The sequence below is a fragment of the Myotis nattereri genome (assembly GCF_964212035.1).
Source record: "Myotis nattereri genome assembly, chromosome: 12".
Taxonomy (NCBI): Eukaryota; Metazoa; Chordata; class Mammalia; order Chiroptera; family Vespertilionidae; genus Myotis; species Myotis nattereri.
Window position 1 is genome coordinate 7,537,326 of NC_138087.1, and position 144,179 is coordinate 7,681,504.

Consider the following 144,179-nt stretch of genomic DNA (forward strand, 5'->3'; position numbering starts at 1 on the left):
GCTGGTACAAGGCCCGGGACATTCAGAGCTCATTTTTCATACAGTTGGGAGTGTAGGGATTCATACTAGCTGCCTTCTTTCAGGCTTGACACAATCCACTTTCTGACTAAATGAGAAAGAAATTAAGTGTTGTTTATGGCTTTCAATGCTGAATTTCCCAATCTGATCTGGATTGGAGAGAACAGCTTCATCCTGAGGTTGTTTAAAGTTAAAACAAACAAACAAACAAAAAAAAGATAAGAAGAATGAGAGAGAGATCGAGAGAGCAAGCCACACTCGAGTAGCTCATATATTCCCAACTTTTCCAAAGTTCAGCCGGCTCCAGTCCTCACATGTCACTGACAAAGATGAATCAATCCTAGGCCAGGCTTCTGCTCTCAAGAAAAGAACCTCCATGGATTTATGTTTCTGATTTCAAATTTTGTGTGTTCGTAAACAATAATAATCATCATTTTATGGATAATTCAGGACAGCATTAATACTCTCTGTGTGGGTGCTTAATAAAAATGAAATAATAACAACAGATTTGCTGGCTCTTGCCAATATTGTCAAAATTATTTTTTTTAAAATATATTTTATTGACTTTTCACATAGAGGAAGGGAGAGGGATAGAGAGTTAGAAACATCGATGAGAGAGAAACATGGATCAGCTGCCTCTTGCACACCCCCTACTGTGGATGTGCCTGCAACCAAGGTAACATGCCCTTGACAGGAATCAAACCTGGGACCCTTCAGGCCTCAGGCTGATGCTCTATCCGCTAGGCCAAACCAGTTAGGACTGTCAAAACAATTTGTTGTGACAAATTACAAGAGCCATGAGGTCGCAGGGAGAACACTAACAAAGAATATGACATCCTCTTGAGCGTCAGCAATTACCTTCTTCCAAAAATCTTACCTTGTCATATTGGTAAAGCAAAGGACTTATCAGGAAAACCACCAGTGAGTCCATTTTAATTTGAGTGAAATTCCCTTTTTCACCTTCAAGCATGATTTTTATAAAATTAACTGGTTTTGAAAGGACAGACTGTGTCCCTGACTCCTCTTGCAAGGATACCACTAAATGTATTAGTTAATCAGCCCGCCCTTGAATCAGCCAATGGGAATGCAAGGAGAACTGACACAAGACCCTAAAGTATGCTGACCACCCCCCTGTCTTTGTGTAACCAGAAGCTAGCCGCACTCTGTCCTTGCATTGCTACCCCCAGCCCTCACTCAACCAAGCAGAATTGTCCAAATCACTGGTCCGAGTGTGCCCCAACCGCCCAACCCCAAGCCCTATAAATTCTTTGTTCTCTTGGGAATCAGGGCTCTTCACACGCTATTGCTGCATCTGTAGGGTGAGGGGACCGGGCCCGGACTCTAATAAACACTCTTTGCTTGTGCATCGAACTCGGCTCCCTAGTGGTTTGTCCTTGGGGATCTTGAACTCTGGGCATAACAGTTTCAAATTATGAATTAGAGTAAAGACAGAATAGATAAATTTGTTTTAATTGCATGATGTAGTTAGATTCTTTTCAAGAATGAAATTAGAAAACTTCAGTTAGAGACAGAAACAGAATATTGGGGACTAGCTACAATGATAAGAAATGTTAATCGTGCTCTCTTAACTGTGATTGCGCTGTTCTGATTAGAGAAAGCACATTCCATCCTGGATGAGTGGAGTTGTACGCCCTGGGACCTGGGAGGTCACTTTGGGACGCAGTCCACACTCCTTTCCAGAGAACTGCCCACAGTCCTGGAGAGATTTACAATCTAGTGTTGGAGACGCCCGCCATTTGCACCCCCAGCCCTATTGCCTGTAACCGCCATGTCTTGCCTGCTTTCCCCTGCCTGGAGTTCTTATACTCCCAAGTAATCTTTGCCTCCTACCTTCTGTAAGCAGCTGGCTTATGGGGGTGCAGAGCAGATTTTTGTGGCTGACCTGCTGCTCTCCCATGCTGCTGGCAGTATTGGAATAAACGCTCATATATGACTCAACCCTGTCTCTGCTTCTTTGGCTCAAGTACTGACAGGCAGCCCCGACCCCTTGGTTGTGCTGCTGCACATTCTGGCGACTCTCGTGGGACACAAGTGGGGGAGTCCTCTGGGGTACTTAGTGCGAATCCCACTTTCTGCATGGACTGGAGGTCCCTTCCCAGAGCGCTGGTGGGAGCCAGGAGCTTCAGGACTACACTTCCCACAGGCCTCCACAGCCCCTCTGAGGTCACTCCTGCTCCGCCTTTAGGCAAGTGGAAAGCTGGAGAACCAATTTATCCTTTCTTCCTTCCTTTCTTTCTTTCTTTCTTTCTTTCTTTCTTTCTTTCTTTCTTTCTTTCTTTCTTTCTTTCTCTCTCTCTCTCTCTCTCTCTCTCTCTCTCTCTCTCTCTCTCTATCTCTCTCTCTTTCTTTTTTGCTTTTAATTGTTTCATTGCTTAGAGTATTACAAAGAGTATTATATATATATCTCCTTTTCCTTCTCCCCTTGACCTTCACCTAGCCTCCTATACCCCCCAGTGTCTTGTGTCCTTGGTTATGCTTATATGCATGCATACAAGTCCTTCAGTTGATCTCTTACGCACCCCACCCCCAACCCTCCCTGGCCTTCCCACTCTAGTTTGACAGTCTGTTCGATGTTGCTCTGACTCTGTATCTATTTTTGTTCATCAGATTATAATGGTCTAAATTATCCATAAATGAGTGAGATCCTGTGGTATTTTTCTTTCATTGCCTGGCTTATTTCACTTAGCATAATGCTCTCCAGTTCCATCCATGCTGTTGCAAATGGTAAGAATTCTTTCTTTTTTTACAGCAGGATAGTATTCCATCGTGTAGATGTACCACAGTTTTCTAATTCATTCATCTGCTAATGGGCACTTAGGCTGTTTCCAGATCTTCGCTATGGTAAATTGTGCTGCTATGAACATAGGGGTGCATATATCCTTTGTGATTGGAGTTTCTGTTTTCTTGGGATATATTCCTAGAAGTGGGATCACTGGGTCCAATGGGAGTTCCATTTTTAGCTTTTTGAGGAAACTCCATACAATCTTCCACAGTGGCTGCACCAGTCTGCATTCCCACCAACAGTGCACAAGCGTTCCTTTTTCTCCACATCCTCTCCAGCACCAAGGACATAGAGCCAGAATTACTGTATAACTTTAAATACACACACACACACACACACACACACACAAACACACACACACAAACACACACACACACTAGAGGCCCAGTCCACAAAATTCATGCCCGGGTAGGGTCCCTAGCGGCTGTCTGCCTCCGGCTGGGACCTCTATTCCCCCCACCCCCTGCCTGACACTGCCGCCAGCCTGCCTCCCTTTCAGAGATTGGCCGGCCTGCCCTGCCCCTGGTCATGCTCCTTGTCAAACTCCCAGTTGAGAGGACAATTTGCACATTAGGCTTTTATTATATAGAATACAACACATTAATAGTTGGACGTGGAAATTCTGCAGTGGTTTTGCTGAACCTTTATCACGGAATGGCTAAGTAGGAAAGGTAGGCGGATGCCATGAGCAATGAGACCTAGGGGGTTGGAAAGAGACTGTCATCTACATGAAGCAATGGCGGTGAGTGAAACATTTCCAGGAGGCGAGGTTGCATTCAGTAATGGTGCCTGCAGTATGCCAGCGAGTGTACTAGGGAACTGAGAATGGAGCTGTCTGTAGGCTCACACAGATAGAGGACAGAGGAGGAGCCAGGTCTGCAAGTGAGGAGAACGTAACATAAAATACTGCCTTCCCTGTCATCTTTGCTAAGGAACATAAAAGACCCAAGTCAAACCTGAACCCACAGCAGTGCACTGAGCAAGCTGTCTCTGCAGCTGAATGGCCTTAGGTGCTCCCAGGAAGTAACACATGAAGAATGAAACACCTGAAAGGCTAAGACATTTGTTTAATTAGGGAACCTGCTGAGGAAGGAACAGCTGTAATGAAAGCCACAGGGAAAATGTAAAACGGAGCATTCTGGCTAATCCTCTAATCACACTTTTTAACCAGAGAAAAGCCCTCTCAGGCATGTCCTTTTATTCCCCTACAATCTCAGGGCTGAATTCCTGAAGAGCAAAGTTATTAAAACCAGTGAACATTCTTTAGAATATCTGTACTCACTCAGAAAGACAAATGAAGGGTAAATATCCAGAAAAATAATCAAGTCCTATAGTTTTCTGTAAGGGAAGTGTTTTGTGTCCTGATCTCATAGCACGTTCTGATCTAGAAACCAATATTATCACAGTCTCCAAGGCAGACGGACTTCCACCCCCGTGTTCAGTGGGCACCGTCACCTGCCTCAGACCTCTCCCTGCTCCTCTAGCACTGTCCTGCCTACAACTGCTCATGGCTGCCATTCCCATTCCCCAGCTCAACCACAGTACTCCACTCACAGCTTTGGTGAGAGCCGAAAGCATCTGCCATCTATTGCAAAGCACAGGAGTGAGCTTCTGGTCCTTAACACTCATTCCTGACATCCCACCTCCTCCAGGAAAACAATTTTAACTGACAAGAAACATGATAGCAAATGCACATCCTCTTTTTTATCCTGTGAGTCACCCCAACACCTCCTTCATCTTTTTCTCACTTATAGATTACTGCAAAATAACCCCCCAAATCAGTTTATAAACAATACCCACTATGTTATGCTCTGAATTGTACAGCATGGAATGTAAGCAGGGCCCCACAAAGATGGTTTGTCTGCTCCTTGGGGTCTGAGTTCCCAGCTCAGGGGACTCAGATGCAGAGTGGTGTCACCAGAAGGCTTCTTTACCCGCTCACTCTGTGCCTGGACTGGTGACTCCAAGGCTGGACTCAGCCAGGCCTGGAGCCCCTACATGGGGCTTCTCTATGGAGAAGGGGCTTCCTCCTAACATGGCTGCTTCAGGGAGGGTGTACTTCTTCCCTGAGGGCCCAGGACTCCACCAGTGCCTAGTAAAGGAGGCAGAAGCTGCGTGGCCTTTTATGGCTCCATATCAGAAAGCTCACAGTGTCCTCTCCACCACATTTTTTGGTCAAAGCAGCCAAAAGCCTATTGAATGCCAAGCAAGGGATAAAGACTGCTGGATGGGAGTGATCCCACTGTGATCAGCTTGTTATTAACAATAGGGAAGGAGCTAAGAGGGAAGCCAGACACTAAAGCCATGTCATTTGGGAAGCTTCACCAGGAAGTTGCAACTTTGTACTCCGCAGGGAAACACTGGCCTATTCCCTGTAAACACTGGGGGGAAGGATCAAACAGAAGGGACATAGATGCATGCCCAGTAAAGTGAGGGTGACATGGGGCCAGGACTTACCTGTCAGTCAGACCTGGGAGCAGATATCATTGGCCAGGATGGCTGTGGCCTCTGCAAGCAGGTGGACACTTGGGAATACATAGTCTCCTACACCAAGGAGTTCTGTCTCTCGTTGCTCCCTGCTCTTGGTCCCGCGTGTCTCGTGGACTCTCATGTTTTGCTCCTGCACAGGTTTCCTCCATAGCCACGTGGCCCTATGGCCCCACATGCAATGCACTAATGCACTGAGCGGGGAAACCCAGTGAAGCCAGCCTGGCGCTGGGCTGGACCCGGCTCCAATAGGGAAAGGAAACCCTGGACACTGGCTCTGAAGCCCCAGCTACACGTTTATGGCAGGAAACGGGAATGGCACTTAGGAAACTCAGAAATGTAATTCCACAAAAATAAAGCTTCCTACCATATCTCATCCTTCCATGTGAGTCTCAGAAAACTCCTTTTCTCCGGATATTGCAAGATATCTACCCCCAATAGCAACCGGGGAGATGAGAAACTCTTTCCTCTATGAACAGGCGGAGCTGCAAAAAAATTTGTAGCAATTTTTTATTTAGTCTAAGAATGATGGGCATTTAGACAATGGCAACAGGCTCACACCTGACAGCGCCACAGCAGGGGCGGGCAGAGCAAAGACAGAGGCAGGGGGTAGGCGCTGAGGGGGCACCAGCCACGCCCTGGGTTGCCGGTAGCTGCTGGGGTGGGGGAAGGGTGAGAAGGGTTGGCCACAGTGACTCCAGAGTGCCAGATACAGGTGGTCACAGCCAAGGGCTCACGGAGAGCGGGCATGCCCACACCTCCCAGTGCCGGGCACAGCCCGGAGGTCAGCGCAGGGAGAAGCCTCGGCGAGGTGCTCAGGTCCTCCCCGACAGGGCGGGCCAGCCTTCCATCCAGGGTGCGGACAGCAGCCTCCCTGGCTGTGTAACAATGTCCTGACTGCACACACCTCAAAGGTGCTCTGCCTTTGACTCCCACGTGTGGAATGTTCCTTCTCACACCAGCCCCCCCTCCAGACCACAGTTCTTTTCTTCTCCTCACCGCCCTGCTCCCCAGCATCATCTCCCGCCTGGACGCCCTGACATCTTCACTGCTCTCCCCACACACGGTTGTGCTCTGCTCAGCATACCTGTCTCTGCCCTGTACCTGGGGAATCATGAAAACCCAAGTTTCCTTCTCACCAGCTGCCGATGCTTCAGAGGTTAAGATAAGAGTCTGTGGCTTGACCTTGAAGTCCCCGTGTGGTTCATTCCCTGGTGACCTATCTTGTCACCCAGCCCTGGGCGGCTTCACCTTCCTGAATGCCTCGAGGTCTTTGCACATGCTGGTTCCTCTACCTTGAATGCTCTTCCTTGCAAGCCCCTCTCACCTGCTCCCAGAAACCCTTACTTACAATGCAGCTCTCAGCCCAACAGCACTGTCACAGAGAAGACTTCTCCACTCCCAGAGTGAACCTGAGCCCCGTGATGCGTTCTGACAATGCCCTGCACTTGCCCTTCCTCTCTCCTCCTTTAATTCACGCCCTTGCCATGTGACCTTGCTAATCGCCCCAACAAGAGGTGGGTGTGCACAATGGACTCTTCCCAGGGATTTGCTTTGGCCAATGGAGTATCACAGAACATAATGCAGGAGGCAGTTTGAAAGGTGTGTGTACATTTGGGCTTGCTCTCTTGCTGTGACTGGACCCCCAAGACCACCAAGCCTGCTGCAGGCCACTGAGGTCACATGGAGAAGAACTAAGGCTCTTTGTGTCCTGGCGGGAGGTCATCCTGTTACAGAATTTACCAAGCAACCGAAGAACACACAGGAGCACTTGGAGACACAGGAAAAACCCATTTATTTTCAGATGTTTCACATGTACCAGTACGGTGACTCCGGGGAGACTGTTTTTCTCCAAATCCTGAGGAAACCAATATGGAGGAAGCTTTCCCTTTAAACCCTTTGGTTTCTTTGTCTCCCAAATATGGGATGGGACTTGCAGACCTTTCGTGGGTTTGCAAAAAGCCCTGTGTGTTGGGGTGGGGGCTGTGAGACCATACCTAAAGGCCACAGCTGGGGGGAGCGAGTGGACATTCAGGTACTTTGGGTCTTCAGAGCATCAGCAGCGTCGCCGGACTGCAGGCTTCATGAAGGCAGGTGTGCTCAGCTCGCCCTCTGGTCGCTGGTGCTCACAGCAGCCCCCAGCGCCACGCAGACTCCCCATGATTTACCGTGAGCAAATGGAGTGAATAAGTCACGCGTCTCCACCGTGGAGACACCACTGCCTGGGTTTCTGGCTGTTAAAAACCAGGCTCTGCCTTGGTGTTTTCTCACGCTGTCTCTCCGGGATCTTCGGGGGTCACTTCTGAGGCCTGTGGAACATTCCTGCTCAAGCCAGCCCGCCCTCCCAGCAGCTCTGCTCTGGCCCCTGCCCCGCCTGTCCCGTGTCTGTCCGTGTTTTCACCTGAAGCAGCAGCGTGGGGCCTGGCTGTGGGGGAGTAGAAGTTGCGGTGTGACCCCCCTCAGGGAGCACACAAGTCCAGAAGGCCTCCCAGGGCAGGCGGCGGAGACCTTGCCGCCCCACCCGCACACTCCCAGCTGTTTTCAGCTGCTGGCAGACAGGTGAGCACCCCAACGTTGGAGGCGGGCAAGTCATCGCCTGACTTGGGAACAGCCCGCTCCCCAGGGGACAAGGGACCTCTCGGGGTGATGGCAATGGCACAAATCTCCCCAGCGCTGGCGATGCCACAAGTGCACATGGTGGCCAGAACGTAGAACAGGTGCGACTCACTGCACAGACAGTCTCAGCAAAGACCTGCGGAGCCAGTCGGTCCTGCTCTCCCCGCTCCCTCTCTGCCAGCTGTGCTCCCCGTCCTCCAGGGTGGGCGTGTGGAGGGACGAGGGAAGGCGGTGCCACCCGCCAACTCTCAGTAGCTCAGTGGGTGCTGTAGAGCTACCCGGGCTGGTCTGTTCTGTCCGCCATGCTCCCAGCGGCAGCAGGATCCCCCAGCCCATGGTGTCCCCAAACTCCAGTGGCCACGGAGCATCCCTCAGCCTGGGCAGCATGGCCCAGGGCCCAGGCTGTCTCATAGACGTCTGTCTCTCAAGATGCTGAGCCCCTTCCTCCATGGACCCCCGGAGCCCTCTGTGAACTTGTACTTAGTCTCGGACTCCTCAGGGCTGCAGCTCGCAGGCCCTGGAGGGGAACCGACACACATCCCGTTACAGATGTCCATGTGGGGTCTGGTTCTTGTGTCCGTGGTTGTGGGGCTACCCCCAGCACCCACCACCATCCCTGTGGAGATAGCAGCCATGTCTTCCTGGGTAATGGGTTTTCCCCAAAGCAGTCTAGGTGGTTCTAGAAAAGGCGACTCCACGGAGAAATTCAGAGAGCAGCATCAGCGGGGCCGAGGTCAGGGGCGCGCCTGGCAGTTACCCAAGGGCGAACATTCTGGCCTGAATCGTGTCCCTCCAGAATTCATTTGTTGAAGCCGTAAGCCCCTGTGTGACTGCACTGGGGGATGGGAACTTCAAGAAGGAATTAAGGTTGAGTGAGGCCTAGGGGTGGAGCCCTGTTAGGGTAGGATTGGCCCTGCACACACTCCGCCATGGGAGGACTCAGGAAGGAGGTGACTGCCCGCAAGCCAGGGCTGGGACGCACGCCAAGCCCACCATGCTGACACCAGAACCCTGAGAAATGGGTGTGTGCTGTTTAAGCCGCCCAGCTGTGGGGTGTTGTTAGGGCAGCCCAGCTGACTGGTACAGGACTGGACCAACCAGTGCAAAGGCGTGAGGCTCTGTGAGGTGATGACAATGGGCAGAGCGGTGATGACAAAGGCTGTGGCCAGGTGACCCTCATAGGCTGTCCTGACTTTGACTTTTGTTCCCAGACTGGAGGCTAGGGGAGGGTTCTATGAGAGCAGGACACTTGCACCTGCATTTGCAGGGTCGCCTGGTCTTGGAGCGGATGCGGGCGGGGCGGGAAGGCCTTAGGTGACTGGAAGCGCTGGGAGGGCGAGGATGGAATCAAGTTCTGTCCTAAGAGTGGAGGCCTGTCCTCAGGAGGTGAGGTGTGAGGTGTGAGGGAAGGGGAGGCCAGGCCGACACAGCTCTCATCCTGAGCAACTGGAGGGATGGGGTGTCACCCTGTGACCCCGAGAAGCTGGGGAGGAGCAGGTTCTTACTTACAAACCCTTTTTTAACGTTCAGTTCTCATCACCCGGTGGCAGGCTCTCTTGACATACAAATGAAGGTGACGAGGTCCACGCCTCTAGGAGGTTCATTCCTATGAGAGCCGCGAACCCTCATGTCCAGCCAGCTCTGCGCTGTAATGGATGTGCTTGGCTTCTACATCCTAGATTCCATTTATATATACACAGGAATGAAAATACACTTGAAAAAAAAGTATTCCACTTAGGCCAAATTAGGTTGTGCTTTTCAAAACTACACATTTTTTTCACTAAGAGTTGTAAAAGCGTCTCCCACTTTTAATTGACAGAAAGTCATTTTTCTCTAAGCATTTAAATATATTTTATTGATTTCAGAGAGAAGAAGGGAGAGACAGATAGAAACATCAATGAGGAGAGAGAATCATTGCTGGGCTGCTTCCTGCACACCCCTCACTGGGGATAGAACCCGAAACCCAGGCATGTGCCCTGACCAGGCATCAAACCACAACCTCCTGTGTTCATGGATCGATGCTCAACCACTGAGCCACGCTGGCCAGGCATCCTGTAATCATTTCTATGAACTCACATGAAGGACGAATGCCTCATACGTGGGGAGGGTATGGCCCAGAGATCAAGTGTGAAAGATGAATCAGCAAAGCGCTGGGTGCTGCGAGGAATCAGAAACAAGGGGGAAAAGAGAAAGAGGAGAGAAGGCGGAGCACAAACAGGAGACCATGGCAGCTCTGCAGATGCTGGCGGGGAGGCGCGGGTCCCCCTCCGCTCCGCTGCTCCTGCGCCCGCCCTGGGGGAAGGGCCTTCTGCCGGGGGAGGCCTTCCTGTCCCAGCTCCACGGATTAGGAGCCAAAATGGGACGACACGTGTGACTCTGGGGAGTGGGAGAGAACATGTCACAGTTGCCTGTGATGTCACTGGGTTCACCCAGGTCCTTTGCACTGACCACCGATCAGTCCACACACCTCTGTGTAAGGTGCCTGAGCGCCATCAGTCACCACGGAGGCAGGCACTTCCACAGCTACTGTGAGAGCGGCTACAAGGTTACAGACTCAGAGGAAAATAAACATCAAGGTGGTGATTTCCCCACAGGGGGTAGCAAGTGTCAGTAAAACCAGTGCAAACATGGCCACACTGTTACAAACAATGACTGGGAATGACCTGTCACTGAGTGGCGCCTCTGAATGACCGCATCCTTCCCGTGAGGGAAGGAGCCTGACTCTCCTAATCCTACCAGGCTCTGTTTTATTGTTTTTGATTCATTAAGTTTTTATTGTTCAGAGTATTACAGTTGTTCTTCTTTATTCCCCATAACTCCCCTCCACCCAGTTCCCACCCCACCCTCCTCCCTCACTCCCCACCCACTGTCCTCATCCATAGGTGCACGATTGTTGTCCAGTCTCTTCCCGCATCCCCTCAACCCTTCCCCCTGCCCCCCAAGAATAGAGAGTCCACTCCCTTTCTATGCCCCTGATTCTATTATAATCACCAGTTCATTCTGTTCATCAGATTATTCACTTGATTTTCAGATTCACTTGTTGATAGATGTGTATTTGTTGTTCATAATTTGTATCTTTACCTTTTTCTTCTTCTTCCTCTTCTTAAAGGATACCTTTCAGCATTTCATATAATACTGGCTTGGTGGTGATGAACTCCTTTAGCTTTTCCTTATCTGTGAAGCTCTTTGTCTGACCCTCAGTTCTGAATGATAGCTTTGCTGGATAAAGTAATCTTGGTTGTAGGTTCTTGGCATTCATCACTTTGAATATTTCTTGCCACTCCCTTCTGGCCTGCAAAGTTTCTGTTGAAAAATTAGCTGACAGTCGTATGGGTGTTCCCTTGTAGGTAACTGAGTTTCTTTCTCTTGCTGCTTTTAAGATTCTCTCTTTGTCTTTTGCTCTTGGCATTTTAATGATGATGTGTCTTGGTGTGGTCCTCTTTGGATTCCTTTGGTTTGGGGTTCTCTGCGCTTCCTGGACTTGTAAGTCTGTTTCTTTCACCAGGTAGGGGAAGTTTTCTGTCATTATTTCTTCAAATAGGTTTTCAATATCTTGCTGTCTCTCTTCTTCTGGCACCCCTATAATTTGGATGTTGATATGCTTGAAGCTGTCCCAGAAGCTCCTTACACTATCTTCGTATTTTTGGATTCTTTTTTCATTTTGCTTTACCGGTTGCGTGTTTTTTGCTTCTTTGTATTTCAAATCGTTGACTTGATTCTTGTTATCCTCTAGTCTGCTGTTGGGATTCTGTACAATATTCTTAATTCAGTCAGTGCATGCTTAATTTCTAGTTGGTCCTTTATCACAACTCGAGGGTCTCATTAGATTTCCTGTAGGTCTCATTAAGTTTATCAGCAGTTTCTAGAAAATTCTTGAAAAACCTTCAAAGTGTGGTTTTGAACTCTATATCCAGTCATTTTCTTTCCTCCATTTCTGTCATTTGTGTCCTTTTACTTTGTCTCCACATTTTTTTTTATGCTTCCCTGTGTTGTGTTGATAAAGTGGTTTTGTGTGCTAAGTGTCCTCTAGGGCCCAGTGGTTAAGCCTCCCCAATTACCTGAGGGGGACACTCTTGGTGCATTCCCTTGTGGTCTTTGTGCACAGTCTTGTTGTAGTTAAGCCTTGATTGTTGTAGGTATCACTGTGAGCAATTGGCCTCCAGGCCAATTGGCTATGAGAATCAGCTGTGTCTGAAGTGGGAGAGCTTCTGTGCTGGAGACTCCCCTCCAGGGCAATACTTGCTTCAGTAGGGCTTTGGTGCTCACTGAGTCTGCCCCCTGAGTATGTCCTTTGTGGTTCAATGGAGCTGCAAACTGGTAGGTCCCACTCTGACCTCTGTCTGGCTCCTGGCTCCTGGATCTCTAGGGAGGTGCTAATCTAGCCTCTGCCCTAGGCTATCCAGCAAAAGCCTACCTACAGGGCTTGGAAGGCTGTGTCCCACGGGATCAACAGGGCGGAAATAGCAGTTATGGCTGCTCTCAGAGGCTCTGCTTCTCAGTGTCTGGGCAATAGCTGCATGCCCCTCTGAGAGAAAGCTGCCCTGGAGTTCCGACCAATGCCAGACAGTCCCACTTCTCCCGTATGAGTCTGGGTCCCCAGAGACTCGCCCAGAACTGGTGCTCAGAGCCTGAGACTCCCTCCCGATTGAAAACGACAACCGCACCCTCAGCTGCCAGCCCTCTCCACATGCACCTCCGCATCTTAGTATTTTACTTCCGCACTGCGCCTCCTCTGAGTCTCAGTGTGCTTTTCTCTTTCCTTCTAGTTGTGGAATTTCCACTCAGCTAGCCTTCCTGTGGTTCTGGATGATGTCCGTTCCAGGTTTTAGTAGTATTTTTGAAGTGGTTGTTCGAGGCAGCAAACTCCGGTGTTCACCTATGCCGCCATCTTGGTTTCTCCTTCTGCCAGTCTTCTGGAGCGGTACCCAGCAACCTTGTCAATACCTTGATTTGTATATATAATCTTTTGTGAAGTCGAAAATCTTCCTGTCACTTTTCTGTGTGTAGTTAGAGCATGGTGTGCACTTTCATGCGATATTGTGCTGGCTATGTACTGCCACTGCCCTTCAAGAAGGTGAGTCTGCTGATAAATATTCATCCTGACAGTTTTCTGGAAATTATGGAAAAGTTCTCATAGCTCAAATACACCATTATGGGATTAAGATGCTCCTTTACTGCTCTTCTGCCTGGAAAAGCATTTTATTGCCTTTTTTACAGTTTGCATTAAATATATGACAATGCTAGCAAATGAGATTTGATCTGCATTTATAATTCTATTCAACAAACAAAGCTCTTAAACACAGAAAACATAGTGTAGCACGCCATACTTGCTGTGGTAGCTTGTCCCCCATAGACAGACATATATATGCGTACATACACGTTACCACAATGGTAGCTATAAGTCTGGAGTGCATTCTGTTTAAAGGATCGCTCTGCTTTGCAAACTTTAGTTCATTAAAACCACACAGCAACCCTGCAAGGTGGCATTTTACCTCTGATTGTATAGGCGAGGAAGCGGACGTTTTGATAAATTAAATAAAGTGATAACTTTTCTATAACTAGTTTGTATTGGCACTTGGATTTGAGACTAAAAGCCGACTGGACTTCGGAGCCCAGGCCCTCCCCACTGTGCACCTCCAGGCCCTGCTCCCCAGTGGGAGTCTTGCTGGTGGGCTGCGAGGGCAAGGGGAGGCAGGTGCGCCTGGAAGGCTGGGGACATAGTTTAACTTCACGCGGTGTCTGTGTGGCCATTCACAGGTATTTCCCTGACAGGCAGCTTTTACTAACGCCTTCAGTACCCAATGGTTCCACTAAGTTCTGTGAGTCTTAGAGAGCCAGTGTGCATTCCATGGTGCCCCCAGTCATGCCCTTCTAGGAAATGGCAGCTCCGCATAAACAAGGCCAAGACCGAGGACGGAAGTTCTGGTAAAACGCATTCACGCACAAACTTCCTGCTCTGAGTGCAAAAACTTTACATGGATATACAGACCTTACATGGTTTTTGCAATTATTTGCAATGTAGTTTTGCAAACTATATTTTTCTGCATTGCATTCACTAAGAGTAGAATTTTGACAATTTTCATGCCAACTTTTACTTTTCTCTTGGTCAAAATGAAGACATTTATAGATTAGATAAATAAATAGGATATTTATATATAGATTGATAAATATATTTATAAATTAGATATTTATAATGGTAAAATATATAAATGTAACGCACATTTCCAAAACTGAGAAGCTGCTTTAATATGTTGTTATGACTGTACCATGAAGTGCTTCATAGAGAATGATGTATCAATAATATACTCATATTGTCTATAAAACAAAATCAATAAACAGATATATTGTATAGTTTCATTTCTGTGAGGAAGAAGAGTATATTTTCAAGTTAACAGAAAGGTCCTCCCAGTAGTTATATCTCTGGTTGGTGACATTACAGAAGAATTTTATTTTTTTCTGTGTGCTTTTCTCTTTTCTTGAATAAAACTTGCTTTCAGATTAGATTTAATAAAAAATAAATATTGAACATAAATGCAAGCCTCAATTCTTATTCTCAAATTCACTTCAAAAAAGTAGAAAGGAGACAGTGTGTCTATAAAGAAAAATCCCATCACGGGAATACGCGCGGGGCAACGGTAATAAGTGCTGTTGAATGCCAATACTCACACTGGCACATGCAGGAATTCAGTTGTTCCCGTCTGTGGGAAAAGGCAATACTATTTTTGAAAAGTTTCATGTCATTAAGGTCATCTGTTTTTATAAAATGATATAGGAGGGAATGATGTTCCTTTATACATATAAAGCATCATGGAGAGAGCTTTGGAAGCCTTTAAAATCAGTTGAGGAGACCTGGGCTCAAATACCGGCTCAGTCCTTTTATAGGTCTGCGAACTTGGGCAAACCACTTAATATCCCTTTCCAAACTGTAACATGAGGAAAATGAGGCCAATGCGTGATTGGACCCACTGGCTCACACAGGACTTGGCAGCTCTTCCTGCTTTTGTGATGATGACTTTCGGACTTCATCCCTTAGCTGTGGGAACAACAATGTCCCACATTAAGTCAGAAGGACCTAAGGGCAGACATGGATTGCATGGTGCCACGGACAGCCACGAAGCGGAACCGGCCCAATTCGCATTTCCGGAAACGGACTCTTTTAGTCATTTGGTAAAAGTCTGGTGAGTGAGAGCTGTACTTTAGCTCAGCAACAGAGGCAAAGAGGTGAGACTTAGCTACTTCCTTCATGGCGCTCAGAGTCAGGTGGTGGAGACAAGTGAGTAACCAGGCAGCTGTCCTCCTATGCCAACTGCTAGGAGTTTTGGAAGCACAGAATATAGGCACACCTGGGCACATCACAGACTGCAGATGGCCATCATTTACCGGGTACTCTATGGGCACAGAGCCTCCACAGGGCACCATCCTGTGCCCCGCCCAGAGCCAGACTTGGCGAGGACGGCGGTGGAGTCAGAGCAGGTCTCTAGTGGGTGCGATGGTCTACTTGAGTCTTAAAGAATGAGGACACCAATGAGTGAAGACAGCGGCGAAGGATATGCCATGGGCAGGAAGGAGCCGGTATTTGAACCCAGTGCAGTCTGGGAGATGTGGTCTGCCCTCTTCAGGGGCCTCAGAGAGTTCAGTGTGACAGCAGGAAGGCGGCTGGAGGGAGAACATACGGACACGAGTTCGTACTAAAAGTCCCACCATGCAGTGGCAAATAGTTTGGAAGCGATTTAATAAAATAGAACTGATAAAAGTACATGACAAAAAAAAAAAACCATAGCATTTACTTTATTATTTAGCCATTTGTACTTTAGAAAAGAAAATGGTTAAATACAGTTTATTTTTGAATCAGTTGTCTAGTATTTCTCAGACAGGATGTAATACTACTTAATGTCATTGCTAGAAAAAGAATTAAATGTCCTCACTTTGGGACAATTTTTTTAAAAATATATTTTTATTGGTTTCAGAGAGGAAGGGAGATCAAGAGAGAAATAGAAATATCAATGATGAGAGAGAATCATTGATCGGCTGCCTCCTGCATGCCCCACACTGGGGATGGAGCCCACAACCCGGCCCCGTAGCCTTGACCAGAATCGAACCTGGGACCCTTCAGTCCGCAGACCAACACTCTATCCACCGAGCCAAAAACGGTTAGAGGGGGGCAATTTAATTGGAGACTTAACGTGACCTTCAATGAAACTATTGGTCACTGCTGTCTTCTGCTGTATATTTTTTGTGCCTAAAGAGTAAATAATGCTCTCAAATACCACTTTCAAACATGCCGTTTCAATCCCTAATATTCAAGCTGATTAATTAATAAATTAATGCTATACATGTCCCCAAATTCATTGCAGGACTAGATGAAAGAAGTCCATATGCTTGGGACGATTTTAAGCCCCCAAAGCAAAGGCCACGTCAGTTTTTTTTTTTATCCTCTCCTGAGGCTATTTCTTCCCACTGTTTTCTGAGAGAGTCCAAGGGAGGGAAGGAGGGAGAGAGAGAGAAACGTGAATGTGACTTCAGGTGCATGGGATGATGCTCTCATCCACTGAGCCACACCTCTGGGCTCAACTGTTTCTTTCATGAGCCAGTCCATGCAAAGGGTGAAATGCAAGGACAAGTCAGGAGATGCATGTGATGTTGTCCGCTGGGCACTTGAAAGGATCTGACCGCTGTGTTGGCTTCAAAGGCCACGGAAGGCCTGGGAGATGCTTCCCTGCGTCCCCTCCATTGCCCCACAAGGTCAGGGACTCCCTCCCAAGAAGGCTCCTGGGAAAAGACTCCCTGTTTGCTCCCTCACAAGGCAGCGTATTGGGGTGCAATCCCTGCTAGCTGCGGGCTCTGCTCTGGATGTGGGGGTGCGGCCCCAGTCAGGTCAGGGCTCGGGTCCACTCCTCAGGAACCTTCTCCACTGGCCGGGGAGGCGGGCGGCCAGGGCAGCCATGGAGGGAGGCCCTGACTCCGGGCCTGGCCGCACAGAGAAGCTGGGGAGCCCGGGGGAGGGGTCACATGCCCGCAGGATGTGGGGGCTCCCTCACTGGCTGTGACAGGCTGGGGCCTCCTGGGCCCTGGGGAAGGCGCCTAAGTGCCCGCAGAGCCCGAGGCAGGCAGGGCAGGTGTGGCGCGGGGACCGGGTCTGGAACAGGCTCCTCCTGCAGGGCCAGCGGGTGCCCAGCTCCTGCCCCACAGCTGGAGGCCCAGGTGCTGGAGAGTCAGGAAGGGCGTGGCCAGTGCTGAGGCCCCGCCCCCTTCCCTTTGACCTCTCCTCCCGCGCTGGACAGGCACGTGCACAGTGTCCAGTCTCCGTTGACGTTTCCATGGAGACATCAGAGCTCCTGGCCCACGTTGGCTCAGTGCGTGCGAGAGCCCCAGCGGAGGAGGAAGCGAAGGAGCAGCGCTCCCGGTCTCCACTCTGACCTCGGCTCGCTTGGCGCACAACTTGCTCTCCATGGGCAATTTGCTTTCCAGGTTTCTTGCTTTAATCCGTGGCCGCCTCCTCCAGGCCTTGCCTGGTGGCCGCCGCCCGGTGGCTTTCGCGGTGCGCAGGCAGGATGCCCCGCCTGGCCGCGCCCACCCCGCGGCTCCTGCACCTGCCCTGGGCCCTGGTTACCGGGTCCTCCCCTGGGGACCGGCACCTGCCCTGGGCCTTGGTTACCGGGTCCTCCCCCGGGGTCCTGCACCTGCCCTGGGCCTTGGTCACAGGGTCCTCCCCCGGGGTCCTGCACCTGCCCTGGGCCTTGGTCACAGGGTCCTCCCCCGGGGTCCTGCAACTGCCCTGGCCCCTGGTCACAGGGTCCTCCCCTGGGGTCCTGCACCTGCCCTGGGCCTTGGTCACAGGGTCCTCCCCCGGGGTCCTGCAACTGCCCTGGCCCCTGGTCACAGGGTCCTCACCCGGGGTCCTGCACCTGCCCTGGGCCTTGGTCACAGGGTCCTCCCCCGGGGTCCTGCAACTGCCCTGGCCCCTGGTCACAGGGTCCTCCCCTGGGGTCCTGCACCTGCCCTGGGGCTTGGTCACAGGGTCCTCCCTCGGGGTCCTGCACCTGCCCTGGGCCTTGGTCACAGGGTCCTCCCCCGGGGTCCTGCAACTGCCCTGGCCCCTGGTCACAGGGTCCTCCCCTGGGGTCCTGCACCTGCCCTGGGGCTTGGTCACAGGGTCCTCCCTCGGGGTCCTGCACCTGCCCTGGGCCTTGGTCACAGGGTCCTCCCCCGGGGTCCTGCACCTGCCCTGGGCCCAGGTCAGCGGGTCCTCCCCCGGGGTCCTGCACCTGCCCTTGCCCCTGGGTTCGGGCTCTTACCCCGGGGCCCTGCACCAGCAGCAGCTGGCTGTCTCACAGCGGTGGGAAGGCCGTGTCCTCTCCCCGAGACCGGAGGCTTCCCTCTGAGGCTCCGCCCCTCCGTGGGGTGGGAGGACCCCCCAGAGAAGCCCCGGCTGTGTTTCCGTTATCCCAGGACGGTCTACATCCCTCCTCCCTCGGGCAGACTTGATCTCCCCAGGAAGGAAGTCCAGGTTATGAAGCCCAAACCAGCCAGGACCATCCCACTTCCTCCTCCGAAGGACCTGGAGGTGAAGGTCCAAGAAAGGTCCCCAAAAGGGAGGCCAGAGAACCAAGACCATCAGGTACAGAACAAGGGACAGCGTGACCAGGACAGCCCCTACTGCCCTGGGGGCCCCCTGCTGACATGGAGGGCCCCAGAGCCCACGGGGGTCCTCCCTGCCGGCAAGAGCGGTCCTGGGCCTCTGGGCCTCCATGCCCAGCACCCACAGGGCAGCGTGAGTGGGAGCACCCCGCTGTCTCCCAGGAGCTGCTCTTCCAAAGGCGGGGTGGGCGCAGTCTCAGGCCGCCCTGAGGGATGTGCCCCGCCTGCTCTGCAGCCAAACGCAAGCCCCCTTGGCTTCCTGCAGCCACAGAGCCCCGCAGAGGGAGTGCTGCGGGGAGACCGCCCGCCCAGCGTCCCAGTGTCACCACCTTTGTGTGAGGAGGTGGAGGCTCCAAAGCCATCCAGCAGCCATCCTCCACCCACCTCTGCCCCCAGGAAGTCCTGCAAGAGAACCATGCCCATGCCCCTCCAGCTCCCGCTGCCCCCACTGCGGTGGGATCGAGGGCAGCTGCCCCCGCCTCCTAAGCTGCCCTGCCTTGCAGGTGCCTGCATCCTGGGCGCTGACCCAGAGGCCAGGGAGGGCTGCAGTGCCACTCAGTCAGCCCCTTCTCCCTCCCCTCGTGGCTCAGCCATGGCAGACACCCTGCCCCTGGCCACTCACCCTGGCCAGGTCGCTGCTCCCATCACAGCTGGGGCACCTGATGGTCTCACCTCTCAGCCGCCCTTGCATGATGTGCACAGTGACATGGACACCACTCCCCCTTGCTATGCTCGCACTTACCCTGAGTCCACTGTGAGGATCCGGACAATTTACCAATCCCCTGATCTGCAAAGGGACCCCCCAGGCCCCCCACCGGCCGAACAGCACTGAAGGACCGCTGCCCTCCTCAGACCATCCCATTGGCCCCACACATCCCTCAGCCCACCTCAGGGACTCCTCCAGGTCCCAGAAGGGACCCTCTTCCCACAGTGCTTCTGTTAGCGCCCAACTCACACTATGGCATTGGCGTTGCCACCGAGATGCTAGACACCGGGAGCAGCAGCTCAGTTTGCCGGTTCCTCGGCAGGCCGACCTGTGGTTATGGTCCTGTGGCTCCCATGGATGGTGCCAGCTCTGGGGTCCGTATGTCCACCCCAGGCCACACTCAGCCACAGTAGCCGCAGCATCCGCGTTAGAGATGGACTGAGGAAGGCACACAGCCCTGCTTCTGTGTCCCCCTTTGGCCATAAGACCAGGGACCCACCTGGCCACCGCCTGGCCGCTGCGGAGGAGGAGCAGGCATCACCCCAGTGCGTGGATACGCTGCTGGTTCCACCTGCAATCCCACCCCCTGGAGCCCAGCTGTCATTACACAGGCAGTGTGGTGACAGGGAGGGCACCAGTCCCCTGACGGAGGCGCTAGTGTTCACTTGCCATCAGTGCACTGCGGCCGCCTGGACAGGGAACCTCCTGCACTCGAAACAGCCACCACCATGGAGAATGAAGGTACGTCCGAGGCATGTCTGTGTCCCCCTTTCTTCAGGCCTCCCAGGCTATCCTGGCCGCATGGCCTCCATGATGCGTGCAAGTCCCCCTTGTAGTTGCACTTTCTTTCCAAGCCCGGGAACCACCTGTGCAGAATGCAGGTGATGCGATGGGAGGGCCCACATCCCTCCCCTGATGGGAGGACCTGTTACTCCCACTTCCCATCAGAACAACTGGGGCCCACCTGGCCAGCACACAGCTGGTGGCTTCACAGGGAGGGGTCTCACCTGTGATGGGAGGCCACCGTGTCACAGCCTGCCATCAGATCCCTTGCAGCCCAGCTATCCAGTGATGGGGACAGCACACCTGCCAAGGCTGGATAGGCTTATGGGGCCCCATTCATACTGAGCCTTGGGCACCCCTGACCCACACAGCAGTGCTATGGGGGAGAGCACCAGGCATCTCCACAGAGAAATGTGTGCTCTCAGTCAAACACCTGCCTCCATCCCCCAAGGTCGGGTGCCCCTCTCCCTTTGGAGGAGCCAGGACTGTGTGTGGAGGCTCCTGCTCAGAGCAAAGGTGCCTGTGCTCGGGCAGGGCAAACGCTACCTTTGCAGTTGGGGCAGCTGCCCAGGGATTCCTAAGAGCCACCAACCAGTTCTATCACAAACCTCAACCAATTAGGACACCTTCCTCCGCAAACTGTGTGTAGCCATGGACTTTGCTTCACTGGGAAGAGGCTTCGCCCCTTCAAGTGAAACTTAACCTGCTGGTCCTACATCAAGTCAGAGGGCCACACCGCAGGGGTCTGTGTGCTTGGGGCAGGCGGCCATTGAGGGTGAGGGACAAATGAGCCCAGGTGAGAACTCCCTGCAACTGAAATCCCTTCAGTAGCCAATCTGCTCGCCTACCCACTGCTCTGCCCTCCCTGCCTTGTATCTTCTGTATCAACATATAGAACAGTGCTTCTCAAGCTTGGCTGCACATTTAGAATCACCTGGGAATCTTTTTAAAATCCTGGTTTCTGGGCCTCATCCTCCGGAAATCCTGTTTCTTTGTTACTCATGTTGTGGCCCCACCCCATCACAAAGAACCAGAATTTCCGGAGGGTGAGGCCCAGAAATCAAAATTTTAAAAAGATTCCCAGGTGATTCTAATGTGCAGCCAAGGTTGAGAACCACTGACATAGAACTTCCTGCTGTGTTTCCAAATAGCCATTCTGTGCTCAGGCTGTTCTCTCCTTCTAGACACCTCTGCCCGACTTCCTTGCCCACCTTCAATTTGATAATCCTTGCCCATCATTTAAGACTTTTCTCAGGCATCTTGTCATTCAAAAGTCTCCTTTGTCTCTTGTCCCATCTGGACTAGGTGCAACTCTTTTATGTCCTTGGAATCCTCCATGCACATCTCTGCTCTCACACTTATCAGATTGTATTATAATTCACAGCAGATACCTCTCGGGTTCTCCCTAGAACATGAGGTCTTTGATGATGGATGATGTTCATTCATCTCTGAATCTTTGGAACAGATTTATCTTCTATGTCACAGTAGGCACTTCATGAAATGGTTGATGCCTGTATGAACAAATGAATAAATGAAAGCTTCATCCTTTGGAATCAAGTTTTGATGGGATCAGAGATAATACAAAATATAAACATCCCAGCTGAAGCAATAGATTGACGGTATCTTCCCAGAGCTTTTTCTTTGTTAAATATATTTTTTATTGATTTCATAGAAGAAGGGAGAGGGAGAGAGAAGTAGAAACATCAATGATGAGAGAGAATCACTGATTGGCTGCCTCCTGCACACCCCCACCAGGAATTGTGCCCCCAACCTGGGCATGTGCCCTGACTGAGAATTGAACTGTTACCTCCTGGGACACCTTCTGAGCCACGCCCTTGGCCGGGCCCATATCTTTTTCTCAGTCCTTGCATGTGAGCAGTAGCACACACGGAGGAGATCTGATTTAAGAAACAATCCCCTCATAAGTCTGTACAGAATGGAGGAACTGCAGGTTCTATACAGGCATTAAAGCAGAGTCTTTGGTCATATAGGCAGCATGCTCTTTAACCAAAGCAATGAAACAATACTGGAGAAATGTTATCACAAGTCCCATCACAAGTAGGAAGATATGGGTGATAACCTGTGTCTCAGGCGTCACCTCTGACTGTCTGATCCTTTTATCAAAAGTAGGAAACAGAACCCAGAGTCAGGCCCCAAGTCAATAACAAGTGTGTGGGCAGCAATCCTGGGGGCATGCGCGATGGCGGTGTTCCTGTCAGAAACCCGCATTACCTACTGTGCCAGTGCTACATTGCTGTGGGAGCCTGGCTGCTCAGTTATGGCAGAAGAGGGAAGGTGATGAGCACAGGGAGTTCACAGGGACTCTAAGGCACTTCCAGAGCTCTGCTAGGACAGTTTCCTGTCCTCAGACCAAGGAGTCACTGCCAGGGCTTTTTTGTTCTGTATTGGCTCTATGATCGCTGATAGCCAGCCTGCAGCCACAAAGGAAAGAAATCTCCTCTGCTTCTCTCTCGTCGTTCCACAGGTAGTTTCCTGCCTTTCGGTGAGGTTACTTCACAGCAAAAACTACAGAAACGTCCTGCAGTTCATCAGCCTGCATTGCCTACAGTCTGAACCCTGACTCTTCAATCACAGCGGACTCATTTGGAATCACACAAAATTAAAGGTCACGACATTAATCACAGATTTACCTAAAGCCCTTTCTTCCTTTTTGGAAGGGGTGGCTTGTCATGGGGTAGGCGGAGTCCTTCATGGTTTCTGCCGCTTGATCAATTTCATATGTGGTTTTCTGATATGATGACCAAATATTTGATACCAGGGTGCTATCTACATAAGGGCCAGTGACATAAGGTTATGAGAGTGGATGTGGTTTCAGGTAGGGGTGCAATGGAGTCAGCACGGAGCAGTGTTGGTTAGAGGACTGTTCATTCTGTGGAACAAGTGAGTGGGCATTCCCTTCACTCTAAGCCATAATCTTTATAGAAAGCCCTGTTTGGCTTTTCTTAACAATCAAACCTGGAGGGTCTTATGACCATATAAAGTGGGTGGGGAGGCCTGAAAGGGAGAGTTCAAGGATGTGCTGGTGATTCCGATTTTATGAATAAGACTCTGAGCAGATGGAAATGAAACCACATCCTTTAATGGCAGGGAGGAGAGAAGGTCTGAAGGAATCTGCACTATCACCTGCACACCTGCCATGTGGAAGCTGGGCGGGCTGAGACGGACTCTCTGTTGATTTAGATGAGTGTGATGGCTCAGGAAAGCTGTGCTGACCTCTGCACTTGGTGTGGTTGCTCTGTGACTGTCCAGCCAGGGAGCATGGGGGAGTGTCCCCCACTAGCCACGTTGGCAGGTGGAGATTCTTACACTGAGCATGGAGGATGACTAGAAAGATGAATGGAGAGGGCTCCAGGGCCCTAAAAGCCAGAAAGATTACTGGATAGAAAAAAGCCCTCCCCCCTCTCTCCCTGTAGACCCCCAGCCTTGAGCAGGAAGGGGGATGGTCTTTGAGACAGAAGTCCACCATTTCCCCAACTCATGGCACCTGAATTAACTTCTTTCCCTTTTGCAGCAGTACTGGTCTCAGGAGGCTGGCTGTCACCGGGTCAGGCAGCTGAACCTGCATTTTGGTTTCAGTTCCATAGGCCTCTTTATATAGTGTCTCATAGTAAAACCCAGAACGTAAATCTATCCGTAGCTATTCTATAAATTGTTTCAGAGATGTCTTCATTTTTCCTAATTTTGAAACTATTTTCATGTAATGGATTAGCTATAATATAAAATTAAGCTTTTGCGAGGTAATTTATGAAACTAACTGCTTACTCTTTCATTTTTTTGGGGGGCGGGGGGAGCACTACATAAAAAAAATTGGAGAAAGAAATATACAGCATGTCATAGCCCCAAACAATCACCTATCAACATTGATGAAGATCTCACACAAGTAAATGCGAATCAGAAGAAACTTCAAGCCCAGAGCTGGGATCAAACAGCTTTGGGAAACGCGTTCATTCAGGACACTTGCTGGAAAACAGGTAAAGTGTGTGCATTTGGTTTGGGTCTTTAATAGGTTTGTTGGGCATAACGTGTGGTTCGATTAGTTTCATTTGTTTTTTATTTGTACTATGAACTGGACAGAAACTCGGTGCAAAGGAAACCAAATAGAATACAGAAAACTGGAAGTTTAGACAACATTTTAAAGATGTGTACAAAAAATGAAATGATTAAAGTTGTAACGTCATGTTCCCGAATGATATAACAATAATGATACCTCCACTAGAAGATGTGATAAATATAATGTCATACATAGTTAATGTAATCTAATCATTCCATCACTTGTTAATCACTTACTCAAACAGCATTTGCTTTTCTTGAATAGTGCTATGATCTGGTGTGTATTCAGTAATTGGATATAAAAGAAAGCAATGGACTATAATTAAATTTTAAGAAAAGAGAGTACTAGCCATTGAATATAAAGTTTAAAATGACTGTATATGTAGAATCCTTTGAAAGCATTCTCCACGTGTTTTGACTTGAGACGATGTTTCAAAAAACATGCAAAATACAATACCATAAAAAATCTAATAAATGATAAGTAAAATAGTGTTTAAAAATGAACAGCTTTCTTCTTCTAATATATTTTAAAGGAAATTATGTGTATATCAATAAGTTAGGTAAAACAAATGTACTCATGGGGGAAAGATTAGAAAACATATTCAAAATTATAATAGTAGCTATGTTTAGGTGGTTTATTATTAGTGAATATTTCTCCATTTTCCATATTGGGTAATACAGTTATTTGAATGGAACAATTTATGTTTAAATCCCATTAGGGTAGGAATTTTCCTACATCACTGATTGATACATATTAATTATCCAATAAAAATGTGTTGAATGAAAACTTAGGACATATATTTCATTATAATGTCTTCATTAGATTCATAAAAGTAGATTGTCCCAATCTTGACATTTCCTGCCCCGGCTTTGTAGGCTGTTACCAGGCAGCGAGGCGTGTCCTCCGGGCAGTTCTCCGTGGAGGGAGGTCAGCCCTTGGCCTGCAGAGGCTCACCTCTGAGCTCACTGCTGCCCGACGTCGTGCAGTGCGGCCTGGAGCAGGTTACTCTCTGTGACTCAGTCTCCCCATCTGAGCAGTAGGTGTAATGACGTCTCCTTCCTAGGACTGTGTGAGGACCGAATGTTTCCTACATGTACATCTCTTAGTGGACTGCATGCCCCATTGTAAGGGACAGATACATGTTGACCCTATTGTCAGTGTGTTGTTGAGGTGGTTATTATTATTTTTATTATTAGTGAACGTTTCTACCTCTAGCTGTCTGGCCGGTAAGTTGTTTTCAGCCTCTAATGCCCACAGTGGTTTCTGCCTCGTGCAACAAACCCGTGTAAGTCTGATTGAGAGAGATTAAAATCTTGCATTAGGCTCTCAAGGGAATCATTAATCTCCAGATGAGTCTTGAAATACAGATAATATCTGCCTCAGAACTCAAAGGAGGAGAATTGAAGACTCTGAAAGTTGTCTCTCAGGGTTCAAACAGGAGAGAGCTAAAGCCCTTCAGAACGGGTGTCTGGCTGCCTTGCTGCAGCCTGGGGCAGAGGTTCTGAGCTCATGGAGCCTGGGGTGAAGGGTGGAGGGATGAGGTGGGGATGGGAGCAGACACCTGATAGAGATGAGCTGGGAGTGAGGAGGTGGGAGCACTCCCAGGAGAAGCCTTTTCTTCTCTCCACTTGGTCCTTCTCCTTCACGCTGTCCCCTCACTGGCATCACAGGCCTTCGGGAAGCAGAGCTCTGGGGGGACCACATGACAGGGCAGGGGCGCTGGCCGGCTGGCTGTCTTCTGCTGTGATGGCCGCAGCGTCTAAGGTCTGGGGGTAACTTCACATTTGTGGCAGGAAGGTACATTACGCTATTGTGCAGCCACAATGTCAGCTTCCAAAATGACAACTTATTTTTAAAAATTTATCAAATAAATGACTTTCTTAACGTGCCGTTAAGGAAAGGAAATTTAGTTGAAATCTGTAATTCTGAGTTTTAGAAATCTAGATGCGATTTTATTGCCTGCGTGTGTTTTCAGTGGAAATTAATTTCACTAATGATTACCGTCTCGGTGCAGGAGTTTCAGAAATGGGAAAAACTGTCCCTGGAGAAAATGAACTTGGTCATCTAATGGATCAGAACTTTGTTTAGAAGGACAAAACTCCACTTAAGATAAGTCACTGGTTACTACTTCATTTTATAAATCACTGAGCTTTTATTTAGCATATAATTTTATTCTATTGTTATCACGTGTTGTAATTTCTACAGTTATATTTTGTTTACTTTTTAATATCTGCCTTTCTCACGTGACTAAGCTCAGTAGCACCCAAATTTCATTTTCCACTTACTGGTAACTGAGAATGCACACTACAGATGATCAAGAAACATTGATGAGAAAATGAATGAATGATTTTATTTTCCGTATCCCCATTAGGAAGAAAGGGGGCAGGATTTTTATCAATATACTAGCGAATGAACAAAATACAATATAAAATGAAGAAAATTTCAGCTTCAACTTTTAAAAATAAATATAATAAATAATGAGTGTGGGATGAAATAAACACTTTCAAAGATGTCTGGAGAGTTGTAGACTTTCTCGGAAACAGTTTGCTTGTTTTTATCAAAAACTTTAAATATTTCATTCTCAGTTCTCATCATTTTAATCTGTAGAAATTTAGTCTAAAACATAATTAAAGACATGCTCAAAAAATGGGAAAAGATTCATTTACACTAATATTAAGTTCAAAGAAAAGGAAATGATTAGATACATTATGAAATATTACATATCTTGTAAAAATAATATTTTTGAATGATTTACATCAAATGGTTCAACATTAGACATTAATGCTTTTAAATTTTTAAAGATATGAATGGTTTAAAAAGTATGACATAGTATACATTGGTATCATAATTTCAACATTCTAAAAGGAATTAGAGGCTGAGAGTACAGAACTGAGTCAAATGAACCAGGTTTGAGTACTGACTCTGGCATTTAGTTGTGAGTTAAAGACATGACATTATCTAAATGAAATAAGACAGTCAATGAAGGAAAAATACCACATGATATCACTCTTTCATGGATAATAGAGACCATTATAAACTTTTGAACAATAATACATACAGAGGCAGAGATGCCTCAAACAGATTGTCAAACTGCAGCGGGATGTCCGGGGAGGGTTGAGGGGAAGGAGGGTGGGGGGTAAGAGATCAACCAAAGACTTGTATGCATGCAAATAAGCAAAACCAATGGACATAAGACACTGCGCTGTAGGGGAGGCTAGGGGACTGTCAAGGGCGGGGGGAAAAAGGACATATATGTAATACCCTTTACTACTGTAATACTTTAAGCAATAAAAAATAATAATAATAAAATGAAATAAAATAAAAAAAAAAGGAGAAACTAAGATGGCGGCATAGATAAACACCGGGAAATTGCCGCCTCCCACAACAATTGAAAAATACCGCAAAGGACAGAGCAGACATCATCCAGAACAACAGGACGGCTGGCTGAGTGTAAATTCTACAACTAGAAGGAAAGAAAAGCAAGCTGAGAGCCAGAGGAGCTGCGGAGGTGAATTGCAGAGGTACGGCGGCTTGCGTGTGCGCGGAAAGGGGGTGGCATCTGAGGACGCGGCTGTCTTTTTGAATCACAAGCTCCCGACTGCTCTGAACTCCAGTTCCGGCAAGTCTCTGGGGACCCAGGACTCATACGGGGAGAAGCTGGTCTGTCGGGCAGCAGGCGAACTTGAGGGCGGCTTTCCCTCAGAGGTGCTTGCAGCCGTTACCGGGATACTGAGACGCGCGACTCTGGGGCAGAGAATCACCATAGCTGCTTTCTCCGCCCTTTGACTCCCTGAGACCCCGCCCCACCCAGGCTGCGGCAGAGGCTTTTGCATGTGAATGTACCTAACTGCAGCGGAGCCAGGCAGACTCGGAACTTCCAAAAAAGGCCCAAGGCCCCACAGCGGCTTGCATTGCTTCACAGCTGAGCCTCTTCGTGGCTCCTGCTGTGTGGCCTCAGGCAGAGGCTGAATTAGCACCTCCTTAGATGCAGGAGCCACTGTACCCAGTGGTCAGAGGGGGACCATCCAGATTGCAACTCCTCAGATCCATAAGGGACACACTCAGGGAGCAGACTCAGTGAGCACCAAAGCCCCACTGAAGCAAGTCTTGCCCCAGAAGGGTGTCTCCAGCACAGAAGTTCTCCCACTTCAGACACAGCTGATTCTCACAGCCAATTGGCCTGGAGGTCAATTCCTCCCAGTGATCCTACAACAACCAAGGCACCAAGAGTGCACCAAGAGTGTCCACCCCAGGTAACTGGGGAGGCTGAGCCACTGGGCCCTACAGGACACCTGGCGCACAGGGCCACTCTATCAACACAGGGAAGCAGCCAAAATGTGGAGACAAAGAAACAGGTCACAAATGGCAGAAATTGAGGAAAGCAAACGACTGGATATAGAGTTCAAGGCCACGTTTGTAAGGTTTTTCAAGAATTTTATGGAAACCGCCGATAAATTTAATGAATCCCTCAATAAGTATAGTGAGACCATGGAGGACATGAAAAAGGACCAACTAGAAATTAAGCATACACTGACTGAAATAAAGAATAATTTACAGAGATCCAACAGCAGACAAGAGGATCCCAAGAATCAAGTCAAAGATTTGAAATACAAAGAAACAAAAAAATACCCAACCGAAAAAGAAAAAAGAAAAGAGATTCCGAAAATATGAAGATAGTGTAAGGAACCTCTGGGACAACTTCAAGCGTACCAACATCAGAATTGTAGGGGTACCAGAAGATGAGAGAGAGCAAGATATTGAAAACCTTTTTGAAGAAATAATGACAGAAAACTTCCCCTACCTGGTGAAAGAAATGGACTTACAAGTCCAGGAAGCGCAGAGAACCCCAAACAAAAGGAATCCAAAGAGGACCACACCAAGACACATCATAATTAAAATGCCAAGAGCAAAAGATAAAGAGAGAATCTTAAAAGCAGCAAGAGAAAGACAGTCAGTTACCTACAAGGAAGTACCCATCCAACTGTCAGCTGATTTCTCAACAGAAACCATGCAGGCCAGAAGAGAGTGGCAAGAAATATTCAAAGTGATGAATAGCAAGAACCTGCAACCAAGATTACTTTATCCAGCAAAGCTATCATTCAGAATAGAAGGTCAGATAAAGAGCTTCACGGATAAGAAAAAGCTAAAGGAGTTCATCACCACCAAACCAGCATTATATGAAATGCTGAAAGGTATCCTTTAAGAAGAGGAAGAAGAAAAAGGAACTCTTACCATTTGCCACAGCATGGATGGAACTGGAGAGCGGATAAATACCACAGGATCTCACTCATTTGTGGAATATAATGAACAACATAAATTGATGAACAAGGACTGATCCAGAGACGGAGAGGCATTGATTGGACTGTCGGGCCTTGGAGGGAAGGTAGGGGAGGGTGGGGGTAAGGGGGAAGGATCAACCAAAGGACTTATAGGCAAGCATATAGGCCTAACCAATGGACACGGACAAAGGGGGAGTGAGGGCATGAGCGGGGGGAAGGGGGGGGGTAGAGGGTAACGTGGGGACAAGGACACATATGTAATATCTTAATCAATAAAAAATATATTTAAATAAAAAAAAATGAAAAAGAAAAGAAAATGAAAAAAAAATCATGACATTATACAAATTATTTAACCTACCAAAGTTTTTATTTTTTCCTGTAAAATTGACATAATATTATTAGCACCTGCTTATGAAGTTATTATGAGGATTAAATGAGAGAATGCATTATTACTAATACAAAAATAATTGAGGGAAATCAAGGAATCATTGTGATTTCTCTCTTTGTGATGGCATACAAGTGACTTTCCTCTTTAAAATTCCCATATTTTCTAAATCACCTATAATGAAAGTATTCTTTTATGATCCAAAATAGATATTGATAGTAAAAGAGTCCTCTTAAAGGACTCAAATTTTTTTAATGTGAGTGAGCACATTCATATTTATAACTTACAATTTCCTTTTTAAATATTCTATGTATTCTTAAAGAAAACACATTTATCAAGTTTTGTTTGTCAAGGAAATAAACATCAGTTCATTGAGCACATAACATTCTCACTTCTGAGAGTTTAGCTCTCTCACAATATCACTAATTTAGAACAAAGATGAATATCAAGGAAAACTCTGACAACAACATACGCCCTGAACCAGCAAAATAAATGGTGGGGAATCTGCACTAAACCTCGTATATTTTCTTATTGAAAAGGCCCTCAGTCTTCTCTCAGTGCCATTGTCTGTCTGTCCTTTGTCTGTGTCAATTCTCTTCCTGTCATTGTGCGAGCAGGGCCTGAGGGGCACCCTCCACTTGCTCCTCTTTTCTGGCCTTCCGCCTGCCACAGTCACTTTGCCCCAGGCTGTCCCTGGGTGGTGTGGGGGGTCAGAGGGAAATTCAAACCACCTTTGTGTCTTACTGGCTTATTGGATGTTCCTGAACTGGTCTCCTCCTCTCTAGTCTCCATCTCTTTCATGTCACCCCCTGGCCCCCATCCCGCCCCCCTTTATACCCTTTAGCTGAAATGCATCAAGACTTGCCATTGCTCTGCAGACCAAAGTGCAGGCAGGGGCTGCCTCCCTGGCCTTCCTGTGTGGTCCCTGCCTGCTTCTGCAGTTGCATCTCTCCTCGTTGTCACTTATGCTCAGCTGAGATCACAGCACACACTCCTTCCCGTTGCCTACATTCCTCACATTTGCTTGCCCATTGGCCTTTCCCAACACGGACCTCTGACTTGCACACACACTGGGCTCTTCTCCTTTTCACCTGTGAGCTTTAAGCTGCTCATCCTTTGGGGCTCAGCGTAGACACCTTCTTGGAGAGGCTTTGCTGATCAACCCAGGCAGGAGCCCCTGATGCCATCCTCTGCTTCACACCCGCTGTTCCTCGGATCCCAGCCCTGACTGCACAGTCTTCTGAGAGGCTGCCTGCTCTTCCCTGGATTATACTAGTTACTCCTAAAGTAGCTGAGCCACTTCCTTTCCAAGCACCATGTGAGGAGCACCAATTATAAGTGAGAGTAAAAGCCGTTATTGACAGATACACCGACCAAAGTAGAAATGAACAGGCTAGAGAGGAGACACCATAAGGAACTGAAAAGCCTTGGTATCTTTTAGACAGAAGCAAAGTCCTTGAAAGTTTCATTAATAGAGTTCAAGACCATGTCCAAAAACAGTATCTCGGAGAGAGGCATGTCAAGTCAAATAGAATGAAACTGTATTTGAAATACCAGCAAAACAGTTGAAATAACATTTAATCATTTATTACATTTGATAATTGCTCTAGTAAATTATCATGACTTCAGTGTCACCTGGTAATCTCAAAGAGGACATTTCTGTTCTAGGTGTGTCTACTGTGTTTCCTTCATAATTGCAGGATGAAAAATGATAGTAAATGCAGTTGTGTATACATGTAATTGATAAAATGTTCTCAAAATATGCAGTATATAGAATTATACAATTTGAAGAATTCTTCAGATAGAATTGATTGAACTGGTAAATTACTTTACTGTCTTTGCTGACTTTGTGCAGCCTTTGTAGGTAATAAAACCAACATTGTTACATTGATAGATGCAAATCTACTGCTTTGATGTGGACCAATGTTCAAGTTTAAGGAAGCAGTTAAAGGAAAAGGGAAGATAAGAGCGTTACCCATTACATTTGAGGTAATCATTACAAACAAATTAAACACCAACTTAGTTCTTCTTTAATCACACGAAGTATTGATGTGAACTATCTAAACAAGCTTTGGATCAAATAGGAGAGCTCACAAGGAGAATGGTCACTGCTGGTCGTTTTCAAAGAGAACAAGCCCTTGGCTGGGAAGCAGGAAGGGACTCTTGCATTTGTTTGCTGGCCCTTCTGTGTGCGCCCATCTGCCCATTGCATCTGCCGAGCGTCATAATGACACAGCAGTGACTGTGCATCGTGACATTAAAATGTTCTTTTCTCGGTGGGAAATTTAAAAATGGAATAAGTGACCATTTGGAGGGCATTACTGTTAAATGATTACAGTGGAAATCCCTAATCTTTACATTTCATTGAACACTTAATTGAATATTTTATCCCATTTTTAAAATGTCATTCTTCTTTCACAGGTTGGAATAGAAGGAAATTTGGATTACAAAGCTATTCTTGATGGAGTCGGGAAAGGTAGTCGCCTCGGTAAGCTAGCTATTTGTAGAAACGTCCCTTCAGATTTGGATGCATATGAGTTGTTACAAAATTACAAAAACCAGCTGTTCCAAAAGTAGAAAGGAGCAATCTCTCACTTTTCACACTTGATGACTGACACATTGCACACTAAAGAACAACTTATCCATCATTTTTGTCTATAATCCATATATTAGCACTACGTGTCCCAACCGCTACTAGGCACTATATAAAGGCCTGTTCTACGTAGGTTCCTCCTGAAAGGCAGGAGGAAGAGTTATTAAGAACATTTTTTTGGTAAATACACCCAAATATTTTCATCCCTTCTGGATTGAATTAGTTGTCCTTCAGCAAGACCAACAGTGGTCAGTGGTCAAGAGCCCTATTACAGTGAATGCTGCCTTTGGAAGACGACCTCAAGGCATTCCCTGGGTTCACTCACCCATTCTTCCCTCTGGGGCCCTCTTCCCGCTGGTGTGATGGAGCCAGTGCTTCACACTGAACGGAATAAAGACACTGACCCCTAATGTTCTTCAGTTGAACAGTGTTGTGTAGTTTGAAGTCTCACAAAACATTGATGAGTATCAACAAGTAGGGGGAAAGATCATTTTGAATCAAATTATAAATTTGGACTATCCTTAGCCCAAGCAATTCCAATTCATTGAAATTTTTGCAACATATTAGTTGAACAAATTCAAAAGGAGTGATATGAAAACTTGTCTAATGCAGACAAAATATGTAGCCAGTATAAGCACTGTAAGACACCACTGGCCTTTTATTTTATCAGCACAACCCCAAAGGGTGTGCACAAAATCTACTGGTAGTAGATGATAGTGTGGGGAGCACAGTCTATAAGCCTGTGGTAAGTATATATGTGCCTGGTGCATACCTGAAATTGAGGGAACACTTTGCAGTACAGCTGAAACTCACCCAAAATGATACTGAATGTAAACTAATTGAAAAATGAAATGAGACATAACATGAGGGATGGGGGGAGTATTCAGATTAAAAGGAAAATAAAGAGACATAAAGCAACAACTATATACTTAACAGATGTGTATGTTGTCTAAAATCTAAGAAAGATTATTTTTAATGACTGCATTTTAAATCTCCCCCACGGTGAGTAAAATCAGAAATATATGGGAGCCCTGGAGGAAGGCCTGGCAATGGCACATTCTAGGCTTCTCGGTGTGACTGTGACCCACATCCCGTCTCCTGGGACTCAGTCCAGCAGCAGCAATGGGAACAGTCAGCATGCTGCTCACAGTCCTCTCCATTCCACCCTTCAGGTCACCTTGGAACATGAGCTTCCTCAGTCCTGTGTCCAAATCAGCAGGGAGAGTGCGTGGCAACGCATGAAAGAGGCCTCTCCACAGCTTTCTGAGGACGGTCCTTGGGTTTGTCAGACGGTGGCAGGAGCAGTGGCGTGTGTTCCTGTTCACTCATCGCAATCACACTGCCAATAGGTGGTAATTTTTTTCAATATTTTACAGGCACAGTCATGTTATTTGAAAATTGTGATGTTATCATTTATTCCCATCGAGTCTTTTTTCCTTTATCTGGCTTTATTGCATGGATGGCTCTCCAGGGCCATCCATGTTGCACAAAAGTAAGATTTCTTTCTTTGTAATGGCCACATAGTATTCCATTGTGTAAATGTACGGCACTACAGCGTCTTTATCCACTCTTCTATTGATGGGCACTTGGGCTGCTTCCAGATCTTGGCCATCTATACTAATAATAGAGGAATGTGCAAATTGTCCTGGATGCCTTCACAGCAATAGTAATGACCAATCAGCAGGCTGCGTGGGACGACCAGGCTGGCAGGAGTGTTAGTGAGGGACGACCAAATGACTGAACAGCAGGCTGTGTGGGGCGACCAGGCTGGTGGGGGTGGCTATGAGGGGCCACGAGGCTGGCGGGGGAGGAGGGTTGGTAGGTGAACGCAACCAGGCTGGCACGGGGTGCAGTAAGCGGCAAGCAGGCTGCTGGGGTGGGGGGTGGGGGCAATGAGGGGTGACCGGGCCAGAGGAGAGGCAGTTGGGGGTTTCCTGGCTGGTGGGGTGTGGCAGTTAGTGGCGATCAGGCTGTGAGACAGAGGCAGTTACGGGTGATCAGCTTGGCAGGGGGGCAGTTAGGGGAGATCAGGCAGGCAGGCAGGTAAGCAGTTAGGAACCAGCAGTCCCAGATTGAGAGAGGGATGTCTGACTGCCAGTTTAGGCCCAATCCCCCGGATCGGGTCTAAACTGGCAGCCGAACATCCCCCGAGGGGTCCTGGATTGGAGTGGGTGCAGGTTGGGTTGAGGGGATCCCCCCATGGACCGATTTTCTGCACTGGGCGTCCAGTTGTAAATAACACTGCAATGTACAGAGGGTGTACATATTCTTTTGAATTAGTGTTTCAGCGTTCTTAGGACCTATGCCAGCCGTGGGCAAACTACGGCGCACGGGCCGGATCCAGCCAGTTTGAAATGAATAAAACTGAAAAAAAAAAGAGACCGCACCCTGTTATGTAATGATGTTTACTTTGAATTGATATTAGTTCACACAAACACTCCATCCATGCTTTTGTTCCGGCCCTCCGGTCCAGTTTAAGAACCCACTGGTGCCCTCGAGTCAAAAAGCTTGCCCACCCCTGATATGCCCAGAAATGGAATCACTGGATCAAAAGCCAGTTCCATTTTTATCTTGTTGAGGAAACTCCATGCTATTTTCTACAGTGGCTGCAGGAGTCTGGAGGATGGAAATAGAGGTTGCTTGGGGCGATGACTCAAGGTGCAGTGAGCAGGTGATGTTTCATTGAATTGTATACTTGAATGCTGTACGGGTTCGCAAACCAATGTCATCCCAATAAATCCAATTAATGAAGAAAAAAGAAATAGAAAATTAGCACTTATAGACCTGTATATAACATGATTATTTTTCTAGTAAATCATTGTTGTTGGATTTGATAAAAGTACTAGTGGCCTAGTGCATGAATTCATGCACATTGAAAGGAAATTAATTAGGTGAAATATTTTAATATTGCTACTTCCCCTTTATTGATAATAGCAGTTTCAACCAAATTCATGATAGACAATGACCGATAGAAACACATGCATTTAATTGGCTCCAGAGAGCTCTATATGTATTGCGCATGCGCGAGTCAACTTAGCCTTTTATAGATATAGAATAAACTTGTTTAGTTAGACCTTCTTTCTGATTTAGCGAAACATTTTTCCAGCCCCTTAAAGGACCCCAACTTCTCTTTAAGGTAATTGTCAGCAACACAGCAGTAAATATCAACAGGAAGCAGATTATGATTGTAGATTATGCAGGGAGAATGAAGGTTAAAATATTTAACTGCATTAGTGTTTGACTATATTCTGTGCAGTGAGAAAGTGTGAAGTCATTTTCCAGGTCCTTCATTTCTTACTATTTTTCAGAGGGGTCAAGTTTCTAAGCTTTCTAAATCTCCATTTTCTGGCTAATGAAAAGAGAATAGAATTCCACCAAGTGTCCTACCTACCTATTCCAGGACTTCTGTGAGGATCAAATGAAATGTTCACAGGCAAACCCTTCACAGGCATTTGGTTAAAGTGTGAAATGTTTGCACCTGGCCATAAAGCAAGTCATGTTCCTGGGCTAAAGAAACTCCAACAAGGCTAGTCGGTAGGGAGAGGAAGCTGGGCGTTGCTACTTGATGTCATTACCTGGAGCCCACAGCAACCATTTCCTAGCTGGATTTGCCTATGGGTCACATTTTGTGCCATGGGGTTTTGGCAGCATTGGCTATGATTTGGAGGGGTGTCGCTCTGGGGTGGTGGTGAGGCCTGTGTCCCACTTGGGGGAAGCTGAGTGTTGGTTTGTCAGGGCCGGGTCCGCGCTGCTGACCAGTGCACATCAGGGCAGCTTCTACATTGTGTGTCTGTCTCCTGGTGGTCAGTGAGCGCGTAACGACTGGTCGGATGGCAGGAGGGACACTTAGCATATTAGCCTTTCATATATATAGAGAGAGTAGAGGCCCGGTGCATGAAATTCATACATGTGGGGGTTCCCCTCAGTCTAGCCTGCACCCTCTCCAATACAGAACCCCTCTGGGGTTCTCCGACTGCCGGTTTAGGCCCGATCCGTTTGGCCAAATCACCAGGATCAGGTCTAAACCAGCAGTTGGACATCCCTATCAAAATCTGGGAACGCTGGCTCCTAACTGCTCACCTGCCTGGCTGCCTGGGTGCCCCCAACTGCCCCACCACACCAGCCTGGTCGACCCCAACTATCCACCCCCCGCCCCCCCCCCCCGTAACAAGCCTAGTCACCCCTGACTATCCCCCCTGCTGGCCTGGTTGCCCCTAACTTCCCCTCTGGTGGCCTGGCTGCCCGTTTCTACCAACCCACTGGCACAGTCACCACCAACTGTCTCCCCACTGGCTTGGTCACCCGCAACTGGATCCCTACTAGCCTTGTTGCCCCCAACTCACCCTTTCTGCTGCTGGCTTGGTCACACCAATCTGCCTCCCCCTCCCAGCCTGGTCGCCCCATGCAGCCTGCTGTTCGGTCATGTGGTCGTCCCTTACTGACCCCCCTGCCGGCCTGGTCGCCCCATGCAGCCTGCTGTTCGGTCATATGGTCGTCCCTCACTGACCCCCCTGCCAGCCTGGTCGCCCCACGCAGCCTGCTGTTCAGTCATATGGTCATTCCTCACTGACCCCCCTGCCGGCCTGGTCGCCCCACGCAGCCTGCTGTTCGGTCATATGGTCGTCCCTCACTGACCCCCCTGCCGGCCTGGTTGCCCCACGCAGCCTGCTGTTCAGTCATATGGTCGTTCCTCACTGACCCCCCTGCCGGCCTGGTCGCCCCACGCAGCCTGCTGTTCGGTCATGTGGTCATTCCTCACTGACTCCCCTGCCGGCCTGGTCGCCTCAGGCAGCCTGCAGTTTGGTCATATGGTAGACCCTCACTGACCCCCCTGCCGGCCTGGTCGCCCCACGCAGCCTGCTGTTCGGTCATGTGTTCGTCCCTCACTGACCCCCCTGCTGGCCTGGTCGCCCCACGCAGCCTGCTGTTCAGTCATATGGTCGTCCCTCACTGACCCCCGTGCCGGCCTGGTCGTCCCACGCAGTCTGCTGTGCGGTCATGTGGTCGTCCCTCACTGACCCCCCTGCTGGCCTGGTCACCCCACGCAGCCTGCTGTTGGGTCATCCATCGGTTGTTTGGTTGTGGCGGCTCCTGCCTTTTTATATTTGTTAGGACTGTTCTCTGCAGATTAGAAATTTAAGACAACAAAACAAACATGTTCCATCAACACAAGGTGTGAAAAGCTTGAGAAGCACAGCCATAAAGCACCCCCTGACCCACCTGGGACCCGAGCCTCACCCCCTCTGACCATTTTGTTACTCCAAACATGCTGTTCCCTTTCCCGGGGTTCCCTTCCATAGCACACCCTCCGATTTCAGAAGTTGTCAACCAGCGTCCACAGCAGGCACCCTGTGGTGCCCAAGAATTCCTAAAACACCCACCACCTGACTATTTAGTCAGGTCACTGACCTCTCTTCCCTTAGAAGTGCAAATAAAACAATGACAGCAGCCAACTCAAAAGTCATCTGGTGTGAATGAATCAAAATTATACCAACGTTTTTGTCTGATCTACAAAATATATATATATATCTGTTGTGCCACAGAACTTTCATACTTAATTTATGTGCAGCATGGGAAGAAAAAGATTAGACATTGCTGTCCTATTCTATTAAACCAGCTGGTTTAAACTGTCCCAACCAGCTGTGGGAAGCCCCCTATTGTCTTCAGTAGCAGAGAGGTGTGGACAAGGAACCGGAAGGCTGGTGACCCTTGATGCCCTGGCAAAGGTCAGGGCTGTGCACCCACTGTTAGTTCAGACAATGGTAGCTGAAGCAACTTCCCCATTTCTTATTATGGAAATCCTTGCTGAGGGGCTAGTCTGCCTGTTCCTGGAAATTGCCTGCCTAAGGGCTCTGGGTGGATCCCAAACCAATAAAACGTTGGTGAGGCCTGAGCACCAGTGGAAGTCCTTCTCCTTGAGTTGGACTTGCCCTCTTGGCCCCCCAATATTTCCAAATTATTATTTCTTGTCTTGTCTCTTTCATTTGCCTGCCGCCCTCTCCCAAATCCTGAACCCTGAACCACGCAGGATGTGAGGGGAACAAAGAAACATACAACTCTACACACCAGCTTTCTAAATGCTATTTCAGTTTGCAAAATTCCACTCATTTATTTGGTCATGAAATGTTCACAAGAATCATACTTTAAATTTTATAGAGATTTTTAATGCATAAATATCGTACAGTACTCGATCCCTCTTCCTATTGCTATGTACATTTGCGAGTCAAATGTCATCTCTCTCAGATGATAATTTTCTGGATCATTTGGATGCTAAACCTTATCGTTTATGTTTAAGGTTGGCATCAAAATATACCACCTTCCCTGGCAGGTATAGCTCCATGGTTAGAGCTTGACTCCGGGATTGGGTGTGATTCACGGTCAAGAGCACATACCTGGGTTGCAGGTTCTGTCCCAGGCTCCAGTGGGGGCCTGTGTGGGAGGCAATGAATCCATGTGTCTCTCTCACATCAATGTTTCCCTCCCTCTCTCTTTCTCACATTCTTCTGCCACTCCCCTCTCCCTCAGTCTCTCTAAAAAATCAATGGGAAAATAACCACCAGTGAGGATTAACAAATATCGATGTCACTCCTTCCAGAAGTGCTGTACCAACTACTGCTAGCTTTTAGCCAAATTGGTATGGAATACGTTTTGGATCTATCAGACTGCAACCTCTGGCCTTCCATATAGAAGAGGAAGGTTTGTCCAAACCTGGAGGCACACAGGCACTTGCTACCCAAGATGGAACTTCATAGGGCAACTCACAACACCACAGACCAAAAGAACAAAGCAGAGGGCAGGGAGTGCAGCCAAGAAGGCTTTAGGGAGGAGAGGGGCAGGCAGAGAGGGCTGCACACAGCAATGCCTGTGCCGATGGTCAGGGCCAACCTCGATGATCAGCATTTCAGTGACGGACTGTATGAGCTCCTTCTAGTTGTTTGTTAGTTCCATCATTTTTGTTGAAAAAGAGACAACATTAGCCCCAACCCAAGCCAAAGCCCATAGCATTTATTCTCTCCAAAGCCAAAGAAAAACCTTGAGGGGGCTGGATAGTCAAGGCCAATGGAATCACAAAGGCCTTGTTATCAATACACCAGAATGGCCAAAGGCCGCTCTGGGCATGTGCCTAAACGGGATGTCCAAGGACTCTGAGCCTGGGAATCCTAACCAGGCCAAGATCCCATGACCGGGTGCAAGGACACAGGGTAGACTTTGCCCTTCAGTAGCCAATATGATTGATGTAACTATTGGCGTGAAGCCTTCTCTGTCTAAATGGTGTAAAAGCAGGTGACTGACCAGCTGCTGGCTGGAGGAGGCTGGAGTGGGTGAAGAAGTCTGCTGGAGAGAGCAGCTGGGCAGGAGAGAAAGGAGACGCTGCTGAGCGGAGAGCTCGGGTACCGCTATGATGAGAGGCGGTGAGTCCAGGGGGCAGCGTGCGGCTGCTCAGAGAACAGCTGTGGGTACAGAGACGGATGCTGCTTGATGGGAAAGATGCATGTTCACCAGCCGGTGTCCGGCTGCCTGCCTGTGTGGACTTTGCTGTGAGGACTGTGTTGTCTGAAGGCTGTGTGGCCACTGGCTTCAGCAATAAATGCTCATCCTTATACACCCATAGCCTCTCATGGCTTCTCTGTCTAAGACCCAGGGTCCAGGGAGGTCCAGTCCCAGGCAGAGCCCGGACCGGACACCTGTTACTGTGAGCAGAGGAGAGAGGAGGAACTTGGGCTAAGTCCCAACAGTCATCCAGGGGGCAGGGCTCAGGCAGGAGCCAGCCTGGCGAAGTGGAACGGGAGCATTTGGAGAATAATGGCCTCAGCCACTCAGAGCACCAGGGCTCGTGCAGGGCTCCTGCTGCTGCTGATAAAACTGCAGCACCCACAGAACTGGAGCCCTGTGTTCTCAACACCCCCCAAAACACACACATACCACAACCTAAAACCCAGTTCCAAAGACATGCGATTCTCTTGTACACACAGCTAAGCCCAGAAATGGCCCCGCCTCCAGCAGGAGCTGAACTTCATATTCCTTAGGTGGTGGAGGGACACCACCTCCTCTCTTGTTTGTAGCAATTCTTGGGTCTAACACAGGGAACAGGTTCAGATAATACAGCCCCCCCTCCCTCGACCCAACTGGATTCATAACCGCAGCCTCCCCTCCTTCCGTGACCCTCCCTCCCTTCCTCACACCTCCTGTGTCTGGGATGGGGGCATGGTGTGGGAGGACACACACACACACACACACACACACACACACACACACCCCCAAGAGGCAAAGGCAGATCTCCTGGGGACTAGGAACAGAAAGCAGCAGGAGGTGAGCTCAGAGTTCACTGGGGAAGCTGCGTTCACGTTCACTTCTGTAGGGAATGCTCAAGTCCCAGCCCCATGGCTGTGTTTCTAAACACATGTAACCAACAGTCAGCACTGAGTTAACGGAATGTGCCAAGTGCGAATGCTGAGCACCTGAAAGGCGCGATGCCATTTTTTCCTTGCAAAACCCTCATGTAAGTAGATACCATTTTTATTCCCATTTTACAGGTCAAACTGGGAATATAAGTGAACTGGAGTCTGAGTAGATCTGTGGCCTTTAAGTGGAAGCAGGATTCCTCGGTGACTGTTTAACACGCGCGACTTGCCCTTTTTTGCCGAGCCTGCAGGTCCACCCCGTGTGGATCTGACCAGGTGGTCACTGCTGTCAGCGTGTTTCACACACAGATCAGCTCTGGGTGGCACCGCCTTGAGTAGCTACAGTACATGGTCAGTTCTCCCCAGCACGATGCCTCTATCCACCCCTTTCCCAGGTGCCACCCAACATCCTCCCTGCGTCCCTGCCGAGGTTGATGCTAGGTTTCTGGGTGCTTAGAAAAAGATTTCATTACAGCAGGTGCCACTGTACTTGCAATTGCTTGGACCTTAAACTGGGTCTCAGCCCAGAACAGTGATGGCGAACCTTTTGAGCTCCCGTGTCAGCATTTTGAAAAACCGTAACGTAACTCTGGTGCCGTGTCACATATAGAAATGTTTTGATATTTGCAACCATAGTAAAACAAAGACTTATATATTTGATATTTATTTTATATATTTAAATGCCATTTAACAAAGAAAAATCAACCAAAAAAATTAGTTCGCGTGTCAGAGGTTCGCCATCACTGGCCTAGAAGTGTCTGGGCCCACCATTCATTTTACTCCCAGCTCATCAGCAGGAGGGTTCTTAACTGCTTTCAGGCAGGCACGGCAGGGGTCTGGGATCTCATGCACATGCCCAGGGGGCTGTTCTGGGTCTCCCTGTGCTCGATTTTGTGGGGTTGCCCACGAATAACAGGAAATAGGGTGATGTGCAGTTGGACAATGCCCTCAATGACACAAACAGGAAGACCCCTGGCTCACCACTGGCTCTGCCAGGCCGCTTGGCAGGGCGGGAGCTGAAAACCTCCACTCAGATGAGCAAAGACATGGAGAAGCAAGAGGAGGAGAGAAGAAAAGGACAGACTGGGGGAGGAGTAGAAAGAGGAGGAGGGGGAGGAGGAGGAACAGGGGGAGGAGAAGAAGGAGGAGGAGGAGAAGGAGGAGGAGGAAGAAGAGGGGGAGGGGGGAGGAGGACAGTGAGGAGAGGGGGAAGAGGAAGAGGTGGAGGGGGAGAAGGATGGAGGAGGAAGGAGGGGAGGAGGGGAGGAGGGGAGGAGGAGGAGGAGGCGCGAGAGGAGGGGGAGGGGGAGAAGGGTGTAGATGGAGGAGGGGAGGGGAGTAGGAAGAGGGGGAGGGGGAGAAGGGTGGAGGAGGAAGGAGGGGAGGAGGGGAGGAGGGGAGAAGGAGAAGGAGGAGGAGGCGTGAGAGGAGGGGGAGGGGGAGAAGGGCGGAGATGGAGGAGGGGAGGGGAGTAGGAAGAGGGGGAGGGGGAGAAGGGTGGAGGAGGAAGGAGGGGAGGCGGGGAGGAGGGGAGAAGGAGAAGGAGGAGGAGGAGGGGAGGAGGGGGGAGAGGAGGGGGAGGAGGAGGAGGGGGGAGAGCAGGGGAAGGAGGAGGAACAGGGGGAGGAGAAGAAGGAGGAGAGGTCTAGGGGAGAAAGAGGAGTGTCACCCAGTCAGGGGTGGGAATAAGACCCTCTCCCGACAACTGCTGAAGTCTCCCTCCCACACAGGAGGGGATGTTTCCGATCGGATAAACACAGATTGAGAAGGTTCTTCCCCACGTTTCTGTAAAACAAGGAGAGCAGTGAGGCAGCGTGTGCTCACCCGGGACTGACCGGGAGTGTGAAATGGCTCCACCCTCACGGAGTCCTGTGGTGCCTGAAATGCACAGACATGCGCAGACAGGATCCCACTCAGGGGACGGGCTCCAGCAATAGCACCCGGATATGATGCCCCCCACCTCTGTTTCCACCCCTCAATGGGGGGAAGACGGAAGAATTTCTGCAATTCACAAATTATCTATGTTTGCAGTGTTCACAAACACATGATTTACAACCCAAATCACAAGTCAGGGCTCAGCCCAAATGTGGTTCTCTCACTGAGCTCCCTGATCACACCAAGCAGACAGGATCTCTCCAAGCTCCGTACACCTCGGTCCTAGTTCATTTCTCTCTTAGAGCTCTGAGCACAGGCAAGTTCCATAACGTGGATTTGCCTCCTATTGCTGTGTCTTAGAAAACGCACTTTCTTACTGAATCGCAGTGTTTCTCATCCACAGAAGAGGGTTATTCATGTGGGAAGAACAGATTTTTTAAAGGGCAAGTTTATGACCGTGGTAACTAAGATTTAGAGAAGTTAAATAGCTTGTGTAGAGCTAAAACGCTAATAATCAAAGTGTTTCTAAAAATGCTTGTCTTTATGCTTTCCATGGTATCATGCTTCTCTCCCACAGCATTGAATGTGTGAGTTGTAGAAAAATGGTAGATCAGTGGATACCTGCTTGCCCAGTCTCTTCCTTTCCAGCACAAGAGGCAATCACCCACCTAGAGAACTGGTTCAGTTGGCCGCGGAAATTGCTCTGTAAGTAGTCCTTCGGCACGCTGTGAACAGACTGCAGCATTGTAGGAACTTCGCAGAAACAGCCAACGAAAAGGAAGACAATTTAAAACATAATCTAACCTACCTGCTTCAGGGGCATCAGTAAACACTTTCAAACATATTCTGTGGTAAAGCTTAGGAAATCATTCTTTTTAGGTTCCTCCCAATGACCTCATTTGTTGGCATTTCCGAGATGAGCTGGCTGTCGGAGAGGATAGCTGTATCTAGAAGACAATCCCGTTCGCCGTGGCCCTGCAGGGAGGACAGGTCACTGAGCCACCGTAAGGGTCACACTTGTCAGTGGAGTTTGGCAGGAGGTTCAGCCTGTTTCCCTAAAGGTAATGACATGCATGTCAGGTGGAAGCCGGCTCTGGAACTCAGCTGCTCAGAACTTCCATGTGCAGAGACATATGCTTTGTCAGGTACGTGCAGAGACATATGCTTTGTCAGGTACGTAAGCAGAATTGTCATGTTAAGAATGTTTTAGATCTAGTTTAAAAAGGGCAGTAAAACTGGCATACTCCTCTTTTTCTTACAGATAGCATTACATAGTGTTAGATGCTTCACCTTTACAATAGCAAAATCCTGGAGATACTATTTGCATGTGAAAAATACTCAGCAAACACGTGACTAAATACAAAAACCTGACTTGATAACAGTCAGAATCAGTTAGTGGAAAACAGAAACAAAATCGTGTTGTGATGATCGCCTTGAAATGTCCACAGGAAACAGCCCATGGAAGGATGATTCTTGAAAGCTTTTCCCCTTGGGTCAGGAAGGAGCCAAGGACGAGTGCTCACACTGCTCCTAACATTGACTTGGAAGACGGTACCAATGCAATCCAGTCAGACAGAGAAAGCAGACTGGCTAGGAATAAATGACAGCATCACAATTTGCAAATCACGTGACAGTGCATGTAAAATATTGGAAAAAATGACCACCTCTTGGTGGTGTGATTGCGATGACTGAACAGTAACACAGGCCCCTGCTCCTGCCACCATCTTACAAACCCAAGGACCATCCTCAGGAAGGGGTGGAGACGCCTCCTTTGTGTGTTGCCAGGGACGCTCCCTGCTGATTTGGACACAGGACTGAGGAAGCTCATGTTCCAAGGTGACCTAAAGGGGGGCATGGAGAGGACTGGAGCAGCATGCTGACTGTTCCCATTGCTGCTGCTGGACTGAGGCCCAGGAGACGGGGTGCTGGAGATGTTACCACCGAGTAGCCTAGGACGGACATGCCATTGCCTGGCCCTCCTCCAGGGCTCCCATATATTTCTGATTTTACTTACCGTGGGGTAGATTTAACATGTATTCATTCAAATTAATCTTGCTTAGATTTAGACAACATAGACATCTGTTAAATATATAGTTGTTCCTTTGTGTATCTTTGCTTTCCTTTTAATTTTAATGCCATCTCCCAGTGTTATGTCTCTTTTCACTTTTCAATTATTACTCGCGTACATTCAATATTATTTTACATTAGTTTCACAAAACTAAGTGTTCCCTCAATTTCAGGTACACCCCAGGCTGCATATATACTGATCACAGTCTTATTGACTGTGCTCCCCACGCTATCATCTACTACCAGTAGATTTTGTGCACACCCTTTGGGGTTGTGCTGATAAGATAAAAGGCCAGTGGTGTTGTAGAGAGCTTATACTGGCTACATATTTTGTCTGCATTAGACATGTTTTTATATCACTCCTTTTGAATTTGTTCAACTAATATGTTGCAAAAATTTCAATGAATTGGAATTGCTTGGGCTAAGGATAGTCCAAATTTATAATTTGATTCAAAACCATCTTTCCCCCTAATTGTTGATACTCAGCAATTTTATGAGACTTCAAACTACACAACACTGTTCAACTGAAGAACATTAGGGGTCAGTGTCTGTATTCCGTTCAGTGTGATATTGCAGAGAAATTAGTCTTCGTCACTGCTCAGCACAGTCATCGTATATGCTTAATGCTTAGTCGTCATTTGTATTTTTTCATTTTGTTTTTTTCCAGATTCCTTGCATTATAGTGTGTCTGTTATTGGTTCCTAAGAGCTTCTTTATGACAAATGATGTTAATCATTTCTCTTGCATTGCAAATTTAATACCATGTTTCTTGTTATTATTTTACAGTGGTGTTATACTTTATTGTATACCAAAGTAGTGTGTTAAATATAATCTTGTTCTGTTTTAAAAAAAAGAATAAAATTATAGATTATTAGAATTAGTAAGTGTATTCAGTAAAGTCACTGCACACATGACCTACATACAAAAATTTATTCTGGCCTAACCGGTTTGGCTCGGTGGATAGAGCATCGGCCTGCGGACTGAAAGGTCCCAGGTTCAATTCCGGTCAGGGGCATGTACCTGGGTTGGGGGCACATCCCCATTGGGAGATGTGTAGGAGGCAGCTGATAGATGTTTCTCTCTCATCAATGTTTCTAACTCTCTATCTCTCTCCCTTCCTCTCTGTAAAAAATCAATGAAATATATTTTTTTAAAAAATTTATTCTGTTTTCATATAACAGTATCACACAATAGAAAGTAATATTAAAGCAATATAACTTATAACAGCAACAAATAATCAAATAAGAAAATCTAACAATGTGTACAACATCTATACTTAAAATTACAAAATTTTCTTGAGAGAATTAGATAAAACTTCCAAATAATGAGGAATACTTTGTTCATGAGTAGGAAGGTTTTATTATTAGGAAGGTGTTGATTTTATCCAAGTTAATTGATGGAGTCAATAAATCTTAATCGATGTCCCAGGAGTGTGTGTATGTGTGTCTCTGTGTGTCTTTGTATGTATATGTGTGTGTGAACTGACATGCTGATTTGAAAACTTAATAGGAAACACAAAACTATTTAGGTGTAGGGATTCAGAAGTATACATTGGCAGTTACAGGATAGTCATGGGGATATAAAGTACAGAACAGTGAATATAATCAGTAATATGTATGGTGCCAGTTGGATATGAACTAGACTTATCAGGGGATCACTTCCTAAGTAAAATAAATGTGTAACCACCATGGTATACAGCTGAAACTAATATCATATTTAATGTCAACTGCAATTGAAACAACTCCACAGAGAAAACATACTCTTGAACAATAACAAAGCTGGTAAACTTACAGTACTAGATAGGAAGACCTATTATATAAAGCTATAGAAATCATAAGAGTGAGACATTTTTTATATGCTTTGATTGATTTTGAGAGAGAGAGGGAGAGAGAGAAACATCAGTTGGCCACCTCCTGCATGCACCCTACTGGGGATCAAGGTCACACCCAGGCAACCAGGAATCAAGCTGGAGATGCTCAGTGCCTGGGATGATGCTCAAACATGACCAGCACTGGCCAGGGCATGGTCGTGAGGTCTTTATGGAAAAGCAAACAGATGGGACCTTGAAGAGAACCGAGAGTCCAGACCCACATACAGTCACTTGATTTATGACATAAAAAATTACTCTGTGGTTGGAATGGACAACATTTTCAATCAATAGTGCTGCCTGGATTGAATGTCTTTATGGGAAAAAAGTGCATCTTGATTCCCTTCTTCACACCAAATCAGCTCAAAATACATTGCACGGACATCCTCTCAATGCATTATAGATCTAAGTGTGAACTGAATTTAAAACACTTTTAGAGGAAAACAGAAAATTATTATTGTAACATTATGGTAGGTTAAGATTTCTAACATGGCACACAAGTAGTATTGTTCATAAAGGATACATGATAAATATTAATATGTGACAATCAAGATATATTCATCAATAGTCACTATCAACACTAATAAAAGAGAAACATGCAAATTGGTGTCACTCCGCTACACCCACCAGCCAATCAGAACAACTATGCAAATTAACCCAACAAAGATGGCAGTTTAATTTGCATACGCAGGCACTGAGCGAAGACCAAAGGCTCCGGCAGAAGTGAAGACTAAAGAGTGAAGACTGAAGACTGAAGAGGGCTCACGGCTGCTAGCACAGCAGGGATGGCGGGATCCTCTCCCGCCACCTCAGCAGCGCTAAGGATGTCTGACTGCAGCTTAGGCCTGGTCCCCGCTGGCAAGTGGACATCCCCCAAGGACTCCTGGGCTGCCAGAGGGATGTCTGACTGCCAGCTCAGGCCCAATCCCCAGGGGAGTGGGCCTAAGCCACCAGGTGGACACCCCCCAAGGGGTCCCAGACTGCGAGAGAGCACAGGCCGGGCTAAGGGAGCCCCCCACGGAGTGCACAAATTTTTGAGCACCGGGCCTCTACTATATAAATAACACTGGTGGAGGTTTCCTAAGTGTTTCATCTGACCTTAGGATGATGAAACAATCCCACTTCCCTGTCTCCTTGAATAGTCCCATTTTTGTTTTTGCATCTTTTCAGTAGCACTGCCTTGGTCTTTAACTGTTTGTGTGCCAGCCCTCACTCCTGCAAGCAGGATTCTGCTTCCCAGCGAGATCTGTGTATAACTTGGTCTCTCAGCCTCCTAGCTACCCAGCCCTGTTCATGTCCTCTGCTACATGAGTGACTTAGGTCATTAAGAAATAGTCCCCGGAGTCTATTTAATCTACTGTAAGTGAGATGGCACAATGCAGAGCATGTAATTCACCCCTTATTTGCATCATCTGGGAGTTTTGAAATATATACCGCACACTCACCATTAAAATTCAAATCTCTAGTGGTGGGGCCTCACCATCTGCGTTTTTTTAAAAAGTGCCCCAGATGATTCCAACATGCAGCCAGGGTTGGAAGCCCCAAGTAGATTGAAGCCTTAGCAAGATTTCAGTCCTTTTGAACTCCACTTTACTCATTATGAAATGAAATGACGGAAATAGATTATTAGGATAGAAAAGCCTTTCTATTTCTTTGCTGTGGCCTTTCACAATTATGAAAAGCATCTGTAGTTAAACCCCATGATTGGTAGCCCCTCTGATTCAAACAGCCCCTTTGTTTAAACCTCAAGACAAGATAAGTTACTCTCAAGGCTACATTTTCCCATACCCCTCCTTCCTGCTATTTTTACAACTCAGGGACAGTTAATAAGTCCCCTTCTCTCCTCCTCTTCAAACAAGACTCTTTTGAACTCTTCATAACTGTTACTCTATGGAGGATGCTAACTGAGGAAGACGCCTCCCTAGGACATCTGCCTGAACTGTCTCCTAAAAAAAGCTAACAATGTTTTCAAAGACAACCCCCAGATGTCTGCTCAATTTCAGCCCTGAAATTCCCCTCCGTTCCATGTCACCTACAACAGCAGCCAGCGCTTTCAAAGGGGGAGAAGTTGTTTATCGCTTGCCCTTGTATTGGTTAGCAATGCACCAGCCCTTTCCCTTGGGGAAAACTCCCTCTCTCTGCACCTCTCTCTTCTCTCAGTTGTGAATTCTTTCACAGCCCATGTCACAGGCCAAAAACCCTAACATAGATTATCTTAATAGTCTGCCTATTAAACTCTAAACTCTATGAAGAGTGAACATATCTAGAAAGATTAAAAGAGAATTTCCATTTCAGAGTTAAATTATTGAATGTTAATTATTCTGCAATACAGACAATTTTGAAGGAAGGAAAGATATTAACAAATTTATTGATACTTGCTTCCAGTCTGAATTTAACACTGAATGTTAGAAATAAAAATCTATGTGGTGAAAAGGATAGTGTTGCGTATATACAACCTAAACCTAGTTTTAATCCATTAAAAAAAATTCTACCTCTATTTGGTTCCATGGATTAAGTAGTAACTTCCAGAAGTATGTCTTTCTTTCCTCCACTGTCAAGATGAGCATATCAAAATTCAGACACAGATTCCAGTTCTCTGAAACTGAGGAAAATATTTATTTTAATATGCAAGTATTTTCTCTTTTCAGATTTATGTTTTCCATATCTGAGAAAATGTGTGATGAAATAATCTCCTTCGTAATAATCAATTGCTTTAATTTTTCTTTGAAGACAAATTGTATCTACAAGTGTTCTGTGGAAATGTGGGTGTGGAGGTTCCTAAGTGAGGAAGGAGCCAGAACTGACCAGATGCTAAGTGAGGTGGAAAGGAAGAGGCACCAGGGGAGCTAGAGGCTGGGGTGGAGGGGAGAGAGGGTGGGAGAGGAAAGCAGCAGAAGAGAGTTCTGAACAGGGATAAATTTCCTTGAAATAGGGAAAAAAGTAAAGGGGAAATAAGAAGAGAAAGAATCAGAAGGTAGTTTTTTATTCGTCCTTCCCTCACCCCAATATGGAATCTATTCCTCCTGTCCCTGAGCCTCAGTAGCACTCATCTAGTCTCTCATAGGAAGGTGTTAACCCTTTCGCACCTCGTCTTGCTTTTTATTGACATGCATGTCCAAAGTTCCTGTCTTGCATATCACAAGACTTTTCAATTGCAATAGTGCTTCTCAATTACACCACTGTCACAAGAGAAAACTGCATCCAGGTGAGTTCTTTTGGGTTTGCAAAAATATGTGTTTCATCTGAATCAGGTCACTATTGTTAACACAAAAGAGAATCACACCTGAGCCAAAGTTGCTCTATTTGTGAACAATCATTCATTCATTCATTCATTCATTCATTCAATCGCTATTCCTTTGAACATATATGTTGGTGGTTAACCAATCAATCAGATCCCCCCTCCATAGGAGCGTGGTAGTAGGAGGGGGAAAGACCAGGAGGTTGAGAAGTAGAGAGATAAAGGCCACACCAGGGCCAACCACTAGTGAAGAATACTTGAAACTCAATACTTAAAGCCAACTCTTATTACTCAGGACAAGGAGACTTGAGATGGAGCTCCATTAACACCGCCTTTGAGGACTTTTCAATATAGACATTCCTGGCTGCATTTGTGATTCAGAAAGCACCACAAGTCACGCTAATGAGAATTCCCATTTCAGAGTCACCGATGATGTTATCTGAGGGGTGGCTCCTCCTCCCAATTTGAGAAACTTCAACTACAGTTTTCTATTTTACAGGCTCTGCTTGAGGAATATGAATGCACCATCTTTGCATGGCTGCCACATGCCCTCCCTCTCACCACACCGTAGACAGAACAATGCTCACACAGAGTAGGGATGGAAGGAGGAAGAGAAGGAAAGTAGGGGTGAGGGATGTAAAGAGAAAAGGGTTTGTCTCTTGGAGAAAAATACAAGAAATGAGCAACCAGCCCACATGTTCATGAGACAGGTGTATAATCTGGCTGAGGGTTGAGAAGTGCTGTTTTGGGTAACTCACATTCTATGGAGAGGCAGGATTTGGCATTTGGGCTGCAGTTCCAGAGTCACTGTCAAAGGACAACCATGTCTTCAACTTCCGGGATCCAGCAGCACTGTCTGGGGCCCACATGGGGAAGCCTTCAGTCTATTGGGCTATTTTTTTTTCTAGACTCTAAAATAGATGGAATCCAAGAACGACCAAAATGGGAAAATGCTTAACTTTGGGAGAACTTCACTTATTTAGTTCAAACATATCATATTTAAAAACTTTTCGAATAAAATTAAGACATGTTCCAAGTGTTTTCTGAAACATATACCTGATAGGAATACTCCACAATATAGGGGAACAAACTTTGTGGACAGACTAGGACAGGGGTGGGCAACCTTTTTGTGAGTGTGTGCCAAAACCAGCTAAATCTCTAACTCAGAATTCTTCTGCATGCCACCAATTTTTTGAGAATATGTTATGCCTACTTGATATGTCTTAAGGTGTCCATATGTGAAGAACCTTGAAGAAATAATACAATTCATTTGAGCTTCAAAAACACAGTATATCATGATGAAAAATACAGTTATTTATTTATTTATTTATTTTTTATTTTAATGATTCTTTTTTAAAAAATATATTTTATTGATTTTATACAGAGAGGAAGGGAGAGGGATAGAGAGTTGGAAACATCGATGAGAGAGAAACATCAATCAGCCGCCTCCTGTACACCTCCTACTGGGGATGTGCCCGCAAATAAGGTACATGCCCTTGACCGGAATTGAACCTGGGACCCTTCAGTTTGCAGGCCGACACTCTACCCACTGAGCCAAACAGTGTAGGGCTAGGGCTATTTTTTAATATATCCATGTACACTGATAGTCCGACAGAAAACTTTATGATGCCGTTTCATATTATCAGTAGGACTTTTGCTGCTGCCTCACTGATGACAGAGATTTTACATTAGGTTTATATTTCGTGACCTTCAGAGCTACTCCTATTAGGAGACTTAACAAAATTCATCACTGAGAACAAAGATTCACAAGCGTATGTGGATGAAACCAAAACACTGGTCGGATCTAGGCAGGCAGGGAGAGTGAAGGCAGAGGCATAGAAATTGCTCTTCCCCTCTCTCGTCAATCCATGTCTATGGTCTTTAAGATAACTTGTTATGTAAAATTATTTATTTATCTAAGATGCACCTACACTGAATTTATCTGATAAATAAAAAAGTCGATATTAAGAAAAAAATTGTAAATGGAAGATTATAAGAGAGGGGTTCGCATGCCAGCAAAAGTTACTGGTGTGCCATGTTTGGCATGCGTGCCAGGGGTTGCCCACCCCTGGACTAGTGTCTACATTCTGGTCCTACCTCTTGCCACCTGTGCAGCCTTAGGTGCCCTTGCTGAGCACATTGACCCATTAGGTGTCTAGTGGGTGAGTTGCTGGGCATGGAGGACTATTTTTTTGTGAAAAAGAGGAGGGAGGAAGTTGGTGTACAAGAAGCAGGGCAGAGAGGCAGAAGACAGTTGGGGAACCGAGGGCAGACTAGGATGTGTCCCCAGCCAGTGAAAGAGATTGTTAGTGCTGCTTCCCAGGGCCGAGCCAGGATCCAGACAGAACAATGCTCAGGGAATCCATGTCCTGGGGGAGGGCATGACGTGGCACCAGGGGCTCTGATGAAGCACCGCCTTCCTCCACCTTCCGTAGTTTGCAGAGAGTGGATATTAACAAGGACCCTTTAACCAAAGGACATGAGCAAACGGGTTGTTCAGCTCATAGGAGCACCTTCCTAGAGACCCTCAGGAATGCCTGGAGAGGCCTGGCAACCAAGTGCCAAAGTGCCCCAGTCACAGTCAGCACTAACAACCCAGTGTCAGCATCACTCCTGGGCGCAGGCTGGTGCAAGGCCGGGGACATTCAGAGCTCATTTTTCATACAGTTGGGAGTGTAGGGATTCATACTAGCTGCCTTCTTTCAGGCTTGACACATTTTTTTTTTAATAATTTAAATATTTTATTTTATTATTATTTTTTATTTGGGTACATGTGTTTTTTTAAATATATTTTTATTGATTGGGGAGAGGGAGAGGGAGAGATAAAAGCATCAGTGATGAGAATCATTGACCAGGTGCCTCCCGCACTGATTGGGGATCCAGCTTGAAACCCGGGCATGTGTCCTTGACCGGAATTGAACCCTCACCCTTCAATCCACAGGCTGACACCAAAACCACTGAACAAAACTGGCTAGGGCATCAATATTTTATTTTTTAAAGAGGCTTCTTGTCTATTATTTTTGTTGGTGCTTCCTCATGATGCCTTGTTTCCTTTATGCTTTATTTATTTTTTTAAATCCTCATGTGAGGATATTTTCCCTTGATTTTTAGAGAGAGTGGAAGAGAGGGAAAGAGAGAAATATCGATATGAGAGAAACACATCAACTGGTTGCCTCCTGCAGGAGCCCTGACCAGGGCCCTGGTCTGGGAGGAGCCTGCAACTGAGGTATGTGGAATCGAACCCGGGACCCTTTGGTCCCCAGGGAGACACTCTATGAACTGAGCCAACGCGGATAGGGCCATGCTTTATTTTTACTGTGAGCTGCTAATTTTCCTTGAAAAGTTTTCTACGGAAATTCCTCCAGAAAAGTTTTACATTTACTTCCTATTTCCAGGCAGTTCAGTATATTGCCAGTCCAAAACTACTTTATTTATTTATTTTTTAAATTAAATCTTTATTGTTCAGATTATTACAGTTGTTCCTCTTTCCTCCCCCCCCATAGCTCCCCTCCACCCAGTTCCCATCCCTCCCTTCTGATTCACTCCCCCACTGTCCTCATCCATAAGTGCACGATTTCTGTCCAGTCTATTCCCGCATCCCCCACACCCCTTTCCCTCCAAGAATAGTCAGTCCACCCCCTTTCTGTACCCCTGATTCTATTATATTCACCAGTTTATTCTGTTCATGATTTTTTATTCACTTGATTTTTAGATTCACTTGTTGATAGATGTGTATTCGTTGTTCATAATTTGTATCTTTACCTTTTTCTTCTTCTTCCTCTTCTTAAAGAATACCTTTCAGCATTTCATATAATACTGGTTTGGTGGTGATGAACTCCTTTAGCTTTTCCTTATCTGTGAAGCTCTTTCTGTGACCTTCAATTCTGAATGATAGCTTTGCTGGGTAAAGTAATCTTGGTTGTAGGTTCTTGTAAGTCTCTTTCTTTCACCAGGTAGGGGAAGTTTTCTGTCATTATTTCTTCAAATAGGTTTTCAAAATCTTGCTCTCTCTCTTCCTCTGGCACCCCTATAATTCGGATGTTGGTACGCTTGAAGCTGTCCCAGAGGCTCCTTACACTCTCTTCGTGTTTTTGGATTCTTTTTTCCTTTTGCTTGAAGCTGTCCCAGAGGCTCCTTACACTCTCTTCGTATTTTTGGATTCTTTTTTCCTTTTGCTTTTCCGGTTAGGTAATTTTTGCTTCTTCATATTTCAAATCTTTGACTTGATTCTTGCGATCTTCTAGTCTGCTGTTGGAACTCTGCATAATAAATATCCTTTATTTCAGTCAGTGTATGCTTAATTTCTAGTTGGTCCTTTTTCATAACCTCAAGGGTCTCACCAGATTTCTTGAGGGTCTCACTACATTTATCGGGGGTCTCACCAGTCTTTTTGAGTGTCTTACTCAATTTATCAGCGGTTTCTAGAAAGTTCTAGAAAAACCTGAAAAGTGTGGTTTTGAACTCTATATCCAGTTGTTTGCTTTCCTCCATTTCTGTCATTTGTGACCTCTTTCTGTGCCTCTGCAATTTTTATGCTTCCCTGTGTTGATAGAGTGACTTCCTGTGCGAGGTGTCCTATAGGGCCCAGTGGTTCAGCCTCCCCAATTACCTGAGGAGGACACCCTTGGTGCACCCCCTTGTGGTCTTTGTGCACAGTCTTGTTGTAGTTAAGCCTTGACTGTGGTAGGTATCACTGGGAGGAATTGACCTCCAGGCCAATTGGCTGTGAGAATCAGCTGTGTCTACAGTGGAAGAACGTCTGTGCTGGAGACACCCTTATCAGGCAAGACTTGCTTCAATGGTGCTTTGGTGCTCACTGAGTCTGCCCCCTGAGTGTGTCCCTTATGGATCTGAGGAGTTGTAATTGGATGGTCCCACTCTGACCACTGGGTACACTGGCTCTTGGATCTAAGGAGGTGCTAATTTAGCCTCTGCCTGAGGCTACCCAGCAGTAGCTACAAAGAGATCTTCAGATTCTCCTTCCTTGTTTGGGGTTTGGAGGTGCCCAAATGAGGCCCAGCTGTGAAGCAATGCAAGCTGCTGTGGGGCCTTGAAACTTCTTTTGGATGTTCTGGGTCTCTCTGACCCAGCTGCCGTTTGTTAGGTGATTTTCAGATTGCAAAGGGCCACAGCATTCATATGCTAAAGCCTCTGTGGCAGCTTGGGTGGGGCATAGTCTCAGGGGATCAACAGGGTGGAGCAAACAACTATGGCTGATCCTCAGCCCTGCCCTTAGAGGCCCCGAGTCTCAGTGTCCGGGTAATTGCTGCAAGGACCTCTGAGAGAAAGCCGCCCTCAAGTTCCGTGTTCTGCCCACTGCCAGACAGTCCAGTTTCTCTCCATATGAGTCCTGTGTCCCCAGAGACTCACCCAGAACTGGAGTTCAGAGCAGTCGGGGGCTTGTGACTCCCTCCCGATTCAGAAACACAGCCACGTCCTCAGTCGCCAGCCTTTGCCGCATTCGCCTCCGTACCTCTCCACTTCCACACCTCCTCTGAGTCTCAGTGTGCTTTTCTCTTTCCCTCTAGTTGTAGAATTTCCACTCAGCCAGCCTTCCAGGGGTTCTGGATGATGTCTGTTTGGTCTTTTAGTTGTATTTTTGAATTTGTTGTGGGAGGCAGTAATTTCCGGTGTTTACCTATGCCTCCATCTTGGTTTTCCCCACAATCCACTTTCTTACTAAAAGAGAAAAAAATTAACTGTGGTTTATGGCATTCAATGCTGAATTTCCCAATCTGATCTGGATGGAAGGAGAGAACAGCTTCATCCTGGGTTTGTTTAAACCTTTCAAAAAAAAGAAAGAAAGAGAGAGAGAGAGAGAGAGCCACACTGGGGGAGTTCATATATTCCTGACTTCTCCAAAGTTTAGTTGGCTCCAGTCCTCATATGTTACTGACAAAGATGAATCAACCCTAGGCCAGGTTTCTGCTCTCAAGAAAAGGATGTACATTGATTTTTTTTTCTGATTTCAAATTTTGTGGGTTTGCAAACAACAATAATAATCATTTTATGGATAATTCAGGACAGCGTTAATACTCTGTGTGCCGGTGCTAAATAAAACTAAAATAACAGCCAAAGCCAGTTTGGCTCAGCAGATAGAGCGTCAGCCTGCGGACTGAAGGGTCCCAGGTTCGATTCCGGTCAAGGGCATGCACCTGGGTTGCAGGCACTTCCCCAGTGGGGGATGTGCAGGAGGCAGCTGATCGATGTTTCTCTCTCATCGACGTTTCTCGCTCTCTATCTCTCTCCCTTCCTCTCTGTAAAAAATCAATAAAATATATTTTTAAAAACAACAGAAAAAAACAAAAACAAAAAACCAAAATAAAAGAACAACAATAGGTTTCTTGTCTCTTGCCAATGTTGTCAAAAGCATTTGTTGTGACAAATTACGAGAGCCATGAGGTAGCAGGGAGAACACTAACAAAGCATATGACATCCTCTTGAGCGTCAGCAATTACCTTCTTCCAAAAATCTTACCTTGTCATATTGGTAAAGCAAAGGACTTATAAGGGAAACCACCAGTGAGTCCATTTTAACTTGAGTGAAATTCCCTTTTTCACCTTAAAGCATGATTTTTATAAAATTAATTGGTTTCAAATTATGAATTAGAGTAAAGACAGAATAGATAAATTTGTTTTAATTGCATGATGCAGTTAGATTCTTTTTAAGAATAAAATTAGAAAACTTCAACTTCAGTGAGAGACAGAAACAGAATATCGGGGACTAGCTACAATGATAAGAAATATTAATCGTGCTCTGTTAACTGTGATTGCGCTGTTCTGATTAGAGAAAGCACATTCCATCCTGGATGAGCAGAGTTGTACGCCCTGGGACCTGGGAGCTCACTTTGGGATGCAGTCCACCCTCCTTTCCAGAGAACTGCCCACAGTCCTGGAGAGATTTACAATCTAGTGTTGGAGACGCCCGCCATTTGCACCCCCCAGCCCTATTGCCTGTAACCGCCATGCCTTGCCTGCTTTCCCCTGCCTGGAGTTCTTATACTCCCAAGTAATCTTTGCCTCCTACCCTCTGTAAGCAGCTGGCTTATGGGGGTGCAGAGCAGATTTTTGTGGCTGACCCGCTGCTCTCCCATGCTGCTGGCAGTATTGGAATAAACGCTCATATATGACTCAACCCTGTCTCTGCTTCTTTGGCTCAAGTAGCGACAGGCAGCCCGGACCCCCTGGTTGTGCTGCTGCATATTCTGGTGACTCTCGTGGGACACAAGTGGGGGAGTCCTCTGGGGTAAGTACCGGGGATCCCACTTGCTGCATGAACTGGAGGTCCCTTCCCAGAGTGCTGGCGGGAGCCAGGAGCTTCAGGACTACACTTCCCACAGGCCTCCATAGCCCCTCTGAGGTCACTCCTGCTCCACCTTTAGGCAAGTGGAAAGCTGGAGAACCAATTTCTTAGGTCTCTGGTCCAGGTTCTTTCAGAGCCCGAGGAGGTTAAGGGTGTTTTATTTTTTTTTTTAATGTTTGGTCTTATTTGTTACTCAGATAAACCTCCGTTTTGACTAGACTTAGGGGTAGAAGCTCTGAGAGAGGACGGCCTGCACATGCTTCTCAGAAAAGGGACAGGTTTGCACCCATCATCCGCTCAATGAGTTTCTGGCTACTGACTGGGTAGGAGGTGGTCAGCTCGATCCTGAAGCAGTCACTGCCTTCCAATAGCCAGGAAACTGGAAGAGGTCAAGGTGTGAATTTAGAATCTTCTGGCAAATGCAAGGGGTGATCCTCTATTGGCTCCTGAGGGAAATAATCGCATTTTTCCATAAAAGTCATTTGGAGAAAGTTGGGGAAATTTTAATTTGGATTGGATATTGAAAATATTAGGGAAAATTACTGTTACGTAAGTATGAAAAATTCTGAAGTTATTTAGAAAAAATTGACTGTTTAAAAAGACATAACGACTGAAGTATTTAGGATTTAAATTGTATGGCTGGTCAAACTATATTAAACAGATCATGTCTCAAGCTCTGGGCCCTTCTTTCGATTCTTGCCAAATGTTAAAACATAGCAGTTTTTGCAGGTGCCGCTGTAAACAGGATGAGCTTGACAGGAACTCAACCTGCAAAGAAGAAATCAACCTGTAGTTAACCAAATAGTATACATAAGAAGTAACTAAGTCTCTCCAAGATAGAGTTTTGGAGATGTGTGTCTCCTTTATGGGTGCAAGTAAATAATAACTACCTAACAACAACCACGTGTAGTTCTTGAATAGAGCACCCCAAGAGGTGAATGTTTTGATTTCGGTAAAAATCATACTACATTTTAACATAAAAGGTCACAGATGGAGAAAAAGTAGTCACTACATATGTTTATTCAACAAACATTTATTGAAAACTTGCTGTTGTGTAATAGACACCATTCTAGATACGTGGATAGCAACGTCAAACTAAATTCCCGCCAGCAGGCGTGGCTCAGTGGTTAAGCATCAACTTAGGACCAGGAGGTCAGTGTTGGATTCCTGGTGGGGGCGCATGCCAGGGTTGCAGCTGGATCCCCAGTGTGGAGTGTGCAGGAGGCAGCCGATCCATGATCCTCACTCATCATTGATGTTTCTATCCTCTGTCCCTCTCCCTTCTTCTCTTGAAAACCAGTAAAAATATATTTCTTAAAAAGATTAAATTCCCTAAACCCCCGTGGAGTTTTTGATTACTTGTTGGGGATACCTATTAGGGTCCCTTCAAGAAATAAGTGCTCACAAATATCAGATTAAAACATGCCCGTTTAATTCCTAATGTTCAAAAGAAGATGATTAGTAAATTTACATTATACATGCCCCAAAATTCATTGCAGGGCTGAGAGCAAAGAAGTCAAGTCCTAAAAGCAAAGGAAACTTCAACTAATTTTTTTACCCTCACCGGAGGATATTCTGTCCCATTGATTTTCAAGAGAGTGGAAGGGGCCCTAACTGGTTGGGCTCAGTGGATAGAGCATCGGCCTGCGGACTGAAGGGTCCCAGGATTGATTCTGGTCAAGGGCATGTACCTTAGTTGCGGGGACGCCCCCAGTAGGCAGTGTGCAGGAGGCAGCTGATAGATGTTTCTCTCTCATTGATGTTTCTAACTCTCTATCCCTCTCCCTTCCTCTCTGTTAAAAATCAATGAAATATATTTTAAAAAAAGAGAGAGTGGAAGGGAAGAAGGGAGGGAGGGAGGGAAGGAGGGGCAGAGAGGGAGAGAGAGAAACACCAAAGTAATAGAGACACATTGATTGCTTGCATCCTGCCCCCCCCCACCCCCCCTAAGTCTGACCCCGGTCTAAATCTAAGGTCAAACCCACAACCCAAGAGCATGGCCTGACTGGGTGATGAATCTGTGACCTTCCCCTGCATGGGACATCACTCTAACCCATGGAGCCACACCTCTGGGCTCAACTGTTTCTTTCATGAGCCAGTCCATGCAAAGGGTGAAATGCAAGGACAAGTCAGGAGATGCATGTGATGGTGTCCGCTGGGCACTTGAAAGGCTCTGACCGCTGTGTTGGCTTCAAAGGACACGGAAGGCCTGGGAGATGCTTCCCTGCGTCCCCTCCATTGCCCCACAAGGTGAGGGACTCCCTCCCAAGAAGGCTCCTGGGAAAAGACTCCCTGTTTGCTCCCTCACAAGGCAGCGTATTGGGGTGCAATCGCTGCTAGCTGCGGGCTCTGCTCTGGATGTGGGGGTGCGGCCCCAGTCAGTTCAGGGCTCAGGTCCACTCCTCAGGAACCTTCTCCCCTGGCCGGGGAGGCGGGCCGCCAGGGCAGCCATGGAGGGAGGCCCTGACTCCGGGCCGGGACGCACAGAGAAGCTGGGGAGCCCGGAGGAGGGGCCACATGCCCGCAGGATCTGGGGGCTCCCGCACTGGCTGTGACAGGCTGGGGCCTCCTGGGCCCTGGGGAAGGCGCCTAAGCGCCCGCAGAGCCCGAGGCAGGCAGGGCAGGTGTGGCGCGGGGACCGGGTCTGGAACAGGCTCCTCCTGCAGGGCCAGCGGGTGCCCAGCTCCTGCCCCACAGCTGGAGGCCCAGGTGCTGGAGAGCCAGGAAGGGCGTGGCCAGTGCTGAGGCCCCGCCCCCTGCCCTTTGACCTCTCCTCCCGCGCTGGACAGGCACGTGCACAGTGTCCAGTCTCTGTTGACGTTTCCATGGAGACATCAGAGCTCCTGGCCCACGTTGGCTCAGTGCGTGCGAGAGCCCCAGCGGAGGAGGAAGCGAAGGAGCAGCGCTCCCGGTCTCCACTCTGACCTCGGCTCGCTTGGCGCACAACTTGCTCTCCATGGGCAATTTGCTTTCCAGGTTTCTTGTTTTAATCCGCGGCCGCCGCCGCTGGGCCTTGCCTGGTGGCCGCCGCCCGGTGGCTTTCAGGGTGCGCAGGGGGGATGCCCCGCCTGGCCGCGCCCACCCCGCGGCTCCTGCACCGGCCCAGGGCCCTGGGCACCGGGTCCTCCCCTGGGGTCCTGCACCTGCCCTGGGCCCTGGTTACCGGGTCCTCCCCTGGGGTCCTGCACCTGCCCTGGGCTCTGGTCACCGGGTCCTCCCCCGGGGTCCTGCACCTGCCCTGGGCTCTGGTCACAGGGTCCTCCCCCGAGGTCCTGCACCTGCCCTGGGCTCTGGTCACCGGGTCCTCCCCCGGGGTCCTGCACCTGCCCTGGGCTCTGGTCACCGGGTCCTCCCCCGGGGTCCTGCACCTGCACTGGGCCCTGGGTTCGGGCTCTTACCCTGGGGCCCTGCACCAGCAGCAGCTGGCTGTCTCACAGCGGTGGGAAGGCCGTGTCCTATCCCCCAGACCAGACGATTTTCTCTGGGGCTCCGCCCCTCCGTGGGGTGGGAGGACCCCCCAGAGAAGTGCCGGCTGTGTTCCCCTAATCCCAGGACAGTCTACATCCCTCCTCCCAGGGGCAGACTTGATCTCCCCAGGCCGATAGTCCAGCTTCTGAAGCCAAAACCAGCCAGGACCATCCCACTTCCTCCTCCGAAGGACATGGAAGTGAAGGTCCAAGAAAGGTCCCCAAAAGGGAGGCCAGAGAACCAAGAACATCAGGTACAGAACAAGGCACAGCGTGACCAGGACAGCCCCTACCGCCCTGGGGGCCCCCTGCTGACATGGAGGGCCCCAGAGCCCACGGGGGCCCTCCCTGCGGGCAAGAGCGGTCCTGGGCCATTGGGCCTCCATGCCCAGCACCCACAGGGCAGCGTGAGTGGGAGCACCCCGCTGTCTCCCAGGAGCTGCTCCTCCAAAGGCCGGGTGGGTGCAGGCTCAGGCAGCCGTGAGGGAGGTGCCCCGCCTGCTCTGCAGCCAATCCCAAGCCCCCTTGGCTTCCTGCAGCCACAGAGCCCTGCAGAGGGAGTGCTGCGGGGAGACCGCCCGCCCAGTGTCCCAGTGTCACCACCTTTGTGTGAGGAGGTGGAGGCTCCAAAGCCATCCAGCAGCCATCCTCCACCCGCCTCTGCCCCCAGGAAGTCCTGCAAGAGAACCATGCCCATGCCCCTCCAGCTCCCGCTGCCCCCACTGCGGTGGGATCGAGGGCAGCTGCCCCCGCCTCCTAAGCTGCCTTGCCTTGCAGGTGCCTGCATCCTGGGCGCTGACCCAGAGGCCAGGGCGGGCTGCAGTGCCACTCAGTCTGCCCCTTCTCACTCCCCTCCTGGCTCAGCCATGGCAGACACCCTGCCCCTGGCCACTCACCCTGGCCATGTCGCTGCTCCCATCACAGCCGGGGCACCTGATGGTCTCACCTCTCAGCCGCCCTTGCATGATGTGGACAGTGACATGGACACCACTCTCTCCCTTGCTATGCTCGCACTTACCCTGAGTCCACTGTGAGGATCCGGACAATTTACCAATCCCCTGATCTGCAAAGGGACCCTCCAGGCCCCCCACCGGCCGAACAGCACTGAAGGACCGCTGCCCTCCTCAGACCATCCCATTGGCCCCACCCATCCCTCAGCCCACCTGAGGGACTCCTCCAGGTCCCAGAAGGGACCCTCTTCCCGCAGTGCTCCTGTTAGCGCCCAACTCACACTATGGCATTGGCGTTGCCACCGAGATGCTTGACACCGGGAGCAGCAGCTCAGTTTGCCGGTTCCTCGGCAGGCCGACCTGTGGTTATGGTCCTGCAGCTCCCATGGATGGTGCCAGCTGTGGGGTCAGTATGTCCACCCCAGGCCGCACTCAGCCACAGTAGCCGGAGCATGCGCCTTAGAGATATACTGAGGAAGGCACACAGCCCTGCTTCTGCGTCTCCCTTTGGCCATAAGACCAGGGACCCACCTGGCCACAGCCTGGCCGCTGCGGAGGAAGAGCAGGCATCACCCCAGTGCGTGGATACGCTGCTGGTTCCACCTGCAATCCCACCCCCTGGAGCCCAGCTGTCATTACACAGGCGGTGTGGTGACAGGGAGGGCACCAGTCCCCTGACGGAGGTGGTAGTGTTCACTTGCCATCAGTGCACTGCGGCCGCCTGGACAGGGCACCTCCTGCACTCGCAACAGCCACCACCATGGAGAATGAAGGTACGTCCGTGTCATGTCTGTGTCCCCCTTTCCTCAGGCCTCCCAGGCTGTCCTGGCCGCATGGCCTCCATGATGCGTGCAAGTCCCCCTGTAGTTGCACTTTCTTTCCAAGCCCGGGAACCACCTGTGCAGAATGCAGGTGATGCGATGGGAGGGCCAACATCCCTCCCCTGATGGGAGGACCTGTTACTCCCACTTCCCATCAGAACAACTGGGGCCCACCTGGCCAGCACACAGCTGGTGGCTTCACAGGGAGGTGTCTCACCTGTGATGGGAGGCCACCGTGTCACCACCTGCCATCAGATCCCTTGCAGCCCAGCTATCCAGTGATGGGGACAGCACACCTGCCAAGGCTGGATAGGCTTATGGGGCCCCATTCATACTGAGCCTTGGGCAGCCCTGACCCACACAGCAGTGCTATGGGGGAGAGCAGCAGGCATCTCCAGAGAGAAATGTGTGCTCTCAGTCAAACACCTGCCTCCATCCCCCAAGGTCGGGTGCCCCTCTCCCTTTGGAGGAGCCAGGACTGTGTGTGGAGGCTCCTGCTCAGAGCAACGGTGCCTGTGCTCGGGCAGGGCAGACGCTAGCTTTGCAGTTGGGGCATCTGCCTAGGGATTCCTAAGCGCCACCAACCAGTTCTATCACAAACCTCAACCAATTAGGACACCTTCCTCCACAAACTGTGTGTAGCCATGGACTTTGCTTCACTGGGAAGAGGCTTCGCCCCTTCAAGTGAAACTTAACCTGCTGGTCCTACATCAAGTCAGAGGGCCACACCGCAGGGGTCTGTGTGCTTGGGGCAGGCGGCCTTTGAGGGTGAGGGACAAATGAGCCCAGGTGAGAACTACCTGCAACTGAAATCCCTTCAGTAGCCAATCTGCTCGCCTACCCACTCCTCTGCCCTCCCTGCCTCGTATCTTCTGTATCAGCACATAGAACAGTGGTTCTCAACCTTGGCTGCACATTAGAATCACCTGGGAATCTTTTTAAAATTTTGGTTTCTGGGCCTCATCCTCCGGAAATCCTGTTTCTTTGTTACTCATGTTGTGGCTCCACCCCATCACAAAGAAACAGAATTTCCGGAGGATGAGGCCCAGAAATCAAAATTTTAAAAAGATTCCCAGGTGATTCTAATGTGCAGCCAAGGTTGAGAACCACTGACATAGAACTTCCTGCTGTGTTTCCAAATAGCCATTCTGTGCTCAGGCTGTTCTCTCCTTCTAGATACCTCTGCCCGACTTCCTTGCCCACCTTCAATTTGATAATCCTTGCCCATCATTTAAGACTTTTCTCAGGCATCTTGCCATTCAAAAGTCTCCTTTGTCTCTTGTCCCATCTGGACTGGGTGCAACTCTTTTATGTCCTTGGAATCCTCCATGCACATCTCTGCCCTCATACTTATCAGATTGTATTATAATTCACAGTGGATACCTCTCGGGTTCTCCTAGACCATGAGGTCTTGGATGATGGATGATGTTCATTTATCTCTGAATCTTTTGCAACAGATTTATCTTCTATGTCACAGTAGGCACTTCATGAAATGGTTGATGCCTGTATGAACAAATGAATAAATGAAAGCTTCATCCTTTGGAATCAAGTTTTGATGGGATCAGAGATAATACAAAATATAAACATCCCAGCTGAAGCAATAGATTGACGGTATCTTCCCAGAGCTTTTTCTTTTTTAAATATATTTTTTATTGATTTCATAGAAGAAGGGAGAGGGAGAGAGAAGTAGAAACATCAATGATGAGAGAGAATCACTGATTGTCTGCCTCCTGCACTCCCCCACCAGGAATTGACCCCCCAACCTGGGCATGTGCCCTGACTGAGAATTGAACTGTTACCTCCTGGGACATCTACTGAGACAAGCCCTTGGCCAGGCCCATATCTTTTTCTCAGTCCTTGCATGTGAGCAGTAGCACGCACGGAGGAGATCTGATTTAAGAAACAATCCCCTCATAAGTCTGTACAGAATGGAGGAACTGCAGGTTCTATACAGGCATTAAAGCAGAGTCTTTGGTCATATAGGCAGCATGCTCTTTAACCAAAGCAATGAAACAATACTGGAGAAATGTTATCACAAGTCCCATCACAAGTAGGAAGATATGGGTGATACCTCTGTCTCAGGTGTCACCTCTGAATGTCTGATCCTTTTATCAAAATTAGGAAACAGAGCCCAGAGTCAGGCCCCAAGTCAATAACAAGTGTGTGGGCAGGAATCCTGGGGACATGCGCGATGGCGGTGTTCCTGTGAGAAACCCGCATTACCTACTGTGCCAGTGCTTCCTTGCTGTGGGAGCCTGGCTGCTCAGTTATGGCAGAAGAGGGAAGGTGATGAGCACAGGGAGTTCACAGGTACTCTAAGGGACTTTCAGAGCTCTGCTATGACAGTTTCCTGTCCTCAGACCAAGGAGTCACTGCCAGGGCTTTTTTGTTCTGTATTGGCTCTATGATCGCTGATAGCCAGCCTGCAGCCACAAAGGAAAGAAATCTCCTCTGCTTCTCTCTCGTCGTTCCACAGGTAGTTTCCTGCCTTTCAGTGAGGTTACTTCACAGCAAAAACTACAGAAACGTCCTGCAGTTCATCAGCCTGCATTGCCTTCAGTCTGAACCCTGACTCTTCAATCACAGCGGACTCATTTGGAATCACACAAAATTAAAGGTCACGACATTAATCACAGATTTACCTAAAGCCCTTTCTTCCTTTTTGGAAGGGGTGGCTTGTCATGGGGTAGGCGGAGTCCTTCATGGTTTCTGCCGCTTGATCAATTTCATATGTGGTTTTCTGATATGATGACCAAATATTTGATACCAGGGTGCTATCTACATAAGGGCCAGTGACATAAGGTTATGAGAGTGGTTCGTGGTTTCAGGTAGGGGTGCAATGGAGTCAGCACAGACCAGTGTGGGTTAGAGGACTGTTCATTCTGTGGAACAGTGAGTGGGCATTCCCTTCACTCTAAGCCATAATCTTTATAGAAAGCCCTGTTTGGCTTTTCTTAACAATCAAACCTGGAGGGTCTTATGACCATATAAAGTGGGTGGGGAGGCGTGAAAGGGAGAGTTCAAGGATGTGCTGGTGATTCCGTTTTATGAATAAGACTCTGAGCAGATGGAAATGAAACCACATCCTTTAATGGCAGGGAGGAGAGAAGGTCTGAAGGAATCTGCACTATTATGAATAAGACTCTGAGCAGATGGAAATGAAACCACATCCTTTAATGGCAGGGAGGAGAGAAGGTCTGAAGGAATCTGCACTATCACCTGCACACCTGCCATGTGGAAGCTGGGAGGGCTGAGACAGACTCTCTGTTGATTTAGATGAGTGTGATGGCTCAGGAAAGCTGTGCTGACCTCTGCACTTGGTGTGGTTGCTCTGTGACTGTCCAGCCAGGGAGCATGGGGGAGTGTCCCCCACTAGCCACGTTGGCAGGTGGAGATTCTTACACTGAGCGTGGAGGATGACTAGAAAGATGAATGGAGAGGGCTCCAGGGCACTAAAAGCCAGAAAGATAACTGGATAGAAAAAAGCCCTCCCCCCTCTCTCCCTGTAGACCCCCAGCCTTGAGCAGAAAGGGGTGATGGTCTTTGAGACAGAAGTCCACCATTTCCCCAGCTCATGGCACCTGAAGTAACTTCTTTCCCTTTTGGAGCAGTACTGGTCTCAGGAGGCTGGCTGTCACCGGGTCAGGCAGCTGAACCTGCATTTTGGTTTCAGTTCCATACGCCTCTTTTTATATTGTCTCATAGTAAAACCCAGAACGTAAATCTATCCGTAGCTATTCTATAAATTGTTTCAGAGATGTCTTCATTTTTCCTAATTTTGAAACTATTTTCCTGTAATATAAAATTAAGCTTTTGCGAGGTAATTTATGAAACTAACTGCTTACTCTTTCATTTTTTTGGGGGCGGGGGGAGCACTACATAAAAAAAATTGGAGAAAGAAATATACAGCATGTCATAGCCCCAAACAATCACCTATCAACATTGATGAAGATCTCACACAAGTAAATGCGAATCAGAAGAAACTTCAATCCCAGAGCTGGGATCAAACAGCTTTGGGAAACGCGTTCATTCGTGATACTTGTTGGAAAACAGGTAAAGTGTGTGCATTTGGTTTGGGTCTTTAATAGGTTTGTTGGGCATAAAGTGTGGTTCGATTAGTTTCATTTGTTTTTTATTTGTACTATGAACTGGACAGAAACTCGGTGCAAAGGAAACCAAATAGAATACAGATAACTGGAAGTTTAGACAACAGTTTAAAAATGTGTACAAAAGCCAAACCGGTTTGGCTCATTGGATAGACCATCGGCCTGCGGACTGAAAGGTCCCAGGTTCGATTCCGGTCGAGGGCATGTGCCTTGGTTGTGGGCACATCCCCAGTAGGAGGTGTGCAGGATGCAGCTGTTCGATGTTTCTCTCTCATTGATGTTTCTAGCTCTCTATTCCTCTCCCTTCCTCTCTGTAAAAAATCAATAAAATATATTTAAAAAAATGTGTACAAAAAATGAAATGATTAAAGTTGTAACGTCATGTTCCCGAATGATATAACAATAATGATACCTCCACTAGAAGATGTGATAAATATAATGTCATACATAGTTAATGTTTTCTCATCATTCCATCACTTGTAAATCACTTACTCAAACAGCATTTGCTTTTCTTGAATAGTGGTTTGATCTGGTCTGTATTCAGTAATTGGATATAAAAAAAAAGCAATGGACTATAATTAAATTTTAAGAAAAGAGAGTACTAGCCATTGAATATAAAGTTTAAAATTACTGTATATGTAGAATCCCTTGAAAGCATTCTCCAAGTGTTTTGACTTGAGACGATGTTTCAAAAAACATACAAAATACAATACCATAAAAAATCTAATAAATGATAAGTAAAATAGTGTTTAAAAATGAACAGCTTTCTTCTTCTAATATATTTTAAAGGAAATTATATGTATATCAATAAGTTAGGTAAAAACAAATGTACTCATGGGGGAAAGATTAGAAAACACATTCAAAATTAAAATAGTAGCTATGTTTAGGTGGTTTATTATTACTGACTATTTCTCTATTTTCCATATTGGGTAATACAGTTATTTGAATGGAGCAATTTATGTTTAAATCCCATTAGGTAGGAATTTTCCTACATCACTGATTGATACATATTAAATACCCATAAAAATGTGTTGAATGAAAACTTAGGACATTTATTTCATTATAATGTCTTCATTAGATTCATAAAAGTAGATTGTCCCAATCTTGACATTTCCTGCCCCGGCTTTGTAGGCTGTTACCAGGCAGCGAGGCGTGTCCTCCGGGCAGTTCTCCGTGGAGGGAGGTCAGCCCTTGGCCTGCAGAGGCTCACCTCTGAGCTCACTGCTGCCCGAGGTCGTGCAGTGCGGCCTCGAGCAGGTTACTCTGTGTGACTCAGTCTCCCCATCTGAGCAGTAGGTGTAATGACGTCTCCTTCCTAGGACTGTGTGAGGACCGAATGTTTCCTACATGTACATCTCTTAGTGGACTGCATGCCCCATTGTAAGGACAGATACATGTTGAGCCTATTGTCAGTGTGTTGTTGAGGTGGTTATTATTATTTTTATTATTAGTGGACGTTTCTACCTCTAGCTGTCTGGCCAGTATGTTGTTTTCAGCCTCTAATGCCCACAGTGGTTTCTGCCTCGTGCAACAAAACCCGTGTAAGTCTGATTGAGAGAGATTAAAATCTTGCATTAGGCTCTCAAGGGAATCATTAATCTCCAGATGAGTCTTGAAATACAGATAATATCTGCCTCGGAACTCAAAGGCGGAGAATTGAAGACTCTGAAAGTTGTCTCTCAGGGTTCAAACAGGAGAGGGCTAAAGCCCTTCAGAATGGTTGTCTGCCTGCCTTGCCGCAGCCTGGGGCAGAGGTTCTGAGCTCATGGAGCCTGGGGTGAAGGGTGGAGGGATGAGGTGGGGATGGGACCAGACACCTGATAGAGATGAGCTGGGAGTGAGGCGGTGGGAGCACTCCCAGGAGAAGGCTTTTCTTCTCTCCACTCGGTCCTTCTCCTTCAAGCTGTCCCCTCACTGGCATCACAGGCCTTCGGGAAGCAGAGCTCTGGGGGGACCACATGACAGGGCAGGGGCGCTGGCCGGCTGGCTGTCTTCTGCTGTGATGGCCCCAGCATCTAAGGTCTGCGGGTCACTTCACATTTGTGGCAGGAAGGTACATTATGCTATTGTGCAGCCACAATGTCAGCTTCCATAATGACAACTTATTTTAAAAATTTATCCAATAAATGACTTTCTTAACGTGCCTTTAAGGAAAGGAAATTTAGTTGAAATCTGTAATTCTGAGTTTTAGAAATCTAGATGCGATTTTATTGCCTGCGTGTGTTTTCAGTGGAAATTAATTTCACTAATCTTCTCGGTTAGGAGTTTCAGAAATGCTGTTCAAAGCAACAGGAAAAATGTCCCTGGAGAAAATGAACTTGGTCATCTAATGGATCAGAACTTTGTTTAGAAGGACAAAACTCCACTTAAGATAAGTCACTGGTTACTACTTCATTTTATAAATCACTGAGCTCTTATTTAGCATATAATTTTATTCTGTTGTTATCACGTGTTGTAATTTCTACAGTTATATTTTGTTTACTTTTTAATATCTGCATTTCTCACGTAACTAAGCTCAGTAGCACCCAAATTTCATTTTCCACTCACTGGTAACTGAGAATGCACACTACAGATGATCAAGAAACGTTGATGAGAAAATGAATGAATGATTTTTTTTTCCGTATCCCCGTAGGAAGAAAGGGGGCAGTATTTTTATCAATATACTAGCAAATGAACAAAATACAATATAAAATGAAGAAAATTTCAGCTTCAACTTTTAAAAATAAATATAATAAATAATGAGTGTGGGATGAAATAAACACTTTCAAAGATGTCTGGAGAGAGTATGAGTTGTAGACTTTCTGGGAAACAGTTTGCTTGTTTTTATCAAAAACTTTAAATATTTCATTCTCAGTTCTCACCATTTTAATCTGTAGCAATTTGGTCTAAAACATAATTAAAGACATGCTCAAAAAATGGGAAAAGATTCATTTACACTAATATTAAGTTCAAACAAAAGGAAATGATTAGATACATTATGAAATATTACATATCTTGTAAAAATAATGTTTTTGAATGATTTACATCAAATGGTTCAACATTAGACATTAATGCTTTTAAATTTATAAAGATATGAATGGTTTAAAAAGTATGACATAGTATACATGGTATCATCATTTCAACTTTATAAAAGGAATTAGAGGCTAAGAGTACAGACTGAGTCAAATGAACCAGGTTTGAGTACTGACTCTGCCATTTAGTTGTGAGTTAAAGACATGACATTATCTAAGTGAAATAAGACAGTCAATGAAGGAAAAATACCACATGATATCACTCTTTCATGGATAATAGAGACCATTATAAACTTTTGAACAATAATAGATACAGAGGCAGAGATGCCTCAAACAGATTGTCAAACTGCAGCGGGAAGGCCGGGGAGGGTTGAGGGGCAGGAGGGTGGGGGGTAAGAGATCAACCAAAGACTTGCATGCATGCATATAAGCAAAACCAATGGACATAAGACACTGGGGGTAGGGGAGGCCAGGGGACTGTCAAGGGCGGGGGGGGGAAGGACACATATGTAATACCCTTTGTAATACTTTAAGCAATAAAAAATAATAATAATAAAATAAAATAAAATAAAATAAAATAGATAAGAAAATGAAAAAAAAAAGACATGACATTATACAAATTATTTAACCTACCAAAGTTTTTATTTTTTCCTGTAAAATTGACATAATATTATTAGCACCTGCTTCTGAAGTTATTATGAGGATTAAATGAGAGGATGCATTATTACTAATACAAAAATAATTGAGGGAAATCAAGAAAACATTGTGATTTCTCTCTTTGTGATGGCATACAAATGACTTTCCCCTTTAAAATTCCCATATTTTCTAAATCACCTATAATGAAAGTATTCTTTTATGATCCAAAATAGATATTGATAATAAAAAAGAGTCCTCTTAAAGGACTCAAATTTTTTTAATGTGAGTGAGCACATTCATATTTATAACTTACAATTTCCTTTTTAAATATTCTATGTATTCTTAAAGAAAACACATTAATCAAGTTTTGTTTGTCAAGGAAATAAACATCAGCCCATTAAGCACATAACATTCTCACTTCTGAGAGTTTAGCTCTCTCACAATATCACTAATTTAGAACAAAGATGAATATCAAGGAAAACTCTGACAACAACATACGCCCTGAACCAGCAAAATAAATGGTGGAGAATCTGCACTAAACCTCGTATATTTTCTTATTGAAAAGGCCCTCAGTCTTCTCTCAGTGCCATTGTCTGTCTGTCCTTTGTCTGTGTCAATTCTCTTCCTGTCATTGTGCGAGCAGGGCCTGAGGGGCACCCTCCACTTGCTCCTCTTTTCTGGCCTTCCGCCTGCCACAGTCACGTTGCCCCAGGCTGTCCCTGGGTGGTGTGGGGGGTCAGAGGGAAATTCAAACCACCTTTGTGTCTTACTGGCTTATTGGATGTTCCTGAACTGGCCTCCTCCTCTCTAGTCTCCATCTCTTTCATGTCACCCCCTTGCCCCCATCCCGCCCCCCTTTATACCCTTTAGCTGAAATGCATCAAGACTTGCCATTGCTCTGCAGACCAAACTGCAGGCAGGGGCTGCCTCCCTGGCCTTCCTGTGCGGTCCCTGCCTGCTTCTGCAGCTGCATCTCTCCTCGCTGTCACTTATGCTCAGCTGAGATCACAGCACACACTCCTTCCCGTTGCCTACATTCCTCACATTTGCTTGCCCATTGGCCTTTCCCAACACGGACCTCTGACTTGCACACACACTCGGCTCTTCTCCTTTTCACCTGTGAGCTTCAAGCTGCTCATCCTTTGGGGCTCAGCGTAGACACCTTCTTGGAGAGGCTTTGCTGATCACCCAAGGCCGGAGCCCCTGATGCCATCCTCTGCTTCACACCCGCTGGTCCTCGGATCACAGCCCTGACTGCACAGTCTTCTCAGAGGCTGCCTGCTCTTCCCTTGAATATACTAGTTACTCCTAAAGTAGCTGAGCCACTTCCTTTCCAAGCACCATGTGAGGAGCACCAATTATAAGTGAGAGTAAAAGCCGTTATTGACAGATACACCGAACAAAGTAGAAATGAACAAGCTAGAGAGGAGACACCATAAGGAACTGAAAAGCCTTGGTATCTTTTAGACAGAAGCAAAGTCCTTGAAAGTTTCATTAATAGAGTTCAAGACCATGTCCAAAAACAGTATCTCGGAGAGAGGCATGTCAAGTCAAATAGAATGAAACTGTATTTGAAATACCAGCAAAATAGTTGAAATAACATTTAATCATTTATTACATTTGATAATTGCTTTAGTAAATTATCATGACTTCAGTGTCACCTGGTAATCTCAAAGAGGTCATTTCTATTCTAGGTGTGTCTACCGTGTTTCCTTCGTCATTGCAGGATGAAAAATGATAGAAAATGCAGTTGTGTATACATGTAATTGATAAAATGTTCTTAAAATATGCAGTATATAGAATTATACAATTTGAAGAGTTCTGCAGATAGAATTGATTGAACTGGTAAATTACTGTCTTTGCCGACTTTGCGCAGCCTTTGTATGTAATAAAACCAACATTGTTACATTGATAGATGCAAATCTACTGCTTTGATGTGGACCAATGTTCAAGGTTTAAGGAAGCAGTTAAAGGAAAAGGGAAGATAAGAGCTTTACCCATTGAATTTGAGGTAATCATTACAAACAAATTAAACACCAACTTAGTTCTTCTTTAATCACACAAAGTATTGATTTGAAATATCTAAACAAGCTTTGGATCAAATAGGAGAGCTCACAAGGAGAATGGTTACTGCTGGTCGTTTTCAAAGAGAACAAGCCCTTGGCTGGGAAGCAGGAAGGGACTCTTGCATTTGTTTGCTGGCCCTTCTGTGTGCGCCCATCTGCCCATTGCATGTGCCGGGCGTTATAATGACACAGCAGTGACTGTGCATCGTGACATTAAAATGTTCTTTTCTCGGTGGGAAATTTAAAAATGGAATAAGTGACCATTTGGAGGGCATTACTTTTAAATGATTACAGTGGAAATCCCCAATCTTTACATTTCATTGAACACTTAATTGAATATTTTATCCCATTTTTAAAATGTCATTCTTCTTTCACAGGTTGGAATAGAAGGAAATTTGGATTACAAAGCTATTCTTGATGGAATCGGGAATGGTAGTCGCCTCGGTAAGCTAGCTATTTGTAGAAACGTCCCTCCAGATTTGGATGCATATGAGTTGTTACAAAATTACAAAAACCAGCTGTTCCAAAAGCAGAAAGGAGCAATCTCTCACTTTTCACACTTGATGACTGACACATTGCACACTAACGAACAACTTATCCGTCATTTTTGTCTATAATCCATATACTAGCACTACCTGTCCCAACCGCTACTAGGCACTATATAAAGGCCTGTTCTACGTATGTTCCTCCTGAAAGGCAGGAGGAAGAGTTATTAAGAACATTTTTTTGGTAAATACACCCAAGTATTTTCATCCCTTCTGGATTGAATTAGTTGTCCTTCAGCAAGACCAACAGTGGTCAGTGGTCAAGAGCCCTATTACAGTGAATGCTGCCTTTGGAAGAGGACCTCAAGGCGTTCCCTGGGTTCACTCACCCATTCTTCCCTCTGGGGCCCTCTTCCCGCTGGTGTGATGGAGCCAGTGCTTCACACTGAACGGAATAAAGACACTGACCCCTAATGTTCTTCAGTTGAACTGTGTTGTGTAGTTTGAAGTCTCACAAAACATTGATGAGTATCAATAAGTAGGGGGAAAGATGGTTTTGAATCAAATTATAAATTTGGACTATCCTTAGCCCAAGCAATTCCAATTCATTGAAATGTTGTCAACATATTAGTTGAACAAATTCAAAAGGAGTGATATAAAAACTTGTCTAATGCAGACAAAATATGCAGCCAGTATAAGCACTCTAAGACACCACTGGCCTTTTATTTTACCAGGACAACCCCAAAGGGTGTGCACAAGATCTATTGGTAGTAGATGATAGTGTGGGGAGCACAGTCTATAAGCCTGTGATAAGTATATAGGTGCCTGGTGAGTACCTGAAATTGAGGGAACACTTCGCAATACAGCTGAAACTCACCCAAAATGATACTGAATGTAAACTAATTGAAAAATAAAATGAGACATAACATGAGGGATGGGGGGAGTATTCAGATTAAAAGGAAAATAAAGAGACATAAAGCAACAACTATATACTTAACAGATGTGTATGTTGTCTAAAATCTAAGAAAGATTATTTTTAATGACTGCATTTTAAATCTCCCCCACGGTGAGTAAAATCAGAAATATATGGGAGCCCTGGAGGAAGGCCTGGCAATGGCACATTCTAGGCTTCTCGGTGTGACTGTGACCCACATCCCGTCTCCTGGGCCTCAGTCCAGCAGCAGCAATGGGAACAGTCAGCATGCTGCTCACAGTCCTCTCCATTCCACCCTTCAGGTCACCTTGGAACATGAGCTTCCTCAGTCCTGTGTCTAAATCAGCAGGGAGAGTGCGTGGCAATGCATGAAAGAGGCCTCTCCACAGCTTTCTGAGGACGGTCCTTGGGTTTGTCAGACGGTGGCAGGAGCAGTGGCGTGTGTTCCTGTTCACTCATCGCAATCACACTGCCAATAGGTGGTAATTTTTTTCAATATTTTACAGGCACAGTCATGTTATTTGAAAATTGTGATGTTATCATTTATTCCCATCGAGTCTTTTTTCCTTTATCTGGCTTTATTGCAGTGTATACTCTCCAGGGCCATCCATGTTGCACAAAAGTAAGATTTCTTTCTTTGTAATGGCCACATAGCATTCCATTGTGTAAATGTACGGCACTACAGCGTCTTTATCCCCTCTTCTATTGATGGGCACTTGGACTGCTTCCAGATCTTGGCCATCTATACTAATAATAGAGGAATGTGCAAATTGTCCTGGATGCCTTCACAGCAATAGTAATGACCAATCAGCAGGCTGCGTGGGATGACCAGGCTGGCAGGGGTGTTAGTGAGGGAAGACCAAATGACTGAACAGCAGGCTGCGTGGGGCGACCAGGCCAGGTGGGGGGTTAGTGAGGGACGACCAAATGACTGAACAGCAGGCTGCGTGGGGCGACCAGGCTGGTGGGGGTGGCCATAAGGGGCCACCAGGCTGGCGGGGGAGGAGGGTTGGTAGGTGAAGGCAACCAGGCTGGCAGGGGGTGCAGTAAGGGGCAACCAGGCTGCCAGGGTGTGGGGGGCAATGAGGGGTGACCAGGCCAGAGGAGAGGCAGTTGGGGGTTTCCTGGCTGGTGGGGTGTGGCAGTTAGTGGCGATCAGGCTGTGAGACAGAGGCAGTTACCGGTGATCAGCTTGGCAGGGGGGCAGTTAGGGGAGATCAGGCAGGCAGGCAGGTAAGCAGTTAGGAACCAGCAGTCCCAGATTGAGAGAGGGATGTCTGACTGCCAGTTTAGGCCTGATCCCCCGGATTGGGTCTAAACTGGCAGCCGAACATCCCCCATGGGGTCGTGGATTGGAGTGGGTGCAGGCTGGGTTGAGGGGATCCCCCATGAACCGATTTTCTGCACTGGGCGTCCAGTTGTAAATAACACTGCAATGTACAGAGGGTGTACATATTCTTTTGAATTAGTGTTTCAGCGTTCTTAGGACCTATGCCAGCCGTGGGCAAACTATGGCGCTCGGGCTGGATCCAGCCCGTTTGAAATGAATAAAACTAAAAAAAAAAAAAAAAGACCGCACCCTGTTATGTAATGATGTTTACTTTGAATTGATATTAGTTCACACAAACACTCCATCCATGCTTTTGTTCCGGCCCTCCGGTCCAGTTTAAGAACCCATTGGTGCCCTGGAGTCAAAAAGTTTGCCCACCCCTGATATGCCCAGAAATGGAATCGCTGGATCAAAAGCCAGTTCCATTTTTATCTTGTTGAGGAAACTCCATGCTATTTTCTACTGTGGCTGCAGGAGTCTGGAGGATGGAAATAGAGGTTGCTTGGGGCGATGACTCAAGGTGCAGTGAGCAGGTGATGTTTCATTGAATTGTATACTTGAATGCTGTACGGGTTCGCAAACCAATATCATCCCAATAAATCCAATTAATGAAGAAAAAAGAAATAGAAAATTAGCACTTATAGACCTGTATATAACATGATTATTTTTCTAGTAAATCATTGTTGTTGGATTTGATAAAAGTACTAGTGGCCTAGTGCATGAATTCATGCACATTGAAAGGAAATTAATTAGGTGAAATATTTTAATATTGCTACTTCCCCTTTATTGATAAGAGCAGTTTCAACCAAATTCATGATAGACAATGACCGATAGAAACACATGCATTTAATTGGCTCCAGAGAGCTCTATATGTATTGCGCATGCGCGAGTCAACTTAGCCTTTTATAGATATAGAATAAACTTGTTTAGTTAGACCTTCTTTCTGATTTAGGTAAACATTTTTCCAGCCCCGTAAAGCACCCCAACTTCTCTTTCAGGTAATTGTCAGCAACACAGCAGTAAATATCAACAGGAAGCAGATTATGATTGTAGATTATGCAGGGAGAATGAAGGTTAAAATATTTAACTGCATTAGTGTTTGACTATATTCTGTGCAGTGAGAAAGTGTGAAGTCATTTTCCAGGTCCTTCATTTCTTACTATTTTTCAGTGGGGTCAAGTTTCTAAGCTTTCTAAATCTCCATTTTCTGGCTAATGAAAAGAGAATAGAATTCCACCAAGTGTCCTACCTACCTATTCCAGGACTTCTGTGAGGATCAAATGAAATGTTCACAGGCAAACCCTTCACAGGCATTTGGTTAAAGTGTGATATGTTTGCACCTGGCCATAAAGCAAGTCATGTTCTTGGGCTAAAGAAACTCCAACAAGGCTAGTCGGTAGGGAGAGGAAGCTGGGCGTTGCTACTTGATGTCATTACCTGGAGCCCACAGCAACCGATTCCTAGCTGGATTTGCCTATGGGCCGCATTTTGTGCCATGGGGTTTTGGCAGCATTGGCTGCGATTTGGTGGGGTGTCGCTCTGGGGTGGTGGTGAGGCCTGTGTCCCACTTGGGGGAAGCTGAGTGTTGGTTTGTCAGGGCCGGGGCCGCGGTGCTGACCAGTGCACATCAGGGCAGCTCCTACATTGTGTGTCTGTCTCTTGGTGGTCAGTGAGCGCATAACGACTGGTCGGATGGCAGGAGGGACACTTAGCATATTAGCCTTTCATATATATATAGAGTAGAGGCCCGGTGCATGAAATTCATACATGTGGGGTGGTCCCCTCAGCCTAGCCTGCACCGTCTCCAATACAGAACCCCTCTGGAGTTCTCCGACTGCCGGTTTAGGCCAGATCCGTTTGGCCCAATCACCAGGATCAGGTCTAAACCAGCAGTCTGACATCCCTATCACAATCTGGGACCGCTGGCTCCTAACTGCTCACCTGCCTGACTGCCTGGGTGCCCCCAACTGCCCCACCCCACCAGCCTGGTCACCCCAACTATCCACCCCCCGCACCCCCGTCACAAGCCTAGTCACCCCTGACTGTCCCCCCTGCTGGCCTGGTGGCCCCTAACTTCCCCCCAGGTGGCCTGGCTGCCCGTTTCTGCCAACCACTGGCACAGTCGCCACCAACTGGCTCCCCACTGGCCTGGTTACCCACAACTGGACCCCCTACTAGCCTTGTAGCCCCCAACTCACCCTTTCTGCTTCTGGCTTGGTCACATCCAGATGCCTCTCCCTCCCAGCCTGATCTCTCCCCTCAGCCTGCTGTTCAGTCATGTAATCGTCCCTCACTAACCCCCCTGCCAGCCTGGTCGCCCCACGCAGCCTGCTGTTCAGTCATATGGTCGTCCCTCACTGACCCCCCTGCAGGCCTGGTCGCCCCACGCAGCCTGCTGTTCAGTCATATGGTCGTCCCTCACTGACCCCCTGTTTGCCTGGTCGCCCCACGCAGCCTGCTGTTCGGTCATGTGGTCGTCCCTCACTGACTCCCCTGCCGACCTGGTCGCCCCACGCAGCCTGCTGTTCAGTCATATGGTCGTCCCTAATTGACCCCCCTGCTGGCCTGGTCGCCCCACGCAGCCTGCTGTTCAGTCATATGGTCGTCCCTCACTGACCCCCTGTTTGCCTGGTCGCCCCACGCAGCCTGCTGTTCGGTCATGTGGTCGTCCCTCACTGACCCCCTGCCGGCCTGGTCGGCCCACGCAGCCTGCTGTTCAGTCATATGGTCGTCCCTCACTGACCCCCCTGCTGGCCTGGTCGCCCCACGCAGCCTGCTGTTCAGTCATGTGGTCGTCCCTCACTGTCCCCCTGCTGGCCTGGTCGCCCCACGCAGCCTGCTGTTCGGTCATCCATCTGGTTGTTTTGGTTGTGACGGTCCCGGCCTTTTTATATTTGTTAGGACTGTTCTCTGCAGATTATAAATTTAAGAGAACAAAACAAACATGTTCCATCACCACAAGGTGTGAAAAGCTTGAGAAGCACAGCCATAAAGCACCCCCTGACCCACCTGGGACCTCAGCCTCACCCCCTCTGACCATTTTGTTACTCCAAACATGCTGTTCCCTTTCCCGGGGTTCCCTTCCATAGCACACCCTCCGATTTCAGAAGTTGTCAACCAGCGTCCACAGCAGGCACCCTGTGGTGCCCAAGAATTCCTAAAACACCCACCACCTGACTATTTAGTCAGGTCACTGCCCTCTCTTCCCTTAGAAGTGCAAATAAAACAATGACAGCAGCCAACTCAAAAGTCATCTGGTGTGAATGAATCAAAATTATACCAACGTTTTTTTCTGATCTGCAAAAAATATATATATATATCTGTTGTGCCACAGAACTTTCATACTTAATTTATGTGCAGCGTGAGATGAAAAAGATTAGAAATTGCTGTCGTATTCTAATAAACCAGCTGGTTTAAACTGTCCCAACCAGCTGTGGGAAGCCCCCTATTGTCTTCAGTAGCAGAGAGGTGTGGACAAGGAACCCGGAAGGCTGGTGACCCTTGATGCCCTGGCAAAGGTCAGGGCTGTGCACACACTGTTAGTTCAGACAATGGTAGCTGAAGCAACTTCCCCATTTCTTATTATGGAAATCCTTGCTGAGGGGCTTGTCTGCCTGTTCCTGGAAATTGCCTGCCTAAGGGCTATGGGTGGATCCCAAACCAATAAAAGGTTGGTGAGGCCTGAGCACCAGTGGAAGTCCTTCTCCTTGAGTTGGACTTGCCCGCCTAGCCCCACAATATTTCCAAATTATTATTTCTTTTCTTGTCTCTTTCATTTGCCTGCTGCCCTCTCCCAAATCCTGAACCCTGAACCACGCAGGATGTGAGGGGAACAAAGAAATATACAACTCTACACACCAGCTTTCTAAATGCTATTCCAGTTTGCAAAATTCCACTCATTTATTTGATCATGAAATGCTCACAAGAAGCTCACTTCAAATTTTATAGAGATTTTTAATGCATTAATATCATACAGTACTCCATCCCTCTTCCTATGGCTATGTACATTTGCGAGTCAAATGTCATCTCTCTCAGATGATCATTTTCTGGATCATTTGGATGCTAAACCTTATCATTTATGTTTAAGGTTGGCATCAAAATATACCACCTTCCCTGGCAGGTATAGCTCCATGGTTAGAGCTTGACTCCGGGATTGGGTGTGATTCACAGTCAAGAGCACATACCTGGGTTTCAGGTTCTGTCCCAGGCTCCAGTGGGGGCCTGTGTGGGAGGCAATGAATCCATGTGTCTCTCTCACATCAATGTTTCCCTCCCTCTCTCTTTCTCACATTCTTCTGCCACTCCCCTCTCCCTCAGTCTCTCTAAAAAATCAATGGGAAAATATCCACCAGTGAGGATTAACGAATATCGATGTCACTCCTTCCAGAAGTGCTGTACCAACTACTGCTAGCTTTTAGCCAAATTGGTATGGAATACGTTTTGGATCTATCAGACTGCAACCTCTGGCCTTCCATATAGAAGAGGAAGGTTTGTCCAAACCTGGAGGCACACAGGCACTTGCTACCCAAGATGGAAATTCATAGGGCAACTCACAACACCACAGACCAAAAGAACAAAGCAGAGGGCAGGGAGTGCAGCCAAGAAGGCTTTAGGGAGGAGAGGGGCAGGCAGAGAGGGCTGCACACAGCAATGCCTGTGCCGATGGTCAGGGCCAACCTCGATGATCAGCATTTCAGTGAAGGACTGTATGAGCTCCTTCCAGTTGTTTGTTAGTTCCATCATTTTTGTTGAAAAAGAGACAACATTAGCCCCAACCCAAGCCAAAGCCCATAGCATTTATTCTCTCCAAAGCCAAAGAAAACACTTGTGGGACCTGGATAGTCAAGGCCAATGGAATCACAAAGGCCTTGTTATCAATACACCAGAATGGCCAAAGGCCGCTCTGGGCATGTGCCTAAACGGGATGTCCAAGGACTCTGAGCCTGGGAATCCTAACCAGGCCAAGATCCCATGAGCGGGTGCAAGGACACAGGGTAGACTTTGCCCTTCAGTAGCCAATATGATTGATGTAACTATTGGCGTGAAGCCTTCTCTGTCTAAATGGTGTAAAAGCAGGTGACTGACCAGCTGCTGGCTGGAGGAGGCTGGAGTGGGTGAAGAAGTCTGCTGGAGAGAGCAGCTGGGCAGGAGAGAAAGGAGACGCTGCTGAGCGGAGAGCTCAGGTACCGCTATGATGTGAGGCGGTGAGTCCAGGGGGCAGGATGCGGCTGCTCAAAGAACAGCTGTGGGTACAGAGACGGATGCTGCTTGATGGGAAAGATGCATATTCACCAGCCGGTGTCTGGCTGCCTGCCTGTGTGGACTTTGCTGTGAGGACTGTCTTGTCTGAAGGCTGTGTGGCCACTGGCTTCAGCAATAAAGACTCATCCTTATACACCCTCAACCTCTCATGGCTTCTCTGTCTAAGACCCAGGGTCCAGGGAGGTCCCGCCCCAGGCAGTGGCCGGACCCGACACCTGTTACTGTGAGCAGAGGAGAGAGGAGGAACTTGGGCTAAGTCCCAACAGTCATCCAGGGGGCAGGGCTCAGGCAGGAGCCAGCCTGGCGAAGTGGAACGGGAGCATTTGGAGAATAATGGCCTCAGCCACTCAGAGCACCAGGGCTCGTGCAGGGCTCCTGCTGCTGCTGACAAAACTGCAGCACCCACAGAACTGGAGCCCTGTGTTCTCAACACCCCCCAAAACACACACACACACCACAACCTAAAACCCAGTTCCAAAGACATGCGATTCTCTTGAACACACAGCTAAGCCCAGAAATGGCCCCGCCTCCAGCAGGAGCTGAACTTCATATTCCTTAGGTGGTGGAGGGACACCACCTCCTCTCTTCTTTGTAGCAATTCTTGGGTCTAACACAGGGAACAGGTTCAGATAATACAGCCCCCCCTCCCTCAACCCAACTGGATTCATAACCGCAGCCTCCCCTACTTCTGTGACCCTCCCTCCTTTCCTCCCACCTCCTCTGTCTGGGATGGGGGCGTGGTGTGGGAGGAGACACACACACACACACACACACACACACACACACACACCCAAGAGGCAAAGGCAGATCTCCTGGGGACTAGGAACAGAAAGCAGCAGGAGGGGACCTGGAGTTCACTGGGGAAGCTGCGTTCACGTTCACTTCTGTAGGGAATGCTCAAGTCCCAGCCCCATGGCTGTGTTTCTAAACACATGTAACCAACAGTCAGCACTGAGTTAACGGATTGTGCCAAGTGCGAATGCTGAGCACCTGAAAGGCGCGATGCCATTTTTTCCTTGCAAAACCCTCATGTAAGTAGATACCATTTTTATTCCCATTTTACAGGTCAAACTGGGAATATAAGTGAACTGCAGTCTGAGTAGATCTGTGGCCTTTAAGTGGAAGCAGGATTCCTCGGTGACTGTTTAACACGCGGGACTTTCCCTTCTTTGCCGAGCCTGCAGGTCCACCCTGTGTGGATCTGACCAGGTGGTCACTGCTGTCAGCGTGTTTCACACACAGATCAGCTCTGGGTGGCACCGCCTTGAGTAGCTACAGTACATGGTCAGTTCTCCCCAGCACGATGCCTCTATCCGCCCCTTTCCCAGGTGCCACCCAACATCCTCCCTGCGTCCCTGCCGAGGTTGATGCTAGGTTTCTGGGTGCTTAGAAAAAGATTTCATTACAGCAGGTGCCACTGTACTTGCAATTGCTTGGACCTTAAATTGGGTCTCAGCCCAGAACAGTGATGGCGAACCTTTTGAGCTCGCTGTGTCAGCATTTTGAAAAACCCTAACGTAACTCTGGTGCCGTGTCACATATAGAAATGTTTTGATATTTGCAACCATAGTAAAACAAAGACTTATATATTTGATATTTATTTTATATATTTAAATGCCATTTAATAAAGAAAAATCAACCAAAAAAATAAGTTCGCGTGTCAGAGGTTCGCCATCACTGGCCTAGAAGTGTCTGGGCCCACCATTCATTTTACTCCCAGCTCATCAGCAGGAGGGTTCTTAACTGCTTTCAGGCAGGCACGGCAGGGGTCTGGGATCTCATGCACATGCCCAGGGGCTGTTCTGGGTCTCCCTGTGCTGGATTTTGTGGGGTTGCCCACGAATAACAGGAAATAGGGTGATGTGCAGTTGGACAATGCCCTCAATGACACAAACAGGAAGACCCCCGGCTCACCACTGGCTCTGCCAGGCCGCTTGGCAGGGCGGGAGCTGAAAACCGCCACTCAGATGAGCAAAGACGTGGAGAAGCAAGAGGAGGAGAGAAGAAAAGGACAGACTGGGGGTGGAGTAGAAAGAGAAGGAGGGGGAGGAGGAGGAGGAGGGGGAGATGAAGGGACAGAAGGAGAGGGAGGAGGGGGAGGAGGAAGAAGAATTGGGGGAGGGGGAGGAGGAGGAGGTGGATGGCAAGGAGGAGGAGGTGGTGGAGGGGAGGAGGTGGGGGAGGAGGAGGAGGTGGACAAAGAAGAGGAGATGGAGGGGAGGGGGGAGGAGGAGGAGGAGGATAGGTGGAAGAGGAAGAGGGGAGGGGGAGGAGGGGGATAAGGAGGAGGTGGAGTGCAGGAGTCCATTCATTGTCTTCACTAGCTGAGTTTTGACAGAGACCCCCCAGTAGCTGGTATTCCTTGAAAGTCCTAGTAAAGGTCAGGGCTTGAAAGTCCTAGCAATGGTCAGGCCTGTGCACCACCCAGTTAATCTAGGAACCACTCAGTTAATTTAGGTAATAATAGTTGAAGCATGCCCACCTTAGTTCACTTAATTCCTTAGATACTTATGTAGATCCTTGTTGATTATTGTTAATCAGATACACCTGGAAATCTATTGATGAGCTAATCAGTTACTCTGCCTACACTGGGAAATCTATTGATGAGCTAATCAGATACTTTGTCTATTCCTGGAAATTGTCTGCTGATCTGTGTGTCATTGAAACCTCCTTACCCTAAGGGCTACTCCAGATCAATTAAAGATTGGAGCGGCCTGAGCACAGAGGACGTCCCTTGGGACTTGCCACCTGGTCCCCCAATATTGCACAATTATCTCGTGTCTTTTTCTCTCATTTGTTGTGCGGCTCGTCTTTCAGATACCGAACCCTACTCCACGCAGAACGTGGAGGAAGTCTTACTCGACAGTGGAGGAGGGGGAGGAGGGGGAGGAGGAGGAGAAGGAACAGGGACAAGAGGAGGAGGAGGAGGGGGAGGAAGATGGGATGGAGGAAGAGGGGGAGTGGGAGAAGGGTGGAGGAGGAAGGAGGGGAGGAGGGGGGAGGAGAAGGAGGAGGAAGAGGAGGGGTGAGAGGAGGGGGAGGGGGAGAAGGGTGGAGATGGAGGAGGGGAGGGGAGTAGGAAGAGGGGGAGGGGGAGAAGGGTGGAGGAGGAAGGAGGGGAGGCGGGGAGGAGGGGAGAAGGAGAAGGAAGAGGAGGAGGAGGGGGGAGAGCAGGGGGAGGAGGAGGAACAGGGGGAGGAGAAGAAGGAGGAGAGGTCTAGGGGAGAAAGAGGAGTGTCACCCAGTCAGGGGTGGGAATAAGACCCTCTCTCAACAACTGCTGAAGTCTCCCTCCCACACAGGAGGGGATGTTTCCGATCGGATAAACACAGATTGAGAAGGTTCTTCCCCACGTTTCTGTAAAACAAGGAGAGCACTGAGGCAGCGTGTGCTCACCCGGGACTGACCGGGAGTGTGAAATGACTCCACCCTCACGGAGTCCTGTGGTGCCTGAAATGCACAGACATGCGCAGACAGGATCCCACTCAGGGGACGGGCTCCAGCAATAGCACCCGGATATGATGCCCCCCACCTCTGTTTCCACCCCTCAATGGGGGGAAGACGGAAGAATTTCTGCAATTCACAAATTATCTATGTTTGCAGTGTTCACAGACACATGATTTACAACCCAAATCACAAGTCAGGGCTCAGCTCAAATGTGGTTCTCTCACTGAGCTCCCTGATCACACCAAGCAGACAGGATCTCTCCAAGCTCCGTACACCTCGGTCCTAGTTCATTTCTCTCTTAGAGCTCTGAGCACAGGCAAGTTCCATAACGTGGATTTGCCTCCTATTGCTGTGTCTTAGAAAACGCACTTTCTTACTGAATCGCAGTGTTTCTCATCCACAGAATAGGGTTATTCATGTGGGAAGAACAGATTTTTTAAAGGGCAATTTTATGACCGTGGTAACTAAGATTTAGAGAAGTTAAATAGCTTGTGTAGAGCTAAAAAGCTAATAATCAGAGTGTTTCTAGAAATGCTTGTCTTTATGCTTTCCATGGTATCATGCTTCTCTCCCACAGCATTGAATGTGTGAGTTGTAGAAAAATGGTAGATCAGTGGATACCTGCTTGCCCAGTCTCTTCCTTTCCAGCACAAGAGGCAATCACCCACCTAGAGAACTGGTTCTGTTGGCCGCGGAAATTGCTCTGTAAGCAGTCCTTCGGCATGCTGTGAACAGACTGCAGCATTGTAGGAACTTCGCAGAAACAGCCAACGAAAAGGAAGACAATTTAACACATAATCTAACCTTCCTGCTTCAGGGGCACCAGTAAACGCTTTCAAACATATTCTGTGGTAAAGCTTAGGAAATCATTGTTTTTAGGTTCCTCCCAATGACCTCATTTGTGGGCATTTCCGAGATGAGCTGGCTGTCGGAGAGGATAGCTGTATCTAGAAGACAATCCCGGCCGCCGTGGCCCTGCAGGGAGGACAGGTCACTGAGCCACCGTAAGGGTCACACTTGTCAGTGGAGTTTGGCAGGAGGTTCAGCCTGTTTCCCTAAAGGTGATGACATGCATGTCAGCTGGAAGCCGGCTCTGGAACTCAGCTGCTCAGAACTTCCATGTGCAGAGACATATGCTTTGTCAGGTACGTGCAGAGACATATGCTTTGTCAGGTACGTAAGCAGAATTGTCATGTTAAGAATGTTTTAGATCTAGTTTAAAAAGGGCAGTAAAACTGGCATACTCCTCATTTTTTTACAGATAGCATTACATAGTGTTAGATGCTTCACCTTTACAATCGCAAAATTCTGGAGATTCTATTTGCATGTGAAAAATACTCAGCAAACACGTGACTAAATACAAAAACCTGACTTGATAACAGTCAGAATCAGTTAGTGGAAAACAGAAACAAAATCGTGTTGTGATGATCGCCTTGAAATGTCCACAGGAAACAGCCCATGGAAGGATGATTCTTGAAAGCTTTCCCCTTGGGTCAGGAAGGAGCCAAGGACGAGTGCTCACACTGCTCCTAACATTGACTTGGAAGACGGTACCAATGCAATCCAGTCAGACAGAGAAAACAGACTGGCTAGGAATAAATGACAGCATCACAATTTGCAAATCACGTGACAGTGCATGTAAAATATTGGAAAAAATGACCACCTCTTGGTGGTGTGATTGCGATGACTGAACAGTGACACAGGCCCCTGCTCCTGCCACCATCTTACAAACCCAAGGACCATCCTCAGGAAGGGGTGGAGACGCCTCCTTTGTGTGTTGCCAGGGACGCTCCCTGCTGATTTGGACACAGGACTGAGGAAGCTCATGTTCCAAGGTGACCTAAAGGGGGGCATGGAGAGGACTGGAGCAGCATGCTGACTGTTCCCATTGCTGCTGCTGGACTGAGGCCCAGGAGACGGGGTGCTGGAGATGTTACCACCGAGTAGCCTAGGACGGACATGCCATTGCCTGGCCCTCCTCCAGGGCTCCCATATATTTCTGATTTTACTTACCGTGGGGTAGATTTAACATGTATTCATTCAAATTAATCTTGCTTAGATTTAGACAACATAGACATCTGTTAAATATATAGTTGTTCCTTTGTGTATCTTTGCTTTCCTTTTAATTTTAATGCCATCTCCCAGTGTTATGTCTCTTTTCACTTTTCAGTTATTACTCACGTACATTCAATATTATTTTGCATTAGTTTCACAAAACTAAGTGTTCCCTCAATTTCAGGTACACCCCAGGCTGCATATATACCGATCACAGTCTTATTGACTGTGCTCCTCACGCTATCATCTACTACCAGTAGATTTTGTGCACACCCTTTGGGGTTGTACTGATAAGATAAAAGGCCAGTGTTGTTGTAGAGAGCTTATACTGGCTACATATTTTGTCTGCATTAGACATGTTTTTATATCACTCCTTTTGAATTTGTTCAACTAATATGTTGCAAAAATTTCAATGAATTGGAATTGCTTGGGCTAAGGATAGTCCAAATTTATAATTTGATTCAAAACCATCTTTCCCCCTAATTGTTGATACTCAGCAATTTTATGAAACTTCAAACTACACAACACTGTTCAACTGAAGAACATTAGGGGTCAGTGTCTTTATTCCGTTCAGTGTGATATTGCAGAGAAATTAGTCTTCGTCACTGCTCAGCACAGTCATCGTATATGCTTAATGCTTAGTCGTCATTTGTATTTTTTCATTTTATTTTTTCCAGTTTCCTTGCATTATAGTGTCTCTGTTATTGGTTTCTAAGAGCTTCTTTATGGCAAAAGATGCTAATCATTTCTCTTGCATTGCAAATTAAATACCATGTTTCTTGTTATTATTTTACAGTGGTGTTATACTTTATTGTATACCAAAGTAGTGTGGTAACTATAATCATGTCTGCTTTAAAAAAAGAATAAAATTATAGATTATTAGAATTAGTAAGTGTATTCAGTAAAGTCACTGCACACATGACCTACATACAAAAATTTATTCTGGCCGAACCCGGTGTGGCTCCGTGGGTAGACCATCGGCCTGCGGACTGAAAGGTCCCAGGTTCAATTCCAGTCAAGGGCATGGACCTGGGTTGGGGGCACATCCCCAGTGGGAGATGTGTAGGAGGCAGCTGATAGATGTTTCTCTCTCATCAATGTTTCTAACTCTCTATCTCCCTTCCTCTCTGTAAAAAATCAATAAAATATATTTTTTAAAAAATTTATTCTGTTTTCATATAACAGTATCACACAATAGGAAGTAATATTAAAGCAATATAACTTATGATAGCAACAAATAATCAAATAAGAAAATCTAACAATGTGTCCAACATCTATACTTAAAATTACAAAATTTTCTTGAGAGAATTAGATAAAACTTCCAAATAATGAGGAATACTTTGTTCATGAGTAGGAAGGTTTTATTATTAGGAAGGTGTTGATTTTATCCAAGTTAATTGATGGAGTCAATAAATCTTAATCGATGTCCCAGGAGTGTGTGTATGTGTGTCTCTGTGTGTCTATGTATGTGTACGTGTGTGTTAACTGACCTGCTGATTTTAAAACTTAATAGGAAACACAAAACAATTTAGGTGTAGGGATTCAGAAGTATACATTGGCAGTTACAGGATAGTCATGGGGATATAAAGTACAGAACAGTGAATATAATCAGTAATATGTATGGTGCCAGTTGGATATGAACTAGACTTATCAGGGGATCACTTCCTAAGTTAAATAAATGTGTTACCACCATGGTATACAGCTGAAACTAATATCATATTTAATGTCAACTGCAATTGGAACAACTCCACAGAGAAAACATACTCTTGAACAATAACAAAGCTGGTAAACTTACAGTACTAGATAGGAAGACCTATTATATAAAGCTATAGAAATCATAAGAGTGAGACATTTTTATATGCTTTGATTGATTTTGAGAGAGAGAGGGAGAGAGAGAAACATCGGTTGGCCACCTCCTGCATGCACCCTACTGGGGATCAAGGTCACACCCAGGCAACCAGGAATCAAGCTGGAGATGCTCAGTGCCTGGGATGATGCTCAAACATGACCAGCACTGGCCAGGGCATGGTCGTGAGGTCTTTATGGAAAAGCAAACAGATGGGACCTTGAAGAGAACCGAGAGTCCAGACCCACATACACAGTCACTTGATTTATGACATAAAAAATTACTCTGTGGTTGGAATGGACAACATTTTCAATCAATAGTGCTGCCTGGATTGAATGTCTTTATGGGAAAAAAGTGCATCTTGATTCCCTTCTTCACACCAAATCAGCTCAAAATACATTGCACGGACATCCTCTCAATGCATTATAGATCTAAGTGTGAACAGAATTTAAAACACTTTTAGAGGAAAACAGAAAATTATTATTGTAACATTATGGTAGGTTAAGATTTCTAACATGGCACACAAGTAGTATTGTTCATAAAGGATACATGATAAATTTTAATATGTGACAATCAAGATATATTCATCAATAGTCACTATCAACACTAATAAAAGAGAAACATGCAAATTGGTGTCACTCCGCTACACCCACCAGCCAATCAGAACAACTATGCAAATTAACCCAACAAAGATGGCAGTTTAATTTGCATACGCAGTCGCTGAGCGAAGACCAAAGGCTCCAGCAGAAGTGAAGACTAAAGAGGGGAGACTGAAGACTGAAGAGGGCTCACGGCTGCTAGCACAGCAGGGATGGCGGGATCCTCTCCCGCCACCTCAGCAGCGCTAAGGATGTCCGACTGCATCTTAGGCCTGGTCCCCACTGGCAAGTGGACATCCCCCGAGAGCTCCTGGGCTGCCAGAGCGATGTCTGACTGCCAGCTCAGACCTGATCCCCAGGGGAGTGGGCCTAAGCCACGAGGTAGACACCCCCAAGGGGTCCCAGACTGAGAGAGAGCACAGGTCCGGCTGAGGGAGTCCCCCACCGAGTTCACAAATTTTTGTGCACCGGGCCTCTAGTATATATATAACACTGGTGGAGGTTTCCTAAGTGCTTCATCTGACCTTCGGATGATGTAACAATCCGACTTCCCTGTCTCCTTGAATAGTCCCATTTTTGTTTTTGCATCTTTTCAGTAGCACTGCCTTGGTCTTTAACTGTTTGTGTGCCAGCCCTCACTCCTGCAGGCAGGATTCTGCTTCCCAGCGAGATCTGTGTATAACTTGGTCTCCCAGCCTCCTAACTACCCAGCCCTGTTTATGTCCTCTGCTACATGAGTGACTTAGGTCATTAAGGAATAGTCCCCGGAGTCTATTTAATCTACTGTAAGTGAGGTGGCACAATGCAGAGCATGTAATTCACCCCTTATTTGCATCATCTGGGAGTTTTGAAATATATACCCCACACTCACCATTAAAATTCAAATCTCTAGTGGTGGGGCCTGAGCATCTGCGTTTTTTTAAAAAGTGCCCCAGATGATTCCAACATGCAGCCAGGTTTTGAAGCCCCAAGTAGGTTGAAGCCTTTGCAAGATTTCAGTCCTTTTGAACTCCACTTTACTCATTATGAAATGAAATGACAGAAATAGATTATTAGGATAGAAAAGCCTTTCTATTTCTTTGCTGTGGCCTTTCACAATTATGAGAAGCATCAGTAGTTAAACCCCATGATTGGTAGCCCCTCTGATTCAAACAGCCCCTTTGTTTAAACCTCAAGACAAGATAAGTTACTCTCAAGGCTACATTTTCCCATACCCCTCCTTCCTGCTATTTTTACAACTCAGGGACAGTTAATAAGTCCCCTTCTCTCCTCCTCTTCAAACAAGACTCTTTTGAACTCTTCATAACTGTTACTCTATGGAGGATGCTAACTGAGGAAGACGCCTCCCTGGACATCTGCCTGGACTGTCTCCTAAAAAAAGCTAACAATGTTTTCAAAGACAACCCCCAGATGTCTGCTCAATTTCAGCCCTGAAATTCCCCTCCGTTCCATGTCACCTACAACAGCAGCCAGGGCTTTAAAAGGGGGAGAAGTTGTTTATCCCTTGCCCTTGTATTGGTTAGCAATGCACCAGCCCTTTCCCTTGGGGAAAACTCCCTCTCTCTGCACCTCTCTCTTCTCTCAGTTGTGAATTCTTTCACAGCCCATGTCACAGGCCAAAAACCCTAACATAGATTATCTTAATAGTCTGCCTATTAAACTCTAAACTCTATGAAGAGTGAACATATCTAGAAAGATTAAAAGAGAATTTCCATTTCAGAGTTAAATTATTGAATGTTAATTATTCTGCAATACAGAAAATTTTGAAGGAAGGAAAGATATTAACAAATTTATTGATACTTGCTTCCAGTCTGAATTTAACACTGAATGTTAGAAATAAAAATCTATGTGGTGAAAAGGATAGTGTTGCGTATATACAACCTAAACCTAGTTTTAATCCATTAAAAAAAATTCTACCTCTATTTGGTTCCATGGATTAAGTAGTAACTTCTAGAAGTATGTCTTTCTTTCCTCCACTGTCAAGATGAGCGTATCAAAATTCAGACACAGATTCCAGTTCTCTGAAACTGAGGAAAATATTTATTTTAATATGCAAGTATTTTCTCTTTTCAGATTTATGTTTTTCATATCTGACAAAATGTGTGATGAAATAATCTCCTTCGTAATAATCAATTGCTTTAATTTTTCTTTGAAGACAAATTGTATCTACAAGTGTTCTGTGGAAATGTGGGTGTGGAGGTTCCTAAGTGAGGAAGGAGCCAGAACTGACCAGATGCTAAGTGAGGTGGAAAGGAAGAGGCACCAGGGGAGCTAGAGGCTAGGGTGGAGGGGAGAGAGGGTGGGAGAGGAAAGCAGCAGAAGAGAGTTCTGAACAGGGATAAATTTCCTTGAAATAGGGAAAAAAGTAAAGGGGAAATAAGAAGAGAAAGAATCAGAAGGTAGTTTTTTATTCGTCCTTCCCTCACCCCAATATGGAATCTATTCCTCCTGTCCCTGAGCCTCAGTAGCACTCATCTAGTTGCTCATAGGAAGGTGTTAACCCTTTCGCACCTCGTCTTGCTTTTTATTGACATGCATGTCCAAAGTTCCTGTCTTGCATATCACAAGACTTTTCAATTGCAATAGTGCTTCTCAATTACACCACTGTCACAAGAGAAAACTGCATCCAGGTGAGTTCTTTTGGGTTTGCAAAAATATGTGTTTCATCTGAATCAGGTCACTATTGTTAACACAAAAGAGAATCACACCTGAGCCAAAGTTGCTCTATGTGAACAATCATTCATTCATTCATTCATTCAATCGCTATTCATTTGAACATATATGTTGGTGGATAACCAATCAATCAGATCCCCCCTCCATAGGAGCTTGGTAGTAGGAGGGGGAATGACCAGGAGGTTGAGAAGTAGAGAGATAAAGGCCACACCAGGGCCAAACACTAGTGAAGAATACTTGAAACTCAATACTTAAAGCCAACTCTTATTACTCAGGACAAGGAGACTTGAGATGGAGCTCCATTAACACCGCCTGTGAGGACTTTTCAATATAGACATTCCTGGCTGCATTTGTGATTCAGAAAGCACCACAAGTCACGCTAATGAGAATTCCCATTTCAGAGTCACCGATGATGTTATCTGAGGGGTGGCTCCTCCTCCCAATTTGAGAAACTTCAGCTACAGTTTTCTATTTTACGGGCTCTGCTTGAGGAATATGAATGCACCATCTTTGCATGGCTGCCACATGCCCTCCCTCTCACCACACCGTAGACAGAACAATGCTCACACAGAGTAAGGATGGAAGGAGGAAGAGAAGGAAAGTAGGGGTGAGGGAAGTGAAGAGAAAAGGGTTTGTCTCTTGGAGAAAAATACAAGAAATGAGCAACCAGCCCACATGATCATGAGACAGGTGTATAATCTGGCTGAGGGTTGAGAAGTGCTGTTTTGGGTAACTCACATTCTATGGAGAGGCAGGATTTGGCAGTTGGGCTGCAGTTCCAGAATCACTGTCAAAGGACAACCATGTCTTCAACCTCCGGGTTACCAGCAGCACTGTCTGGGGCCACATGGGGAAGCCTTCAGTCTATTGGGCTTTTATTTTTTTCTTTCTAGACTCTAAAATAGATGGAATCCAAATACTACCAAAATGGGAAAATGTTTAACTTTAGGAGAACTTCACTTATTTAGTTCAAACATGTCATATTTAACAACCTTTCGAATAAAATTAAGACATGTTCCATGTGTTTTCTGAAACATATAACTAATAGGAATACTCCAAAATATAGGGGAACAAAGTTTGTGGACAGATTAGGACAGGGGTGGGCACCCTTTTTGTGAGTGTGTGCCAAAACCAGCAAAATCTCTGACTCAGAATTCTTCTGCATGCCACCCTAAGTTTTTGAGAACATGTTATGCCTACTTGATATCTCTTAAAGTGTACGTATGTGAAGAACCTCGAAGAAATAATAAAATTCACTTGAGTGACAAAAACACAGTATATAATGATGAAAAATACATTTATTTATTTATTTATTTTTATTTTTTATTTAAATGATTTTTTAAAAGTATATTTTATTGATTTTATACAGAGAGGAAGGGAGAGAGAAAGAGAGTTAGAAACATAGATGAGAGACAAACATTGATCACCTGCCTCCTGCACACCTCCTACTGGGGATGTGCCCGCAACCAAGGTACATGCCCTTGACCGGAATCAAATCTGGGACCCTCAGTCCGCCGACACTCTATCCACTGAGCCAAACCGTTTAGGGGTAGGGCTATTTTTTATTGTATACATGTACACTGATAGTCCGACAGAAACCTTTATGACTCCGTTTGATATTATCAGTGGGACTTTTGCTGCTGTCTCACTGATGACAGTGATTTTACATCAGGTTTATATTTCGTGGCCTTCAGAGAGATGCATGAGCTACTACTTTCATCCATCAGGCTACTCCTATTATGAGACTTAACAAAATTCATCACTGAGAAGAAAGATTCACAAGCGTATGTGGATGAAACCAAAACACTGGTCTGACCTAGGCAGGCAGGGAGAGTGAAGGCAGAAGCATAGAAATTGCTCTTCCCCTCTCTCGTCAATGCATGTCTATGGTCTTTAAGATAACTTGTTATGTAAAATTATTTATTTAACTAAGATGCACCTACACTGAATTTATCTGATAAATAAAAAAGTCAATATTAAGAAAAAAATTGCAAATGGAAGATTGTAAGAGAGGGTTTCGCATGCCAGCAAAAGTTACTGGCATGCCATGTTTGGCATGCGTGCCAGGGGTTGCCCACCCCTGGACTAGTGTCTACATTCTGGTCCTACCTCTTGCCACCTGTGCAGCCTTAGGTGCCCTTGCTGAGCACATTGACCCATTAGGTGTCTAGTGGGTGAGTTTCTGGGCATGGAGGACTATTTTTTTGTGAAAAAGAGAAGGGAGGAAGTTGGTGCCCAAGAAGCAGGGCAGAGGCAGAAGACAGTTGGGGAATGGAGGGCAGACTAGGATGTGTCCCCAGCCAGTGAAAGAGATTGTTAGCGCTGCTTCCCAGGGCCGAGCCAGGATCCAGACAGAACAATGCTCAGGGAATCCATGTCCTGGGGGAGGGCATGACGTGGCACCAGGGCCTCTGATGAAGCACCGCCTTCCTCCACCTTCTGTAGTTTGCAGAGAGTGGATATTAACAAGGACCCTTTAATCAAAGGACATGAGCAAACGGGTTGCTCAGCTCATAGGAGCACCTTCCTAGAGACCCTCAGGAAAGCCTGGAGAGGCCTGGCAACCAAGCGCCAAAGTGCCCCAGTCACAGTCAGCACTAACAACTCAGTGTCAGCATCGCTCCTGGGCGCAGGCTGGTACAAGGCCCGGGACATTCAGAGCTCATTTTTCATACAATTGGGAGTGTAGGGATTCATACTAGCTGCCTTCTTTCAGGCTTGACACAATCCACTTTCTGACTAAATGAGAAAGAAATTAAGTGTGGTTTATGGCTTTCAATGCTGAATTTCCCAATCTGATCTGGATTGGAGAGAACAGCTTCATCCTGAGGTTGTTTAAAGTTAAAACAAACAAACAAACAAACAAAAGATAAGAAGAATGAGAGAGAGATCGAGAGAGCAAGCCACACTGGAGTAGCTCATATATTCCCAACTTCTCCAAAGTTCAGCTGGCTCCAGTCCTCACATGTCACTGACAAAGATGAATCAATCCTAGGCCAGGCTTCTGCTCTCAAGAAAAGAACCTCCATGGATTTATGTTTCTGATTTCAAATTTTGTGTGTTCGCAAACAATAATAATAATCATTTTATGGATAATTCAGGACAGCATTAATACTCTCTGTGTGGGTGCTTAATAAAAATGAAATAATAACAACAGATTTGCTGGCTCTTGCCAATATTGTCAAAATTATTATTTTTTAAATATATTTTATTGACTTTTCACATAGAGGAAGGGAGAGGGATAGAGAGTTAGAAACATCGATGAGAGAGAAACATGGATCAGCTGCCTCTTGCACACCCCCTACTGTGGATGTGCCTGCAACCAAGGTAACATGCCCTTGACAGGAATCAAACCTGGGACCCTTCAGTCCTCAGGCTGATGCTCTATCCGCTAGGCCAAACCAGTTAGGACTGTCAAAACAATTTGTTGTGACAAATTACAAGAGCCATGAGGTCGCAGGGAGAACACTAACAAAGAATATGACATCCTCTTGAGCGTCAGCAATTACCTTCTTCCAAAAATCTTACCTTGTCATATTGGTAAAGCAAAGGACTTATCAGGAAAACCACCAGTGAGTCCATTTTAACTTGAGTGAAATTCCCTTTTTCACCTTCAAGCATGATTTTTATAAAATTAACTGGTTTTGAAAGGACAGACTGTGTCCCTGACTCCTCTTGCAAGGAAAACCACTAAATGTATTAGTTAATCAGCCCGCCCTTGAATCAGCCAATGGGAATGCAAGGAGAACTGACACAAGACCCTAAAGTATGCTGACCACCCCCCTGTCTTTGTGTAACCAGAAGCTAGCCGCACTCTGTCCTTGCATTGCTACCCCCAGCCCTCACTCAACAAAGCAGAATTGTCCAAATCACTGGTCCGAGTGTGCCCCAACCGCCCAACCCCAAGCCCTATAAATTCTTTGTTCTCTTGGGAATCAGGGCTCTTCACACGCTATTGCTGCATCTGTAGGGTGAGGGGACCGGGCCCGGACTCTAATAAACACTCTTTGCTTGTGCATCGAACTCGGCTCCCTAGTGGTTTGTCCTTGGGGATCTTGAACTCTGGGCATAACAGTTTCAAATTATGAATTAGAGTAAAGACAGAATAGATAAATTTGTTTTAATTGCATGATGTAGTTAGATTCTTTTCAAGAATGAAATTAGAAAACTTCAGTGAGAGACAGAAACAGAATATCGGGGACTAGCTACAATGATAAGAAATGTTAATCGTGCTCTGTTAACTGTGATTGCGCTGTTCTGATTAGAGAAAGCACATTCCATCCTGGATGAGTGGAGCTGTACGCCCTGGGACCTGGGAGCTCACTTTGGGACGCAGTCCACACTCCTTTCCAGAGAACTGCCCACAGTCCTGGAGAGATTTACAATCTAGTGTTGGAGACGCCCGCCATTTGCACCCCCAGCCCTATTGGCTGTAACCGCCATGCCTTGCCTGCTTTCCCCTGCCTGGAGTTCTTATACTCCCAAGTAATCTTTGCCTCCTACCCACTATCAGCAGTTGGCTTATGGGGGTGCAGAGCAGATTTTTGTGGCTGACCTGCTGCTCTCCCATGCTGCTGGCAGTATTGGAATAAACGCTCATATACGACTCAACCCTGTCTCTGCTTCTTTGGCTCAAGTACTGACAGGCAGCCCGGACCCCCTGGTTGTGCTGCTGCACATTCTGGCGACTCTCGTGGGACACAAGTGGGGGAGTCCTCTGGGGTACTTAGTGCGAATCCCACTTTCTGCATGGACTGGAGGTCCCTTCCCAGAGCGCTGGTGGGAGCCAGGAGCTTCAGGACTACACTTCCCACAGGCCTCCACAGCCCCTCTGAGGTCACTCCTGCTCCGCCTTTAGGCAAGTGGAAAGCTGGAGAACCAATTTATCCTGTCTTTCTTTCTTTCTTTCTTTCTTTCTTTCTTTCTTTCTTTCTTTCTTTCTTTCTTTCTTTCTTTCTTTCTTTCTCTCTCTCTCTCTCTCTCTCTCTCTCTCTCTCTCTCTCTCTCTCTCTTTTGCTTTTAATTGTTTCATTGCTTAGAGTATTACAAAGAGTATTATATATATCTCCTTTTCCTTCTCCCCTTGAACTTCCCCTAGCCTCCTATACCCCCCAGTGTCTTGTGTCCTTGGTTATGCTAATATGCATGCATACAAGTCCTTCAGTTGATCTCTTACGCACCCCACCCCCAACCCTCCCTGGCCTTCCCACTCTAGTTTGACAGTCTGTTCGATGTTGCTCTGACTCTGTATCTATTTTTTGTTCATCAGATTATAATGGTCTAAATTATCCATAAATGAGTGAGATCCTGTGGTATTTTTCTTTCATTGCCTGGCTTATTTCACTTAGCATAATGCTCTCCAGTTCCATCCATGCTGTTGCAAATGGTAAGAATTCTTTCTTTTTTTACAGCAGGATAGTATTCCATCGTGTAGATGTACCACAGTTTTCTAATTCATTCATCTGCTGATGGGCACTTAGGCTGTTTCCAGATCTTCGCTATGGTAAATTGTGCTGCTATGAACATAGGGGTGCATATATCCTTTGTGATTGGAGTTTCTGTTTTCTAGGGATATATTCCTAGAAGTGGGATCACTGGGTCCAATGGGAGTTCCATTTTTAGCTTTTTGAGGAAACTCCATACAATCTTCCACAGTGGCTGCACCAGTCTGCATTCCCACCAACAGTGTACAAGCGTTCCTTTTTCTCCACATCCTCTCCAGCACCAAGGACATAGAGCCAGAATTTCTGTATAACTTTAAATACACACACACACACACACAAACACACACACACAAACACACACACACACTAGAGGCCCAGTCCACAAAATTCATGCCCGGATAGGGTCCCTAGCGGCTGTCTGCCTCCGGCTGGGACCTCTATTCCCCCCACCCCCTGCCTGCCACCGCCGCCAGCCTGCCTCCCTTTCCGAGATTGGCCGGCCTGCCCTGCCCCTGGTCATGCTCCCTGTCAAACTCCCAGTTGAGAGGACAATTTGCACATTAGGCTTTTATTATATAGAATACAACACATTAATAGTTGGACGTGGAAATTCTGCAGTGGTTTTGCTGAACCTTTATCACGGAACGGCTAAGTAGGAAAGGTAGGCGGATGCCATGAGCAATGAGACCTAGGGGGTTGGAAAGAGACTGTCATCTACATGAAGCAATGGCGGTGAGTGAAACATTTCCAGGAGGCGAGGTTGCATTCAGTAATGGTGCCTGCAGTATGCCAGCGAGTGTACTAGGGAACTGAGAATGGAGCTGTCTGTAGGCTCACACAGATAGAGGACAGAGGAGGAGCCAGGTCTGCAAGTGAGGAGAACGTAACATAAAATACTGCCTTCCCTGTCATCTTTGCTAAGGAACATAAAAGACCCAAGTCAAACCTGAACCCACAGCAGTGCACTGAGCAAGCTGTCTCTGCAGCTGAATGGCCTTAGGTGCTCCCAGGAAGTAACACATGAAGAATGAAACACCTGAAAGGCTAAGACATTTGTTTAATTAGGGAACCTGCTGAGGAAGGAACAGCTGTAATGAAAGCCACAGGGAAAATGTAAAACGGAGCATTCTGGCCAATCCTCTAATCACACTTTTTAACCAGAGAAAAGCCCTCTCAGGCATGTCCTTTTATTCCCCTACAATCTCAGGGCTGAATTCCCGAAGAGCAAAGTTATTAAAACCAGTGAACATTCTTTAGAATATCTGTACTCACTCAGAAAGGCAAATGAAGCGTAAATATCCAGAAAAATAATCAAGTCCTATAGTTTTCTGTAAGGGAAGTGTTTTCTGTCCTGAGCTCATAGCACATTCTGATCTAGAAACCAATATTATCACAGTCTCCAAGGCAGACGGACTTCCACCCCGTGTTCTGTGGGCACCGTCACCTGCCTCAGACCTCTCCCTGCTCCTCTAGCACTGTCCTGCCTACAACTGCTCATGGCTGCCATTCCCATTCCCCAGCTCAACCACAGTACTCCACTCACAGCTTTGGTGAGAGCCGAAAGCATCTGCCATCTATTGCAAAGCACAGGAGTGAGCTTCTGGTCCTTAACACTCATTCCTGACATCCCACCTCCTCCAGGAAAACAATTTTAACTGACAAGAAACATGATAGCAAATGCACATCCTCTTTTTTATCCTGTGAGTCACCCCAACACCTCCTTCATCTTTTTCCCACTTATAGATTACTGCAAAATAACCCCCCAAATCAGTTTATAAACAATACCCACTATGTTATGCTCTGAATTGTACAGCATGGAATGTAAGCAGGGCCCCACAAAGATGGTTTGTCTGCTCCTTGGGGTCTGAGTTCCCAGCTCAGGGGACTCAGATGCAGAGTGGTGTCACCAGAAGGCTTCCACCCGCTCACTCTGTGCCTGGACTGGTGACTCGAAGGCTGGACTCAGCCAGGCCTGGAGCCCCTACATGGGGCTTCTCTATGGAGAAGGGGCTTCCTCCTAACAAGGCTGCTTCAGGGAGGGTGTACTTCTTCCCTGAGGGCCCAGGACTCCACCAGTGCCTAGTAAAGGAGGCAGAAGCTGCGTGGCCTTCTATGGCTCCATATCAGAAAGCTCACAGCGTCCTCTCCACCACATTTTTTGGTCAAAGCAGCCAAAAGCCTATTGAATGCCAAGCAAGGAATAAAGACTGCTGGATGGGAGTGATCCCACTGTGATCAGCTTGTTATTAACAATAGGGAAGGAGCTAAGAGGGAAGCCAGACACTAAAGCCATGTCATTTGGGAAGCTTCACCAGGAAGTTGCAACTTTGTACTCCGCAGGGAAACACTGGCCTATTCCCTGTAAACACTGGGGGGAAGGATCAAACAGAAGGGACATAGATGCATGCCCAGTAAAGTGAGGGTGACATGGGGCCAGGACTTACCTGTCAGTCAGACCTGGGAGCAGAAATCATTGGCCAGGATGGCCGTGGCCCCTGCAAGCAGGTGGACACTTGGGAATACATAGTCTCCTACACCAAGGAGTTCTGTCTCTCGTTGCTCCCTGCTCTTGGTCCCGCGTGTCTCGTGGACTCTCATGTTTTGCTCCTGCACAGGTTTCCTCCATAGCCACGTGGCCCTATGGCCCCACATGCAATGCACTAATGCACTGAGCGGGGAAACCCAGTGAAGCCAGCCTGGCGCTGGGCTGGACCCGGCTCCAATAGGGAAAGGAAACCCTGGACACTGGCTCTGAAGCCCCAGCTACACTTTTATGGCAGGAAACGGGAATGGCACTTAGGAAACTCAGAAATGTAATTCCACAAAAATAAAGCTTCCTACCATATCTCATCCTTCCATGTGAGTCTCAGAAAATTCCTTTTCTCCGGATATTGCAAGATATCTACCCCCAATAGCAACCGGGGAGATGAGAAACTCTTTCCTCTATGAACAGGAAGAGCTGCAAAAAAATTTGTAGCAATTTTTTTTTTTAGTCTAAGAATGATGGGCCTTTAGACAATGACAACAGGCTCACACCTGACAGCGCCACAGCAGGGGCGGGCAGAGCAAAGACAGAGGCAGGGGGTAGGTGCTGCGGGGGCACCAGCCACGCCCTGGGTTGCCTGTAGCTGCTGGGGTGGGGGGAAGGGTGAGAAGGGTTGGCCACAGTGACTCCAGAGTGCCAGATCCAGGTGGTCACAGCCAAGGGCTCACGGAGAGCGGGCATGCCCACACCTCCCAGTGCCGGGCACAGCCCGGAGGTCAGCGCAGGGAGAAGCCTCGGCGAGGTGCTCAGGTCCTCCCCGACAGGGCGGGCCAGCCTTCCATCCAGGGTGCGGACAGCAGCCTCCCTGGCTGTGTAACAATGTCCTGACTGCACACACCTCAAAGGTGCTCTGCCTTTGACTCCCACGTGTGGAATGTTCCTTCTCACACCAGCCCGCCCTCCAGACCACAGTTCTTTTCTTCTCCTCACCGCCCTGCTCCCCAGCATCATCTTCCGCCTGGATGCCCTGACATCTTCACTGCTCTCCCCACACACGCTTGTGCTCTGCTCAGCATACCTGTCTCTGCCCTGTACCTGGGGAATCATGAAAACCCAAGTTTCCTTCTCACCAGCTGCCGATGCTTCAGAGGTGAAGATAAGAGTCTGTGGCTTGACCTTGAAGTCCCCGTGTGGTTCATTCCCTGGTGACCTATCTTGTCACCCAGCCCTGGGCGGCTTCACCTTCCCGAATGCCTCGAGGTCTTTGCACATGCTGGTTCCTCTACCTTGAATGCTCTTCCTTGCAAGCCCCTTTCACCTGCACCCAGAAACCCTTACTTACAATGCAGCTCTCAGCCCAACAGCACTGTCACAGAGAAGACTTCTCCACTCCCAGAGTGAACCTGAGCCCCGTGATGCGTTCTGACAATGCCCTGCACTTTCCCTTCCTCTCTCCTCCTTTAATTCACGCCCTTGCCATGTGACCTTGCTAATCGCCCCAACAAGAGGTGGGTGTGCACAATGGACTCTTCCCAGGGATTTGCTTTGGCCAATGGAGTATCACAGAACATAATGCAGGAGGCAGTTTGAAAGGTGTGTGTACATTTGGGCTTGCTCTCTTGCTGTGACTGGACCCCCAAGACCACCAAGCCTGCTGCAGGCCACTGAGGTCGCATGGAGAAGAACTAAGGCTCTTTGTGTCCTGGCGGGAGGTCATCCTGTTACAGAATTTACCAAGCAACCGAAGAACACACAGGAGCACTTGGAGACACAGGAAAAACCCATTTATTTTCAGATGTTTCACATGTACCAGTACAGTGACTCCGGGGAGACTGTTTTTCTCCAAATCCTGAGGAAACCAATATGGAGGAAGCTTTCCCTTTATACCCTTTGGTTTCTTTGTCTCCCAAATATGGGATGGGACTTCCAGACCTTTCGTGGGTTTGCAAAAAGCCCTGTGTGTTGGGGTGGGGGCTGTGAGACCATACCTAAAGGCCACAGCTGGGGGGAGCGAGTGGACATTCAGGTACTTTGGGTCTTCAGAGCATCAGCAGCGTCGCCGGACTGCAGGCTTCATGAAGGCAGGTGCGCTCAGCTCGCCCTCTGGTCGCTGGTGCTCACAGCAGCCCCCAGCGCCACGCAGACTCCCCATGATTTACCGTGAGCAAATGGAGTGAATAAGTCACGTGTCTCCACCGTGGAGACACCATTGCCTGGGTTTCTGGCTGTTAAAAACCAGGCTCTGCCTTGGTGTTTTCTCACGCTGTCTCTCCGGGATCTCCGGGGGTCACTTCTGAGGCCTGTGGAACATTCCTGCTCAAGCCAGCCCGCCCTCCCAGCAGCTCTGCTCTGGCCCCTGCCCCGCCTGTCCCGTGTCTGTCCGTGTTTTCACCTGAAGCAGCAGCGTGGGGCCAGGCTGTGGGGGAGTAGAAGTTGCGGTGTGAGCCCCCTCAGGGAGCACACAAGCCCAGAAGGCCTCCCAGGGCAGGCGGCGGAGACCTTGCCGCCCCACCCGCACACTCCCAGCTGTTTTCAGCTGCTGGCAGACAAGTGAGCACCCTAACGTTGGAGGCGGGCAAGTCATCGCCTGACTTGGGAACAGCCCGCTCCCCAGGGGACAAGGGACCTCTCGGGGTGATGGCAACGGCACAGATCTCCCCAGCGCTGGCGATGCCGCAAGTGCACATCGTGGCCAGAACGTAGAACAGGTGCGACTCACTGCACAGACAGTCTCAGCAAAGACCTGCGGAGCCTGTCGGTCCTGCTCTCCCCGCTCCCTCTCTGCCAGCTGTGCTCCCCGTCCTCCAGGGTGGGCGAGTTGAGGGATGAAGGAAGGCGGTGCCACCCGCCAACTCTCAGTAGCTCTGTGGGTGCTGTAGAGCTACCCGGGCCGGTCTGTTCTGTCCGCCATGCTCCCAGCGGCAGCAGGATCCCCTCGCCCACGGTGTCCACAAACTCCAGTGGCCACGGAGCATCCCTCATCCTGGGCAGCATGGCCCAGGGCCCAGGCTGTCTCATAGACGTCTGTCTCTGAAGATGCTGAGCCCCTTCCTCCATGGTCCCCCCGGAGCCCTCTGTGAACTTCTTCTTAGTCTCAGACTCCTCAGGGCTGCAGCTCGCAGGCCCTGGAGGGGAACCGACACACATCGCGTTACAGATGTCCATGTGGGGTCTGGTTCTTGTGTCCGTTGTTGTGGGGCTACCCCCAGCACCCACCGACATCCCTGTGGAGATAGCAGCCATGTCTTCCTGGGTAATGGGTTTTCCCCAAAGCAGTCTAGGTGGTTCTAGAAAAGGCGACTCCAAGGAGAAATTCAGAGAGCAGCATCAGCGGGGCCGAGGTCAGGGGCGCGCCTGGCAGTTACCCAAGGGCGAACATTCTGGCCTGAATCGTGTCCCTCCAGAATTCATTTGTTGAAGGCGTAAGCCCCTGTGTGACTGCATAGGGGGATGGGAACTTCAAGAAGGAATTAAGGTTGAGTGAGGCCTAGTGGTGGAGCCCTGTTAGGGTAGGATTGGCCCTGCACACACTCCGCCATGGGAGGACTCAGGAAGGAGGTGACTGCCCGCAAGCCAGGGCTGGGACGCACGCCAAGCCCACCATGCTGACACCAGAACCCTGAGAAATGGGTGTGTGCTGTTTAAGCCGCCCGGCTGTGGGGTGTTGTTAGGGCAGCCCAGCTGACTGGGGCAGGACTGGACCAACCAGTGCAAAGGCGTGGGGCTCTGTGAGGTGATGACAATGGGAAGAGCGGTGATGAGAAAGGCTGTGGCCAGGTGACCCTCATAGGCTGTCCTGACTTTGACTTTTGTTCCCAGACTGGAGGCTAGGGGAGGGTTCTATGAGAGCAGGACACTTGCACCTGCATTTGCAGGGTCGCCTGGTCTTGGAGCGGGTGCGGGCGGGGCGGGAAGGCCTTAGGTGACTGGAAGCGCTGGGAGGGCGAGGATGGAATCAAGTTCTGTCCTAAGAGTGGAGGCCTGTCCTCAGGAGGTGAGGTGTGAGGTGTGAGGGAAGGGGAGGCCAGGCCGACACAGCTCTCATCCTGAGCAACTGGAGGAATGGGGTGTCACCCTGTGACCCCGAGAAGCTGGGGAGGAGCAGGTTCTTACTTACAAACCCTTTTTTAACGTTCAGTTCTCATCACCCGGTGGCAGGCTCTCTTGACATACAAATGAAGGTGACGAGGTCCACGCCTCTAGGAAGTTCATTCCTATGAGAGCCGCGAACCCTCATGTCCAGCCAGCTCTGCGCTGTAATGGATGTGCTTGGCTTCTACATCCTAGATTCCATTTATATATACACAGGAATGAAAATACACTTGAAAAAAAAGTATTCCACTTAGACCAAATTAGGTTGTGCTTTTCAAAACTACACATTTTTTTCACTAAGAGTTGTAAAAGCGTCTCCCACTTTTAATTGACAGAAAGTCATTTTTCTCTAAGCATTTAAATATATTTTATTGATTTCAGAGAGAAGAAGGGAGAGACAGATAGAAACATCAATGAGGAGAGAGAATCATTGCTGGGCTGCCTCCTGCACACCCCTCACTGGGGATAGAACCCGAAACCCAGGCATGTGCCCTGACCAGGCATCAAACCACAACCTCCTGTGTTCATGGATCGATGCTCAACCACTGAGCCACGCTGGCCAAGCATCCTGTAATCCTTTCTATGAACTCACATGAAGGACCAATGCCTCATACGTGGGGAGGGTATGGCCCAGAGAGCAAGTGTGAAAGATGAATCAGCAAAGCGCTGGGTGCTGCGAGGAATCAGAAACAAGGGGGAAAAGAGAAAGAGGAGAGAAGGCGGAGCACAAACAGGAGACCATGATGGCTCTGCAGATGCTGGCGGGGAGGCGCGGGTCCCCCTCCGCTCCGCTGCTCCTGCGCCCGCCCTGGAGGAAGGGCCTTCTGCCGGGGGAGGCCTTCCTGTCCCAGCTCCACGGATTAGGAGCCAAAATGGGACGACACGTGTGACTCTGGGGAGTGGGAGAGAACATGTCACAGTTGCCTGTGATGTCACTGGGTTCACCCAGGTCCTTTGCACTGACCACCGATCAGTCCACACACCTCTGTGTAAGGTGCCTGAGCGCCATCAGTCACCACGGAGGCAGGCACTTCCACAGCTACTGTGAGAGCGGCTACAAGGTTACAGACTCAGAGGAAAATAAACATCAAGGTGGTGATTTCCCCACAGGGGGTAGCAGGTGTCAGTAAAACCAGTGCAAACATGGCCACACTGTTACAAACAATGACTGGGAATGACCTGTCACTGAGTGGCGCCTCTGAATGACCGCATCCTTCCCGTGAGGGAAGGAGCCTGACTCTCCTAATCCTACCAGGCTCTGTTTTATTGTTTTTGATTCATTAAGTCTTTATTGTTCAGAGTATTAAAGTTGTTCTTCTTTATTCCCCATAACTCCCCTCCACCCAGTTACCACCCCACCCTCCTCCCTCACTCCCCACCCACTGTCCTCATCCATAGGTGCACGATTTTTGTCCAGTCTCTTCCTGCATCCCCTCAACCCTTACCCCTGCCCCCCAAGAATAGAGAGTCCACTCCCTTTCTATGCCCCTGATTCTATTATAATCACCAGTTCATTCTGTTCATCAGATTATTCACTTGATTTTCAGATTCACTTGTTGATAGATGTGTATTTGTTGTTCATAATTTGTATCTTTACCTTTTTCTTCTTCTTCCTCTTCTTAAAGGATACCTTTCAGCATTTCATATAATACTGGCTTGGTGGTGATGAACTCCTTTAGCTTTTCCTTATCTGTGAAGCTCTTTATCTGACCCTCAGTTCTGAATGATAGCTTTGCTAGATAAAGTAATCTTGGTTGTAGGTTCTTGGCATTCATCACTTTGAATATTTCTTGCCACTCCCTTCTGGCCTGCAAAGTTTCTGTTGAAAAATTAGCTGACAGTCGTATGGGTGTTCCCTTGTAGGTAACTGAGTTTCTTTCTCTTGCTGCTTTTAAGATTCTCTCTTTGTCTTTTGCTCTTGGCATTTTAATGATGATGTGTCTTGGTGTGGTCCTCTTTGGATTCCTTTGGTTTGGGGTTCTCTGCGCTTCCTGGACTTGTAAGTCTGTTTCTTTCACCAGGTAGGGGAAGTTTTCTGTCATTATTTCTTCAAATAGGTTTTCAATATCTTGCTGTCTCTCTTCTTCTGGCACCCCTATAATTTGGATGTTGATATGCTTGAAGCTGTCCCAGAAGCTCCTTACACTATCTTCGTATTTTTGGATTCTTTTTTCATTTTGCTTTACCGGTTGCGTGTTTTTTGCTTCTTTGTATTTCAAATCGTTGACTTGATTCTTGTTATCCTCTAGTCTGCTGTTGGGATTCTGTACAATATTCTTAATTCAGTCAGTGCATGCTTAATTTCTAGTTGGTCCTTTATCACAACTCGAGGGTCTCATTAGATTTCTTGTAGGTCTCATTAAGTTTATCAGCAGTTTCTAGAAAATTCTTGAAAAACCTTCAAAGTGTGGTTTTGAACTCTATATCCAGTCATTTTCTTTCCTCCATTTCTGTCATTTGTGTCCTTTTACTTTGTCTCCACATTTTTTTTTATGCTTCCCTGTGTTGTGTTGATAAAGTGGTTTTGTGTGCTAAGTGTCCTCTAGGGCCCAGTGGTTCAGCCTCCCCAATTACCTGAGGGGGACACTCTTGGTGCATTCCCTTGTGGTCTTTGTGCACAGTCTTGTTGTAGTTAAGCCTTGATTGTTGTAGGTATCACTGTGAGCAATTGGCCTCCAGGCCAATTGGCTATGAGAATCAGCTGTGTCTGAAGTGGGAGAGCTTCTGTGCTGGAGACTCCCCTCCAGGGCAATACTTGCTTCAGTAGGGCTTTGGTGCTCACTGAGTCTGCCCCCTGAGTATGTCCTTTGTGGTTCAATGGAGCTGCAAACTGGTAGGTCCCACTCTGACCTCTGTCTGGCTCCTGGCTCCTGGATCTCTAGGGAGGTGCTAATCTAGCCTCTGCCTTAGGCTATCCAGCAAAAGCCTCCCTACAGGGTTTGGAAGGCTGGGTCCCACGGGATCAACAGGGCGGAAATAGCAGTTATGGCTGCTCTCAGAGGCTCTGCTTCTCAGTGTCTGGGCAATAGCTGCATGCCCCTCTGAGAGAAAGCTGCCCTGGAGTTCCGACCAATGCCAGACAGTCCCACTTCTCCCGTATGAGTCTGGGTCCCCAGAGACTCGCCCAGAACTGGAGCTCAGAGCCTGAGACTCCCTCCCGATTGAAAACGACAACCGCACCCTCAGCTGCCAGCCCTCTCCACATGCACCTCCGCATCTTAGTATTTAACTTCCGCACTGCGCCTCCTCTGAGTCTCAGTGTGCTTTTCTCTTTCCTTCTAGTTGTGAAATTTCCACTCAGCTAGCCTTCCTGTGGTTCTGGATAATGTCCGTTCCAGGTTTTAGTAGTATTTTGAAGTGGTTGTTCGAGGCAGCAAACTCCGGTGTTCACCTATGCTGCCATCTTGGTTTCTCCTTCTGCCAGTCTTCTGGAGCGGTACCCAGCAACCTTGTCAATACCTTGATTTGTATATATAATCTTTTGTGAAGTCGAAAATCTTCCTGTCACTTTTCTGTGTGTACTTAGAGCATGGTGTGCATGTTCATGCGACATCGTGCCGGCTATGTACTGCCACTGCCCTTCAAGAAGGTGAGTCTGCTGATAAATATTCATCCTGACAGTTTTCTGGAAATTATGGAAAAGTTCTCATAGCTCAAATACACCATTATGGGATTAAGATGCTCCTTTACTGCTCTTCTGCCTGGAAAAGCATTTTATTGCCTTTTTTACAGTTTGCATTAAATATATGACAATGCTAGCAAATGAGATTTGATCTGCATTTATAATTCTATTCAACAAACAAAGGTCTTAAACACAGAAAACATGGTGTAGCACGCCATACTTGCTGTGGTAGCTTGTCCCCATAGACAGACATATATATGCGTATATACACGTTACCACAATGGTAGCTATAAGTCTGGAGTGCATTCTGTTTAAAGGATCGCTCTGCTTTGCAAACTTTAGTTCATTAAAACCACACAGCAACCCTGCAAGGTGGCATTTTACCTCTGATTGTGTAGGCGAGGAAGCGGACGTTTTGATAAATTAAATAAAGTGATAACTTTTCTATAACTAGTGAGTATTGGCACTTGGATTTGAGACTAAAAGCCGACTGGACTTCGGAGCCCAGGCCCTCCCCACTGTGCACCTCCAGGCCCTGCTCCCCAGTGGGAGTCTTGCTGGTGGGCTCTGAGGGCAAGAGGAGGCAGGTTCGCCTGGAAGGCTGGGGAAATAGTTTAACTTCACACGGTGTCTGTGTGGCCATTCACAGGTATTTCCCTGACAGGCAGCTTTTACTAACGCCTTCAGTACCCAATGGTTCCACTAAGTTCTGTGAGTCTTAGAGAGCCAGTGTGCATTCCATGGTGCCCCCAGTCATGCCCTTCTAGGAAATGGCAGCTCCGCATAAACAAGGCCAAGACCGAGGACGGAAGTTCTGGTAAAACGCATTCACGCACAAACTTCCTGCTCCGAGTGCAAAAAGTTTACATGGATATACAGACCTTACATGGTTTTTGCAATTATTTGCAATGTAGTTTTGCAAACTATATTTTTCTGCATTGCATTCACTAAGAGTAGAATTTTGACAATTTTCATGCCAACTTTTACTTTTCTCTTGGTCAAAATGAAGACATTTATAGATTAGATAAATAAATCGAATATTTATATATAGATTGATAAATATATTTATAAATTAGATATTTATAATGGTAAAATATATAAATGTAACGCACATTTCCAAAACTGAGAAGCTGCTTTAATATGTTGTTATGACTGTACCATGAAGTGCTTCATAGAGAATGATGTATCAATAATATACTCATATTGTCTATAAAACAAAATCAATAAACAGATATATTGTATAGTTTCATTTCTGTGAGGAAGAAGAGTATATTTTCAAGTTAACAGAAAGGTCCTCACAGTAGTTATATCTCTGGTTGGTGACATTACAGAAGAATTTTATTTTTTTCTGTGTGCTTTTCTCTTTTCTTGAATAAAACTTGCTTTCAGATTAGATTTAATAAAAAATAAATATTGAACATAAATGCAAGCCTCAATTCTTATTCTCAAATTCACTTCAAGAAAGTAGAAAGGAGACAGTGTGTCTATAAAGAAAAATCCCATCACGGGAATACGCGCGGGGCAACGGTAATAAGTGCTGTTGAATGCCAATACTCACACTGGCACATGCAGGAATTCAGTTGTTCCCGTCTGTGGGAAAAGGCAATACTATTTTTGAAAAGTTTCATGTCATTAAGGTCATCTGTTTTTATAAAATGATATAGGAGGGAATGATGTTCCTTTATACATATAAAGCATCATGGAGAGAGCTTTGGAAGCCTTTAAAATCAGTTGAGGAGACCTGGGCTCAAATACCGGCTCAGTCCTTTTATAGGTCTGCGAACTTGGGCAAACCACTTAATATCCCTTTCCAAACTGTAACATGAGGAAAATGAGGCCAATGCGTGATTGGACCCACTGGCTCGCACAGGACTTGGCAGCTCTTCCTGCTTTTGTGATGATGACTTTCGGACTTCATCCCTTAGCTGTGGGAACAACAATGTCCCACATTAAGTCAGAAGGACCTAAGGGCAGACATGGATTGCATGGTGCCACGGACAGCCACGAAGCGGAACCGGCCCAATTCGCATTTCCGGAAACGGACTCTTTTAGTCATTTGGTAAAAGTCTGGTGAGTGAGAGCTGCACTTTAGCTCAGCAACAGATGCAAAGGGGTGAGACTTAGCTACTTCCTTCATGGCGCTCAGAGTCAGGTGGTGGAGACAAGTGAGTAACCAGGCAGCTGTCCTCCTATGCCAACTGCTAGGAGTTTTGGAAGCACAGAATATAGGCACACCTGGGCACATCACAGACTGCAGATGCCCATCATTTACCGGGTACTCTATGGGCACAGAGCCTCCACAGGGCACCATCCTGTGCCCCGCCCAGAGCCAGACTTGGCGAGGACGGCGGTGGAGTCAGAGCAGGTCTCTAGTGGGTGCGATGGTCTACTTGAGTCTTAAAGAATGAGGACACCAATGAGTGAAGACAGCGGCGAAGGATATGCTATGGGCAGGAAGGAGCCGGTATTTGAACCCAATGCAGTCTGGGAGATGTGGTCTGCCCTCTTCAGGGGCCTCAGAGAGTTCAGTGTGACAGCAGGAAGGCGGCTGGAGGGAGAAAATAGGGACACGAGTTCGTACTAAAAGTCCCACCATGCAGTGGCAAATAGTTTGGAAGCGATTTAATAAAATAGAACTGATAAAAGTACATGACAAAAAAAAAAAACCATAGCATTTACTTTATTATTTAGCCATTTGTACTTTAGAAAAGAAAATGTTTAAATACAGTTTATTTTTGAATCAGTTGTCTAGTATTTATCAGACAGGATGTAATACTACTTAATGTCATTGCTAGAAAAAGAATTAAATGTCCTTACTTTGGGACAATTTTTTTAAAAATATATTTTTATTGGTTTCAGAGAGGAAGGGAGATCAAGAGAGAAATAGAAATATCAATGATGAGAGAGAATCATTGATCGGCTGCCTCCTGCATGCCCCACACTGGGGATGGAGCCCACAACCCGGCCCCGTAGCCTTGACCAGAATCGAACCTGGGACCCTTCAGTCCGCAGACCAACACTCTATCCACCGAGCCAAAAACGGTTAGAGGGGGGCAATTTAATTGGAGACTTAACGTGACCTTCAATGAAACTATTGGTCACTGCTGTCTTCTGCTGTATATTTTTTGTGGCTAAAGAGTAAATAATGCTCTCAAATACCACTTTCAAACATGCCGTTTCAATCCCTAATATTCAAGCTGATTAATTAATAAATTAATGCTATACATGTCCCCAAATTCATTGCAGGACTAGATGAAAGAAGTCCATATGCTTGGGACGATTTTAAGCCCCCAAAGCAAAGGCCACGTCAATTTTTTTTTTTATCCTCTCCTGAGGCTATTTCTTCCCACTGTTTTCTGAGAGTCCATGGGAGGGAAGGAGGGAGAGAGAGAGAAAGTTGAATGTGACTTCAGGTGCATGGGATGATGCTCTCATTCACTGAGCCACACCTCTGGGCTCAACTGTTTCTTTCATGAGCCAGTCCATGCAAAGGGTGAAATGCAAGGACAAGTCAGGAGATGCATGTGATGGTGTCCGCTGGGCACTTGAAAGGATCTGACCGCTGTGTTGGCTTCAAAGGCCACGGAAGGCCTGGGAGATGCTTCCCTGCGTCCCCTCCATTGCCCCACAAGGTCAGGGACTCCCTCCCAAGAAGGCTCCTGGGAAAAGACTCCCTGTTTGCTCCCTCACAAGGCAGCGTATTGGGGTGCAATCCCTGCTAGCTGCGGGCTCTGCTCTGGATGTGGGGGTGCGGCCCCAGTCAGGTCAGGGCTCGGGTCCACTCCTCAGGAACCTTCTCCCCTGGCCGGGGAGGCGGGCGGCCAGGGCAGCCATGGAGGGAGGCCCTGACTCCGGGCTGGGCCGCACAGAGAAGCTGGGGAGCCCGGGGGAGGGGTCACATGCCCGCAGGATGTGGGGGCTCCGCACTGGCTGTGACAGGCTGGGGCCTCCTGGGCCCTGGGGAAGGCGCCTAAGCGCCCGCAGAGCCCGAGGCAGGCAGGGCAGGTGTGGCGCGGGGACCGGGTCTGGAACAGGCTCCTCCTGCAGGGCCAGCGGGTGCCCAGCTCCTGCCCCTCAGCTGGAGGCCCAGGTGCTGGAGAGTCAGGAAGGGCGTGGCCAGTGCTGAGGCCCCGCCCCCTGCCCTTTGACCTCTCCTCCCGCGCTGGACAGGCACGTGCACAGTGTCCAGTCTCTGTTGACGTTTCCATGGAGACATCAGAGCTCCTGGCCCACGTTGGCTCAGTGCATGCGAGAGCCCCAGCGGAGGAGGAAGCGAAGGAGCAGCGCTCCCGGTCTCCACTCTGACCTCGGCTCGCTTGGCGCATAACTTGCTCTCCATGGGCAATTTGCTTTCCAGGTTTCTTGCTTTAATCCGCGGCCGCCTCCTCCAGGCCTTGCCTGGTGGCCGCCGCCCGGTGGCTTTCAGGGTGCGCAGGCAGGATGCCCCGCCTGGCCGCGCCCACCCCGCGGCTCCTGCACCTGCCCTGGGCCCTGGTTACCGGGTCCTCCCCTGGGGTCCGGCACCTGCCCTGGGCCTTGGTCACAGGGTCCTCCCCCGGGGTCCTGCACCTGCCCTGGGCCCTGGGCACCGCGTCCTCCCCCGGGGTCCTGCACCTGCCCTGGGCCTTGGTCACAGGGTCCTCCCCCGGGGTCCTGCACCTGCCCTGGCCCCTGGTCACAGGGTCCTCCCCTGGGGTCCTGCACCTGCCCTGGGCCTTGGTCACAGGGTCCTCCCTCGGGGTCCTGCACCTGCCCTGGGCCTTGGTCACAGGGTCCTTCCCCGGGGTCCTGCACCTGCCCTGGGCCTTGTTCAAAGGGTCCTCCCCCGGGGTCCTGCACCTGCCCTGGGCCCAGGTCAGCGGGTCCTCCCCCGGGGTCCTGCACCTGCCCTTGCCCCTGGGTTCGGGCTCTTACCCCGGGGCCCTGCACCAGCAGCAGCTGGCTGTCTCACAGCGGTGGGAAGGCCGTGTCCTCTCCCTGAGACCAGAGGCTTCCCTCTGAGGCTCCGCCCCTCCGTGGGGTGGGAGGACCCCCCAGAGAAGCCCCGGCTGTGTTTCCGTTATCCCAGGACGGTCTACATCCCTCCTCCCTCGGGCAGACTTGATCTCCCCAGGAAGGAAGTCCAGGTTATGAAGCCCAAACCAGCCAGGACCATCCCACTTCCTCCTCCGAAGGACCTGGAGGTGAAGGTCCAAGAAAGGTCCCCAAAAGGGAGGCCAGAGAACCAAGACCATCAGGTACAGAACAAGGGACAGCGTGACCAGGACAGCCCCTACCGCCCTGGGGGCCCCCTGCTGACATGGAGGGCCCCAGAGCCCACGGGGGCCCTCCTTGCCGGCAAGAGCGGTCCTGGGCCTCTGGGCCTCCATGCCCAGCACCCACAGGGCAGCGTGAGTGGGAGCACCCCGCTGTCTCCCAGGAGCTGCTCCTCCAAAGGCGGGGTGGGCGCAGGCTCAGGCAGCCTTGAGGGAGGTGCCCCGCCTGCTCTGCAGGCAAATGCAAGCCCCCTTGGCTTCCTGCAGCCACAGAGCCCTGCAGAGGGAGTGCTGCGGGGAGACCGCCCGCCCAGTGTCCCAGTGTCACCACCTTTGTGTGAGGAGGTGGAGGCTCCAAAGCCATCCAGCAGCCATCCTCCACCCGCCTCTGCCCCCAGGAAGTCCTGCAAGAGAACCATGCCCATGCCCCTCCAGCTCCCGCTGCCCCCACTGCGGTGGGATCGAGGGCAGCTGCCCCCGCCTCCTAAGCTGCCCTGCCTTGCAGGTGCCTGCATCCTGGGCGCTGACCCAGAGGCCAGGGCGGGCTGCAGTGCCACTCAGTCTGCCCCTTCTCCCTCCCCTCCTGGTTCAGCCATGGCAGACACCCTGCCCCTGGCCACTCACCCTGGCCAGGTCTCTGCTCCCATCACAGCTGGGGCACCTGATGGTCTCACCTCTCAGCCGCCCTTGCATGATGTGCACAGTGACATGGACACCACTCTCTCCCTTGCTATGCTCGCACTTACCCTGAGTCCACTGTGAGGATCCGGACAATTTACCAATCCCCTGATCTGCAAAGGGACCCTCCAGGCCCCCCACCGGCCGACAAGCACTGAAGGACCGCTGCCCTCCTCAGACCATCCCATTGGCCCCACACATCCCTCAGCCCACCTGAGGGAATCCTCCAGGTCCCAGAAGGGACCCTCTTCCCGCAGTGCTCCTATTAGCGCCCAACTCACACTATGGCATTGGCGTTGCCACCGAGAGGCTAGACACCGGGAGCAGCAGCTCAGTTTGCCGGTTCCTCGGCAGGCCGACCTGTGGTTATGGTCCTGCGGCTCCCATGGATGGTGCCAGCTCTGGGGTCAGTATGTCCACCCCAGGCCGCACTCATCCACAGTAGCCGGAGCATGCGCGTTAGAGATGGACTGAGGAAGGCACACAGCCCTGCTTCTGCGTCTCCCTTTGGCCATAAGACCAGGGACCCACCTGGCCACAGCCTGGCCGCTGCGGAGGAGGAGCAGGCATCACCCCAGTGCGTGGATACGCTGCTGGTTCCACCTGCAATTCCACCCCCTGGAGCCCAGCTGTCATTACACAGGCGGTGTGGTGACAGGGAGGACACCAGTCCCCTGATGGAGGCGCTAGTGTTCACTTGCCATCAGTGCACTGCGGCCGCCTGGACAGGGCACCTCCTGCACTCGCAACAGCCACCACCATGGAGAATGAAGGTACGTCCGAGGCATGTCTGTGTCCCCCTTTCCTCAGGCCTCCCAGGCTCTCCTGGCCGCATGGCCTCCATGATGCGTGCAAGTCCCCCTTGTAGTTGCACTTTCTTTCCAAGCCCGGGAACCACCTGTGCAGAATGCAGGTGATGCGATGGGAGGGCCAACATCCCTCCCCTGATGGGAGGACCTGTTACTCCCACTTCCCATCAGAACAACTGGGGCCCACCTGGCCAGCACACAGCTGGTGGCTTCACAGGGAGGTGTCTCACCTGTGATGGGAGGCCACCGTGTCACCGCCTGCCATCAGATCCCTTGCAGCCCAGCTATCCAGTGATGGGGACAGCACACCTGCCAAGGCTGGATAGGCTTATGGGGCCCCATTCATACTGAGCCTTGGGCAGCCCTGACCCACACAGCAGTGCTATGGGGGAGAGCACCAGGCATCTCCAGAGAGAAATGTGTGCTCTCAGTCAAACACCTGCCTCCATCCCCCAAGGTCGGGTGCCCCTCTCCCTTTGGAGGAGCCAGGACTGTGTGTGGAGGCTCCTGCTCAGAGCAATGGTGCCTGTGCTCGGGCAGGGCAAACGCTACCTTTGCAGTTGGGGCATCTGCCCAGGGATTCCTAAGCGCCACCAACCAGTTCTATCACAAACCTCAACCAATTAGGACACCTTCCTCCGCAAACTGTGTGTAGCCATGGACTTTGCTTCACTGGGAAGAGGCTTCGCCCCTTCAAGTGAAACTTAACCTGCTGGTCCTACATCAAGTCAGAGGGCCACACCGCAGGGGTCTGTGTGCTTGGGGCAGGCGGCCTTTGAGGGTGAGGGACAAATGAGCCCAGGTGAGAACTCCCTGCAAATAAAATCCCTTCAGTAGCCAATCTGCTCGCCTACCCACTGCTCTGCCCTCCCTGCCTTGTATCTTCTGTATCAACATATAGAACAGTGCTTCTCAAGCTTGGCTGCACATTTAGAATCACCTGGGAATCTTTTTAAAATCCTGGTTTCTGAGCCTCATCCTCCGGAAATCCTGTTTCTTTGTTACTCATGTTGTGGCCCCACCCCATCACAAAGAACCAGAATTTCCGGAGGGTGAGGCCCAGAAGTCAAAATTTCAAAAAGATTCCCAGGTGATTCTAATGTGCAGCCAAGGTTGAGAACCACTGACATAGAACTTCCTGCTGTGTTTCCAAATAGCCATTCTGTGCTCAGGCTGTTCTCTCCTTCTAGATACCTCTGCGCGACTTCCTTGCCCACCTTCAATTTGATAATCCTTGCCCATCATTTAAGACTTTTCTCAGGCATCTTGTCATTCAAAAGTCTCCTTTGTCTCTTGTCCCATCTGGACTAGGTGCAACTCTTTTATGTCCTTGGAATCCTCCATGCACATCTCTGCTCTCACACTTATCAGATTGTATTATAATTCACAGCGGATACCTCTCGGGTTCTCCCTAGAACATGAGGTCTTTGATGATGGATGATGTTCATTCATCTCTGAATCTTTGGAACAGATTTATCTTCTATGTCACAGTAGGCACTTCATGAAATGGTTGATGCCTGTATGAACAAATGAATAAATGAAAGCTTCATCCTTTGGAATCAAGTTTTGATGGGATCAGAGATAATACAAAATATAAACATCCCAGCTGAAGCAATAGATTGACGGTATCTTCCCAGAGCTTTTTCTTTGTTAAATATATTTTTTATTCATTTCATAGAAGAAGGGAGAGGGAGAGAGAAGTAGAAACATCAATGATGAGAGAGAATCACTGATTGGCTGCCTCCTGCACACCCCCACCAGGAATTGTCCCCCCAACCTGGGCATGTGCCCTGACTGAGAATTGAATTGTTACCTCCTGGGACACCTACTGAGCCACGCCGTTGGCCGGGCCCATATCTTTTTCTCAGTCCTTGCATGTGAGCAGTAGCACACACGGAGGAGATCTGATTTAAGAAACAATCCCCTCATAAGTCTGTACAGAATGGAGGAACTGCAGGTTCTATACAGGCATTAAAGCAGAGTCTTTGGTCATATAGGCAGCATGCTCTTTAACCAAAGCAATGAAACAATACTGGAGAAATGTTATCACAAGTCCCATCACAAGTAGGAAGATATGGGTGATACCTGTGTCTCAGGCGTCACCTCTGAATGTCTGATCCTTTTATCAAAAGTAGGAAACAGAGCCCAGAGTCAGGCCCCAAGTCAATAACAAGTGTGTGGGCAGGAATCCTGGGGACATGCGCGATGGCGGTGTTCCTGTTAGAAACCCGCATTACCTACTGTGCCAGTGCTACCTTGCTGTGGGAGCCTGGCTGCTCAGTTATGGCAGAAGAGGGAAGGTGATGAGCACAGGGAGTTCACAGGGACTCGAAGGCACTTTCAGAGCTCTGCTAGGACAGTTTCCTGTCCTCAGACCAAGGAGTCACTGCCAGGGCTTTTTTGTTCTGTATTGGCTCTATGATCGCTGATAGCGAGCCTGCAACCACAAAGGAAAGAAATCTCCTCTGCTTCTCTCTCGTCGTTCCACAGGTAGTTTCCTGCCTTTCAGTGAGGTTACTTCACAGCAAAAACTACAGAAACGTCCTGCAGTTCATCAGCCTGCATTGCCTTCAGTCTGAACCCTGACTCTTCAATCACAGCGGACTCATTTGGAATCACACAAAATTAAAGGTCACGACATTAATCACAGATTTACCTAAAGCCCTTTCTTCCTTTTTGGAAGGGGTGGCTTGTCATGGGGTAGGCGGAGTCCTTCATGGTTTCTGCCGCTTGATCAATTTCATATGTGGTTTTCTGATATGATGACCAAATATTTGATACCAGGGTGCTATCTACATAAGGGCCAGTGACATAAGGTTATGAGAGTGGATGTGGTTTCAGGTAGGGGTGCAATGAAGTCAGCACGGAGCAGTGTTGGTTAGAGGACTGTTCATTCTGTGGAACAAGTGAGTGGGCATTCCCTTCACTCTAAGCCATAATCTTTATAGAAAGCCCTGTTTGGCTTTTCTTAACAATCAAACCTGGAGGGTCTTATGACCATATAAAGTGGGTGGGGAGGTGTGAAAGGGAGAGTTCAAGGATGTGCTGGTGATTCCGATTTTATGAATTAGACTCTGAGCAGATGGAAATGAAACCACATCCTTTAATGGCAGGGAGGAGAGAAGGTCTGAAGGAATCTGCACTATCACCTGCACACCTGCCATGTGGAAGCTGGGCGGGCTGAGATGGACTCTCTGTTGATTTAGATGAGTGTGATGGCTCAGGAAAGCTGTGCTGACCTCTGCACTTGGTGTGGTTGCTCTGTGACTGTCCAGCCAGGGAGCATGGGGGAGTGTCCCCCACTAGCCAAGTTGGCAGGTGGAGATTCTTACACTGAGCATGGAGGATGACTAGAAAGATGAATGGAGAGGGCTCCAAGCCCTATAAGCCAGAAAGATAACTGGATAGAAAAAGCCCTCCCCCCTCTCTCCCTGTAGACCCCCAGCCTTGAGCAGGAAGGGGGATGGTCTTTGAGACAGAAGTCCACCATTTCCCCAACTCATGGCACCTGAAGTAACTTCTTTCCCTTTTGGAGCAGTACTGGTCTCAGGAGGCTGGCTGTCACCGGGTCAGGCAGCTGAACCTGCATTTTGGTTTCAGTTCCATAGGCCTCTTTATATAGTGTCTCATAGTAAAACCCAGAACGTAAATCTATCCGTAGCTATTCTATAAATTGTTTCAGAGATGTCTTCATTTTTCCTAATTTTGAAACTATTTTCATGTAATGGATTAGCTATAATATAAAATTAAGCTTTTGCGAGGTAATTTATGAAACTTACTGCTTACTCTTTCATTTTTTTTTTGGGCGGGGGGAGCACTACATAAAAAAAATTGGAGAAAGAAATATACAGCATGTCATAGCCCCAAACAATCACCTATCAACATTGATGAAGATCTCACACAAGTAAATGCGAATCAGAAGAAACTTCAAGCCCAGAGCTGGGATCAAACAGCTTTGGGAAACGCGTTCATTCAGGACACTTGCTGGAAAACAGGTAAAGTGTGTGCATTTGGTTTGGGTCTTTAATAGGTTTGTTGGGCATAAAGTGTGGTTCGATTAGTTTCATTTGTTTTTTATTTGTACTATGAACTGGACAGAAACTCGGTGCAAAGGAAACCAAATAGAATACAGAAAACTGGAAGTTTAGACAACATTTTAAAGATGTGTACAAAAAATGAAATGATTAAAGTTGTAACGTCATGTTCCCGAATGATATAACAATAATGATACCTCCACTAGAAGATGTGATAAATATAATGTCATACATAGTTAATGTAATCTAATCATTCCATCACTTGTTAATCACTTACTCAAACAGCATTTGCTTATCTTGAATAGTGCTATGATCTGGTGTGTATTCAGTAATTGGATATAAAAAAAAGCAATGGACTATAATTAAATTTTAAGAAAAGAGAGTACTAGCCATTGAATATAAAGTTTAAAATGACTGTGTATGTAGAATCCTTTGAAAGCATTCTCCACGTGTTTTGACTTGAGACGATGTTTCAAAAAACATGCAAAATACAATACCATAAAAAATCTAATAAATGATAAGTAAAATAGTGTTTAAAAATGAACAGCTTTGTTTTTCTAATATATTTTAAAGGAAATTATGTGTATATCAATAAGTTAGGTAAAACAAATGTACTCATGGCGGAAAGATTAGAAAACATATTCAAAATTATAATAGTAGCTATGTTTAGGTGGTTTATTATTAGTGAATATTTCTCCATTTTCCATATTGGGTAATACAGTTATTTGAATGGGACAATTTATGTTTAAATCCCATTAGGGTAGGAATTTTCCTACATCACTGATTGATACATATTAATTACCCAATAAAAATGTGTTGAATGAAAACTTAGGACATATATTTCATTATAATGTCTTCATTAGATTCATAAAAGTAGATTGTCCCAATCTTGACATTTCCTGCCCCGGCTTTGTAGGCTGTTACCAGGCAGCGAGGCGTGTCCTCCGGGCAGTTCTCCGTGGAGGGAGGTCAGCCCTTGGCCTGCAGAGGCTCACCTCTGAGCTCACTGCTGCCCGACGTCGTGCAGTGCGGCCTGGAGCAGGTCACTCTCTGTGACTCAGTCTCCCCATCTGAGCAGTAGGTGTAATGACGTCTCCTTCCTAGGACTGTGTGAGGACCGAATGTTTCCTACATGTAAATCTCTTAGTGGACTGCATGCCCCATTGTAAGGGACAGATACATGTTGACCCTATTGTCAGTGTGTTGTTGAGGTGGTTATTATTATTTTTATTATTAGTGAACGTTTCTACCTCCAGCTGTCTGGCCGGTAAGTTGTTTTCAGCCTCTAATGCCCACAGTGGTTTCTGCCTCGTGCAACAAACCCGTGTAAGTCTGATTGAGAGAGATTAAAATCTTGCATTAGGCTCTCAAGGGAATCATTAATCTCCAGATGAGTCTTGAAATACAGATAATATCTGCCTCGGAACTCAAAGGAGGAGAATTGAAGACTCTGAAAGTTGTCTCTCAGGGTTCAAACAGGAGAGAGCTAAAGCCCTTCAGAACGGGTGTCTGCCTGCCTTGCCGCAGCCTGGGGCAGAGGTTCTGAGCTCATGGAGCCTGGGGTGAAGGGTGGAGGGATGAGGTGGGGATGGGAGCAGACACCTGATAGAGATGAGCTGGGAGTGAGGAGGTGGGAGCACTCCCAGGAGAAGCCTTTCTTCTCTCCACTTGGTCCTTCTCCTTCACGCTGTCCCCTCACTGGCATCACAGGCCTTCGGGAAGCAGAGCTCTGGGGGGACCACATGACAGGGCAGGGGTGCTGGCCGGCTGGCTGTCTTCTGCTGTGATGGCCCCAGCGTCTAAGGTCTGGGGGTAACTTCACATTTGTGGCAGGAAGGTACATTACGCTATTGTGCAGCCACAATGTCAGCTTCCAAAATGACAACTTATTTTTAAAAATTTATCAAATAAATGACTTTCTTAACGTGCCGTTAAGGAAAGGAAATTTAGTTGAAATCTGTAATTCTGAGTTTTAGAAATCTAGATGCGATTTTATTGCCTGCGTGTGTTTTCAGTGGAAATTAATTTCACTAATGATTACTGTCTCGGTGCAGGAGTTTCAGAAATGGGAAAAACTGTCCCTGGAGAAAATGAACTTGGTCATCTAATGGATCAGAACTTTGTTTAGAAGGACAAAACTCCACTTAAGATAAGTCACTGGTTACTACTTCATTTTATAAATCACTGAGCTTTTATTTAGCATATAATTTTATTCTATTGTTATCACGTGTTGTAATTTCTACAGTTATATTTTGTTTACTTTTTAATATCTGCCTTTCTCACGTGACTAAGCTCAGTAGCACCCAAATTTCATTTTCCACTTACTGGTAACTGAGAATGCACACTACAGATGATCAAGAAACGTTGATGAGAAAATGAATGAATGATTTTTTTTTTTCCGTATCCCCATTAGGAAGAAAGGGGGCAGGATTTTTATCAATATACCAGCGAATGAACAAAATACAATATAAAATGAAGAAAATTTCAGCTTCAACTTTTAAAAATAAATATAATAAATAATGAGTGTGGGATGAAATAAACACTTTCAAAGATGTCTGGAGAGTTGTAGACTTTCTCGGAAACAGTTTGCTTGTTTTTATCAAAAACTTTAAATATTTCATTCTCAGTTCTCATCATTTTATTCTGTAGAAATTTAGTCTAAAACATAATTAAAGACATGCTCAAAAAATGGGAAAAGATTCATTTACACTAATATTAAGTTCAAAGAAAAGGAAATGATTAGATACATTATGAAATATTACATATCTTGTAAAAATAATATTTTTGAATGATTTACATCAAATGGTTCAACATTAGACATTAATGCTTTTAAATTTTTAAAGATATGAATGGTTTAAAAAGTATGACATAGTATACATTGGTATCATAATTTCAACTTTCTAAAAGGAATTAGAGGCTGAGAGTACAGAATTGAGTCAAATGAACCAGGTTTGAGTACTGACTCTGCCATTTAGTTGTGAGTTAAAGACATGACATTATCTAAGTGAAATAAGACAGTCAATGAAGGAAAAATACCACATGATATCACTCTTTCATGGATAATAGAGACCATTATAAACTTTTGAACAATAATACATACAGAGGCAGAGATGCCTCAAACAGATTGTCAAACTGAAGCGGGATGTCCGGGGAGGGTTGCGGGGCAGGAGGGTGGGGGGTAAGAGATCAACCAAAGACTTGTATGCATGCAAATAAGCAAAACCAATGGACATAAGACACTGCGCTGTAGGGGAGGCTAGGGGACTGTCAAGGGCGGGGGGAAAAAGGACACATATGTAATACCCTTTACTACTGTAATACTTTAAGCAATAAAAAATAATAATAATAAAATGAAATAAAATAAAAAAGAAAGGAGAAACTAAGATGGCGGCATAGATAAACACCGGGAAATTGCCGCCTCCCACAACAATTGAAAAATACCGCAAAGGACAGAGCAGACATCATCCAGAACAACAGGACAGCTGGCTGAGTGTAAATTCTACAACTAGAAGGAAAGAAAAGCACGCTGAGAGCCAGAGGAGCTGCGGAGGTGAATTGCAGAGGTACGGCGGCTTGCGCGTGCACGGAAAGGGGGTGGCATCTGAGGACGCGGCTGTCTTTTTGAATCACAAGCTCCCGACTGCTCTGAACTCCAGTTCCGGCAAGTCTCTGGGGACCCAGGACTCATACGGGGAGAAGCTGGTCTGTCGGGCAGCAGGCGAACTTGAGGGCGGCTTTCCCTCAGAGGTGCTTGCAGCCGTTACCGGGATACTGAGACGCGCGACTCTGGGGCAGAGAATCACCATAGCTGCTTTCTCCGCCCTTTGACTCCCTGAGACCCCGCCCCACCCAGGCTGCGGCAGAGGCTTTTGCATGTGAATGTACCTAACTGCAGCGGAGCCAGGCAGACTCGGAACTTCCAAAAGAAGGCCCAAGGCCCCACAGCGGCTTGCATTGCTTCACAGCTGAGCCTCTTCGTGGCTCCTGCTGTGTGGCCTCAGGCAGAGGCTGAATTAGCACCTCCTTAGATCCAGGAGCCACTGTACCCAGTGGTCAGAGGGGGACCATCCAGATTGCAACTCCTCAGATCCATAAGGGACACACTCAGCGAGCAGACTCAGTAAGCACCAAAGCCCCACTGAAGCAAGTCTTGCCCCAGAAGGGTGTCTTCAGCACAGAAGTTCTCCCACTTCAGACACAGCTGATTCTCACAGCCAATTGGCCTGGAGGTCAATTCCTCCCAGTGATCCTACATCAACCAAGGCACCAAGAGTGCACCAAGAGTGTCCAACCCAGGTAAATGGGGAGGCTGAGCCACTGGGCCCTACAGGACACCTGGCGCACAGGGCCACTCTATCAACACAGGGAAGCAGCCAAAATGTGGAGACAAAGAAACAGGTCACAAATGGCAGAAATTGAGGAAAGCAAACGACTAGATATAGAGTTCAAGGCCACGTTTATAAGGTTTTTCAAGAATTTTATGGAAACCGCCGATGAATTTAATGAATCCCTCAATAAGTATAGTGAGACCATGGAGGACATGAAAAAGGACCAACTAGAAATTAAGCATACACTGACTGAAATAAAGAATAATTTACAGAGATCCAACAGCAGACAAGAGGATCCCAAGAATCAAGTCAAAGATTTGAAATACAAAGAAACAAAAAAATACCCAACCGAAAAAGAAAAAAGAAAAGAGATTCCGAAAATATGAAGATAGTGTAAGGAACCTCTGGGACAACTTCAAGCATACCAACATCAGAATTGTAGGGGTACCAGAAGATGAGAGAGAGCAAGATATTGAAAACCTTTTTGAAGAAATAATGACAGAAAACTTCCCCTACCTGGTGAAAGAAATGGACTTACAAGTCCAGGAAGCGCAGAGAACCCCAAACAAAAGGAATCCAAAGAGGACCACACCAAGACACATCATAATTAAAATGCCAAGAGCAAAAGATAAAGAGAGAATCTTAAAAGCAGCAAGAGAAAGACAGTCAGTTACCTACAAGGAAGTACCCATCCAACTGTCAGCTGATTTCTCAACAGAAACCATGCAGGCCAGAAGAGAGTGGCAAGAAATATTCAAAGTGATGAATAGCAAGAACCTGCAACCAAGATTACTTTATCCAGCAAAGCTATCATTCAGAATAGAAGGTCAGATAAAGAGCTTCACGTATAAGAAAAAGCTAAAGGAGTTCATCACCACCAAACCAGCATTATATGAAATGCTGAAAGGTATCCTTTAAGAAGAGGAAGAAGAAAAAGGAACTCTTACCATTTGCCACAGCATGGATGGAACTGGAGAGCGGATAAATACCACAGGATCTCACTCATTTGTGGAATATAATGAACAACATAAACTGATGAACAAGGACTGATCCATAGACGGAGAGGCTTTGATTGGACTGTCGGGCCTTGGAGGGAAGGTAGGGGAGGGTGGGGGTAAGGGGGAAGGATCAACCAAAGGACTTATATGCAAGCATATAGGCCTAACCAATGGACACGGACAAAGGGGGAGTGAGGGCATGAGCGGGGGGAAGGGGGGGGGTAGAGGGTAACGTGGGGACAAGGACACATATGTAATATCTTAATCAATAAAAAATATATTTAAATAAAAAAAAATAAAAAAGAAAAGAAAATGAAAAAAAAAATCATGACATTATACAAATTATTTAACCTAACAAAGTTTTTATTTTTTCCTGTAAAATTGACATAATATTATTAGCACCTGCTTATGAAGTTATTATGAGGATTAAATGAGAGAATGCATTATTACTAATACAAAAATAATTGAGGGAAATCAAGGAAACATTGTGATTTCTCTCTTTGTGATGGCATACAAGTGACTTTCCTCTTTAAATTCCCATATTTTCTAAATCACCTATAATGAAAGTATTCTTTTATGATCCAAAATAGATATTGATAATAAAAGAGTCCTCTTAAAGGACTCAAATTTTTTTAATGTGAGTGAGCACATTCATATTTATAACTTACAATTTCCTTTTTAAATATTCTATGTATTCTTAAAGAAAACACATTAATCAAGTTTTGTTTGTCAAGGAAATAAACATCAGTTCATTAAGCACATAACATTTTCACTTCTGAGAGTTTAGCTCTCTCACAATATCACTAATTTAGAACAAAGATGAATATCAAGGAAAACTCTGACAACAACATACGCCCTGAACCAGCAAAATAAATGGTGGAGAATCTGCACTAAACCTCGTATATTTTCTTATTGAAAAGGCCCTCAGTCTTCTCTCAGTGCCATTGTCTGTCTGTCCTTTGTCTGTGTCAATTCTCTTCCTGTCATTGTGCGAGCAGGGGCCTGAGGGGCACCCTCCACTTGCTCCTCTTTTCTGGCCTTCCGCCTGCCACAGTCACGTTGCCCCAGGCTGTCCCTGGGTGGTGTGGGAGGTCAGAGGGAAATTCAAACCACCTTTGTGTCTTACTGGCTTATTGGATGTTCCTGAACTGGTCTCCTCCTCTCTAGTCTCCATCTCTTTCATGTCACCCCCTTGCCCCCATCCCGCCCCCCTTTATACCCTTTAGCTGAAATGCATCAAGAATTGCCATTGCTCTGCAGACCAAAGTGCAGGCAGGGGCTGCCCCCCTGACCTTCCTGTGTGGTCCCTGCCTGCTTCTGCAGCTGCATCTCTCCTCGCTGTCACTTATGCTCAGCTGAGATCACAGCACACACTCCTTCCCATTGCCTACATTCTTCATATTTGCTTGCCCATTGGCCTTTCCCAACACGGACCTCTGACTTGCACACACACTGGGCTCTTCTCCTTTTCACCTGTGAGCTTTAAGCTGCTCATCCTTTGGGGCTCAGCGTAGACACCTTCTTGGAGAGGCTTTGCTGATCAACCCAGGCAGGAGCCCCTGATGCCATCCTCTGCTTCACACCCGCTGTTCCTCGGATCCCAGCCCTGACTGCACAGTCTTCTGAGAGGCTGCCTGCTCTTCCCTTGAATATACTAGTTACTCCTAAAGTAGCTGAGCCACTTCCTTTCCAAGCACCATGTGAGGAGCACCAATTATAAGTGAGAGTAAAAGCCGTTATTGACAGATACACCGACCAAAGTAGAAATGAACAGGCTAGAGAGGAGACACCATAAGGAACTGAAAAGCCTTGGTATCTTTTAGACAGAAGCAAAGTCCTTGAAAGTTTCATTAATAGAGTTCAAGACCATGTCCAAAAACAGTATCTCGGAGAGAGGCATGTCAAGTCAAATAGAATGAAACTGTATTTGAAATACCAGCAAAACAGTTGAAATAACATTTAATCATTTATTACATTTGATAATTGCTTTAGTAAATTATCATGACTTCAGTGTCACCTGGTAATCTCAAAGAGGTCATTTCTGTTCTAGGTGTGTCTACCGTGTTTCCTTCATCATTGCAGGATGAAAAATGATAGTAAATGCAATTGTGTATACATGTAATTGATAAAATGTTCTCAAAATATGCAGTATATAGAATTATACAATTTGAAGAATTCTTCAGATAGAATTGATTGAACTGGTAAATTACTTTACTGTCTTTGCTGACTTTGTGCAGCCTTTGTAGGTAATAAAACCAACATTGTTACATTGATAGATGCAAATCTACTGCTTTGATGTGGACCAATGTTCAAGTTTAAGGAAGCAGTTAAAGGAAAAGGGAAGATAAGAGCGTTACCCATTGCATTTGAGGTAATCATTACAAACAAATTAAACACCAACTTAGTTCTTCTTTAATCACACGAAGTATTGATGTGAACTATCTAAACAAGCTTTGGATCAAATAGGAGAGCTCACAAGGAGAATGGTCACTGCTGGTCGTTTTCAAAGAGAACAAGCCCTTGGCTGGGAAGCAGGAAGGGACTCTTGCATTTGTTTGCTGGCCCTTCTGTGTGTGCCCATCTGCCCATTGCATCTGCCGAGGATCATAATGACACAGCAGTGACTGTGCATCGTGACATTAAAATGTTCTTTTCTCGGTGGAAAATTTAAAAATGGAATAAGTGACCATTTGGAGGGCATTACTGTTAAATGATTACAGTGGAAATCCCTAATCTTTACATTTCATTGAACACTTAATTGAATATTTTATCCCATTTTTAAAATGTCATTCTTCTTTCACAGGTTGGAATAGAAGGAAATTTGGATTACAAAGCTATTCTTGATGGAGTCGGGAATGGTAGTCGCCTCGGTAAGCTAGCTATTTGTAGAAACGTCCCTTCAGATTTGGATGCATATGAGTTGTTACAAAATTACAAAAACCAGCTGTTCCAAAAGCAGAAAGGAGCAATCTCTCACTTTTCACACTTGATGACTGACACATTGCACACTAAAGAACAACTTATCCATCATTTTTGTCTATAATCCATATATTAGCACTACGTGTCCCAACTGCTACTAGGCACTATATAAAGGCCTGTTCTGCGTATGTTCCTCCTGAAAGGCAGGAGGAAGAGTTATTAAGAACATTTTTTTGGTAAATACACCCAAATATTTTCATCCCTTCTGGATTGAATTAGTTGTCCTTCAGCAAGACCAACAGTGGTCAGTGGTCAAGAGCCCTATTACAGTGAATGCTGCCTTTGGAAGACGACCTCAAGGCGTTCCCTGGGTTCACTCACCCATTCTTCCCTCTGGGGCCCTCTTCCCGCTGGTGTGATGGAGCCAGTGCTTCACACTGAACGGAATAAAGACACTGACCCCTAATGTTCTTCAGTTGAACAGTGTTGTGTAGTTTGAAGTCTCACAAAACATTGATGAGTATCAACAAGTAGGGGGAAAGATGGTTTTGAATCAAATTATAAATTTGGACTATCCTTAGCCCAAGCAATTCCAATTCATTGGAATTTGGTCAAAATATTAGTTGAACAAATTCAAAAGGAGTGATATGAAAACTTGTCTAATGCAGACAAAATATGTAGCCAGTATAAGCTCTCTAAACTCCACTGGCCTTTTATTTTATCAGCACAACCCCAAAGGGTGTGCACAAAATCTACTGGTAGTAGATGATAGTGTGGGGAGCACAGTCTATAAGCCTGTGATAAGTATATATGTGCCTGGTGCGTACCTGAAATTGAGGGAACACTTTGCAGTACAGCTGAAACTCACCCAAAATGATACTGAATGTAAACTAATTGAAAAATGAAATGAGACATAACATGAGGGATGGGGGGAGTATTCAGATTAAAAGGAAAATAAAGAGACATAAAGCAACAACTATATACTTAACAGATGTGTATGTTGTCTAAAATCTAAGAAAGATTATTTTTAATGACTGCATTTTAAATCTCCCCCACAGTGAGTAAAATCAGAAATATATGGTAGCCCTGGAGGAAGGCCTGGCAATGGCACATTCTAGGCTTCTCGGTGTGACTGTGGCCCACATCCCGTCTCCTGGGCCTCAGTCCAGCAGCAGCAATGGGAACAGTCAGCATGCTGCTCACAGTCCTCTCCATTCCACCCTTCAGGTCACCTTGGAACATGAGCTTCCTCAGTCCTGTGTCCAAATCAGCAGGGAGAGTGCGTGGCAACGCATGAAAGAGGCCTCTCCACAGCTTTCTGAGGACGGTCCTTGGGTTTGTCAGATGGTGGCAGGAGCAGTGGCGTGTGTTCCTGTTCACTCATCGCAATCACACTGCCAATAGGTGGTAATTTTTTTCAATATTTTACAGGCACAGTCATGTTATTTGAAAATTGTGATGTTATCATTTATTCCCATCGAGTCTTTTTTCCTTTATCTGGCTTTATTGCAGTGTAAACTCTCCAGGGCCATCCATGTTGCACAAAAGTAAGATTTCTTTCTTTGTAATGGCCACATAGCATTCCATTGTGTAAATGTACGGCACTACAGCGTCTTTATCCACTCTTCTATTGATGGGCACTTGGACTGCTTCCAGATCTTGGCTATCTATACTAATAATAGAGGAATGTGCAAATTGTCCTGGATGCCTTCACAGCAATAGTAATGACCAATCAGCAGGCTGCGTGGGATGACCAGGCTGGCAGGGGTGTTAGTGAGGGAAGACCAAATGACTGAACAGCAGGCTGCGTGGGGCGACCAGGCCAGGTGGGGGGTTAGTGAGGGACGACCAAATGACTGAACAGCAGGCTGCGTGGGGCGACCAGGCTGGTGGGGGTGTCCATAAGGGGCCACCAGGCTGGCGGGGGAGGAGGGTTGGTAGGTGAAGGCAACCAGGCTGGCAGGGGGTGCAGTAAGGGGCAACCAGGCTGCCAGGGGGTGGGCGGCAATGAGGGGTGACCAGGCCAGAGGAGAGGCAGTTGGGGGTTTCCTGGCTGGTGGGGTGTGGCAGTTAGTGGCGATCAGGCTGTGAGACAGAGGCAGTTACGGGTGATCAGCTTGGCAGGGGGGCAGTTAGGGGAGATCAGGCAGGCAGGCAGGTAAGCAGTTAGGAACCAGCAGTCCCAGATTGAGAGAGGGATGTCTGACTGCCAGTTTAGGCCTGATCCCCCGGATCGGGTCTTAACTGGCAGCCGAACATCCCCCGTGGGGTCGTGGATTAGAGTGGGTGCAGGCTGGGTTTAGGGGATCCCCCCATGTACCGATTTTCTGCACTGGGCGTCCAGTTGTAAATAACACTGCAATGTACAGAGGGTGTACATATTCTTTTGAATTAGTGTTTCAGCGTTCTTAGGACCTATGCCAGCCGTGGGCAAACTATGGCGCTCGGGCTGGATCCAGCCCGTTTGAAATGAATAAAACTAAAAAAAAAAAAAAAGACCGCACCCTGTTATGTAATGATGTTTACATTGAATTGATATTAGTTCACACAAACACTCCATCCATGCTTTTGTTCCGGCCCTCCGGTCCAGTTTAAGAACCCATTGGTGCCCTGGAGTCAAAAAGTTTGCCCACCCCTGATATGCCCAGAAATGGAATCGCTGGATCAAAAGCCAGTTCCATTTTTATCTTGTTGAGGAAACTCCATGCTATTTTCTACAGTGGCTGCAGGAGTCTGGAGGATGGAAATAGAGGTTGCTTGGGGCGATGTCTCAAGGTGCAGTGAGCAGGTGATGTTTCATTGAATTGTATACTTGAATGCTGTACGGGTTCGCAAACCAATATCATCCCAATAAATCCAATTAATGAAGAAAAAAGAAATAGAAAATTAGCACTTATAGACCTGTATATAACATGATTATTTTTCTAGTAAATCATTGTTGTTGGACTTGATAAAAGTACTAGTGGCCTAGTGCATGAATTCATGCACATTGAAAGGAAATTAATTAGGTGAAATATTTTAATATTGCTACTTCCCCTTTATTGATAGAGCAGTTTCAACCAAATTCATGATAGACAATGACCGATAGAAACACATGCATTTAATTGGCTCCAGAGAGCTCTATATGTATTGCGCATCAACTTAGCCTTTTATAGATATAGAATAAACTTGTTTAGTTAGACCTTCTTTCTGATTTAGCGAAACATTTTTCCAGCCCCGTAAAGCACCCCAACTTCTCTTTCAGGTAATTGTCAGCAACACAGCAGTAAATATCAACAGGAAGCAGATTATGATTGTAGATTATGCAGGGAGAATGAAGGTTAAAATATTTAACTGCATTAGTGTTTGACTATATTCTGTGCAGTGAGAAAGTGTGAAGTCATTTTCCAGGTCCTTCATTTCTTACTATTTTTCAGAGGGGTCAAGTTTCTAAGCTTTCTAAATCTCCATTTTCTGGCTAATGAAAAGAGAATAGAATTCCACCAAGTGTCCTATTCCAGGACTTCTGTGAGGATCAAATGAAATGTTCACAGGCAAACGCTTCACAGGCATTTGGTTAAAGTGTGAAATGTTTGCACCTGGCCATAAAGCAAGTCATGTTCCTGGACTAAAGAAACTCCAACAAGGCTAGTCGGTAGGGAGAGGAAGCTGGGCGTTGCTACTTGATGTCATTACCTGGAGCCCACAGCAACCGTTTCCTAGCTGGATTTGCCTATGGGTCGCATTTTGTGCCATGGGGTTTTGGCAGCATTGGCTGCGATTTGGTGGGGTGTCGCTCTGGGGTGGTGGTGAGGCCTGTGTCCCACTTGGGGGAAGCTGAGTGTTGGTTTGTCAGGGCCGGGGCCGCGGTGCTGACCAGTGCACATCAGGGCAGCTCCTACATTGTGTGTCTGTCTCCTGGTGGTCAGAGAGCGTATAACGACTGGTCGGATGGCAGGAGGGACACTTAGCATATTAGCCTTTCATATATATATAGAGTAGAGGCCCGGTGCATGAAATTCATACATGTGGGGGTTCCCCTCAGTCTAGCCTGCACCCTCTCCAATACAGAACCCCTCTGGGGTTCTCCGACTGCCGGTTTAGGCCCGATCCGTTTGGCCCAATCACCAGGATCAGGTCTAAACCAGCAGTCGGACATCCCTATCACAATCTGGGAACACTGGCTCCTAACTGCTCACCTGCCTGGCTGCCTGGGTGCCCCCAACTGCCCCACCACACCAGCCTGGTCGACCCCAACTTTCCACCCCCAGCCCCCCCCCCCGTCACAAGCCTAGTCACCCCTGACTATCCCCCCTGCTGGCCTGGTTGCCCCTAACTTCCCCCTGGTGGTCTGGCCTTCCGTTTCTGACGACCCACTGGCACAGTCACCACCAACTGTCTCCCCAATGGCTTGGTCACCCGCAACTGGATCCCTACTAGCCTTGTTGCCCCCAACTCACCCTTTCTGCTGCTGGCTTGGTCACACCAATCTGCCTCCCCCTCCCAGCCTGGTCGCCCCATGCAGCCTGCTGTTCGGTCATGTGGTCGTCCCTTACTGACCCCCCTGCCGGCCTGGTCACCCCATGCAGCCTGCTGATCGGTCATATGGTCGTCCCTCACTGACCCCCCTGCCGGCCTGGTCGCCTCATGCAGCCTGCTGTCCAGTCATATGGTCGTCCCTCACTGACCCCCCTGCCGGCCTGGTCGCCCCATGCAACCTGCTGTTCAGTCATATGGTCGTTCCTCACTGACCCCCCTGCCGGCCTGGTCGCCCCACGCAGCCTGCTGTTCAGTCATATGGTCATCCCTCACTGACCCCCCTGCCGGCCTGGTCGCCTCACGCAGCCTGCTGTTCGGTCATGTGGTCATTCCTCACTGACCCCCCTGCCGGCCTGGTCGCCTCAGGCAGCCTGCAGTTCGGTCATATGGTAGTCCCTCACTGACCCCCCTGCTCGCCTGGTCGCCCCACGCAGCCTGCTGTTCAGTCATATGGTCGTCCCTCACTGACCCCCTTGCCGGCCTGGTCGCCCCACGCAGCCTGCTGTGCGGTCATGTGGTCGTCCCTCACTGACCCCCCTGCTGGCCTGGTCACACCACGCAGCCTGCTGTTGGGTCATCCATCGGTTGTTTGGTTGTGGCGGCTTCTGCCTTTTTATATTTGTTAGGACTGTTCTCTGCAGATTAGAAATTTAAGAGAACAAAACAAACATGTTCCATCACCACAAGGTGTGAAAAGCTTGAGAAGCACAGCCATAAAGCACCCCCTGACCCACCTGGGACCCCAGCCTCACCCCCTCTGACCATTTTGTTACTCCAAACATTCTGTTCCCTTTCCCGGGGTTCCCTTCCATAGCACACCCTCCGATATCAGAAGTTGTCAACCAGCGTCCACAGCAGGCACCCTGTGGTGCCCAAGAATTCCTAAAACACCCACGACCTGACTATTTAGTCAGGTCACTGACCTCTCTTCCCTTAGAAGTGCAAATAAAACAATGACAGCAGCCAACTCAAAAGTCATCTGGTGTGAATGAATCAAAATTATACCAACGTTTTTGTCTGATCTACAAAATATATATAAATATCTGTTGTGCCACAGAACTTTCATACATAATTTATGAGCAGCATGGGAAGAAAAAGATTAGACATTGCTGTCCTATTCTATTAAACCAGCTGGTTTAAACTGTCCCAACCACCTGTGGGAAGCCCCCTATTGTCTTCAGTAGCAGAGAGGTGTGGACAAGGAACCAGAAGGCTGGTGACCCTTGATGCCCTGGCAAAGGTCAGGGCTGTGCACCCACTGTTAGTTCAGAAAATGGTAGCTGAAGCAACTTCCCCATTTCTTATTATGGAAATCCTTGCTGAGGGGCTAGTCTGCCTGTTCCTGGAAATTGCCTGCCTAAGGGCTATGGGTGGATCCCAAACCAATAAAAGGTTGGTGAGGCCTGAGCACCAGTGGAAGTCCTTCTCCTTGAGTTGGACTTGCCCGCCTAGCCCCACAATATTTCCAAATTATTATTTCTTGTCTTGTCTCTTTCATTTGCCTGCCGCCCTCTCCCAAATCCTGAACCCTGAACCACGCAGGATGTGAGGGGAACAAAGAAACATACAACTCTACACACCAGCTTTCTAAATGCTATTTCAGTTTGCAAAATTCCACTCATTTATTTGGTCATGGAATGTTCACAAGAAGCTCACTTTAAATTTTATAGAGATTTTTAATGCATAAATATCGTACAGTACTCGATCCCTCTTCCTATTGATATGTACATTTGCGAGTCAAATGTCATCTCTCTCAGATAATAATTTTCTGGATCATTTGGATGCTAAACCTTATCGTTTATGTTTAAGGTTGGCATCAAAATATACCACCTTCCCTGGCAGGTATAGCTCCATGGTTAGAGCTTGACTCCGGGATTGGGTGTGATTCACGGTCAAGAGCACATACCTGGGTTTCAGGTTCTGTCCCAGGCTCCAGTGGGGGCCTGTGTGGGAGGCAATGAATCCATGTGTCTCTCTCACATCAATGTTTCCCTCCCTCTCTCTTTCTCACATTCTTCTGCCACTCCCCTCTCCCTCAGTCTCTCTAAAAAATCAATGGGAAAATATCCACCAGTGAGGATTAACAAATATCGATGTCACTCCTTCCAGAAGTGCTCTACCAACTACTGCTAGCTTTTAGCCAAATTGGTATGGAATACGTTTTGGTTCTATCAGACTGCAACCTCTGGCCTTCCATATAGAAGAGGAAGGTTTGTCCAAACCTGGAGGCACACAGGCACTTGCTACCCAAGATGGAAATTCATAGGGCAACTCACAACACCACAGACCGAAAGAACAAAGCAGAGGGCAGGGAGTGCAGCCAAGAAGGCTTTAGGGAGGAGAGGGGCAGGCAGAGAGGGCTGCACACAGCAATGCCTGTGCCGATGGTCAGGGCCAACCTCGATGATCAGCATTTCAGTGAAGGACTGTATGAGCTCCTTCTAGTTGTTTGTTAGTTCCATCATTTTTGTTGAAAAAGAGACAACATTAGCCCCAACCCAAGCCAAAGCCCATAGCATTTATTCTCTCCAAAGCCAAAGAAAAACCTTGAGGGGGCTGGATAGTCAAGGCCAATGGAATCACAAAGGCCTTGTTATCAATACACCAGAATGGCCAAAGGCCGCTCTGGGCATGTGCCTAAACGGGATGTCCAAGGACTCTGAGCCTGGGAATCCTAACCAGGCCAAGATCCCATGAGCGGGTGCAAGGACACAGGGTAGACTTTGCCCTTCAGTAGCCAATATGATTGATGTAACTATTGGCGTGAAGCCTTCTCTGTCTAAATGGTGTAAAAGCAGGTGACTGACCAGCTGCTGGCTGGAGGAGGCTGGAGTGGGTGAAGAAGTCTGCTGGAGAGAGCAGCTGGGCAGGAGAGAAAGGAGACGCTGCTGAGCGGAGAGCTCGGGTACCGCTATGATGAGAGGCGGTGAGTCCAGGGGGCAGCGTGCGGCTGCTCAGAGAACAGCTGTGGGTACAGAGACGGATGCTGCTTGATGGGAAAGATGCATGTTCACCAGCCGGTGTCCGGCTGCCTGCCTGTGTGGACTTTGCTGTGAGGACTGTGTTGTCTGAAGGCTGTGTGGCCACTGGCTTCAGCAATAAATGCTCATCCTTATACACCCATAGCCTCTCATGGCTTCTCTGTCTAAGACCCAGGGTCCAGGGAGGTCCAGTCCCAGGCAGAGCCCGGACCGGACACCTGTTACTGTGAGCAGAGGAGAGAGGAGGAACTTGGGCTAAGTCCCAACAGTCATCCAGGGGGCAGGGCTCAGGCAGGAGCCAGCCTGGCGAAGTGGAACGGGAGCATTTGGAGAATAATGGCCTCAGCCACTCAGAGCACCAGGGCTCGTGCAGGGCTCCTGCTGCTGCTGATAAAACTGCAGCACCCACAGAACTGGAGCCCTGTGTTCTCAACACCCCCCAAAACACACACATACCACAACCTAAAACCCAGTTCCAAAGACATGCGATTCTCTTGTACACACAGCTAAGCCCAGACATGGCCCCGCCTCCAGCAGGAGCTGAACTTCATATTCCTTAGGTGGTGGAGGGACACCACCTCCTCTCTTGTTTGTAGCAATTCTTGGGTCTAACACAGGGAACAGGTTCAGATAATACAGCCCCCCCTCCCTCGACCCAACTGGATTCATAACCGCAGCCTCCCCTCCTTCCGTGACCCTCCCTCCCTTCCTCCCACCTCCTGTGTCTGGGATGGGGGCATGGTGTGGGAGGACACACACACACACACACAAACACACACACACACACACACACACCCAAGAGGCAAAGGCAGATCTCCTGGGGACTAGGAACAGAAAGCAGCAGGAGGTGAGCTCAGAGTTCACTGGGGAAGCTGCGTTCACGTTCACTTCTGTAGGGAATGCTCAAGTCCCAGCCCCATGGCTGTGTTTCTAAACACATGTAACCAACAGTCAGCACTGAGTTAACGGAATGTGCCAAGTGCGAATGCTGAGCACCTGAAAGGCGCGATGCCATTTTTTCCTTGCAAAACCCTCATGTAAGTAGATACCATTTTTATTCCCATTTTACAGGTCAAACTGGGAATATAAGTGAACTGGAGTCTGAGTAGATCTGTGGCCTTTAAGTGGAAGCAGGATTCCTCGGTGACTGTTTAACACGCGCGACTTGCCCTTTTTTGCCGAGCCTGCAGGTCCACCCCGTGTGGATCTGACCAGGTGGTCACTGCTGTCAGCGTGTTTCACACACAGATCAGCTCTGGGTGGCACCGCCTTGAGTAGCTACAGTACATGGTCAGTTCTCCCCAGCACGATGCCTCTATCCACCCCTTTCCCAGGTGCCACCCAACATCCTCCCTGCGTCCCTGCCGAGGTTGATGCTAGGTTTCTGGGTGCTTAGAAAAAGATTTCATTACAGCAGGTGCCACTGTACTTGCAATTGCTTGGACCTTAAACTGGGTCTCAGCCCAGAACAGTGATGGCGAACCTTTTGAGCTCCCGTGTCAGCATTTTGAAAAACCGTAACGTAACTCTGGTGCCGTGTCACATATAGAAATGTTTTGATATTTGCAACCATAGTAAAACAAAGACTTATATATTTGATATTTATTTTATATATTTAAATGCCATTTAACAAAGAAAAATCAACCAAAAAAATTAGTTCGCGTGTCAGAGGTTCGCCATCACTGGCCTAGAAGTGTCTGGGCCCACCATTCATTTTACTCCCAGCTCATCAGCAGGAGGGTTCTTAACTGCTTTCAGGCAGGCACGGCAGGGGTCTGGGATCTCATGCACATGCCCAGGGGGCTGTTCTGGGTCTCCCTGTGCTCGATTTTGTGGGGTTGCCCACGAATAACAGGAAATAGGGTGATGTGCAGTTGGACAATGCCCTCAATGACACAAACAGGAAGACCCCTGGCTCACCACTGGCTCTGCCAGGCCGCTTGGCAGGGCGGGAGCTGAAAACCTCCACTCAGATGAGCAAAGACATGGAGAAGCAAGAGGAGGAGAGAAGAAAAGGACAGACTGGGGGAGGAGTAGAAAGAGGAGGAGGGGGAGGAGGAGGAACAGGGGGAGGAGAAGAAGGAGGAGGAGGAGAAGGAGGAGGAGGAAGAAGAGGGGGAGGGGGGAGGAGGACAGTGAGGAGAGGGGGAAGAGGAAGAGGTGGAGGGGGAGAAGGATGGAGGAGGAAGGAGGGGAGGAGGGGAGGAGGGGAGGAGGAGGAGGAGGCGCGAGAGGAGGGGGAGGGGGAGAAGGGTGTAGATGGAGGAGGGGAGGGGAGTAGGAAGAGGGGGAGGGGGAGAAGGGTGGAGGAGGAAGGAGGGGAGGAGGGGAGGAGGGGAGAAGGAGAAGGAGGAGGAGGCGTGAGAGGAGGGGGAGGGGGAGAAGGGCGGAGATGGAGGAGGGGAGGGGAGTAGGAAGAGGGGGAGGGGGAGAAGGGTGGAGGAGGAAGGAGGGGAGGCGGGGAGGAGGGGAGAAGGAGAAGGAGGAGGAGGAGGGGGGAGAGGAGGGGGAGGAGGAGGAGGGGGGAGAGCAGGGGAAGGAGGAGGAACAGGGGGAGGAGAAGAAGGAGGAGAGGTCTAGGGGAGAAAGAGGAGTGTCACCCAGTCAGGGGTGGGAATAAGACCCTCTCCCGACAACTGCTGAAGTCTCCCTCCCACACAGGAGGGGATGTTTCCGATGGGATAAACACAGATTGAGAAGGTTCTTCCCCACGTTTCTGTAAAACAAGGAGAGCACTGAGGCAGCGTGTGCTCACCCGGGACTGACCGGGAGTGTGAAATGACTCCACCCGCACGGAGTCCTGTGGTGCCTGAAATGCACAGACATGCGCAGACAGGATCCCACTGAGGGGACGGGCTCCAGCAATAGCACCCGGATATGATGCCCCCCACCTCTGTTTCCACCCCTCAATGGGGGGAAGACGGAAGAATTTCTGCAATTCACAAATTATCTATGTTTGCAGTGTACACAGACACATGATTTACAACCCAAATCACAAGTCAGGGCTCAGCTCAAATGTGGTTCTCTCACTGAGCTCCCTGATCACACCAAGCAGACAGGATCTCTCCAAGCTCCGTACACCTCGGTCCTAGTTCATTTCTCTCTTAGAGCTCTGAGCACAGGCAAGTTCCATAACGTGGATTTGCCTCCTATTGCTGTGTCTTAGAAAACGCACTTTCTTACTGAATCGCAGTGTTTCTCATCCACAGAAGAGGGTTATTCATGTGGGAAGAACAGATTTTTTAAAGGGCAAGTTTATGACCGTGGTAACTAAGATTTAGAGAAGTTAAATAGCTTGTGTAGAGCTAAAACGCTAATAATCAAAGTGTTTCTAAAAATGCTTGTCTTTATGCTTTCCATGGTATCATGCTTCTCTCCCACAGCATTGAATGTGTGAGTTGTAGAAAAATGGTAGATCAGTGGATACCTGCTTGCCCAGTCTCTTCCTTTCCAGCACAAGAGGCAATCACCCACCTAGAGAACTGGTTCAGTTGGCCGCGGAAATTGCTCTGTAAGTAGTCCTTCGGCACGCTGTGAACAGACTGCAGCATTGTAGGAACTTCGCAGAAACAGCCAACGAAAAGGAAGACAATTTAAAACATAATCTAACCTACCTGCTTCAGGGGCATCAGTAAACGCTTTCAAACATATTCTGTGGTAAAGCTTAGGAAATCATTCTTTTTAGGTTCCTCCCAATGACCTCATTTGTTGGCATTTCCGAGATGAGCTGGCTGTCGGAGAGGATAGCTGTATCTAGAAGACAATCCCGTTCGCCGTGGCCCTGCAGGGAGGACAGGTCACTGAGCCACCGTAAGGGTCACACTTGTCAGTGGAGTTTGGCAGGAGGTTCAGCCTGTTTCCCTAAAGGTAATGACATGCATGTCAGGTGGAAGCCGGCTCTGGAACTCAGCTGCTCAGAACTTCCATGTGCAGAGACATATGCTTTGTCAGGTACGTGCAGAGACATATGCTTTGTCAGGTACGTAAGCAGAATTGTCATGTTAAGAATGTTTTAGATCTAGTTTAAAAAGGGCAGTAAAACTGGCATACTCCTCTTTTTCTTACAGATAGCATTACATAGTGTTAGATGCTTCACCTTTACAATAGCAAAATCCTGGAGATACTATTTGCATGTGAAAAATACTCAGCAAACACGTGACTAAATACAAAAACCTGACTTGATAACAGTCAGAATCAGTTAGTGGAAAACAGAAACAAAATCGTGTTGTGATGATCGCCTTGAAATGTCCACAGGAAACAGCCCATGGAAGGATGATTCTTGAAAGCTTTCCCCTTGGGTCAGGAAGGAGCCAAGGACGAGTGCTCACACTGCTCCTAACATTGACTTGGAAGACGGTACCAATGCAATCCAGTCAGACAGAGAAAGCAGACTGGCTAGGAATAAATGACAGCATCACAATTTGCAAATAACGTGACAGTGCATGTAAAATATTGGAAAAAATGACCACCTCTTGGTGGTGTGATTGCGATGACTGAACAGTAACACAGGCCCCTGCTCCTGCCACCATCTTACAAACCCAAGGACCATCCTCAGGAAGGGGTGGAGACGCCTCCTTTGTGTGTTGCCAGGGACGCTCCCTGCTGATTTGGACACAGGACTGAGGAAGCTCATGTTCCAAGGTGACCTAAAGGGGGGCATGGAGAGGACTGGAGCAGCATGCTGACTGTTCCCATTGCTGCTGCTGGACTGAGGCCCAGGAGACGGGGTGCTGGAGATGTTACCACCGAGTAGCCTAGGACGGACATGCCATTGCCTGGCCCTCCTCCAGGGCTCCCATATATTTCTGATTTTACTTACCGTGGGGTAGATTTAACATGTATTCATTCAAATTAATCTTGCTTAGATTTAGACAACATAGACATCTGTTAAATATATAGTTGTTCCTTTGTGTATCTTTGCTTTCCTTTTAATTTTAATGCCATCTCCCAGTGTTATGTCTCTTTTCACTTTTCAATTATTACTCGCGTACATTCAATATTATTTTACATTAGTTTCACAAAACTAAGTGTTCCCTCAATTTCAGGTACACCCCAGGCTGCATATATACTGATCACAGTCTTATTGACTGTGCTCCTCACGCTATCATCTACTACCAGTAGATTTTGTGCACACCCTTTGGGGTTGTGCTGATAAGATAAAAGGCCAGTGGTGTTGTAGAGAGCTTATACTGGCTACATATTTTGTCTGCATTAGACATGTTTTTATATCACTCCTTTTGAATTTGTTCAACTAATATGTTGCAAAAATTTCAATGAATTGGAATTGCTTGGGCTAAGGATAGTCCAAATTTATAATTTGATTCAAAACCATCTTTCCCCCTAATTGTTGATACTCAGCAATTTTATGAGACTTCAAACTACACAACACTGTTCAACTGAAGAACATTAGGGGTCAGTGTCTGTATTCCGTTCAGTGTGATATTGCAGAGAAATTAGTCTTCGTCACTGCTCAGCACAGTCATCGTATATGCTTAATGCTTAGTCGTCATTTGTATTTTTTCATTTTGTTTTTTCCAGATTCCTTGCATTATAGTGTGTCTGTTATTGGTTCCTAAGAGCTTCTTTATGACAAATGATGTTAATCATTTCTCTTGCATTGCAAATTTAATACCATGTTTCTTGTTATTATTTTACAGTGGTGTTATACTTTATTGTATACCAAAGTAGTGTGTTAAATATAATCTTGTTCTGTTTTAAAAAAAAGAATAAAATTATAGATTATTAGAATTAGTAAGTGTATTCAGTAAAGTCACTGCACACATGACCTACATACAAAAATTTATTCTGGCCTAACCGGTTTGGCTCGGTGGATAGAGCATCGGCCTGCGGACTGAAAGGTCCCAGGTTCAATTCCGGTCAGGGGCATGTACCTGGGTTGGGGGCACATCCCCATTGGGAGATGTGTAGGAGGCAGCTGATAGATGTTTCTCTCTCATCAATGTTTCTAACTCTCTATCTCTCTCCCTTCCTCTCTGTAAAAAATCAATGAAATATATTTTTTTAAAAAATTTATTCTGTTTTCATATAACAGTATCACACAATAGAAAGTAATATTAAAGCAATATAACTTATAACAGCAACAAATAATCAAATAAGAAAATCTAACAATGTGTACAACATCTATACTTAAAATTACAAAATTTTCTTGAGAGAATTAGATAAAACTTCCAAATAATGAGGAATACTTTGTTCATGAGTAGGAAGGTTTTATTATTAGGAAGGTGTTGATTTTATCCAAGTTAATTGATGGAGTCAATAAATCTTAATCGATGTCCCAGGAGTGTGTGTATGTGTGTCTCTGTGTGTCTTTGTATGTATATGTGTGTGTGAACTGACATGCTGATTTGAAAACTTAATAGGAAACACAAAACTATTTAGGTGTAGGGATTCAGAAGTATACATTGGCAGTTACAGGATAGTCATGGGGATATAAAGTACAGAACAGTGAATATAATCAGTAATATGTATGGTGCCAGTTGGATATGAACTAGACTTATCAGGGGATCACTTCCTAAGTAAAATAAATGTGTAACCACCATGGTATACAGCTGAAACTAATATCATATTTAATGTCAACTGCAATTGAAACAACTCCACAGAGAAAACATACTCTTGAACAATAACAAAGCTGGTAAACTTACAGTACTAGATAGGAAGACCTATTATATAAAGCTATAGAAATCATAAGAGTGAGACATTTTTTATATGCTTTGATTGATTTTGAGAGAGAGAGGGAGAGAGAGAAACATCAGTTGGCCACCTCCTGCATGCACCCTACTGGGGATCAAGGTCACACCCAGGCAACCAGGAATCAAGCTGGAGATGCTCAGTGCCTGGGATGATGCTCAAACATGACCAGCACTGGCCAGGGCATGGTCGTGAGGTCTTTATGGAAAAGCAAACAGATGGGACCTTGAAGAGAACCGAGAGTCCAGACCCACATACAGTCACTTGATTTATGACATAAAAAATTACTCTGTGGTTGGAATGGACAACATTTTCAATCAATAGTGCTGCCTGGATTGAATGTCTTTATGGGAAAAAAGTGCATCTTGTTTCCCTTCTTCACACCAAATCAACTCAAAATACATTGCACGGACATCCTCTCAATGCATTATAGATCTAAGTGTGAACAGAATTTAAAACACTTTTAGAGGAAAACAGAATTATTATTGTAACATTATGGTAGGTTAAGATTTCTAACATGGCACACAAGTAGTATTGTTCATAAAGGATACATGATAAATTTTAATATGTGACAATCAAGATATATTCATCAATAGTCACTATCAACACTAATAAAAGAGAAACATGCAAATTGGTGTCACTCCGCTACACCCACCTGCCAATCAGAACAACTATGCAAATTAACCCAACAAAGATGGCAGTTTAATTTGCATACGCAGGAACTGAGCGAAGACCGAAGGCTACGGCAGGAGTGAAGACTAAAGAGTGGAGACTGAAGACTGAAGAGGGCTCACGGCTGCTAGCACAGCAGGGATGGCGAGATCCTCTCCCCCCACCTCAGCAGCGCTAAGGATGTCTGACTGCAGCTTAGGCCTGGTCCCCGCTGGCAAGTGGACATCCCCCGAGGGCTCCTGGGCTGCCAAAGGGTTGTCTGACTGCCAGCTCAGGCCTGATCCCCTGGGGAGTGGGCCTAAGCCACCAGGTGGACACCCCCAAGGTGTCCCAGACTGCGAGAGAGCACAGGCCAGGCTGAGGGAGCCCCCCACGGAGTGCACAAATTTTTGAGCACCGGGCCTCTACTATATAAATAACACTGCTGTAGGTTTCCTAAGTGCTTCATCTGACCTTAGGATGATGAAACAATCCCACTTCCCTGTCTCCTTGAATAGTCCCATTTTTGTTTTTGCATCTTTTCAGTAGCGCTGCCTTGGTCTTTAACTGTTTGTGTGCCAGCCCTCACTCCTGGAGGCAGGATTCTGCTTCCCAGCGAGATCTGTGTATAACTTGGTCTCTCAGCCTCCTAGCTACCCAGCCCTGTTCATGTCCTCTGCTACATGAGTGACTTAGGTCATTAAGAAATAGTCCCCGGAGTCTATTTAATCTACTGTAAGTGAGGTGGCATAATGCAGAGCATGTAATTCACCCCTTATTTGCATCATCTGGGAGTTTTGAAATATATACCGCACACTCACCATTAAAATTCAAATCTCTAGTGGTGGGGCCTCAGCATCTGCGTTTTTTTAAAAAGTGCCCCAGATGATTCCAACATGCAGCCAGGGTTGGAAGCCCCAAGTAGGTTGAAGCCTTAGCAAGATTTCAGTCCTTTTGAACTCCACTTTACTCATTATGAAATGAAATGACGGAAATAGATTATTAGGATAGAAAAGCCTTTCTATTTCTTTGCTGTGGCCTTTCACAATTATGAGAAGCATCTGTAGTTAAACCCCATGAGTGGTAGCCCCTCTGATTCAAACAGCCCCTTTGTTTAAACCTCAAGACAAGATAAGTTACTCTCAAGGCTACATTTTCCCATACCCCTCCTTCCTGCTATTTTTACAACTCAGGGACAGTTAATAAGTCCCCTTCTCTCCTCCTCTTCAAACAAGACTCTTTTGAACTCTTCATAACTGTTACTCTATGGAGGATGCTAACTGAGGAAGACGCCTCCCTAGGACATCTGCCTGAACTGTCTCCTAAAAAAAGCTAACAATGTTTTCAAAGACAACCCCCAGATGTCTGCTCAATTTCAGCCCTGAAATTCCCCTCCGTTCCATGTCACCTACAACAGCAGCCAGCGCTTTAAAAGGGGGAGAAGTTGTTTATCGCTTGCCCTTGTATTGGTTAGCAATGCACCAGCCCTTTCCCTTGGGGAAAACTCCCTCTCTCTGCACCTCTCTCTTCTCTCAGTTGTGAATTCTTTCACAGCCCATGTCACAGGCCAAAAACCCTAACATAGATTATCTTAATAGTCTGCCTATTAAACTCTAAACTCTATGAAGAGTGAACATATCTAGAAAGATTAAAAGAGAATTTCCATTTCAGAGTTAAATTATTGAATGTTAATTATTCTGCAATACAGAAAATTTTGAAGGAAGGAAAGATATTAACAAATTTATTGATACTTGCTTCCAGTCTGAATTTAACACTGAATGTTAGAAATAAAAATCTATGTGGTGAAAAGGATAGTGTTGCGTATATACAACCTAAACCTAGTTTTAATCCATTAAAAAAAATTCTACCTCTATTTGGTTCCATGGATTAAGTAGTAACTTCTAGAAGTATGTCTTTCTTTCCTCCACTGTCAAGATGAGCGTATCAAAATTCAGACACAGATTCCAGTTCTCTGAAACTGAGGAAAATATTTATTTTAATATGCAAGTATTTTCTCTTTTCAGATTTATGTTTTCCATATCTGAGAAAATGTGTGATGAAATAATCTCCTTCGTAATAATCAATTGCTTTAATTTTTCTTTGAAGACAAATTGTATCTACAAGTGTTCTGTGGAAATGTGGGTGTGGAGGTTCCTAAGTGAGGAAGGAGCCAGAACTGACCAGATGCTAAGTGAGGTGGAAAGGAAGAGGCAACAGGGGAGCTAGAGGCTGGGGTGGAGGGGAGAGAGGGTGGGAGAGGAAAGCAGCAGAAGAGAGTTCTGAACAGGGATAAATTTCCTTGAAATAGGGAAAAAAGTAAAGGGGAAATAAGAAGAGAAAGAATCAGAAGGTAGTTTTTTATTCGTCCTTCCCTCACCCCAATATGGAATCTATTCCTCCTGTCCCTGAGCCTCAGTAGCACTCATCTAGTCTCTCATAGGAAGGTGTTAACCCTTTCGCACCTCGTCTTGCTTTTTATTGACATGCATGTCCAAAGTTCCTGTCTTGCATATCACAAGACTTTTCAATTGCAATAGTGCTTCTCAATTACACCACTGTCACAAGAGAAAACTGCATCCAGGTGAGTTCTTTTGGGTTTGCAAAAATATGTGTTTCATCTGAATCAGGTCACTATTGTTAACACAAAAGAGAATCACACCTGAGCCAAAGTTGCTCTATTTGTGAACAATCATTCATTCATTCATTCATTCATTCATTCAATCGCTATTCCTTTGAACATATATGTTGGTGGTTAACCAATCAATCAGATCCCCCCTCCATAGGAGCGTGGTAGTAGGAGGGGGAAAGACCAGGAGGTTGAGAAGTAGAGAGATAAAGGCCACACCAGGGCCAACCACTAGTGAAGAATACTTGAAACTCAATACTTAAAGCCAACTCTTATTACTCAGGACAAGGAGACTTGAGATGGAGCTCCATTAACACCGCCTGTGAGGACTTTTCAATATAGACATTCCTGGCTGCATTTGTGATTCAGAAAGCACCACAAGTCACGCTAATGAGAATTCCCATTTCAGAGTCACCGATGATGTTATCTGAGGGGTGGCTCCTCCTCCCAATTTGAGAAACTTCAACTACAGTTTTCTATTTTACAGGCTCTGCTTGAGGAATATGAATGCACCATCTTTGCATGGCTGCCACATGCCCTCCCTCTCACCACACCGTAGACAGAACAATGCTCACACAGAGTAGGGATGGAAGGAGGAAGAGAAGGAAAGTAGGGGTGAGGGATGTAAAGAGAAAAGGGTTTGTCTCTTGGAGAAAAATACAAGAAATGAGCAACCAGCCCACATGTTCATGAGACAGGTGTATAATCTGGCTGAGGGTTGAGAAGTGCTGTTTTGGGTAACTCACATTCTATGGAGAGGCAGGATTTGGCATTTGGGCTGCAGTTCCAGAGTCACTGTCAAAGGACAACCATGTCTTCAACTTCCGGGATCCAGCAGCACTGTCTGGGGCCCACATGGGGAAGCCTTCAGTCTATTGGGCTATTTTTTTTTCTAGACTCTAAAATAGATGGAATCCAAGAACGACCAAAATGGGAAAATGCTTAACTTTGGGAGAACTTCACTTATTTAGTTCAAACATATCATATTTAAAAACTTTTCGAATAAAATTAAGACATGTTCCAAGTGTTTTCTGAAACATATACCTGATAGGAATACTCCACAATATAGGGGAACAAACTTTGTGGACAGACTAGGACAGGGGTGGGCAACCTTTTTGTGAGTGTGTGCCAAAACCAGCTAAATCTCTAACTCAGAATTCTTCTGCATGCCACCAATTTTTTGAGAATATGTTATGCCTACTTGATATGTCT